A 132,119-nucleotide genomic window follows, 5' to 3' on the forward strand; every position below is an offset into this window, starting at 1 on the left:
GATTAGCAGAGATACTTCAAACGGGAAACAAAAAGGAATAGTAAGAGAACAATTCCGGAAGTAAATAATGACTGACATGTTTGATCAACATACCACATACGAATAAGTTGAAGATGGAAATAGGCAAACTTTTTTAAGTGTAGAAATGTAATCTACCAAGCCCAGTGAGTAAAGTAATTAGAGGATTCGTAGTATAGATGTATGGAAGGAATAATGAGCATATTACGCATGCAGTTTAATAATTCTGTGCCGCAATTATTTTCTTGGCAATAATTTCGCCATAAAAGAAGCGAAGAACGGGGTAAAGGAGAAAGCGTACAATGGTGTGAAAGGGTGTAGAAGTGTGAAAATGGCCATATTTCCCATCACTACCAGCAGCCTGGTCGACTGATTCATTTCCAAAAATTCCGGAGTGACCCCAGATATGAAATGAAAGAAATGGGGCAAGAGAAGACAAACGATCGAGATCTTTCATAGTGGAAATAACTCTCGGGTTCAATGAAGCAATTGAAGACAGGGCAGAAAACAGAGATAGAGAATCAGTGTAGAAATAAAAACGGCATAGAGAAAGGGTTACTAACAGCAAACACAACAGCAGAATGGAAATATACAAGCTCCCCGGCACAGGCACTAGAGGCATATGCAATGAACATCGAAAATATTTTGTGTGGAGCTAAGAACAACAAAGCACCAGCACAGTGATGAGTGAATGACCCGTCAGTGCAAATATGCAATGCGCGTTGACAAGAAAAGGTCAAGGCTTCCTGATAACTACGCTGAGGAACAGAAAATTTAAATTTCAATGATCGAGGGATGGTAAGACCAGAGATTAAGTACAGGCTGGATTTATACGGGTTATAAAATGCCTTACCGTATACAATGGGTTGCTGTAATGTAAAAAGCAAGGAGGCCAGCCCTAGCTGGAGCAAGTAATGTCCAGCTGGAATGTCCTTCTCAGCTGGACTCTTGACTGTTCCAGCTGGAAAAAGACATTTCCAGCTGGATCATCACCACTGCTCCAGATGCAAGCTTTCAAGCTGAATCGGGAAACAGCTAAAGAAAGCAGTTTCCAGCTGGACATTTCACTGCTCCAGCTGTAAGCTTTTCAACTGGAACATGAAACAGCTATGAAAAGCAATTTCCAGCTGGTGAATGCCTTCTGCCAGTTATCACGAACTGCAACCTGCCTTGAGTTGGCCAATGGATGAATGCATATTTCAAATTGCTGAATCATGATTTCCAGCATCACAAGTAAATATATTTTAGCTGCTAAACAAACGTTTGTATTTTCAGGTATATATAATGCCATCAATTATAAATTCACTTATAACTGCCAGATGTGTGTAGTGCACGCATATGCAATAGCTATTTTGGTGCTTCTATGAATATTGCACAAACTCCCCTCTCTATTCTCCTCACCAGTGGACATGAAGCAACTGTGAGGTCAGGATCTGCTAGTAATTAGCCGTCTTTTCCAAGAGAAACATGTATTTTTAAGAGCACCAACCGTGTTTGAATATTTTAGGACCTGTTCCTTGCGAAAATTACCTTTTTTTTTTCACAGGCAGGAGAGTGTAGAAATGTATAATGGGAAACATAACGATAGCTGGAAAAGGCTGCAAGTTACTTTGCCTTAATTGTAGATTTCCAAGGCAGCAGTCATGTCCTCAAATTAATGAAATGGTGAATATAAATTGCCTTAAGCTTCTACTGCACCTCCTGGATGACTTAATCCAACTTGAGTGACAATTAAGCACAAGGAAAAACTTGTCAAGAGCCAAGAGGAGAGCGTCAGTCTGTTATCCAACATTTGAAAAGACTTGTCACAAAGACAAGAGCTCTTGAAACAATGGCTAGCGGACTGAGGACTCCTTCCCGCTCCTCCAATTTTTTTGTGCATTGCAAAAAATCTCATCTGCCACGATCACATTTGAATGAGAGATTAACAAATTCTGCTTAGAGGTATGCAATATGTTTTATTGCAACATATCAACAAGCACACAAATGACTTGCAAGTGAAAGGAAAGACTCATCACAATTAACAACCACCTGAAAGCAGCTGCTCAAAATATGTCAGGTCTAGCAATAGAGTTAGACAGAAAAAGTAATTACACATCAAAAACTCACTTTATGCTCTTCAAAAGGTTACAATACAAAACAAAAATTTTTTATCTTTAATTTTTGACAGTGCAGCATGCTCATCAGCACTTGCATCTGTGCTCCAGCTATGAACACACTATAAGTAAGTACTAGGGGACTAATAAATAATAAGAGAATATGTGCCACTCAAGTGTCTAAGTGAGAGTGCTCAAATTATCAAGAAGGTACGCCAAGGAAACTGGCAACGAAATGGGCAGACAAAACATCAAAGCAGCCGCTAGCAATCCGCCAAACCAATAAAAAAGGAATCAAAAAGTTGTATGAAAGGGCATGGCATTGCTCTCCAAAGCCCAAGTAGTTGCTCGATACTGGCATGTTAGCTTTAGCCTCCCAGAGTGACACCAGGCAGAGAGAGGGGCCAAAGTGGAGGACTCTAGAAAAGTTTCGACTGTCTGAAGATCTTCAATGGACATTTATTTTGCCCAGCCCACAGAATCCTTGTGCATTTCGCCTCCATCAAAACACAGCCCACAGTTGAGATTAACAGACTGCGCAAATAACTGTGCAAGTAAAGCCCACGCTGCTGAAGACAGACTTAAAATAAGCGGCAAACATAACTGGGCAGCAGTAGAAATCAGCAAAAGTAGAATGGTTCCATGCCTGGCGGGAATTCGGTGAAGAGATGAAGTCAAAAGGGACTCTGATACAACTCACTTTGCAGTAATGGACTGGCTTTGAAATTAAACAAAATCTTTCATAAATGCCCTAAGGCCAACTAACAGGAGAAAAAGGTTGGAAAGCATAGCTATCTCAGGCATGGCAGCACTTGCCTCTTCCCTGTTTTTGATGCCCGAATACTAAGCACAAGTGTAGGTGTGCTAGAAATATTCACGCCAGCATGTTCACATCATATCTGGACCAATTCATGCAACAAGTTGGGTTCAAAGCACAAGAAAAATGAGCCACTGCTGCTCGTTAAACACAAGTTGCAAATAGAGTGAACATGTTTCTCGAACATCATTGTGAGAGAGCAGGGGCTCTTTGCATGCCAACTATATTCAGTGACCTTTGATTGCACCTCTCATTTCCAGCCACTTTGTTTAGTTCTATTTCCGATTTAAGGCAGCCTGTATTTATAGTGAAGTAACTTTTCAGGCAGATTGCACTGTACAGTTCAGTCACTTTCAGTAAAAGCTAAATTCACATTATGCTACAATGAAATACCTTTTTGCATGTGTACAATGCATTTACTAAGGTAATTGCTAATAGAGTCGGGATAACGTTTGACTTTAATCGACCAAATGATCAGAAAGGCTTTCATAACGGAGATTCCACAATAGATCATATTCACACTATCAATCAGGTGATAGAGGAATGCACAGAATATAGCCAACCTCTATATATAGCCTTCATTGATTACGAGAAAGCATTTGACTCAGTGGAAACCTTGGCATTCATACAGGCATTGCGGAAAAAGGGTGTAGATGAGCCTTATGTCAAAGTACTGGAAGATATATATAATAACTGTAAAGCTGCCAAAATCAGCAATTAAATTCCAATAAGGAAGGGCGTCACACAATTAGAAGACACGATCTCGCCAAGGCTATTCACCGCCTGTTTACGGGAGGTATTCCGAGGCCTGAATTGGGAACAGTTGGGGATAAGAGTTAATGGAGGATATCTAAATAATCTGTGATTCGCTGGTGACATTGCCTTGCTGAGTCACTCAGGAGATGAACTGCAAATCATGATCAATGAGTTAGACAGAAAAAGCAGTGCGGTGTCTGAGAATGAAGATGCAGAAAACTAAAGTAATGTTCAAGAGCCTAGCAAGAAAACAGCAGTTCACAATTGGCAACGAGGTGATGGAAGCGGTAGAGGAATACGTCTACTTACGTCAGGAAGTGAGAGCTGATCCGGATCATGAGAGGGAAATAACTAGAAGGATAAGAATGGGGTTGAGCACATATGGCAGGTTCTCTCAGGTCATGAATGGCAGTTTACTAACATCCCTCAGCAGAAAAGTGTACAACAGCTGTATCTTACCAGTACTCACCTATGGGGCAGAAACATGGATGCTCACAAAAAGGGTTCAGCTTATGTTAAGGATGACGCAGTGAGCCATGGAACAAAAAATGATAGGTGTAACGTTAAGCGACCAAAAGTGGGCAGAGTGGGTGAGGAAACAAATGTGGGTTAATAACATCCTAGTCAAAATGGGGTTGAGGAAGAAATGGCCTTGGGCAGGCCATGTAATGCTAAGGAAAGATAACTGGTCCTTAAAGGTAACGGAGTGGATTCCAAGAGAAGACAAGCATAGCGGGGGCCGCAGAAGGTTAGGTGGGCGGTGTTGGATGGGGGTTCGGAGTCATTCCCGACGGGACCACGGGTCACAGAACGATGCTTGCTCCGATCGCCACCACCACCAGGACAGGACTGCCGACGAGTTAGAGTTGAATGATGGGAAGAAGAAAACTTCGGGGGTTTATTTACATTATTTACATAGGTAGAGGTCAAAAGGAACTTCTCTCCGAAGAGAGGATCTTAAAAGGAGGCTTAAGCAGCCTTAAAAGAGAGCATGATTCCTAAATAGAGTACACAATAGGAGCACCCAAAAGGGAACACGACTGAGCATTACAGGGAGCACAGAAGAGGAGCACCATCTTCACTGCACTCACTGTCCAGGTTTATACAGTTCTTGCTCCCCAGATTCCCCAGGTTGAGGACGTTTCTGCCAGGGTGAGAGTGGCCCATCTTGTATTATCACGCACAAACATGCACCAACATACATAGGGAAATGTCCTCGTCACGTGTCGAGCCAGGGAGAGAGGAGAATGCCCTTGTGTCCACGTCGACAGTGGAGGGGGATGATTCCGTAGCCAGCCGAAAGATTCCACGCACCGCCAAAACCTGTTCTTTAGATGTCAGTTGACGCTCGGACAAGAAGGCAGGGTCGGGTCTAGTAGCAAAAAGGAGTCGCTTCTTCATTTGCCATGCCTGCGAAGATTAGCAGACAACGACCGCCAGCTCGCTGCCATATTCCGGGAATGAGGCCACATTGGTCCCCTCACCTTAGTCACGGCCATAGGGGATTAGCTGCCGCTCGATCCCTGCGGCGGCCTCTCCGCTTCGCCAAGAGTCTGTCCGGTGTAGTCGCACTCGGTGCTGTCAGGTGCTCGACGCTTGCTGCAGCGACTTTCCGCGGGCCTTCGCTCTACCTACTTGGTTACCGGAATCCACCTAGGCGACGCTCTCGATATTCGGTTCTCGAACGTGGAAGCAATTCTTACCGCGTGGCTCAGAACCATACCGAAGAAGCTTAATGCTGGCTTCCAGCAGGTGAGCATTGCTGACGACGCTGCCAACACAGACGGGCGGGCGCCCAAATGTAACACCTCCGCGGCCCGGAAAATCTCGGCTGGCCAGCGCTCCCAACCGCTGGGCATGAAGAGATGGGCTTGCATCCACGTTGATTTCCTGGCTTGCAGTATCAACTCCAAAAAAACAGAAAGCACCAAACCACCAGCAAAGGAAAGCATAGAAGAGATGTTCCGAACAACAAAGCACTGCCCCACGCGCAAGCGCCCGGAATTCACTCCAGACCCACCAGGCTTCCTTCTAATGCCAAACGATATCCTGTTTGCAAATAATGATCCCTCAATTTTGCCCGAATTTAGGGTCAAAGAGAGCGTCCGTGTCACATCTGAGGTTGCCAAGGACAGACTGCCACGTTGTAGGATAAGCGGTAGTGTGTCAAAGCCTACAAATTTTGAATAGAAACTTCATCCCTTATTAATTAAAGCTCTGATCCCCGAAACCACCTGAATATCGAAAGTCTGCTTAAAATTTTGGCCCACACTCAGATTAATCTGAGGTTTCTCTGAGAAGCTTGATCGCTTGAGACTGAGAATCAACGGCTCCGGTTGTACTCGCAAAGAGGCGACTATGCATCACAAACCTTACTCACTCTTGTACTAGCGAGATGCTTCCTTTAAACTAATTTTGTCAATGTGACACCTTGTCACCTTCATCTATACACAAAGCTGCTACAGCTGTTCCCCACAAAATTCTGCAGGTATCATTTCAGTCAGTTAGCCTCCGAATACCACAATCGGCTAACTAACCAGGCGCCACTAAACACAGGTACTCAGATGTGCACAAATAGACGTACTTTCATTGCCTCTGCGATGCTTTAGCGACATTTCCGTGAATGAGACATTTGGTACCTACACTACGGCCCCCCAACCAAATTCGTCCTCCGATATCTGCTAAGGATACAAAAAGAAACATGTGCCAAAATTGAAAGACAAAAACTGCCCGCCCCGAAGGGTTCCATTTAAGGAATCAACGCCTCGTCCACGCGGCTCTTCGATGCACTCCTGTGAGTGTCCTTATCAGTTGGTAGCAGGGCAACTTGACATGCTTTTCTAACTTAATGGGAGAATAGCCTCTGTCGAAATTATGACAAAAGTACAGCCTTTTTTGATCACTTCAAAACCTTTAGCCCCAAACGCCTAGCTTTCCTTCCCCCATTTCACGCACCCAAAAAAAAAGAGGAATAAAAAAGAAATGGCTACTTCGAATGGCTACACCGGAGTGAAGGCTGACTCACCTCCACCGTTTGAAAGGATTAGCCTTTGGCAGCAGGATTAGCATTAGGATTAGCATTGGCAGCAGCGGCACCGACGAGCGAGCAGCATCTCAAGCCACATCTTCATTGTGATCTTGCAGATACAGAGCTGCCTTGACTGTTCGGGCACATGCGCATCGCTGGTGATCAAGAACGACGCCTATCACCCTGGAAGCTGCCTTCCTACACCGCTAAGACCAACACCCAGCGCTGACATCGACAGAAGGCTACAAATACAGCGAGACTGGACTGGCCGATCGCATTGGCAGCAGCTGCACCGACGAGCGAGCAGCATCTCAAGCCACATCTTCATTGTGATCTTGCAGATACAGAGCTGCCTTGACTGTTCGGGCACATGCGCATCGCTGGTGATCAAGAACGACGCCTATCACCCTGGAAGCTGCCTTCCTACGCCGCTAAGACCAACACCCAGCGCTGACATCGACGGAAGGCTACAAATACAGCGAGACTGGACTGGCCGATCGCATTGGCAGCAGCGGCACCGACGAGCGAGCAGCATCTCAAGCCACATTTTCATTGTGATCTTGCAGGTTAGTGGAAGTCAGGTCCACATATCAATGTTTTAAGTATCATTTCAATCGCTGCTGGTGCTGCCAAGGTGTGACGTTTTGTGACAATGCCCCCACATTTGCAGTGCTCTGTGTGTTCTGTAGATTGCACCTCGTCAGATGGCACTATTGACTGCAGTGAGTGTGGTCACAGATACCACACTGGGAAATGCGCCGGAATTACCGATGCTACGCTCAAAACAAAGGGAGATGAATACCGTAAAGCCTGGCGCTGCATCTTTTGTAGGGGCTCGAAAGCACGCACGCCGGCTACGCAGGATGCAAAACTCGCCAGTGATGATAGCGTGGATCTGAGGATCTGGATGATGGCAATTAGTGATAAGCTTGACCAACTGCTGCCTCTTAAAGAAACGATTGACGGTATCGAAGACTCATTGCAGCTGTTAAGTGACCAGTACGATGATTTGCTTTCACGCACAGAGCGGAACGAGCGCGAGGTGAAAGAACTAAGGAAGAGGGTGGAAAAGGTCGAAGATGATGTCACTCAACTGAAAGATGACATTGATGACCTTGAATGGAGGAGCCGCCGCCTCAACCTAGAATTTCATGGCATCCAAGAAACTGATAAAGAAAACCTGTTGGATAAGATAAATGCACTGACTGCCCAAATTAAACTTCCTGCACTCTCAGAGAATGATGTAGTGGCAGTTCACCGTCTGCCAGCAAAAAAAGATAAGATCCCAGGCATAATTTGTCGTTTCGCAAGGCAAGCTGACAGGGACGCGTGGTGGCAAAACAGAAAGAAACTGCAAGAAGCAGACGGAAATATCTTCGTGCTAGAAAACCTAACGAAAAGAACCCGTGCACTGTTGTTCGAGGCTAAGAACTGGGCAAAAGTTAAGAAATACAAATACGGGTGGCATAGCAATGGCCGAGTTCTGGTACGAAAGGCTGATGGACTGAATGCCGAATTGGTAGCGAACGTTGGCGACCTGGAGAAGCTTGCCTAAAGGCGGATGACCCATGAATATGGCGTCCTACGTTTTGCCGCACGACTTCCAGAAACACATAGGGAAACCGTTTTTGCAGTCATTTAAATGCTTTCATCTGAACATAAGATCAATCAAATTTGAAAAATTAGGTCTGGATTTACTTCTTGATGAGCTAAATGAGTCACTAGATTGTGTATTGCTAGCTGAGACATGGTCAACGGACAGCACCGACGTTTATAAACTTGCTAAGTATAAATCTTGTTACTTAAATCGCTCCTCTGGAAGGGGTGGCGGAATTTCCATTTTGATAAACAAAATGTACGAATATGAACTGCTTGAAAATTTTTCCATCGTTACAGATGATTATGAAATTGTATCTGTTCTTGTTCACAACAATTTGTTGGTAGTTTGTTACCGTCCTCCACATGGAAAGATGGCGCCTTTCTTTGACTACTTAGAAACGCTGTTCTCCTTTGTTGATATTAATCGTTATAGTATTATATTTGGTGGTGATATTAACATAAATATGACGAATGCTTCTTTGCAAACTAACTTTTCTGTTTTGTTGAACACGCATGGTATTAGGAACACTATTGATATGCCGACGAGAGTGACAGAAAGTTCATCCTCATTAATTGATGTGTTCCTTACTAATATTGACGCATGTAGAATCAAAGCGGGTGTACTTACGTCAGATCTCAGTGATCACTTGCCTATATTTTTGTGCGCCAAAAGTCAGTTCAGCAAAAATAAAGCACGACATGCATATTTCGTTCAACATATGACACACTGCAACCTTTCCAAGTTTTATAGCAAAGTTTCACGCACTTCGTGGGATCAAGTTTTTGGTAGCGAAGATGCGAACGTTGCTTATGACACATTCATGAAAATACTGAAACCAATCTATGAGGAGAGTTTTCCTTTAGTAGCAAGGAAGAACGGTAGAAAAATCCGAAAACCACGGGTTAACGCAGAACTTTCCGCGAGGATTAGAAAAAAGAATAACTTGTACCACCAATTTGTCAAAAGCAAAGACAAAAAAATACTACTAGAATTTAAACCTTTCCGTAATCATCTAGATAAAGATATAAAAAAAGCCAGACGTGAATATTTAGACAATGTATTTATGCCTGCAGCAGGACAAATGGATGCAGTTTGGCGTAGACTGAACTTGATGCTAAATTACAAGATAGGAACTGAAAAAGTGTGTAAGATAAAAAGACATGATGCTGAGTTAACAGGAGAAACCCTCGCGAATGCATTCAACCAACATATTGTTCAAGGTAACACCGCCATTTGCTCCAATGACCTAGCAAACTTTCCGCGTAATGATAACTCGGTGTTTCTGACTCCAGTAAGTGAAACAGAAATTGCAAGCATAATTCTGAATTTAAGAAATAGCAGTGCCAAAGACGTAGATGGAATTCAGGTAAAACCAATCAAACACGTTGCACATTTTCTTGCTCCATGCTTAATGCATGTACTTAATTTATGCTTTCAGCAGGCCATATTTCCTCCCAAAATGCAGGTCGCTCGAGTAAGCGTGCTATATAAGAAAGGTGACAAAAATGATATGGGAAATTATCGGCCCATATCAATTCTCCCGGTCTTTTCCAAAGTCTTTGGAAAAGCCATTTTAAACCGATTGACAGCATTTCAAGAAAAACACAAATTGCTAGCTAGTAGCCAGTTCGGTTTCCGCAAAGGATTTAGCACTGAACTTGCCCTCTTGACGCAGAAAGAACACATTTTAAGCGGTTTGGAGAAAGGTAAGCTAGTCTTGGGCCTTTACGTTGACTTCTCGAAAGCATTCGACACTATCAGCCACGCAATACTTATTAGGAAGTTAGAACATTATGGCATTCGCGGAAAGGCCGGTGTTCTTATGGAATCCTACCTTAAACATCGTACCCAAATTGTAGCCATTGGTGATTCTTTATCAGATGCACTTCATGTTTCCCAGGGTGTGCCGCAAGGCAGCATCCTGGGCCCCTTTTTGTTCAATTTGTACGTGAACGATGTTTACGGTATCGCTCCATCCGCTACTTTTGTGAATTATGCAGATGATACAAGCGTGTTTTTCACAGGAGAATCAAGTGATCAGCTAATAGCTGCAGCAAATGTAGCGCTTGCTAAGCTTGATGAATGGACCCAAAAAATAGCTTGAAGATTAATGCTGATAAAACTAAAGCAGTTTTGTATCATACTAGGAACAAAAACATAGACACACAAAACCCAATTACACTTAGGTCAACTACTGTAGAGATTGTGTCTAGTTTTAAAACTCTGGGTGTCATTTTTCAAAACACAATGTCATGGGATGCCCACATAGATTATATTACAAAAAAACTATCACAAATAGTAGGCATTGTTTCGCGAAATCGCCATGTATTCCCTCGCCACATTCTGATGCTGATTTATAATGGTCTTTTCTCCCCTAGACTTAATTATTGTCACTTGGTGTGGGCATCGACTACTAAATCTAATATAGACAGAGTGCTCATTCTCCAAAAAAAGTTTTTAAGAGCTGTCGAAGATGTACCAATGCACTACCACACACATGAATTATTTAAAAAATACAATGTAATTCCAGTAACAAAATCCTATGACTACCGGCTTTGCAAGTTGTTCAAACAAGAAACTAAATGTAACAATTGTACTACTAAGAACATAGCTCAGCTAGAAAAAAATGTAGATTCATACCAGACGCGTCATTTTGAACCATGGAAGGTTAACACAAGTAGAACTACATGCGGTCTACAAATGCTGCAAAACAAGTTACCCCGATTACTAAACAGTTTGCAAGCTAAAAATATCCAACTCGACAATATAACTTTCAAAGCACTGCGCGATCTTTTCAAAACGAAGTAAAACGAGATTTTGTGTCTATAATATTTCCCCATCAATGTATTAAAAATGTGAGCACGTGTTACACTGAAATGTGGTAACAGTATATATGTTTTAGCGTTTTTCTTGTAATATGTTGTATTTTTCACTTTTTTTTTTCTTTACATGTTGTGATAAAATATGCTGTGTATAAACTTTTTTTTATGACATTCCGCAAACTGCCAATGAAAGGGGGCCTGCGGCCCTGTCAAGCTGGCTTCTGGCAGCTTTCTCTGCAGGCTTCCTGCATCATGTAATGTTATGTGAATAAACTTCTTCTTCTTCTTCTTTTCAGACATGCCCGCCAGGGCCACGCTCTGACTGATTGAACTGCTGTCAACTCGTGACAAAAGGCAGCTGAAAACCACCATTCTTGACTGCCCTTGTCATCTCCGCACCCCCTCGACGCGCTCAAGAGGCTTTGGGAAAGCATGCAAAGTCGGGAACCGAGGGGGTTGATGAACCGAGTCCAGCTATAGAAGCTACCCTTTTTTCTCGTCTCAAGTAAGCTCGGCTACGCTTTCGCCCTGCGCGCTTCCTGGAATCCCGTGCGGAAATTGAAGGACCCATTCTTTTCAAGTGCACGCGCAGAACACCCCTGCATACCTGGTTTCTCGAGGCCCGTGCTCGCCTCCCCGGAATGTCACGCAACTTAGCGTCTTGTGATCTTCCAGGCCGCTTGGCGTTTTTTCTTAGTGCCTTTCTGTCAGCTCGATGTAGTCTCGGTCTTCCCGCAGGCCAATGCTTTTTGCAAAACCTCGCTTCTGTCTTGCTTCCAATGAGCGGTCTTCCCTTTCTGTTACAGCGGTCAGGTTTAAAACCACCTGCGCGTCCCGTCTGACCCGTAACCTTAGCCGCTAATTTGCCAGATTTAATGCGGGAAGCTTTTGCTTTTCCTTCTGCTTTCCCTTTTGCCACATTTCCTGTGCTAACGTTAGCACCTCTCCGCACCCCTGAATTTAGGTCCTGACATTTCAAGTTTTTTCGTCTTGGTCCTAGCCCTTTTCCTTTTTTTCGTCTCGGCTGTGTCGTGCGCGTCTCCTTATCAAAACTAGCTTCTAGTTTTTCAATCGCACCTTGGGTGCCTCCATCCAAGTCTAAATTGGCTTCTTCGCCTTCGCAGCGTGGCGTCAGCTCCACACAGCAGACAGACAGACCTTCCTCTGCCCTAGTGTTCGGCAGTTCACTTTCTAGAAAGTCGTCCTCCACCGCCTGCTTATCGCACTCCGTGCTTTCCTCAGAAATGCACTGCTCATTTAGAGTTGGGCTCTCAACATCTGCTTCAGCCTGGCTCTCAGTACTGCATATTAACCCATCTGCAGCTCCACACTTCTCATACGCCCGCTTCGCAGAGTTAGCCACAACTTGTTCACTGACGCCGCAGTGACTCCACAACTCGAAACTTCTCCAGTTTACCAGGCCAAAAGTGTTCACCTCTGTTTCCCTTTCGAAGCCTTTACAGAGCCGCCTGTTCTTAGCCTTGGGTCCGACCTGCTCTAGCTCCGCTGCTAGTTTCTGCATAGGCTCTTTGAGAACTCGTTCGCGCTCCTGCAGCTCTGCCTCTTGTTTCTGCCACTCTGCCTCTTCTTTCTGTCTCTGAACTTCCTCAGCTCTTTTACACCGTTGTTTTTTGCCCACTTTTGAGTGTTGTCCCAGGCAATTTCGAAATCATCGTTTAATTCTGTCTCAAAAATTTTGATTGCCTGGATAATGTCCGAATCTGTCGCGCTTTCCTCCGCATCCACTCCTAACTCATCGCACAAAAAACTAAGTTCTCCCCTCGACAACCTCATCAGGTCCACCGTCGCTGCTTTTAAATATTGGTTTTGCTCGCTCTTGGTGATTCTGAGCTACTACCCCTGTGCTACAGATAAACACCCGATCAACCAGCAGTTCAAATTATTAACCCAGAATTTGAAGCCTGGAGGATCCAAAGCAAAAACCAAGCGCTCACCCGCAGAGGCAGCACCATGCAACCCGGTTCATCGCACCGCTGCCAACCAGTTGTTGAAGATGGCGATTCTATCCCACCGCTGCCACCAGTTGTTGGATGGAGGCTCTGAGCCGCTCCCGACGGAATCACGGGTCACGGGACGACGCTTGCTCCGACTGCCACCACCACCAGGACAGGACTGCCGACGAGTTAAAGGAGTTGGATTATGGGAGGAAGAAAACTTGGGGGGTTTATTTACATTCTTTACATAGGTAGAGGTCAAAAGGAACTTCTCTCCGAAGAGAGGATCTTAAAAGGAGGGTTTAGGAGCCTTAAAAGGGAGCATGATTCCTAAATAGAGCACACAATAGGAGCACCCAAAAGGGAACACGACTGAGCATTACAGGGCAGCACAGAAGAGGAGCACCATTTTCACTGCACTCGCTGTCCAGTTTTATACATTTCTTGCTCCCCAGATTGAGGACGTTTCCGCCAGGGTGAGAGTGGCCTATCTTGTATTATCATGCACAAACATGCACCAACGTACATAGGGACGCGCCCTCGTCACGTGTCGAGCCAGGGAGAGAGGAGGACGCCCTTGTGTCCACGTCGAAGGCGGATGATCTCGTAGCCAGCCGAAAGATTCCACGCACCACCGACACCTGTTCTTTAGATGTCAGTCAACGCTCGGACAAGAACGCAGGGTCGGGTCTAGTGGCCATAAGAAGTCGCTTCGTCATTTGCCATGCCTGCGAAGATTAGCGGACGACAGCCAGCTCGCTGCCGTATTCCGGGACTGAGGCCACATTGGTCCCCTCATCTTAGCTACGGCTATAGGGGATTAGGTGCCGCTCGATCCCTGCGGCGGCCTCTCCGCTTCGCCAAGAGTCTGTCCAGTGTAGCGGCACTCGGTGCTGTCAGGTGCTCGACGCTCGCTGTGGCGACATTCCGCGAGCCTTCGCTCCCCTTACTTGATACCCGCAATCCACCTGGGCGACGCTCTCGGTGCTCGGGTATCGAACGTGGGAGCGATTCTTACCGCGTGGCTCGGAACCATACCGAAGCTTAGTGTTGGCTTCCAGCAGGTGAGCCTTGCTGACGACACTGCCAACAGAGACGGGCGGGCGCCTGAATGTAACAGCGGATGAGATTAAGAAGTTTGCAGGCATAGGGTGGATGCAGCTGGCAAAGGACAGGGTTAATTTGAGAGACATGGGAGAGGCCTATGCCTTGCAGTGGGTGTAGTCAGGCTGATAACGATGATGATGAACACAGTCCGAAATAGTGCTCGCATGAATGTAACCATTACGCTGTGTGACACTAGAACCATTCATATTGATTTACTAAATCACAAAAGAACTCCTGGCCACTAAAAGAAAATTGTATGCAGGGACGAACCTGCTCGTCGATTTTGTGCAGTGTTTCGTGACTGCATGAGCATGCGTGCACTCTTGATGTGCTTACAGGGTAACAAAAGGTCAACACGGTATGTATATTGGACAAAACATAGAAACACTTTTCACCAGATGGTTCTGAAGAAAAATAGAGAGAGGGGGCTAGTTGGTGACTAGTAGTAAAATGCATCTTGAAACCACGTGAAAAACTGTGTGCTGGTTTTCCTTGGGTGTTAATCACGTCTGTGCTAGAGGCCTTTGCCAGTGAAGCTAGGGGCATTCCTGAGCACCGCCGCAGGAAAGGAGCAAAACGCAAGAGACCCATTGCCATCCCACATTACCACCAGATCTCGCATCACTTAAAATGAGTGGCTCAGAAAGGTTACATGCTGGTGGTCTTCACCGCACCCAAAAAACTGCCTGACCTGTGCAATAAGGTGCATGGATGGCACAAGGAAGAATGTAGTATTAAGCACGCAGACAGATTTGTCCCCTGCAAAAGAGGGGTCATTTGTCGACTTCTGGAGCACCATGCAGAATTAGGGGCATTGGCGGGGGGGCGGGCATGTGGCCGATCATTGTCGCCACTGCCGTGGTTGCACGCCTCTGTTCCGCAATACCACAATCTTGAATAAGTTAGCACCTAAACTAAGTGAAGAAGTGTACGAGGTCTACTGTATTAAGAAGGAATCCAGCTTGTGTGTCAGCAAAACCTCGATAAACTCGTCTGATAAGGAGTTTTCATGTCTGGATAGAATGATGTCCCGTACATGCCTTAGCACCAGTGTTACGTGATGATCGTTCGTCAGTTTACAGTGCGATTGCGATGATTGTATAAATGTGATGGACCGTTGTAATAAACCAGTTCCACGCTCTGTCCTGTTGGTTTCTTCCTCGTCCCTTGTGTTTTTTCGCACGGATTCAAATGGGTTCTGAAGAGCAAGTGATCCTCTTGGCTCTAGCATATGTGCCATCACCCAAGATAACAGCTGTGCTATTTATCCTGACATGTCTGCTGTGCCTTTCTGATGCGATTACAGCATTACAAACCTTCAATCTTCTAAATTCAAATACTTCTTTTCCGCTTAAATCTGTGCGGCCAGAAAAAACCCCTGGATTCTTCTGGTTTGTATAGAGGTGTAATACTGCTTGCACTCCTTTTGCCTGCATTTTTCCAATGAGTAACAATGCATGGCTCCGTGACCCTGCCTTTAAAGACAACAGGCTGCTCTGCAGCAGAAGCCGTGTGGCAATTTGTAATCCCACTCCATTAGTAGACGTTACTAGTTATAACAACCTGCCCATGTTTGTCTCAAAGGTGAAGCATGAATGTGCCCATAGGGGGCAAAACAGAATAACAGACTTGGGCAAATGCAATACCTAGTGCAGGTTATTTCAATTGGCAGAAAGGTAATATTTCAACATAGGTAGTCACCATTCTAAAATTAACAACATATTGTTTTACATAATCTGCAATAGGCAAATTGTTCTTATGATTTTAGATTCCTGGCTTTTTGGCTCCGCTGTAGACATTAGACGAAGTGTTGCACTAACTGCAGTCCCTTCTCAAGTTGAATGCATGTTGCCTTTTGGTGCAACTGATGGCTTGATAAGTATGTTAGCAAACTGATTTACTACAGTGTCAGTTGCAGGCATCATGATAATTTCAGGATCAAATGGATGTGTTCCTTACAAGTAACCATACTTGACAGTGACTGCATTGCATTGTGATGACAAAAATGCAATGCAAGGTTAGTAAAATTTGACCTTTTCTTTTTCTTGGATGTGCTGTGTAAAGTTCAAACATCTGCACTGCATGTTGGGAATCTTTTTATGTTTAGGCCAGCAAGAAGCGCAGGCAGAAAATTCTCGACGACAGTAGTGAATCGGAAGATGAGTCTGTTGTCTTCACATGAATTGAAAAATGCAGTGAAGGAACTGAAGTACTGGAAACAACGATACTGTCTCGAACAAGAACACACTGCTTCCTTGAAGAGGGAACTTGACTTCCTAAACAGGAGAGATGAGCAGCAGTTGAGTTCATGCAAGTTTTCGTTGCTTTGTGTCTGCAGTGCTAGTCCAGAATTCTAATACTGGAATCATAAATGGTAGACATTGAAAATAAAACTGTGGAAAATGATTTTTTCCTAATTTTGTCCACTTTTGCACATGAATGCTGAAACATGATTATGGTGACACTTTCACCTCGAATGTTGGTCTCATTTTTTTGAAAGAATATAACCGTATGTATAAATGCGTGCATACAATATGCAAAGGCGACAAAAATACTTCAATGACTGACTTCGTTAGGAGACAGTGCTGGTATGTACATTGTCAGGCATTCTTGCCTTTTCATCAGCGTATAGGCAGAACAAGTGCAGCACCTTTTATTTTGTTCTGCTCAATAAATAATCCAATTTCAAACTTTGCAAGCAATCTTCTAAATATATTATTGATTTATGATTTATTTATACTATCACCTGGCATTTAAATTATCTAGAGGGGCTTTTGTAGTGATCACAGGTTCATCTGATAGTATATTCCTCCATGGTTCGCCTTTAATACGATTCAATATATGCTTTAATAAGTTTTCTTGTTTGAGTAACTTTAATAACAACAAAGGTCAAGAACTTTCAGCACCAAGAATGAACAATAAGAAGTTATTTCAAATTCTACTTCTTTGTGATGGCCAAGCAATCATATGACCCAAGTCCCGCACTGAAGTTCTAATCCTTGCACTCTCTCTCTGCGTGATCAAAATAACATACCAGTCAGTGAAAATGAAGTGGGTCTCATTTTACTTCAGCATTTACTTCAAGGATCTTTGAACCTGTTTTTTTTCATATATCTACATAAAATGACTTCAATGAACCGTTTTTGGTGTGACCATGACTTCCATTCTGTTATAACAGGTTTTAGTAGGTGTATCTTATGACTGACTTCAATATTTCATTTAGACGGCGATTTATTTTTATTTTTCCTTCTACCTCAAAAGCCACTTGAAGGAGTATTACATGAGGGAGCAGGTTACAGAAACTAACATTGCTTAAATTGATGGTTTGGATAGTCATGGGTCACTATGGACTACAATGTGGATGGGCATGTCATTCCAATCTTTTGCAGTGCACACAAAAAATGGAGAGATGTGTCGATGTGCTGGCAGGTGGAGGGTAGCTGGCGTTTTCATGGTTTGTGCAGCTGTAGGTGTGGTAGGCAGGGATGATTACAGACTTGTGAGGAAAAATATAATGAAATTTGTGACTAGACAGTCTTGTACTCTTTGCCCTCGTTAATAAAGATTCAGAGTGTAGTAGCCTAAACAGAAGTTTCAGGATGTACTCTTTGCCCTCGCTACTGCAAATTCAAACAGAGCCTAGTAGCCTAAACAGAAGTCTTAGGATGTAATCTTTCCCTTCGTTACTGCAAATTCAAACAGTGTAGTAGCCTAAACAGATGTCTCAGGATGTACGCTTTGCCCTCGTTACTGCAAATTCAAACATAGTGTAGTAGCCTAAACAGAAGTCTCAGGATGTACTCTTTGCCCTCGTTACTGCAAATTCAAACAGAGTGTAGTAGCCTAAACAGAAGTCTCAGGATGTACTCTTTGCCTTCGTTACTGCAAATTCAAACAGAGTGTAGTAGACTAAACAGAATTCTCACGATGTACTCTTTGCCCTCGTTACTGCAAAATCAAACTGAGTGTAGTAGACTAAACAGAAGTCTCAGGATGTACTCTTTGCCCTCGTTACTGCAAAATCAGTGTAGTAGCCTAAACAGAAGTCTCAGGATGTACTCTTTGCCTTCGTTACTGAAAATTCAAACAGAGTGTAGTAGCCTAAAAAGAAGTCTCAGGATGTACTCTTTGAATTCGTTACTGCAAATTCAAACAGTGTAGTAGCCTAAACAGAAGTCTCAGGATGTATTCTTTGCCCTCGTTACTGCAAATTCAAACAGAGTGTAGTAGCCTAAACAGAAGTATCAAGATGTACTCTTTGCCCTCGTTATTGCAAATTCAAACAGAGTGTAGTAGCCTAAACAGAAGTCTCAGGGTGTACTCTTTGCCCTCATTACTGCAAATTCAGAGTGTAGTAGCCTAAACAGAAGTCTCAGGATGTACTCTTTGCCCTCGTTACTGCAAATTCAAACAGAGTGTAGTAGCCTAAACAGAAGTCTCAGGATGTACTCTTTGCCCTCGTTACTGCAAATTTAAACAGAGTGTAGTAGCCTAAACAGAAGTCTCAGGATGTATTCTTTGCCCTCATTACTGCAAATTCAGAGTAGTAGCCTAAACAGAAGTCTCAGGATGTACTCTTTGCCCTCGTTACTGCAAATTCAAACAGAGTGCAGTAGCCTAAACAGAAGTCTCCAGTCACAAGAAAACTGTTTATATGCTCAGTGTATACAGCATGTATAATGCAGTAGGCACTTGTGTGTATGAAAGGCATCTGGTTGTGGTTATGGCTTAATGCAAGGACAAAGCCAGATACTGCTACTAATGGGAATCTCAATTTACATGCTTTCAATAGTAAGACACCTGTGGAGTAAGGGTTGGAAACATATTGAAAGGTTAGTGCTTGGCAGCTTGTAGTACCAGGATGACATCTGTCTGCCTGCAAAATCAAGCAGAGCAAAACAGAATACGTACGCAAAAAACCCGGATGCTAATAGTGGAGGTGCATATACGCTCTCTAGATCCAATAACCACAGCAGAATAGGATATATAGGTTTGACTGGCTAAGAAAAAAATTATTAAAAAAAACCAATAATGTGGCATGGCCGAGGTAACGGCACACACCCATGTCAGCCACTAACAGGATCTAGAAGGGGAAGCCACAAACTAAGAGAAACAAAATGTAAACAAGCAACAACAAAAAGTCATAACAACACAAAAGTACAAGACAACAAAGATCTAACGACAAGGCATGCATGAGAATCATGATGGTGATGTGAGAAGGAACCACAAAAGGAGCAAAAGAAGTGTAAACAAGTAACAAAAAATTCATAAAAACGTACAAGGCAGCTAAAATCAAGCGGCAGGGGACGCGTCATAATTCTGATGATCTAAAAATGCGATTTCCATGAGAAGCAGGGTGACATATGGTGTGCTCACACAATATTGTTTTTCCTTCTTAACCCTGAATGCTTCCCATATACATGCTAAGACTATGTATGTTCCTGAGCGTTGTTGAATAAAACTAGTTGATAGTCCTCGTTTGTGGTGTCTCTTTAAAGTGTCCCATCCTTGCGCTGCTTCAAATGTGCTAGATTGGCATCCCAGTGTTGACTGCAATGGCAGATTCAACAACTGTAGGTATTAACAGTTATATGCGGAGAAGCAGTGCTTATAAGAGAGAAATGCACTGGGTACCAGAAAGGAATTTTTTTCTTACTGAAGCAGGGATGCATTTTATAATAGTATGAAAAAGGAAGACTTCCATGCTTTCAATTTTGTTTTAGTTCCTGTACCAAGTTTATGAGCCACCAGGGTGGAACAAGAATGGTGTTGCACATACAATACTCTTTTCATGCCTGTCATATTAACAATGAAGCTGGTTGAATCGAACACCATAGCAAACTCACTCCTTCATTCATGTGAGATTATGATTCCAAAACAATGCACGTACACAAGAATAAAGGAAGAGTAATGTCTGTTGCCAGCACCAAAGATCACCAAACCAAAATTCACCTAGGACACGCAACTGATTGGGTACTTAGGGGAATGGGCGAACAATTTGCTTGTTTCAGCCCTACATTTCGCAACCCCTATTTACTGCGGGAGGAGCAGATGGTCTTGGCTGCAAAAAAACTGTCAATCCATACAGCTCAACACAACCAAAAGCGAGATCAATGAACACAACAGCAAGGCCACAAAAGGTTGTACACATAAGCTCCAAAATGGCCTGCACCCCATATCCATATGCAGCTATCCACCGTATTCATCACAAATTACACAAAAGGATTCTGATGTGCCTAACTTGGCACATAGTCATAAGAAATACAGAGCAACAGATACACAATTTGAAAATATGTGAGCCAGAGGATATCATCTGCACAGTTTGGCCACAGTTGTCCATACAGGTTGTTCTTCCAGCATCAAGCATTCCTCCTGTGAATATGCTTGATTTGCCTGCAAAATGACATACAGAAAAGCATAAGATGCAAAAGGAAAAGCCTCAATTACACAAAAGCAGGGTTTGATACAGTAGCCACTTGCACATGTGGAAAGGTGGAAATATTTAGTGTGATCGAGGGGCATCATGGCCCCATAATGTCACAGAAGTAGCCACTAAAATGCAGGAATGCATGTCATCTTGACAAGCAAGTACGGTAGCCGAGACGACACCCATAAATAGGAGACTGATGGTATGGGCATATAGGCAACACTGATGCAACTTTAGATGTACACCCCTAGCTAAGATAAATGTCACATCCACTGCATCAAGCAAGTGCCAGGAGCCAGGAGAGTGCACCATAGATTGCAGATCGAACATGCTGTAGCAGCTCCCTATTTTATCAGCACATACGGCTTTACGCATTTCAGAGCAAATCTATCTTTGTGGATGTGATCTCAGCGACAAATTCAGTGACATTTGACAATGCACAGTCAAGTGTACAAGGAAATGCAGACATCAAAAACTAAACTACAAATCGCATTCTCTCTGCTGTGGGCACTAAGCCCGCTTTGTGCTTTCGGGCTTATGTCACCGCGATGTCGTTCTTCCTTGTTACCTTAACCGACAAGGGCGAGCACCCGTAATGCAGTGACCCTAACGCCGACAAACGGAGTAACTGCTGCAGGCATTGGTGAAACAGCTGTCTCTTTTGCCTCGGGAACTCAGCGCATTTGGACATGTCAATGTGACACTCCGCGACGCCTCGCGGAAACATTTCCGGCGAGCTCATACTCTGGACGCTAACAGTAAAAGGCAGGCAGGGGCGCCTTTTTGTTTGCCATTTCGTGTCATCAGAGAACGTTCAAACGAACTAAGTTATAAAAAAAAGAAATGGTTGTAATAGACAGAGCATCAAAAATTATCGCAGCGGATATCATGAGGTGCATGCGAGGTAATTACTTTATTAATTAGAGCCAAAAATGTCCAAAAAGTGGGCACAAGTGCCAAAAAATATGAAAACACCAGAAACAAGCAGAGCTAAAGCACGGCACTATATATGAAAACAAAGTGTCGTGCCAAGTTTGGAAACTCAAAATGGGCAATCGTGGAACTTGATTAATTTAGGCAAAAAGGGGCAAAGAGGCGTCAATGATTTCGCACTCCTCTAATGCAGGCCCCGCAGTGATCTCACCACTTTTTTTTTTCGTGTCCAAGTTCACAGCTTGAGTTTGCAGTCGTGATAAAATGTTGCATGAAGCATACGTTTATTCACTTTACCCCCTTTTTCACAAAGTGCATGTTTTAACCGCACTGTTCTCGATATCTCTTGGTCCTTGCTTGCACGAGAATCCAGGGAACTCCTACGTTGTTGCATATATTTGTTACACCAAAGAATATAGGGAACATTTGAACACTACAGGTGGCAACTCAAGCCTGCAACGTAAGGCAGACAAGGCAGCATTGAGAGAAAAGACTTTTTAAATGAGCCCCTCCCTGTTCTAAGTGACCATATACCGCCTGGCTGTGCGATAGTCAATGTACAATTAGTATCCGACTAGACATACGACACCACAATGCAGTAATTTCTGTTAACAAACAAACGATTTTTCTACTTTACTGCTGCTATTCTAACCCAACATCTTAGTTTTCAAGGAATTGACAAGTTAAAGGGACACTGAGGACAAATTGAACTTGGCTTGTATCAATAGAATACCAGCTCCTGATCACAAAAACGCGCTCTTACTGAAACCAAAGCTCTTGTAAGGTAGAAAATAGCAAGAACGAAAATACAGGTATTGCCGCCACAGGCCAATCTCGCAAGTACAAGCATGGTGACGCCATAGGACAAGAGACGCCACCTTGGAGGAATTTTCCGTCCTATATGTTCGCGCAAATCTCTGAGGCTGACAAAGACAGGTTGCGCAGTTCAATATTAAAGGAAGTTTTGTTTTATAACCAATAGTGCACTTTTATAACACAAGGAAGGCAGACAAAAGACAACCTGAATGTTGGAAGCAAACAAAACCAATGCTTGGCGGCGCCACAGGCAGCCAGGAGAGTTTCGATTTATTGTAGCGCTTCGAGTCTATGAGCTTTGAGTGCACTGTGGTTTTGTTTTTGATGCGCCTCGATTTACAAGCACCGAACAGCTGAGGAACTCCAAGTGCCACTTCAAGTGCTAGTTAACCTTTGAAGGACCCTGTTAAGGGCACAGGGTAAGGTAAAATTAGAAAAAAATCGTTTTTTTTTTCTTTTGGAATTTTAGAAGTTCAATTCTTTCTACACATGTTCCATGATCGCACTTTCCTCAGAAAGCCATATTTACGGCTGAAAAACGCTTTTTCCAAAACCAAGTAGTGAGCGGCCACGTCCCCTTTCAGGATTGTCAATTTTTTCAACCAAAAAGTCCACCACCTGATTTCAAAACTTGTCTAAAATCAGCTACATACAAAAAATTGTGTGGCAACTATTGTACAGCTCCTCGTTTTTAGCCAAGACAATCCAGAGACGCTTTGAACGTTTTTTCCACGTTTCTGCAACCTTCATGCAGCTGCGTCCGAGTGCTATCCCTTTCGATCAGCATTGTAAATTGTGCCGGTGTTGGTTGCTGCTGATAAGTTGAGATGCCCAGGGCAAAGAAGGCCTTCGTCAGGCGTGAATTCCACGGCAACCGCTACGCTCATCGTGAAAAAGCAAAAGGATGTCCACGACCGAATGAGATCCCGAACGCCGAACGCGCCAGCTCCTCGACATCGAAGCTTTCAAGATTTTCTCTGTGCTTCCAGGAAGAGGATGTGCTACAGAGCAGCAGCCAATATGCCTTAATGGACATGGACGGCATTTGTGCCGCAATTACACAGATTTGTGTGTGCAGAGAGTGCGGTGGAGGTGTTGAGCTCATCGAAATTGTGACAAAACGGGTAGGTGTTGCAAGCGTTTACAGTTTTAACTGTGAAGTGTGTAGTGCCGCACAACGATTTGAGACGTCGAAGAAAACTACTTCTGGCCTCTATGAAGCCAACCTCAGGTTAGTGTATGCCTTGAGGTCCATTGGTAAGGGAATGGCTGCAGGAAATATACTCTGTGCTATGCTAAACCTTCCTAAGCCGCCGACAAAGTTTGCGAAATACAATCAAGAGCTTCTAGGTCACATCGAAGCTGCTGCTCAGGAGTCGATGAAAAGGGCAGCTGACGAAGCTGTGCAGCTGAATGAGGGGGATAAAGACATCGCAGTTGCTCTTGATGGAAGCTGGCAGAAGCGAGGCCATACTTCCAATAACGGCATAGTCTCTGCGACCAGTGTAGACTCTGGGAAAGTGCTGGATGTGGAGGTTTTGTCTAAACGTTGTCCAAAGTGCAGCATCAAGGGTACAAACAGTGACCCCCTTCATAGAGAGGTGTGCCAAAGCAACTACCAAGGCACCAGCAGTGGAATGGAAGTCGCAGGAGCACTGAAAATTTTCGGCAGGAGTGAGGAGCTTCACGGCGTTCGATACGTCAAATACCTTGGGGATGGTGACAGCAAGGCTTTTATGGCTGTGAAGGCACAAATGCCATATGGTGATTCCGTTGAAATATCCAAGGTTGAGTGCATAGGGCACGTGCAAAAAAGGATGGGCACAAGGTTACGAAGGCTAAAAAAAGGAAACAAAGCAGGAAAACTCTCTGATGGAAAGAGTCTCTCGGGCCGAGGCCGACTGACTGATGCAGTAATAGACAAGCTCCAGACGTACTATGGTTTGGCCATCAGAAGAAATGTAGGAAACCTGGATGAAATGCAAAAGGCCGTTTGGGCAACCTTCTTCCACTTATAGGCCACAGACGATGACCCATGCCATGGACTTTGCCCAAAGGGACCTGATACGTGGTGTGCCTTCAACAGAAGTCAGTCAGAGGGCAAGCCATTTTTCCACAAGGAGAGTTTCCCTGCATCTGTCTTGGAGGCTATCAAACCCATTTATAGGGAGCTATCGAAGGCTGAGCTCCTAGAGAAGTGCCTGCATGGGCGAACTCAAAATGCAAATGAGTCGTTCAACCATGTTGTTTGGGAACGCGCACCAAAGAATGTGTTTGTTAGGCTTCAGACCCTACGGATGGCAACACTGGATGCTGTTCTTTCATTTAATGATGGTAGCATCGCACGGGCCAACGTTTTGAAGGCGTGTGGATTGAACCCAGGGAGCAACACCATCAAGTGGCTGAGGGAAGCTGACCATAAGCGCATGTACTTTGAGGACCGAGCAACACGACAGCTTACAAAAGAGGCCCGACAGCCAAACGACAAGCCGAAAAGCGAAAAAATGACGGCGACAGTGACTACGAAGCAGGGGGCTATTAAACCAATTACTATGGAGGCGTTTCTGCGAATAAAAAATGGTTTTTCACATCTTTTTTCTCTTAACGCTCTATTATCTCAAAACAGTGTTTTTTCTTACAAAGGTACCATTATTTCCAATGCCTTTCAAGACAGACGGCTGATTTTTTTTTGCAATCATCTACATAAGTGTTGCCAACTACTGAACTAGAATTAAGCAATTTCACTGAGCAGTTATTCTGTTATGAATTTTGAAATGCGCAAAGAAAGGCCAGATTTGTGTACTACCGGAAAAAATTTTATTAAAATCGAATTTTCAACACATTTCAAATATTCTAGTTCAGTAAAAAGAGCACAAAATTTGGCAAACAATGATATATGTATTATTAGGCTACTGTTATTAGTTAGTGAGAAACATGTACCTCAACATGGCCTAAAATGCATGGGAAGTATAGGGCTTACCCTGTGCCCTTAAGGCTTTTCAGATGATCGCCACGGCCGATGAAAAACTATGATGGCACGATGGTCGGTGATCGTACAAGGCAGCACTTGTTTATTCACACGCTCGCCCGGCAAAACATTCCTGGCTGTGCCAGTCAACTTCAAACTACCTAACGGAAATCGTTTATTCGGGACAGGAGACAAGGTACAAGGCAGTTCAGAAAAATTGCTGACGGCTTAGCTCTGTTAGGCCAGGATATACCTAGCGAAAGCGCGGAGATTTCTGCATCAGAAGAGTGCATTCACTAGATGCGCCTTTATTAATGGTTGCAACTTGAGCCGTCGTGGCAGAGTGCTAGCGTCTCCGCCTCAAACGCCAAAGGCCCTGGTTCGATTCCGAACCTCGGCACAGGATTTCTTTTTTTATTCAGTGAGTGAGTGGGCGGGGTTTCAGTGGCTCCCATGGCTAAAGCAAGACCCTGTATACTCCCACTGCGCTTGACCGCCGACGCGTTCGGTGGCTTCGGCACACTCTGACCGCACTGGTGGGGAGACTTGGAGCATGTCTCTATTTTGCACCGAGTGCGCCAGCCACCGCCGGCCTGGCCAGACTGATTCGGCTCCGCGGCGAGGTGCGCGCTGTGACGTAATTCAAAAGCGTCGGCAGTTGGGCGGAGCTGTTCTTTTCGAGCTCGGCTAATTTAATCCCTTCACAGTACATATCTGAAGGTACATGCAAGAGGGCGAGAGAGCCGATCCAGTGGACCCGTTGGATCTAACGGAAGCCGTTGAAGCGTCGTGCGCCAGCTTTAGTTTCAAGACGCCAACTTTAAACCCGACCGCCCTTGAGCACTCATCCATTTTTTGTGCCAAAAAAATCAATAAATAACTTCGCCCTTGCAACCGTGGGAGACCTCGACGCCGCCTGCTGCGCCGTGCAACCGCGCCGCTCAAGAAATCACAATCCGTTGGCCCCAAAGCCCCGACCAGCCTCCGATGGGCGCAAGGCACCGACCTTGTCTTGGCCCCTCGCGACTCCCCGCACTGGGGTTATGACATTTAGTTTGCAACGGCTGCTGAAGAGGAAGGGGGAAACGACCTGCTGGCGCCTAACCTAACCATGCCCCCTCAAAAGCATCGCATGCTCTGTGGGGCTGAGGTCGCTGAAATGCAGGCCAGAGTTTTTGCGAGAACCACGTCGTCGGGTTCGGGAACAGGATCCACCGTAACGCTGTGAAGACGGCAATGCAAATGTAAACGAAGCGACGGTAGCGACTCCCGATAGATGCCTTCAACGTGCGACGGTGGTAGCTTTCATTTCGGCAGCTGCTAGACCGCACCGCTAGCCGCCAGAAATCACGGAGTCTCCGTTTACGTCACGTTTCACGTTACTCCGTCCTGTGACGTCATAAGGGTTCTCCGTGACGACATAAGAATTCTAGAGTTTGAATTGGAGCGGCGGAAAAAACTTTTTCAACTTCGAATCCAAATTTCTTTGAAATAAATGCATCTTTCACTCCCGGACAAGTGGTAACAAAGCCATGAAATGCTGAACTATTGGATTTTGCTAACAAAAAAATGTTATAGGTTTCTCCTCTGTGTCCCTTTAAGAAAATCGATGGACAAAGCAGATAAGCAGAATGTTATGGTCCGTAGAATAAACAAGTGTACAATCACTGGCATTTTTATGACCCCATCAGATAGCTGTTGGATCCCAGACTGCTCTCAAAAACACGAGTCATAATAAATGAGACCTTTCAATGCAGCGCAGTGCATTAACTGCATTCGTTGCGTTAAGCAGTGCTCATGTGACTAGCCCTGCATGCAGGAATAAAATGCTTACAGAAATGCTGCTGCAAAAGCTGCAGACATATTACTCTTTTGGCATGCCAGAGCAGCTCTACATCCTACGTCTTACATCCATGGTTTGCGGCCATTGACTGGGAGGTATTCAACACGAGGGCTTAAAAACCCAAGCTGCACCTCGTCCGTAGTCACACCGTGAAGAAGGGACCGAGCCGGTCCTGAAACGTCGTGTTTTTCAGAAATTAACCTGGTTGGCGTCAATCATCTTTCTACTAAGCTCTAAATAACAGTAGCGTAAATGTCCACCCTAATCAGTCGTGTAGCATCGATAAGACTGATAATCGAGTCATTAGTGGACCATCTTCCTATGCATACTGCATTAGGTACGATACATACAGTCTTAAAAGTTGTCTAGAGCCAAGCGATTGTATCATCCCAGCAAGCAGCTTTATGAAAGGGTCAGAGACATCATTAGGAAGCTAGTTCAAGGGATATTAATCCTAAAAGCTACAACACTACCCAACTTGATATTGCTGAGTGTTTGTATTAACATGAAGAATTGCAATCAGTATATGATTATGTCAACATGTCCAATTTAGCATAAAACAAGGTACAGACAGAACTAATCTGAGTTACAATTGCAAATGCGGCTTATGCAAGTTGAAACCTCTATTTAAAACATCAGAGTACAAACCTCATCCAAAGAGCATCAGATTAGGAATATTCATTCGTGACCATTAATTTGGATCTTTGTAGTCATATATATATATTGTTACGGTGTGGGATGCCACGGGGTGGCCACGGGCCTGCCCAGAGAAATATAGCAGCAGTACGGAGGAGAGCCGGCGAAGCACGACCGGCGGCGGCCAAGCTTTCTCGTTCTATCTCCCTCGTGCTAGAGCCGCGCGCTCGCTCTCCGCCTCTTCTTTTATTCCCGTATCACCTTTCCACCGGGGGGGGGAGAAGTCAGGCCGTGCTTTGATGCAGGGTTTCCTGGGGCGATGCAATGTGGGCTCGCAGATAGGAAACGGTCACACTCTTCGTTGAATTCGACGTGTGTGAGCTGGGCGAAGGTGTCTGCAGTCGCCGAAGAAGGTCCCACACCGGTTAGGCTAACTTCAGGGAGTTTTATGCATATTGAGCGGCGATCCGTTTATGGGACTGCATTGCGTGAGGAAGGCATGGAGCCAGCAGGCGACGACGGCACTGATGAGGACCCGGTAGCTAAGTCGGAGTCACCGCAGGCGCCGTAGACATATCGCTTCATGTTTGAAACATGCTCTGGGAAAATGTGGTGCACACCGCATGGTCGATGCTCTGGCAGGTCTTCGAGGCGGTATGTCACGGGGCCGAGTCGGGCAACGACACGGTAAGGGCCGCGGTATCGGGGCAAGAGCTTTGCAGCACGGCCAGTCGCACGGATGGTGCGGCGAACGAGGACCAAGTCACCGGGCCGGAAGGGGGGATGTGGTGGTGCTGCCGCGTTGGCCGCTTGCACACGCGCGTGAGCCGTGAGGAGGTTGCGCTGGGCGTCGAGGCGGGCGGAATGAAGTCGTTGAGCAGATTCAGTTGTTGACGCAGTAGGATGGGGAAGGCCCAACTGCGCGTCGAGAGGGATGGAGGGCGTTCTGCCATAGACGACTGAGAACGGCGTCACATGCGTTGTTTCTTGCGCTGCAGTGTTGACTGCAAAAGCTGCAGCAGAAACAAAACGATCCCAGTTTGTGTGGGACGGAGCGACGTAGGATGCGAGTATATCCGTGAGGGTACGGTTAACACGCTCCACGAGGCCATTGCACTGCGGATGATTGACGGATGTAGTGGAATGCGCAATGCCGAAGGAGCGGAGGGCTCGCTCGAATTCATGGGACATAAAGCAGCTCCCACGGTCCGTGATGAGGCGCCGGGGAACACCGTGCCGATGAACGAGATGCTGTTCCACAAACGCGACGGCATGAGCGGACGACGTGTCTGGAACGGGCAGTGCTTCGACCCACTTGGAGAAGAAGTCGATCGCAACCAGAACATACCGGTTGCCGGCACGCATCTTCGGAAACGGGCCCAAATGATCCAGTCCAACCAGCTCGAAAGGTGAACTTGGTGGCGAAAAAGCCTGCGGGGGTGGCTTGGTTACACCTGTGGACGGTTTCCTGTACTGGCATGTCTGGCAGGACGCCACGTGTTCCTTGACATCTCGGGACATATTAGGCCACCAAAACCGCTCCGACACTCGTGCGTAGGTCTTGCCGCGACCAAGGTGACCAGCCGTGGGAGCGTCGTGTAAGCCGCGCAAGATTTGCGACCGCAGTGTTGCCGGCACAACTGGCAACCAGACGGGTGGTCGACCACGGAGCCGCTTCACATGACACAAGAGGTCGTCCTTCATTCGATAGACCCGGCGTAGTTGGCGGAGGCCTGCGCCGGCGGCGGTGCCAAGGGAGTGGATTATGGCAGCAATGGCGGGATCTTGCGTTTGTGCAGTCCTCAGGTCCGTCAAAGCCGTCACGGAACAAGGGTGGCGAGAAAGGAAATCGGCATCTTGATGGGCAGAGCCGCGCCGATGCACTATTGTGAAATTGTACTCTTGAAGTTGCAGGGACCAGCGTGCAATCTTGGCATTCAAATGTTTGGCGGACTGCAGCCAAGTGAGAGCGCTATTGTCCGTGACTATGGTGAAGTGACGGCCGTACAGGTAGGGACGGAACTTCTCGACGGCCCAGACAACGGCGAGGCACTCGAGTTCTGAAGAGTGGCGGTGGCGCTCAACGTCGGAAAGCTGGCGGCTGGCATAAGCTAGGACTTTGTGGTCACCAGACTCGTCTTCTTGCAGGAGGACAATGCCGAGCCCATCTTGGCTGGCATCCGTGTGGAGGACGATGGGGGCCGATTCGTCGTAATGGGCCAATGTAGGAGGCTCGAGGAGGGCGTGCTTGACGTCAAGAAACGCGAGCTGTTGGGCCTGCGTCCAACTCCACGGTGCATTCTTCTTCAGCAGGGCGGTCAATGGAGCGCTGCGCTTGGCAAAGTCCGGAATGAAACGACGGAAATACGAAGCAAATCCAAGGAAACTTTTGAGCTCCTTGGCGGTGGTGGGAGCTTCGTAAGCTGTAAGCGCTTTTAGCTTCTCAGGGTCGGGACGGATGCCATGCCGGCTCACAACGTGACCCATGTCACCTCCGCGAAACCGAAGAAACATTTTTTTGGTTTTAAGCGAAGCCCAGCAGAGGTAAGGGCTTCGAGGACGAGTTTGAGGCGTCTCTGGTGTTCTTCAAATGTAGCCGCGTAGACAATTACGTCATCCAGGTAGACCAACGCCATAGTCCACTTCAAATGGCCTAAGACTCGGTCCATGAGACGCTGGAAGGTGGCTGGAGCGTTCGAGAGACCGAAGGGCATACGGTTGAACTGGTAAAGGCCGTCGGGAGTCACGAAAGCCGTCTTTTCCGCATCATCGGGGTGAACAGGCACCTGCCAGTAGCCCGAGAGCAGATCTAGCGTGGAAAAATAACGGGCCCCCTTCAGGCGGTCAAGCGCATCGTCGAGGCGAGGCAGCGGGTACACGTCGCAATTAGTAATAGCATTTAGCTTCCGATAGTCAATGCAGAAGCGGAGTGTTCCATCCTTCTTGCGCACAAGGACGACAGGGGAGGACCAAGGGCTACAAGAAGGGGCAATGATTCCCTGGTCAAGCATGTCGCACACGTGCTGCTGGATGACTCTCCGTTCGGCTGGCGCTACACGGCGAGGTTGGTGATGAACGGGCCCGCGGTTTTCGGTGTTGATCCGGTGTTGAGCCCAGGAAGTGCACCCGAGTTCACCGGCACTGAGAGCAAGGCAACTGCGATGCTCGAGCAGCAAGGTCTTCAGAGAGGCGAGCTCCGCGCAGGTCAGGCTGGGTCCAAAGTTAAATTCTTCCCATGATAGGATCGCCGGCACTGGAGGGTGGCGAGGCGGGGCTTCAGGTTGCAGAGACGCCACTGGTGACCCGGGGTCCAAAACTGTGGCTGTACCCAATTGCGTGCCGGGAGTCAGCGCGAGAGGTACGCTGCTGATGTTGAGTATAAATACGTGGGCCTCTCCTTTGAGCACAGGCAGAAGGCTTCGAGGGGAGGTCATCTGACGGGCTGGAGCTGAACACCGGATGGGTTCGAACAGCACGTCTGCTGTGACCGGACTCTTAAGCTTGGCATACACCCACGTTGCCGCACCCGGTGGCAGGGTCACGGCGGACGCCACAGTCACGGTAGTGACGTCGAACAGCTTGACTCGACACGGCCACTTCGTCGCGAGGTCACGCAGAGATGCTGAGGCACGCTTGGTCGCCGACACCAGGGACTGCCACAGGGCGACACCGAGGCTGGAAACCCGGCTAAGCCAGCCCGGCCCACAGAGAGTTCGGCTCGCCCGTGGTTTGGTTCTAGTAAAATTAAGGACGACTCCGGCTTGCTGGCACCACCCGCATCCGAGGACCACTGGCCAAATAGGGCTGTCTGCGACAACAAACTCGGTGGAGATGGTATTTCCGAGTGCTGTCAGGTTGACGACGACACGTCCGACTTGCTCCACAGGGGTGCCGTTAAAAGCTAAGAGCCGGGTTTTGGCGGCTGGCAGAAGCAGGTGGGGCGCGTTAGCAACAAACGATTTGTGCAGTACATTGACAGCCGCTCCAGTGTCAACCAAGGCCTTTACGTGCCGGTCAAGCAGGGCGACGTCGACGAGCACGTAAGGAGCATCAGTGGTAATCGGAGCCGACGAAAGGAGGGGACGCGGAGAACGAAGGAGTGTGGGGACGGACGAACTCCCCCGGAGTTCCGCCAAATCGTTTCCCAACGTTGGAGGGCCGGCACAGTCCCTCGCGTAGTGTCCCCGCAGGCCGCAGCGGAAGCCGGTCATGCGGACGTCGTTACGCAGGCGTCGGATAGAGGCCGCAGTTGGGGCTGCGGATCGAGGAGCCTGCACCCGGACGCTGCGCTCGGCAGACGGTGGCGACCCCCCCGTGGCCAGCACGCCTCGATGGCGAGCGCCATGGCGGCGCGGACGGAATCGGGACGGCCAGAGCGGACCAAGCGGATGGCGTCGACAAACGCCTCGGTGCCGACCAGGGCCACGGCGTTCTGAGGCGCTCCCGGCAGCGACTGCAGAGCCAGGCGCTCAATGGCGGCGGCGAGGTCCTGGTACGTCTCCCCGGGCTCTTGACGGCGGGCTCGCAGGCGGTGGTACTGCACACGGGGTTGACCTGAGGCACCATAGTGGTCGGCGAGGGGGCCTGCCAGAACAGTGTAAGAGCCCAGCTGGTCGGGCGGCACGTTCTGCAGCAGCTCGGTGGCGCGGCCCCTCAGTTTTGCAACGAGCATCCATGCCTTCATTTGCTCATCCCAGCCTCTCGCCGCAGCAATACCGTCCAGCTGGATGCGGTAAGCATCCCACGAGATGGTGCCGTCAAATGTGGGCAATTCCACAACGTCCAACGAACACTGCGGCGAGGACGCACCCGCGCCGAGCACGCCATTGGCGGCCACGACCGCAGGCCCAGCGACGGCAGAGCCGTAAACAGCGGCGGCGGGGACGCCCAAAGGCACCTGACCTGTGCTCGGCTCGGCTGGCACCAGGCGACGGAGTTCGCGCCGGAGAGCTTCCATCTCCCCAGCCTGGGCAGTCAGACGGGCCTCCCATGCGTCCATCCGTTGGGTGACTGTATCCAGGAGGCGCTCAACACCGGCGTCCGGCTGCTGCGAAGAGCCGAGCCCCTCCGAGCACCTAGGTCTAGCGGCGCCGGCCGCCGCGTTGTCGGCGCTATCGGTTGGTGGTGGACTCCTGTCGGCTGGCACGTCGGGCGCTTGGCTCTGGGAGCGGGTGAGCGGCATGATCCCACCGCTGCCACCAAAATGTTACGGTGTGGGATGCCACGGGGTGGCCACGGGCCCGCCCAGAGAAATATAGCAGCAGTACGGAGGAGAGCCGGCGAAGCACGACCGGCGGCGGCCAAGCTTTCTCGTTCTATATCCCTCGTGCTAGAGCCGCGCGCTCGCTGCTCGCGCTCGCTCTCCGCCTCTTCTTTTATTCCCGTATCAATATATATATATATATATAAACTGAAAATTATGATATTAGCCACCCTGAAGGAGATATGAAGCTGTGAAATAAAATTTGAACATTGCTACATTATCACTGCTGACTTTCCAGAAATACTAAATACTATCTCACAGCCTTATTTATCGTGAATGACCAGTGCGTGGTAATGCTTTATGGCCAAATATGCAGCTGTAGGGACATCAGGGGATGATGGGGCACCTCCAACATTACGGTTGTTTACCCCGCCACTGCCAGACTGGCAGCCTACTTTGCGACCCTGTGCTCTTTGACACAAAATCTTGGACTTTGGAAGATCACTGTATCGATATGTAGCAGATTACGCTGTGTCGTCTGGCCGCATGGCCAGACCTATCGGGTATAAAAAAAAAACGTAGTGCATTCAAGTACAATACAAGATTCTTCCCACGCCAGTCACAGCGCCAGTGTCCTGTACCTCGAAGCATGGCGTCAGAAATGGGATACCAACGAAAGCATCGTGCTAGATACCAACGAAAACATCAAGTGCGAGAGGTATGAGCTTCATAAAAGAGAAGATAATGAAGCAGACTTGGCTGGTGCCACTTACATCAGCAAACTTGATACCAATTGTGGGTTTCATTACATACCATTAGACGAACACTCGTCCCAAATCTGCACATTCAGTACAGCGTACGGGGCTGTGGCTTAAGCTCCGCATAATAAATATTTCAAAGGAAAATCAGTAAAGCACTGGAAAGCATGCCTAAAGTGAGAATGTACTGTTACGTTTGGAGACGCCAACATGCCAAGAATATTAAAGCCACTGGGAATCATCAATCTACCGAGGCTTCAAAGGGCCGTCGATGTGGTTGCAGCGCTACGAGTGCAGGTGGTGGCGTCTACAAAGGTCTTTCCCCCCCCCCTGCTGTTTACGGGGTGAAACGGCTCCCCACTGTCTGAGAACGGCTTTGGTGAACCTGTCTTTTGTTCTCAACGCCGGACCCACCCGGGACATTTTTCTCCCGGAGGGGACGACGGGGGAGCCGGCGAGCGGCGGAACTGCAAATCAGCCGTGACAAATGCGGCCGGGTTTGACTAAGCCAATGTCTCCGGAATCCTCGTGCTTCGAAAACAACTTCGACTTAGACTGTGCGTTCCCACGCTCTACGTGAAAGCTTCTGCGAACTGCGGTGGGATCCATTCGCCCCCCACGCTACCGCTGTGAAGTGCAGGTGACTGACCTTCGACGCTCTCAATGGGACCCCCTTCGGGCTATTCATCACTGAAGCCTGGACAGCGCGGACACTAATCTGCCAGAAGTGGCAAGAGTGTGTGGCTGGGGGCGGACCCGGAAGACTGGACACGTGATCTACATCACAGTGATTCGAAGCATTTTTAATGAACTAGATTCCCCAACTAGGGACCCGGGGACAGCGGACCCTATTTAAGCAGCGATCTGGCGTGTGTTCGCCAGCTCCCGATTCACTCTTTCAATCTTTGTATAAATGTAAATAAACCCTTCAGTCTCTTCTTCACCTCGAAGACCCTCTCATCTCTTCGTCACCCCCACTACAGCAGTCTCCCGATCCGGAACCCGGGGACACCGACCTTGGTGAGAGACGGCACAGGCGAACCAGGGGCCCGCATCTAACAACTGGTTGGCAGCGGTTGGATCGACCATGCGGCGTGGTGTTGCTTCCGTGGGTGAGTGCTTGAACTTTGCTTGAGATTCGCCAGGCTTCAATTGTTTGGGTTAATACATTGAACTGCTGGGAATCGAGGGAAGTTGATCAGTGAGTCTGATTGCGTGTAGCTCACGTCAACAGTTGTTCAGCAAAGTCAAGGCTCAGAGCAGCAAACATGGATCTAATGAAGTTGCTAAGGTCAGATTTGCTGTCATTGTGTGAAGAGTTGGGTGTAGATGTAGAGGAGAAGATGAAAGTCACACATTTGCACATTGCTCTTGGAAACCGCTAATGAAGAAACAGTTAGCGATACGTGGGAACTCCTCAAAGCTGAGCGAAAGAAAAAGGAAGATGAGCAAAAGAAAGAGGAAGATGAGCGAAAGAAAGAGGAAACTGAGCGAAAGAGAGAGGAAAATGAGCGCCAACGGCTAGCGGCCGAGCGAGAGGAACGGGAGCTCAGAAGGTTACAGCTTGCGAATGACCAAAAGAAACTGGAATGTGAGAGTTCGAGAGGCATGACTCCAGAGAGAGTGAGTCAGGCCGAATCGTTTCCTATGGACAGATTGATGCAGCCGTATAAGATTGGCGAGGATCTTGGTTATTACCTCGTGAATTTCGAGAGGACGTGTGAGAAACGGGGTTACTCTAAGGAGACCTGGCCACAAAAGCTACTAATGGTGTTACCCTGTGAGGCGGCCACTATAGTCGTGAGGCTCGACGCGAAAGATGCCGATGACTACGAGAAGGTGAAAGCGAGTTTGCTAAGAAAGTACCGACTTTCGGCAGAAGAATTCCGACAGCGGTTCTGAGGTGCCAGCAAGAGAAGCAGCGAGAGCTATGCAGAATTCACATTCAGTTTGAAGGCCAACCTTACAGAGTGGTTGAAGGGCGCGGAGGCATATGACACCAAAGATAAGGTTGTCGAATGTGTAGGCCTCGAGCAGTTCTATAACAGTATCCCTGAGGCCGTTAAGTTATGGGTGCAAGACAGAGAAAATGTGAGCACAGTGGAGAAAGCTGCAGAACTAGCGGACGAATATGCAACACGGAGAAAGCTGAGTTCCGAGTCAAGCGAGTCTGAAAAGAAAGCGTTCGGTTTAAGGAAGCGTTTCATTCCCAAAAATCGATCGCAATTTAGGAATCGCGAGACAGTTGAGGGCACTAAACAGGCCCCAGAAAAAACTGAGGATCATGCCAAGCAGGCCGGAGCTCAGAAAGCATTGACGAAGGAGTTCGAGGCCAGGAAGCCGTTCCGTTGTTTCAACTGTCAGGAAACTGGACATATTGCAGCAAGGTGTACAAAGATGCGATTAGCTTTCTCATATGCCAACGACAGTGATGAGAATTTGGAACTTCTGCGTCCATATATTCACGAACTCCAAGTAAATGGAAAATTGTGCAGGGTCCTTCGGGACAGCGGGGCAACAATGGACATTGTTCACCCCTCATATGTCAAGGAGGAAGACTTTACTGGGGAAGTAGCATGGATAAGACAGGTACTAGAAAATCAGAGTGTGTGCCTGCCTATGGCAAGGGTGGTGATTTCCGGCCCGTTCGGCGAGCTAGTGACAGAAGCCGCCGTCTCGTCGGCTGTTTCATTGCAGTACCCGTATCTATTCTCCAATAAGTCAAATCAGCTGCTTTGCGATCGAGGTCAGAAGCTGGCTGAGGGGACAGTGAAAGCCCTGACTAGGTCCAAATCACGCGAGCTTGCTTCCAAGCTTAGGTACAGCCAGGAATCAGAGGCAACTGGTGAGAGGGAGGGAATTCCCGAGATTGCGAAACCAAGCAAAGAAAATGCAGTTCGAGCACATGAACAGCAGCAGGAACCTGTTACCGAAGGTAACCCCATCGATGCCAGCCTACAAGAAGCGTGCAGTCCAGACTCCATGTTATTACCCACCTCCCTGTGCATGGATCGCTTGTTGCGCGTTGACAGAGACTCCTTAATCACAGAACAGGACCACAAAGGCGGATTGCTGTATCGCCATTACAGGGACAAAAAGGGGAAGACGCTTGATCAGCTGGTCGTGCCTGAAAAGTACCGCTCTGACCTTTTAGGCCTCTGTCACGGAAACAGTTGGTCAGGGCACTTAGGTGTGAACAAAACGAAGGAAAGGCTGCTTGGGGAATACTACTGGCCGGGATGTTTCCGAGATGCTGAACGCTACGTGCAGTCATGCGACGCGTGTCAGCGCACCGGAAAACCAGGAGAAAGATGGAAGGCCCCGCTAAAGCTGGTGCCGCTTATCTCGGAGCCTTTTCGACGTCTGGTCATTGACACCGGCGGGCCACTACCCAGAACTAAGTCAGGCTATAAGTACGTACTCACTATGATATGCCCTGCTACCAAGTTCCCGGAGGCGGTGCCGCTAAAGGAGCTTAGCTCGGCAGAGATAGTGGACGGTCTCCTGTCCGTTTTCGCTCGAATTGGCTTTCCGGCAGAAATTCAGGCTGATCAGGGGACAGTTTTCACGAGCGCACTCACAACCACGTTCTTACAGAGGTGTGGGGTGAGGTTGATTCATAGCTCCGTTTACCACCCTCAATCGAACAGCGTCGAGAAGTGGCACTCAGTGCTCAAAAGAGTGCTACGTGCTTCCTGCTATGAGCACAAAGACGATTGGGAAAGTTTCCTCCCGGCAACGCTGTTCACCCTGAGAACAGTACCGCACGAAGCGACGGGCTTCACTCCTGCAGAACTAGTGTACGGAAGGGCTCTTCGTTCCCCGCTTAGGATGCTTAGAGAAATGTGGGAGGGGACAGGAGAGAGTCAGTCAGTAGTGGAGTATGTGTTGCAGTTACTAAACCGCCTGAGTGCCACACGAGAACTAGTGGATCGAAATCTCAAAACGGCTCAGGACATGGCGAAGAAGTACTACGACAAGAATGCTAGACTGAGAACCTTCAAGGCAGGGGATCGTGTGCTTATTCTCAGGTCCGCATGCAAAAATAAGATGGAAGTTCACTGGGACGGGCCAGTGGAAGTTTTGGATCAGATTTCAGAAACCAACTACACTTTGAAAATGCCAGGGAGAGGACAGCAGATAAAGATCTATCACTGCAATTTAATGAAGCCCTATGTAGAAAGGAGCGGGGTTGTAAACATGGCCGTAAATATCCCCGAAGGGCTACAAACCGAAAACCCTGAGTGGAAAGGCAGCATGAAAGAAAATGCTACCAACAGCATAGAGGAAATCGTGTCCCGATCCGCGAGCACCATGGATCTAGAACAAAAGCAACTCCAAGAATTGAGGCAACTGCTGTGGTAATTCCGGGAGAGTTTTAGCGACCGGCCGGGGAAGAAAAATCTCATCACGCATGAGATAGAGCTAACTTCGACCGATCCAGTAAGATCGAAAGCCTACAGAGTTTCTCCAAGGCAGAAAGAAATAATTGAGGCGGAGATAAAGCACATGCTGGAACTTGGCGTAATAGAGCCAGCAGAGAGCGACAACACCTCCCCGCTGATACTCGTGGAGGCACCAGGCAAAGATCCGCGACCTTGCGTGGACTACAGGAAGCTGAATACCATAACAAAGGACCAGCTGTACCCAATACCGAACATCGAAGAAAGGATCGAGACAGTTAGCGCGGCACAGTACATCTCCGCCCTTGACTTAGTGAGAGGGTACTGGCAAGTCCCCCTCTCGGAAAGCGCGAGTCGGTATGCAGCATTTATTTCTCCCATGGGGGTATTCCGACCTTTGGTGCTCAGTTTTGGGCTAAAGAATGCACCTTTTAGCTTTTCAAAGCTAATGGACATCATCCTCAAGGACATGCAGGATTTCGCGCTGCCTTACCTTGACGATGTGGCCATTTTTTCTAACTCTTGGGAAGACCATGTTTCCCATCTCAGGAAGGTACTGACGAGTTTGAGGGATGCTGGGCTAACCATTAAGGCCGAAAAATGTAGTTTTGGCTGCTCACATGTCACCTATCTTGGTCATGTTGTCGGTAGAGGGACGAGGAGACCGTCAGACCTCAAGATAGCCCCTATCGCTGAATTCTCGCAGCCCCGAACTAAGACGGATGTACGGTCATTTCTCGGTCTTGTGGGGTACTACCAAAGGTACATACCCAACTATTCACAGCTAGCAAGTCCTTTGACTGATGCGCTTCGCAAAGAAAAGCCGAATAGCGTTATCTGGGACGCAGCAAAAGAAATTTCGTTTCAGAGCTTGAAGAGCGTGCTGGTTTCGCGGCCCATGTTACGCGCGCCGGACTACAGCAAGGAATTCGTGGTCCAGTGTGACGCCAGCGACCGGGGTATGGGGGTCGTATTAAGCCAAGTCGGAGACGACAATGAGAAGCACCCTATCCTTTATGCCAGCAGGAAGTTAACCGTAAGGGAAGAAGCCTACAGCGCTTCGGAAAAGGAATGCGCTTGTCTGGTTTGGGCCGCACAGAAGCTAGCCTGTTATGTTTACGGGGCGAAATTTACTTTCGAGACAGATCATTGTCCGCTTACATGGCTGCGTCAAATGTCGCCCAAGAATGGCCGCTTGCTTCGATGGAGTCTAGCCCTCCAGCAATAAAACTTTTCTGTGCGATACAAAAGGGGAAAATGTCATGGAAATGCCGACGGATTGAGCAGGTTATTCCCATAATTGAGGTATCCGTTCGGTGGCAATTCGGTGCCTTTTCGTATTTTTTTAGGTGCTAGTTAGCTTTGTTTTGGCGTGGTGTCCTATTATCCTTTTTCTTTTGCTTCCAAATTTTCCACCTCTCTTCAAGCCGTGTTCGGCGAATCGGGCTTTGGCAGCGAATTTGGCAGACATGGAAGCTGTTCTTAGTAGCCGAGATTATTGCTGTCAGCTACAAAATTTTGCGCTTACGTTTACATTGACAATGCAGTAGTATTGCAAAACAGCCTGGCGGCTCTCGGGTGAATTTCGTGCACTGCCTGGGGAGTGGCGCCATGTTGAGTGGCTGATTTTGACTAATGCCTCCGTTGTCCGAGGTTTAGGACTCTACTCTGTGCTTGCAGACAAGATGAAGAAGGGCCTCCCACACTACAACTGAAGTCATCTCTCCTCGACCAGTGATTGTGACCACTGGCCGATCGAGATTGTCCTGGCCGCGGAGGAGCTGTTACGTTTGGAGACGCCAACATGCCAAGAATATTAAAGCCACTGGGAATCATCAATCTACCGAGGCTTCAAAGGGCCGTCGATGTGGTTGCAGCGCTACGAGTGCAGGTGGTGGCGTCTACAAGGGTCCTTCCCCCCCCCCTGCTGTTTACGGGGTGAAACGGCTCCCCGCTGTCTGAGAACGGCTTTGGTGAACCTGTCTTTTGTTCTCAACGCCGGACCCACCCGGGACATTTTTCTCCCGGAGGGGACGACGGGGGAGCCGGCGAGCGGCGGAACTGCAAAGCAGCCGTGACAAATGCGGCCGGGTTTGACTAAGCCAACGTCTCCGGAATCCTCGTGCTTCGAAAACAACTTCGACTTAGACTGTGCGTTCCCACGCTCTACGTGAAAGCTTCTGCGAACTGCGGTGGGATCCATTCGCCCCCCACGCTACCGCTGTGAAGTGCAGGTGACTGACCTTCGACACTCTCAATGGGACCCCCTTCGGGCTATTCATCACTGAAGCCTGGACAGCGCGGACACTAATCTGCCAGAAGTGGCAAGAGTGTGTGGCTGGGGGCGGACCCGGAAGACTGGACACGTGATCTACATCACAGTGATTCGAAGCATTTTTAATGAACTAGATTCCCCAACTAGGGACCCGGGGACAGCGGACCCTATTTAAGCAGCGATCTGGCGTGTGTTCGCCAGCTCCCGATTCACTCTTTCATCTTTGTATAAATGTAAATAAACCCTTCAGTCTCTTCTTCACCTCGAAGACCCTCTCATCTCTTCGTCACCCCCACTACAGCAGTCTCCCGATCCGGAACCCGGGGACACCGACCTTGGCGAGAGACGGCACAGGCGAACCAGGGGCCCGCATCTAACAGTACATACCGTATTTACTCGAATCTAGGCCGGCCACGATTCTAAGCCGAGACCCGAAAGTTGAAGGCCACAGAAAAAAAAAAACTTACCTCGATTGTAGGCCGGCCGAAAAAACAACACTGTTTATACCTCATTATCACAATTATTTTTATGACGCGACACGACTGTTCTTACATCGCCGCGCACGTGAAAGTGCGTGGCGCGAAACGACTGCACCATGTGTCTGCGCATAGGCGACTTGGTGTAGAGAGAGGAACTCGAGTGAGACACAGTGGGAAGCATCGTGCCTGCATGCTCTGCCGAAGCGTGATTGATGGCCCCGAGAGAGACCGTTGAAAAAAAAAAGCTGCCAAAGGAGCTTTGAGAGAAGAGGAGGAGGAGAGGCGGCGTTGGTGTTGGTGATAAAAACTACGCACGAAAACTTCACTGCTGCGAATGTGCTCACGCCACCGCACGAGAACAGAACAAGGCCAAAATGGCAGCCAGTGCTCATGTGTGCTTTGATCAGTATTGGCTACGGATAGCAACGGCTACGGATAGCAACGGCTACAGTGCTGTCTTTTGTTGGCGTTTTGTGGGGGCGCCACCTGCGTGCTACATTTATTCGTATTTTACAAAAACCTCGAAACGAAATCCTCGAATCTAAGCCGACATAAGAGTTCTACATCTCGTTTTTTTGAAAAAACTATCGGCCTAGATTCGAATAAATACGGTAGATGACATATTGATCTCAGACGCAACAAAGCCCAAGTACAGCAGTCATTTCAGGGCTGTTCACGAAGCTGGCTTCACTCTAAACGAGAAGTGTATCTTTGGTGCTCAAGAAGTAAAATTCCAGTGAGATGCAATCACAAGTGGAGGAATTGGGAGGGATGAAAATCTCATTCAGTGTGTTCTCAATTTTCCACGCCCATCATCCAAGCATGATGTGCAAAGGTTCTTGGGAGCAGTGAGTTACTTGATGAAGCACATTCCCTGTCTGCCGGAAAAGATGAAAGCTTTGCAGAGTTTATTCCAACATGAATTCGCTCTTCCAGTGGAACAACATGCCTGTGGAACACCTAAAGAAAGAAGTCTTTAAACCCAAGACTCCTATAATCCATTTCATACAAAGCAGGCAATGCTGCCAAAGCTAGCCCGCCTGTTCAAGCAGGCTGTCTGCACCCAGAAAGTTGTTCGCCAAACAACAAAAGTCAACACAAGCATATTTTGTTGCGACAAACCTTAATTGCCGTCGCTGGCACCTATTGGATTTTGTTTTACCTCTTGCTGCAATATCGCTCAGTGACTCATCCAGTCTTCGAGAAACAAAAGTTGCTTAAGGCGATATGACACCAGGTTGGCAAGGTGAATCACTCAAACTCAATCCGTGTCCAAAAAGTGGTTCGCTAAATGAAAATTACAGCCAGAAAGCCTGAACACTGAGCGGTTCACAGTTTCCACCGTGCTTTTCAGTGCTAATACTTTGTTTCACAGTGCTCTTAGTTTTCGTCCTATCACTCATCTGAGTCTTGAGAAGAACGAATGATATGTGTGGTGGAGTATGGTTTCACGAACAGACTAATTCCGCATTCTCCGCAGCGTTGCCTGCTATGTATGAAATGGAGTACAAGTGCAGGAAAAAATGACAACAAAAGAATGAAGGGGCAAATACAGAGCTGGTAAGACCGAAATCCAAAGGAAGCACGATATAACTTTAGGGTCAGTATCCATGAACTTGAGGCAAGATCAGTTTGCCTTAGAACCAGGAAATATATAGAAGAATGTACAATCAGGAAGATATTTGTGCAGCATCGAGGAGCAGTGCAGAAAATATTAAACATGTTCTGGTAGACTGCAAACCTGCTTAACCAGATATGAGCGAGAACATAGTCAGCCATCCAGTAGCCTTGGGATTCAGAGATAGCGAAAGCAAAATTAACAGGTGATGTAAAAGTAGAATGGAGAAATTGCACGAAACATCACAGAAGTTGAAGAAATACAGCTTAGAACAAGAAAAACTGCCATGAATAGCAAAAAATAAACAGAACAGGTTTCAAAGTCTGAAAGAAGGAATTGGCTGTACAAAACAAATAAAACTCAACACTATTTTACAAGGCAAGGTGGCACTCACCACTGGCCTGATAAAAAGAGGATGACAATAGTTATCTATCTTGGGGAGACTTCCTCCCTTACTGAATAGAAGCATCAAGCTATGGTTCAACATAGCTGGCTGCAGTTCCTCTAGAATGTTCTTACCCTGGCTACTGGTACTCCTGCAATGATTGCAAAACGAGGATGCAAAAAACAGGCCCAGCAAAAAAGAAACGCCGAAAAACGACACCAACATTGCTCAATATGGCAGGTAGTCCTGTATTTTAAACTAGACCATTTAGTGCAATCGAAGAGTACCATGAATTTTCAGTCCTGTGTAGCGGCTACTGGGACGCGGAGTGAGGATTTTATACTTGTATCCCATACGAGCAAGGAGAAAGGGACATCTATATGGAAAAAAAAGTCTGGTGATATGCCTAAGTAGTAGCTGTTTGTACCAGTTTTCGGCGTAAACTGCTGGCTGCAGGTATCGCCATCGGGATATGGTTCGCCAGCTTCCACAAGTCACGATAACGGACCATGAACAAGCTTATCACACACACCGCCAAAAAATTCATAAAGCATCTCCATTTTCACAGCAAAGCTATAGATTGCTAAAGAGCTAAGCGTTGCATCTGCTGTGCAATTAAGGAGATAGAAGAATGCTGACATCCCTTAAGAAATGCGAATGAAGCGATCTCCACGAACGTGTAATCTTTGCTAAGGCACGCTACAAGAAAAATAAGGCATCGAGAGCTCTCTGCGGACCCAGTTATTGAGATGGTCGTGGCTAAAATCATGTACGTAATGAATTTAGATAAATTAATGCCAATTACAGCTTTGTGGCCTATTGTGTATGCTTGGCCACTGATGCAAGTGTTAAAAACAGCAGGTATAAAGAGATAGCTCCGGCAGGTTTCACCAAAGGAAGCACGTCTGCTGTTGTGGTTATACACTTCTGCGGCTTTTATGTTACTGGTGAAGGCATAAACAAGCCCGAGTCTTGCCTGACTGTGCGACGACATTTGTCCAAGCGCGCACAATGACGGACCGCGTCCTCACTAGCACACGCTGCAAACATGACGTTCACCAGGTCGCACGCACTTCCCCTTGCTCTGTAGACAGATAGATTTACTTCTGCAAAGCTTCTTCGTCACACAGACCCACAAGACATGAAAACCAAATATGTAAAGAACAAATTGAGGAACTGTACAACCGGCAACGCATGAAATTTGTACGATTGTTGATGCCACCTGCGATGCAGCTTGCATCCTGCCTGTATGCTCATAGTAGTAGTAAGAGGTTGAATAGAAGAGGAAAGGAAATGAGCACGGGCCTGTGACTGATCAGTTGTCACCACCACCAGTGGCGGCGTGCAGATGGAGAGGAGGGGAATAGCTAGAGTGAGAAAGGAAGGAGAGAGAGAATATAGAGTCGTGTTGTAGTGACCATGGGCTAACAATAGCCGTCCAAGCCTGTGTCCTCCAGGAAGATAAGGAGAGACCAGAGGGCCTTGGAAGCATTGGGGCCGGTGAGAAAAAGAAGGGCACTTGCCGTGTCCGAAGGTAGTCCTAGGACCCTGTATCTGGAGGCCAGATTTGCCTGGTGGACGACAAAGTGGGGCATTCGAGGAGGACATGGTCTGTTGTCTCCTTCGAGTGGCTCCAGCAATCTGCAGTGAGGACCAAACCGTTTCAATGGAGCCTAGCCCCGGTCCATGAGCAGCTAACCTGAACAAGGAGGGACCTCTGCCATCAAGAAATCCCCTTGTCCAGCAAAAGTTGTAGGGGTGTCCCTTGGGCAACCCTGGGGTGCTCCAGTAGCAGCTGCCACTCTGTGATGGCTCTGGCAGCATCCAGGGGCACCACTGCAGAAGAGTACAGCCTCCATGGGCTGCCTTGGCCAGGAATCAGCAGCCTCACTGACCGGGGCTCCGACGTGGCTGGGGGGATTCAAGCAAGAGGGATGGAGCAGCCACGGGAGGAACAGAGTAGCTCAGGATGGAGGAATGGGAGTCCAGGATGTCAGCAGCCAGGCGGAGGGCAGCCAGCTGTGCTGTGGTGGAACTGGCCACAAATGGGAGCCTGGCCTGGCAGCTCTCTCCCAATGAGGGGCAAATGCAGGCAGCTGCAGCAGACGGGCAGGCCGCCATGAGGACCGACCAGTACACGAACAGCTGCGTGCAGCCAGCCGCCTTGCGGGTACAATTTAAAGAGCATGTGATGCACTGCATCACAAATTTCATCCCTCTGAGAAAGAAGGAAACATGCAAGCACAATCCGTGGATTACTCGAGAAATAATCCACATGAAACGAAAAATTAATAGGTTAAGGCAACGGGATAGGCAACGAGCAAACTTAGAACTAAGGGTCAACATAAGTTCGCTAACAAAAAAATTAAAGAATAAAGTACTCGAAGGTAGAAAACAATTTTGTGGCACTACGCTTAACAACTTCATTAAAAATTCCCCGGCCAAGTTCTGGAGGTATGTAAACAGAAAGAATGTCACTGCTAGTTCGCTTACAGGTGGGAAGCAGCAAGCTGATCTATTTAACAATTACTTCCAATCGACCTTCACTGCCGACAATGGTGTTTTAGGAACATTAGTGTGCCATAGTAACGAGTCAACACAACTTTCTGGCGCTCCGGTCATAAGTGTACCTGGGATTATTTCTCTATTGTTGAACCTTGATGAAAATAAGAGTTGTGGTCCTGATGGAATTCTGAATTAGGCGTTATGCCGAACCAATCAGTACATATCTCTATCTCATATTTTCTAAATCACTTCAGGACAGCTGTCTGCGCGCTGAATGGAAGATAGCTAAAATGTCTCCATTCACAAATCAGGCGACGTAACGTCCCTGTCCACTTACCGGCCTATATCCCTCACATGTACCTGTTACAAAATTCTTCAGCACATCGTATTAAAATTTCTTAAAGAACATACTGAGACTCAAAACTTCATTCACCAAAACCAGCATGGCTTCAGAGCAGGTTCGTCCACTGTTACCCAACTGGCCGGAGTTTTTCATGACCTCGCACAGGTAATCAATGACCTAAGTCAAACTGATATAATTTTCCTCGATTACTCAGAGCCTTTCGATCGTGTGGCACATGCTAAACTGAATTAAAAACTAAACAAATACTTGGTCCCGTCATGAGGTGGACAGCCAGCTACTTATCACAACGCCGGCAATATGTGCAATACAATAACGATGCCTCTGATATCAATCTGTTCTAGCAGCATTTTTGTTCATTTTATGCATAAACGACATAACATATCACGTTAATGTGAAGGTGCGTCTCTTTGCAGATAATTGCATGCTATATCAAAAAAAAAAAAGCCGACCAAATAAGGTTAAACACAGCTTTGGGCAACGTCATACAGTGGTGCAATACATGGCAAATGGTAATAAATTTGAAAAAAACTAGTGATCTGTCACAAATGAGAAAACAAAAATTCTCTTATGGCACGGGCAACGGCGTTCTCAAAACAGTAACTGAAAAGAAATACCTTGGTGTGATTATTTCTGATGATCTGAGCTCTAAAGCCCAAGTACTAAACATTACCAAAAAAGCAATGAACAGCTTATGCTTCCTTAAACACGCCTTGCGCTTTGCAAATTCAGATACCAAGTTACTCGCGTATAAAGTCCTTATCCGTCCAATCTTAGAATATGCGAACGTCACCTGGTTTCCGTATATGCAAAAAGATGTACACATGCTCGAATCAGTTCAACGAAAAGCTGTTCGGTTTATCTACCACAGGTACCGGCGCACGGATTCTCCCACAGAGCTGCCTTCCTGCGCAGGCCTAGACACCTTATCAAGCTGCGTCACACTCCATAGACTTAAAGTTTCTTTATCAATTAATTCATAATGCATTCAACATGGATCCTTCTATTTACATTAGTTTTAATGATTCTAAACAAAAACGTCACAAGCACAAATTTAAAATAATGAATATTCTTGTGCTAACAACACATTACGTTTCCTTTTTCCCCCAAGCCGTAAAAGAATGGAATGGCCTGGATAAATCTATAACTGCTCAGGCTTCATTTGAAAAGTTCGCTGAGCTTGCAGACTCATAGGTCCTATCAACACGCCAAACCTGATTATCATGTACAGTCTTTATTGGTTTTTTGTTGTTGCCCGCTCGTTGTGTACCTAGCTTACTGTATGAAGGAATGTTAAAGGATGGTTCCATCCTGGTTCTTTGTAAGGCTGGCCTTTGCTAATACAGATTCCAATCTTGGGCCAATTACCTGTACTGGTTTGGATGTGTTTGAACGCATGCTTTGAAGACCAGAAGAGCAAACTATCTTCCGTTGACTATGCCGCACTCGATGTGATCGTTTATTGATGCTTTACAATCTTGTTTCTTTAAACCTTATTGCTGACCCTTGTGTTACTGTCTGTTAATTTGTATCTTGCTTATAAATCCACTCCTGTAACAGTCTCAGTGAGACTAACAGTATGATAAATAATAAAAAAATAAAGTCCTCCTCCAGGGTCACCGCTGCCGCCTTGGGAGGAGAACTGCTGGGGTGAGGCGCTTTGGTCTGGTGGCAAGAGCACCCAGAAACGGTGGCCCAGGTCCAGTCGTGGCGGGGGAGGAAGGCGCTCTGGTTGCCCTCCCACCAGTTGCTCGAGCGCCAGGGCAATCTACCCCCTCTGTGAATGGGGATGGCTGAGGAGGCGCTCCAGGAGGGGGCGTCCGTCCGGGGTGAGATGAAGTCACCGAACATGTCAAAGTGCTGCCAGTTGGCCCTGCAGCACTATAGGCCACACCCCAGCCTCTGCAAGTGTAGCAGGGACTTGGGAGCCTTGGGGAAGTCCCAGGCACAGATGGAAAACAGCACCAAAGGGCAATGTCATCTGCGTTGAAGGCAATGCAAACGGGGAGTCTCAGGCCATCAGGAAGGCAGCAGGGCAGCTGGGCCATCACCAGGTTGAACAGCATGGGGCTCAGCACACTAGTCTGGGGGACCCCTCTGATGGGGACCTGAGGGATGCTGTAGCGCCTCCTGCCCGGACGAAGCACGTGCGGCCTGTCAGGAAGCCCTGGATGTACCCCCGGAGGTTGCCTGTGACACCAAGGCAGCCCACAGCCTCGAGGATTGCCTCATGGGTGACGTCAAATGCCCCCTTCACATCCAGGAGTGTGAGGCAGAAGACATGGTGGGACCGACGTGCCTCCTCGAGGCTGAACACGACATCTGAGATGGCATCAGCGGTGCAGCGGCGCCTCTGAAAGCCAGACTGCTGCTCGGGCTGAAAGCCGGTGATGATTCACTCCATTCTCCCCAAGGCCATAGATTCCAGGAGCTTACCTGGGGCCGATGTTAGTGAGACTGGCCTGTATGACTGCAGGCCAACAGGTGGCATGCCAGCCTAGAGGGCCAGGACCACCACGGCTGTGCGCCAGACCTCCGGAAGGCAGCCTCTTGTCCCGACCTCGTTATATGTCTGCAGGAGGCTTCTCTGCATGGTGTCATCAAAGTTCCGGAGCATCTGACACATGATGCCATCTGGAATAGGAGCACTGCGGTGCTAGGAATGAGCAGGGCAGAGGTGAGCTCCCCTCGTGAGAGTTGTGGAGCAGATGGCCGTGACGTCAGCAGCATGTCTGCCGGCCGTCTGCATGCTGTTTCAACGTGTGTAGAGACCAGCAGGAGGAAGCTCCCAAGAGAAGACGGCCTTTGCCAGCTTGTCAGACAGCTGCTGGTAGGCGAGTCCATCAGCCACTGCGATGGCCAGGTAGGGAGCCCGCTGGATGGGAGGCTGCAGTAGTGACCACAACAGGCACCAGGCCCTGGCACTCCCCCTGGCGGCCACCAGGGAAGCACAGATCCATTCTTACGACTCTCTGCGGCATCGGTTGGGGGTCCGACGGCAGTTCGCATCTAGCCAGTTGTGCTCGGTCCATTGTTCAGGCTGTTCGTGCGGAGGGCGCTCCGCTCTGCCCGGCGCCATTGTGCTCTCAGCTGGGGAGGTGGAGATCTGGGACGAGCAGGTTGGGGGAACCTCACATCAGACCTTGGCTGCCTCGGCACACCGGGCCACATGTGTCAGGATGTCGTCTTGCATTGGGAAGCTGCGGAGGAAATCCTGAAACTTGTCCAAGTGGACAACCTTGCATCTCCGTCCATCCACTCTCTTGCCTGGTTTGGGAGCCAGGGTGACAGGGAAGTGGTCCGAACCCCAAGTGTCTGCCGAGGGGTGCCATCCATAAACACATCACGGCAGACAAACGTTGGGAATCCAGTGTAGAAAACATGCAGCCCAGTACCGCGAAGAGCCAGAACTAGGTCCCGGCCACGAAGATCCTACCTGTGGTATCCCGAATGCGGGCGTGCTGCGTTGAAGTCCCCGCAGAGAAAACAGTCGCCGCCAATGAGACTGACCAGCTGCGGCAAGGATTCGGTATCATAAAGGGTCCGAGGATGTACGTATACACTTGCCACACCAGTATCAACCTGGCCCAGCCTGAACCTCAAACAGACGAACTCCATGGGGGCCACGACCGCATCACTCACCAAAATCTCCATCTGGGCCAGAGTCTTGTGGACGAAGATGGCTGCCCGGGAAGGTCCAGGAGGATGGCTGTCCTCTAAGCATGGGTCCGCCAAACAGGAGGGCTGCTGACAGCTGGACCTGCGACCATAGCCGATGGAGCCAGGCAGGTGAAGCTTGTTCCGCAGCAGGTACACCTCCTGGAGGGCCAGGACGTCATATTCCTCCAGCCAGAAGAGGTCGTGGGGCTCGGAGAGACGGGGACGAAGCGCATGGCAGTTCCACTAGAGGAGCCGTGGTCTGGGGATCATCCGTGGAAGGCTAGTCATTGTGGTTTGGTTGATGCTGCTCAGCCTGCACCATGCTCAGTGGTGGCTGGCTGGCTGCTGGGTGGACTGCTGTTGAGGGCTTGGAGGGTTGCAGCCAAGGTCGTCGTCAGCTGTTCCCGCTGGCCGCTCAGGGGGAGAGGTGGTGTGCCGGTCTGGGGGAGGGAACGTCCTGAGCCATGTCAAGGGGTCGTGGGATGCAGGGCCTGCAGGGGTGGCCTGGGGGAGTCTGCCATTGATTGCCTGACGGCCTGGGCATATGATTTCTCCCCTGTCCGGAGGTTCAACCGGATGGCCCTTCATGACACAGGCTCCGCAGCGGCTACAACCGCTGTCGCCGCACGTCGTTCCTCCTGCCAACAGGGGCAGGCCGGGTTGTCAGCGGGATGGCGTTCGCTGTAGTTCGTGCACCGTGGTGCAGAGGCATCACAGGCACCGATCCCGTAGCGGCGTCCGCAGCGGCGGCAGTGCCTGGGGTGAGTACAGGTGGCAGTCACGTGTTCGAGGCAGCCGCAGTGACTGCACTGGATAGGGCGTGGCAGGGCTGGCCGTACTAGCAGTTGGAATTTGTAGAGAGTCACATGGGATGGTGGTTGTAGCGCCCCAAAGCGGATCTGCAGGGTGGTGCCCTGGCCGCGTTGTACTCCCAGGATAGGCACTGGGGCTCCAGGCCTGAAGGCAGTTCAGCCCCCCCGTATCAACAGGAACGCTCGGAAGATAGTCAGCCTTCCAATAGCCTCCGGGTTCAGTGGTAGCGAAAGAAAAATTAACATGTGCTGTAAAAGCATAATGGACAAAACGCACGAAACGTCGCAGAAATTGAAGGAATACGGCTTTGAACATGAAAAACTGCCATGAATGGCAAAAAATAAACAGAACAGGATTATAAGTCTGAAAAAAGGAAGGGGTAGTACAAAACAAATAAAACAATTCGCCACTTTACCTTCCAAGGCAAGGTGCCTCTCACCACTAGCCTGATAAAAAGAGGATGCCAATAGTTATCTATCTAGGGGAGACTTGCTCCTTCAGTGCTCTGTTTTACTGGATAGAAGCATCAAGTTATGGTTCAACATGGCTGGCTGCAGTTCTTCTGGAATGTTTTCCACAGGCTACTGGTACTACTGCAATGCCTGCAAAATGAGGACGCAAAACAAACCCAGAAAAAACAAAAAGACGAAAAATGATACCAACATTGTTCAATACGGCGACTAGTCCTGCACTTTAAACTAGACAATATAGTGCAATCGAAGAGCACCATGCCTTTTTCAGTCCTGTGTAGTGGCTATTAAGATGCGGAATAAGGATTTCATACTCGCATGCCATGTGAGCATGGACAAAACGGACTACAATATGAAAAAAGCCTGGTGACATGTCTAACTAGTAGCTGTTTCTACCAGTTTTCAGCACAAACTGCTAGCTACAGGTACTGCCATAGGGATATGGTTCACCAGCTTTCACAATTAGGTCGCGATAATGCACCACGAAACAGTTATCACACATACCACCACAGAATTCATAAAGCATCTCCATTTTTACAGCAAACCTATACACTGCAAAAGATCTAAGTGCTGCATTTGCTATGCGATTACAGACATAGAAGGACGCAAAAATCCAATAAGAAATGTGAACGGGGCAATCGCCACGAACGTGCTATCTTTGCTAAGGCCTGCTACAAGAGAAATAAGGCACGGAGAGCTAACTGGCGACCCAGTTAGTGAGATGGTCGTGGCTGAAGACATGTAGGTTATGAATTTAGATAAATTAATGCCAATTACAGCTTTGTGGCCTATGGGGAACCTGCGCTGGCAAGGTGGCACTGCAATTGTTCCATTCGGTGACTCAAAACTGCTTTTGTCAGCCGCTTGGGCAACTGCAAATGCGAGAACACATTCTGCGTGATCAGATACCCGCGTTTTGCTGACAGCATTCATTGCCTAGCTTCTCTCGGCATAGCCCAGATAACCGACGCACGGCATGTGGCCTTCGACAGAGTGCGGAGGCTCACGCCAATAAGCACCTGAAGGCGGCACGGAAAATTACTAAGAGTACGACCCAAAACATCTTAGGTCTCCTCGATTCGGCAGCCCTTTGTGCACCAGTTCAGGAAGTGCGGCACTCTCGCACTCGATTTGACAGTGCAGCTAGTGCCACCAACACTTCGGCACTCAATTTGGCTTCGTGCTGCAGGAGTTCTTCTGCACTGCTGCACTGGCCTCCTGGCGAGTTCTCTACTCGTGAAAGTAATGCAAGGTGCTTGGCGCGCTCCGTAGCAGACGGCTCAGCGGCCATGCTACGGTGGCTATACCTGTTTTAGTGAGCGGCGTTGAGACCATGGTTGAGACGGCCGTGTACCCGTGACAGATGCGGCATCCGCGCCGGGCCCTCACCAAATAGCTGAAATGACAGTGCGCGTACGTGTGGGTATGCGTGCGCGTGTCTGTGTACTCGCGTAAGCGTAAGATGCAGATTGTGAGATGTTTCATACTAAGTGGGCAATTGCAACGTTTGTGATGTGCTGCGACATCAGTACCTCCGCTTAAGGCAGCGACTGGGCTTGAGGTTGCTGTCAGCCCACACCTTCGCCTGCCACTTAGCCTCTGACAGTCACGTCGCCGTCCACCGAAAGTGAACACGATTGAGTTGAGTTCAAATATAGATCAGGCCACTCTTGGCGGACAACCGCAATCACTTTTCGATAGAACGGAAGCAGCCTGAATCACGCTTATGGACTGTAAAAGATCGTCTCGAGCGGTAATCTGAATAACCTCTCAAATTCATTGTTGCCTCTTCAAAGTACCCGTTGAATCAGTGACGGTCGATCGGCCTGCGCCACTTTGTACAACGCAACGGAAAGAACGGTGTCAAATTCTTCACCACTTTTGGAATTAACAAATTTTATAGCCGCTCCACGAGATGTGCCACTTCGAGCAGATTTGCACAGCGTTCAATGTAGCTAGCACAATCTCGCGCATATGTGAAAACACGCGACAAACACCAACACATGGCCGCAGCAGACGAAAGTTTCTGCACTTTTGCACACGATTTGGCCGCTGCACCGACAGCACTTGTGTCAGGCTACACTCGCGCCGCAAAAGCTGGCACTACACTGACACGGCAGTTTTGTGAACTAGTGCAGAAAGTCCAGCCAAATCGAGGAGACCACTTGCTCTTCCCGCTAGGCAGTGTGTTATGGCGCTCCAATCGGCACGCAAACTTCAGCGCAAGGTCCCCGTTGTGTCCACTTGCCCACCGAAGCAAGTGTGAAGTATAACAGGTTTAAAGAGATAGCTCCGGCCGGCTTCAACAGAGCAAATTCGTATGCTATTGTGGTTGGACATTTCTGCGGCTTGCATGTTAACGGTGAAGGCGTTTACAAAACGGAATCTTTCCTGACAGTGAGGCGTCATTTGTCCAAGCGCGCACTAAGACGGAGCCCGTCCTCACTAGCGCACGCTGCAAAAGTGACGTTCACCGGGTCGCACGCACTTACCCTTGATCTGTAGGCAGCCAGATTTACTTCTGCAAAACTTCTTCAAACAGACCCACAAGACACGAAAACCGAATATGTAAACAACAAATTGAAGAACTGCAACAACAGGCAAAGCACGAAACTTGTGCGATTGTTGATGCCGCCCGCAATGCAGCTTGCATCCTGCCTGCATGGTAGGCGTGGACACGTTTAAATATAAACATCATAAGAACCATGTAGACAGCCTCAATTAAGTATTAATGACGCAGCAAAGTGTCAACTGTGCACATTGTATTTTTATTTGAAAAATGACTGTCAGTTGCGACCTTACAGCGCGATCGAAACCAAAACCGAATTTTGATGCGGTTGGTTTCGATATCGCACTCGATGGAGCACAATAATTCAATGTTATATCCGAAATTTATAGCTGGCTGAGCTTGTACGTGCGATTATTTACTCGTTGCCACTGCGTGCTGCTTGAATAGAAATCGTGCGTGGAGATACTTCTCCACTCTCTTGAACCTACATTCCGCCGATGCATAGCACCCAATTTTTTATTTGCTGAATGCACAGTACTAGAACACGTCCAGCTCGCTGCTACCAAGCGCAACGCATGTCACGCGTATCGTGAACTCTTTGCATGGCCAGGGCCTTTGCAACAAGGACCTGATCATGCGCAGAGTTTTAAAATATGGCTCCTTGTCCGGACTTCATTCCAGAATACCCGAATAGGTAACGATATGCAAGGAGATCGTTTGGAGCGTACGCTTCGTTGCGGTTGTAGGCGCGCTAACGTTCTGCTTCGGCAATTGTTATGGATTTCGGCGCATTCGTTCTTGTGAAAAGGCGTTAGTTGTACCCTATAGGTGCGAGCTCTGTACCCTTTTCATCAACATATAGAAATTTCCGTACAGAAACTTCCGTAAAAAAATTATCCTGGGCGCAGTCTAATTAAATTTGGCTGCCTACAGAGCAAGGGTAAGTGCGTGCGGCCCGGTGAACGTCACTTTTGCAGCGTGCGCTAGTGAGGACGCGCTCCGTCTTAGTGCGCGCGTGGACAAATGACGCCTCACTGTCAGGAAAGATTCGGTTTTGTAAACCTTCACCGGTAACATGCAAGCCGCAGATATGTCCAACCACAACATCGCTGACAAGATAGCACACGTGTTGTCTTGCGTTGACTTTTATAACGTACGTATAAGCGACGACTATCCCGCCCCAATCAAATGATATAAATTGTTTACCTTAAAGAAACCTCTGAGGTGCTTAAAATCTCAGTTTGTTAGCATTTCTTTTAAAAATCTAAAAACACAAGACATGCATGTCCACAAGTGCACTTTCTGCAATGAGCAAATTTACACGGGTGAAAATACCAGAAGACACTGGAAAGTGTTTTTTTTTTTTTGCACATGAGCATAAAATACGATATGATGCCTCAGGGCATGAATTTGGGCTAGGTGTAATGGAGGATGCCGTAATGGTTAAAATAATGAACAAAGGCTAGCCGATTTCATAAAGTCCAGTAATGAACGATGGTATATGGTTCCTGCGTCCAGGCTATATATGAAGCAAGGTTGCTCAGTTAAAGACCCACTATACCTGCAGGTGCCTGATCCTTATAGGCTAAATTGCAAGCTGTGCAGTCCCAACACAGCAAATGGTGAATGTCAGCTTCAATGTCCTCGCGTTTAGAAATTGGACACCCAGGCCAAGGAAAAAAACCTCGACACCAAGGCCACTTCAGAGTGAATCCATGCCTTTTCAACAAGTGCACATGCCTTTTCAACAAGTGTACATACGTTGAAACAAGTGCAGTGCCTTTTATTTTATTTTGCTCAATTAATATCTGAACTGGAACTTTGCAAGCACTGTTCTGAACATGTTATTGATCTATGAAAGATTTCTTAAATTGGGCATTTCAATCTTGAGCGGCTTTGGCACTTAATTATTGTTACCTCTGCATCATTTTTACAGTGATCACAGGTGCATTCCTCCATGCTTCACATTTAACGGGGTTCAATATATGTTTTACACAGTTTTCTTACTTGAGTAACTTTAATAACAACAAACACCAAGAGATTTCAACATGAAAACTTAATAAGTAAATTATTTCTACTTCTATTTCTTTTTGATGCCCAATTATTCATATGACCTAAATTCTGCATTTCAGTTTTTTTCTTCGCTCTCTCTCCTTCTGCTATAGATCAAAGGCATCTGTTTTATCTCATTTCTCACTTGAAGGATTTTTAAACGTATTTTTTTCATATATTGTCTATGGTTTGGTGAACTGAGGCGTTGATTTTTGATTATTTCGCTATTTTGGCGGTTCTCTTCGATTATCATTCCAAGGATTCGGATGGAACGCACTTGTCGAATTACTTTTCCTTGCACTTGTATGCTTATGTTGGCTGGCGGGAGGCTGGATTTCTGTCCTCTAGGAATGTCTCTTTTAATTAGGAGCTCCGATTTGGGATGAGAACATTCAAGTCCTACCGCTTTAACGTAGGCTTCTATGGTATCGACGGCCCTTTGTAGGGTCTCTTCTATCTCCCCATCATTTTCCTTCCTAATCCAGAGGGTAATATCGTCGGCATAGATAGTGTGTCTGAGATCAGGGATGGCCTCGAGGTGTTTCGGTAGTTCTATGAGGGCCAGGTTAAATAAGAACGGCGAGAGTACCGAACCCTGCCGGGTCCCCCGACAGCCCATGCGTATAGGATTTGAGATGACCCCACCGAGCGATATCTCTGTCGTCCTTTGGTCCAGAAATGATCCTATGTAATTCAAGGTTCTGAATCCTGGATTTAGCCTCGATAGGTTAGTGAGGATGGTCTCATGTGACACGTTGTCAAAGGCCTTGTTTAAGTCTAATCCGAGGATAGCTCTCGTGTTCTTGCTTTTGGGGATGAATGTCGTCAACTTGCCCGTTCCTTCACGTCTGAAGCCCAGCAGCACCACAAAGCATCCGTGACCCATCTGCTCTTGTTCCGCCTTACCCTACTGACTCCTTGGATTGGCTATGGGTCCCGTCTTCCAGTCCCAGCCTCTCCTCGAAGCTTGTAAGCCAGTATCAAGGGCCTTATCATATCATCCAGCAAACCTCTCCTTTAAGTTACCTCATCGAGCCCCACCAACCGTCCTCGGATCACCGTCACCATGGCCGTGAAATTGTCCACGTCGATCGCCTTAAATTCTACTACGATCCTCTCATCCTCGCCTCTTCATAATTTGCCCGTCCGTATCCTCCCAGTCGCCAGGATGGCGGCTTTTCGCCCAGGGGGTTGTTATTGGACAGAAATGAGGCTTGGGAAGTGCCAGCGGCCGGTGACAAAAGAAGACGACGACACAATGTGGGTGTTGTTGAAGAAGCTGACGACGTGCCGAACGCTAGACGCTCCTGTGTCGTGCCCTTACCGGATTCCTGGTTTCTGAAGGACCTCTTGGTTGAAGGCCAGTTGACGTCTTATACTACTGTATATATATATATATATATATATATATATATATATATATATATATATATATATATATGTATATATATATATATATATATATATATATATATATATATATATATATATATATATATATGTATGTATGTATGTATATATATATATATATATATATATATATATATATATATATATATATATATATATATATATATATATATATATATATATATATATATAAGCGGTCTTTTTATGGATCATGCGGCTGAAGGTGCTGTAGACAGTGATGATAACATACTCATCCAGAACATAATAATAGCATTTGTAGTACGGACATAGTATTTCAGTGTGACCTGTTAGTTATATTTGTGAGATGAGCATTGCGTTTTAATTCGGGGACACTTCATGATAAGAATAAGCAGAGAAGATTAACTATAGCGGAACAGTTTTGTGTTGCTTTAGTGTATTGGAAATATTATTTCGACTAGAGTCTCACAGAGTGCATGCACACTTGTTTGCGCCGTACAACAGCTGCATAGGCTAAATATTTCAACGATGGTGGTTGAAAGCTCACAGAGTATAGAGCTTAATTTGTAGAGTAGCATTTGCAGAAAACATTCACTCTTGATTTATTTGTGCTGAGCTTGTGCAGCACATGGATAACCTTGCTCACTGCCACTGATTCCAACGTCGCTCGGAAAGGCCTTATGGTAGAGCCTATGCCTCGCATTCGGGAGGTGCTGGGGATCGACCCCAGTGCCACCGGGGACCCGCCAGTTTTCTATTTGCAAGCCGATTTGTGGCCCTTTTTCATTGTTTAGTGCCAATACACTTCCAATGTAGCTTGCTAATTTTGAAGTAGGGGCATAAAATGCAGAGTATTCCTCATAATTTTTGCTTCCTAAATATTCTTGCGACAAGTAAGTTTTCAATATAGGAGCTAGGTTGTGGTCAAGTATAGCACCAGGGTGACTATTCTGTTCTGGTGAGTAAGAGCACTCTCGGTTCTAGTCACTGAGATCATGCAGGCCACACACAAGACCTGGTTATGCAATTCTATCGACATGTAGAGTTTATTCTGTAATTTTTTAAACACGGTCGAGAATTTCATGACACTGCGATTCGAACCTTGGTCCTCTTGCATGTGAGGCCGATGCTCTGCCTCTATGCCATTGCTGCCCTTCTTCCTAGTCGAAATCAAGAGGAAGGAATAAGACTGGGCAAGACATGTAATGGAAAGGCAAGATAACCAATGGCCTTTAAGGGTAACAGACTGGACTCCAAGTGAAGGGAAGCATAGCAGGGGCAGCAAAAAGTCAGGTGTATGATGGGATTAAGAAGTTTGCAGAGATAGCGTGGTGACAGCTGGCACAGGATAGGGTTAATTAGAGTCTCAGGTATGGGAGAGGCCTTTTTCCTGCCATGGGAGTAGTCAGGCTGATGATGATGATGAAATATTCCTGTAATACATGTTTGACCGTTGTTTATTTCTTCTGAAAATGTGTTAATGTGAGGTACATGTCATTTTCACATACAGTTTCCAGAAAGGCTGTGTGAGCATCCAGTACAGTTGGAGAAGCAACCGATGGCTTGGCTTGGCAGGTGGGCGAGTTGTGCAGATTCTCAGAGATGCCATTTCGTTTTCTTGCTAATATTAAAGCCAAAGAGAAAGCCACCCCTCCACTAAGTAAAACATGTTAAAATGCGGCAGTAACCTTCAAAACAGATGAACAACTCCTTAAGCCACACTTTCGGTCGCTTCCTCACCAGCAGGTGAAGCAGCCTGTCGGATCAGATGCTTGCAATTGGCTCTCATCTTCAAAAACTGTACTCACAGTGAACAGCAGTTTCTTATTAATTTCAGAAAATACAGACAGTTACTTGTGTTTAATAATATCTCAAAGAACATAGACCACAGTAATTTCTGCCTAGTGGGAGATGTTTGCATATTATTAGATCAGTAGCTTGCATGCAGGAACTTTTCAATCCCTCATATAATTAAATACAGAAGTCTCTGTGGATGCTGACATCAGTTATATATGTGATAAATAGGAATTTGTTATTACATACAAGTTACCTTGGCTCTGATGCATTACACTTATTCATCAAAGACACATTCCAATTAGCGTTTTTCATCGCAACGATCATTGTTTTACAATGGAAACTCGCTGCTGCCCTGCAGTTCTCGTTCTCTTTTTAATTTAAACTAGGATACGTTAAGAAGATAGCACGGCACAGTGGGGAACACAATTACCAGCAGTAAACGGTCTACTAAACTCATGCGGTCATCTTTGTTAGCTTGCCAGAAAATAAAATCTAGCAGACTGCTGCAATTTTTTCTGCTGCAGCATCTAGTCTTTCTCACATCTGTTGAAGATGAACTGGGAGTTTCCCCATGAAGCCCTCCTAACTGCCTTTTCTCTGTTTGATGCCATTACAGTTTTGAAAGCAACGTTCACGGGATGGGATGCTCTTCTTGAAACACACATTGTTGGCTTGATGGTGGGAAGCATATTGAGTTCCTTCTTTTTATCCTTTGTTCTTTTATGATCGTTTTGCAGGCACAAGCTGACAGCAGCATATTACTATTAGGCTGCATTCATAGCCCAATTCTCAATGTTCAGCTTTTCTCATTCATTGTTGCTTAGATTTATGCACCACGCCCATGCTTATAGTTTTCGTGTCCTTTAAGTAGAGCCTTCCACATCAGGAGGCTCAATGACTTAGCCATGCGTTAGGAGGATGTACGTAGACTGACAATTAAACCAGCATGAAGTGGTTCCTGGAGCCCAAGCGGATGCAGACTGGCTGCTTTATTGTCCATTTACTCCAGCTGTTCTAACTGTCCATTTGGGGATGTTATTATTTTGCCGTTTTTTGTTTTTTGGACACGGAGGAAAGACTCAAATGATAAATTAAGTGCATCAGAAGGTGTGCTCTTAGCCTGCGCATCATGTATGGTCAAAGGTCTCCAAATAAAATAGCAGTGTTTAGGGCCACTCTGTTGCATTGCGTAAGGTGAACAATAATGTGGCGGCTTCACTGTGACTTCATGGAAGCATGGTGACTAGTATAAAGAATGATGAACATTTTTGCTTCCTTTTCATGACTCTAACTACATCCACAGCACAACGAAGGCCTCTCCCGCTGACCTCCAGTCAACCTTGTGGTTTGTAGCATGAGCCACATCATCCCGGCAAACTACCTAACCTCCTCATCTAACCAAACGCATTGCCATCCACTAGTATGTATTGCTTCATTCAGGATAAGAACCTTTTGTAGTATGACCCAGGAGCTTGAAGAAATGTCTAGAAAACACACTACTTGTGTTTGTAATATTCTTCAGTGCTTTCAACTGCAAGTTTTTAAAATTGAACAGAAGAAGCTATTACTTCCGGCTCCCTTATGCAGTGTCATTGGGTTATCAAATACAAAAGAAATGTACTTGCAGTGGGTCTTTGTGACATATAGACATATATTATTGGGGTGTGTAAAGAGCAAAATTTTTAACTACCGATCGAACATGAACATCAAGAAAAAATTCCTTCGAATATATCGCATCAAATATTGCACACCTGTTTATTAAAAAAAAATTCAGAAATGAATCAACGATGTATGGACATTGCAACCCAAGAAAACAGTCAGACTAATTCAGCACCATGCAAAAAACAAACAAACAAAGCAACGTGCATAGCAATGTATACTTCTTAATTAAGAAACATATAACAGTATGCAACCTGTAATGTACGTGATCACGCTCAATAAGTGAAAATTGAAATCCACGAACTTGAGAGCTGGGCAGTCTCACAGCAAGTGATGAATGTCGGCTTCAATGTCCTCGTCTTTCATATTGCACACCCTGGCCGAGGAAACGTATCTCGGTACTGAGGCCATTTCCAAGTGACGGCAGGTGTGAGGGCAACCCCGACCCGTATCCTCCTAAGCGCAACCTCCTCTGCACAGGTAAGACCGTGGGGGAGGGTTGCCGTGTGCGGTTCCTTTCTTGATGAAAGGAGAGTAAAGTTGTTCAAATGAAGGAGCTGAGGCAGTTATGAGCCTGGATTCGCAAGGCGGGTCGCTAAGTCTGCCTGCGTGGCTGGAGGTCAGCAGATCTAGGTCTGTGGGACCCACTCAATACGTACTGCCTGCAGGATGCGTAACGCGAGCCGGTGGATGTCCCGACTAATCGTTGGACAGCGGCTAACACGTCGCAGGAACTGGACAACTTGAAGGGCATCAGTGCGGATGACAACGCGGGCCGCAGGGAGCATAGTTATGGCGGCCACGGAGCAGAGTGCTTCTTGAACTGCAACAAGCTCAGTACAAAAGGACGAAGAGGGTTCCGTAAGCTGAAACCTAGAGGTTTGATTTAGGGCAGGTCTGCATGGGCAGTATATTGCTGTTGTTGCTGTGCAGGCTTGTATGCTTGCGTCTACGCAGGCAACAATGGATTCTTCACGCAGGCTAGCATCTTGTTCCTCAAATTTCTGGTGAAGCAACGATGCCGAATTAGAAGATGTTGGGCAGCGATTATCTGCTGCCTTGTTGTCACTGAGCTGTGCAAACTTCCAGTGGGGGAAGAATTGGCATTGGCGGCTGAAGAATGGAGTGTGATGTTGCATAATTAAGTCCTCAGTGCATGCGTGCCATGGAGTGCAATAGACTGGCCTTAAGGCTGCGCGCATCACGGCGCTGCTGCACCAGCTCGTCAATGGTATTGAGCTGCGCATTCTCTTGTTATGTTATGACTGGTGTAATGCGTGTGAGGCACGTAATAGTCCTCATAGCCTCTCGGTTCACGGCTTCAAGGTGATCCCAAGCATTGGGCTCTTGTTAGATGATGAAACTGGGCTTGATAAACAATACGTGGCTGCAGAACTGCCCTCACCAATTGCCGTGCAACGAACGAGCCTGCGCAACCCGTTTTAGGAGCAATTCTTCTAATCAAACCCAAAGTCTGAATAGCTTGCCTTTTTGCAATTTCGAAAGCCATGCAGTCACTGATTCTATATTAAGCCAAGGACTTTTACACTCGGACTTTCCTGTAGTGGGGTGCCTGATAGACAAAGGCGGATTGGACTTGCAGCAAGTTAAGGCATCCCCAGCGGTTCGCAACCAACGTGTATGTTGTTTTATGCACAGATAGCTGAAGTCCGATGAACAATGCGTAATTAGAGGTAACATCCAAGGCAGGTTGAAGGGCAGCCTCCTGAGTACGGAGATCTTGGTGAGTAGTACTCCACACTTAATTTTATGACAGAGGAGAACAGCAGCTGGTTCGAGCATGACAGAGATCACGTGACATAGCAAGGTCACGTGACCTAATATGTAGCGGACGGACGCAAGTATGAGGCATTAAAGGTTATCACCTTAAAAACAGCAGTTGCAGACACTGGGCCATGATCAACGGCACTTTGTATTACTCCGCTGGCCAAAACTATTAACAGTAAACGAAATCCGCTTTTTAATCTTTAACTTTTTAAATGAGCCTGGTATCAAGATTCTAGAGCTTATTTTTATCTGGTGATCAGTTTCTTGTTCAGATAACGAGAAAACTGTCAACTACGAACTACTTTTTGTCGTGTAACAATTCTGTGCATTGGTCTTGAATGTGGGCAGAGCTTCACTGCAAACTTAAGTTGTATCCGGCCATGAAACAAACTTTATCAGTGACAAGCGAGTCAGGGTCTAAAAGCGGTGTCGCCGCAGGCTATAGTAGCAAAGCTCAGAAACCATAAGTATGGCTCTAGGCTATTTTTTAGTCTAGCAACAAGGGCCCTCCTATCATTGGCATGCCTTCAGCTATGCATGTCAGAGGAGCACAGTCTGCAATGCAGCATGCAACAGGTGGGATGTTCACGCTGCTGCCTGCACTGTCAGTGACACACCATCCCCCTTTGCTTACGGAGCCCCTTGCGTAATTCCACAAGTAAGCCTTCTCATCCCAGATGAAAATGGAAGCAGGCATTCCAGCTTGAATTTGAATTTTCCGGTTTGATTTGCAGCTGGTTTCCCAAAATTCAGCTGGAGTTGGCATTTTACAGCTGGAAACACAGGCACAGTTGGTGCAAACACAGTGTTGAGCTGCTTATGAGGTGAATTATTTGAATCAGAACAGCACCAGCAGCAAGGTTATTCAGAAGAGAGGGGTAAGTAGATGGTGTAATGTCAGATGAGCAGAGAGACTTCAAACGTGAAACAAAGGGATTAGTAAGGGTACAATTCTGAAAGTAAATAATGATTGACACCTTCACTCAACACACCACATATGAGATAGCCCAAATTTTTGAAAGTAGAAACAAAATCTGCCATGCCCTGTGAGTAAAGTAATTAGAGGATTCATAGTTAAACGGATGGAAGGAATATTGAGCGTATCAGGGGTTCAGTTAAATAATTCTATTCCACCATTATTCTGTTGCCAATGAGTTTGCCATAGAAGAAGTGAATAATGGTGTAAAGGGGAACGCACGCAACTGTGTGAAAGAACAGAAGTGTGTGAATCGCTATATTGCCCATCATTACCAGCAGCCAGGTCGGCTACCTCATTTGCAGAAATTCTGGGGTTGCCACAGATATCACATAAAAGAAATGGACAAGAGAAGAAAACAATAGAGATCTTTCCAAATTGAAATTATTGTTGGGGGTAAATGAAGTAACTGAAGACAGTGCAGAAAGCAGAGATAGAGAATCAGCGTAGAAATTAAAATGGGCATAGAATTAAGGAGGGTTATGAATAGCAAACACAAGAGTAGAATGGAATTATACAAGCTCCACGGCATAGGCTCTAGAGGATTGTCCTATGGATATGCGATCAACGTATAAAATATTTTTTGTGGAGCTAAGAACAGCAAAGCACCAGCACAGTGATGAGTGAATGACCCGTCAATGTAAATATGAAATGCATGTTGACAAGAAAAGGTCAAGGCTTCCTGATAACTATGCTGAGCAAAAGAAAATTTAGATTTCAATGACGGATGGTAAGAACAGGGATTAAGTACAGGCTGAATTTACACATGTTATAAAATGCCTTAGCATATACAATCGGTTGCCATAATGTAAAAAGCAATGAGGCCAGCCTTAGCTGGAACAAGCAATGTCCAGCTGGAATGTCCTTTTTTCCAGCTGTGCTGTTGAATGTTCCAGCTAGAAGCCTTCCAGTTGTATTAGGAGAGAGCTGTAAAAAGACATATCCAGCTGGACTCACCTCTGCTCCAGCTGCAAGCTTTCCAGCTGGAGTGAAAAATAGCTAGAAAATGCAGTTTCCAGCTGGACAGTTCACTGGTCCAGCTGTAAGCTTTTCAACTGAAACAGGAAACAGCTCGAAAAAGCAATTTCGAGATGGAGAATGCCTTCTGCCAGTATCACGAACTGCAACCTGCCTTGAGTTGGCCAATGGATGAATGCATATTTCAATTTGCTGAACTATGATTTCCAGCAAGACAAAGATATTTTAGGTGCTAAACTAATGTTTGAATTTGCAGGTACTTATAATGCAGTCAATTATAAATTCCCTTATACTGCCAGACGTGTGTAGTGCACGCATATGCAATAGCTATTTTGGTGCTTCTATGAATATTGCACAAACTCCCTCTCTCTATTCTCCTCACCAGTGGACATGAAGCAACTGTGAGGTCAGGACCTGTTAGTAACTAGCTGTCTTCTCCAAGAGAAACAAAATGTATTTTTATGAGCACCAGTAGTGTTTGAACATTTTAGGACCTGTTTCTTGCGAAAATTACTTTTCTTTCACAGGTAGGATAGTGTAGAATTGTATTTTGAGAAACATAACCATGGCTGGACAAGGGTGCACATTACTTTGCCTTAATTGTAGATTTCCAAGGCAGCGGTCATGTCCTCAAATTAATGAAATTGTGTATATGAATTGCCTTAAGCTTCTACTGCACCTCCTTGATGATATAATCCAACTTGCGCAACAATTAAACACAAAGAAAAACTTGACAAGAACCAAGAGGACAGCCTCAGTTTGTTATCCAACATCTGAAAAGACTTTTCACAAAGAGAAGCGCTCTTGAAACAATGGCTAGCGGACTGAGGACTCCCTCCCGCTCCTCCAATTATTTTGTGCATTGTTAGAAATCCCAGCTGCCACGATCACATTTGAATGAGAGATGAACAAATTCTGCTTAGAGGTATGCAATATCTTTTATTGCAACATATCAACAGGCAAACAACTGACTTTGAAGTGAAAGGAAAGACTCATTACAATTAACATCCATCTGAAAGCAGCTGCTCAAAATATCTCAAGCAACTAGCAATAGACTTAAACAGAAAAAGTAATTACACATCAAAAACTCACTTTATGCTCTTCAAAGAGTTACAATACAATACAAAAATTTTTTATCTTTAATTTTTGACAGCGCAGCATGCTCATCAGCACTTGCATCTGTGCTCCAGCTATGAACACACTATAAGTAAGTACTATGGGACTAATAAATAATAAGAGAATATATGCCACTCAGGTGTCAAAGTGAGAGTGCTGAAATTATCAAGAAGGTACGTCAAGGAAACTGGAAACGAAATGGGCAGACAAAATATCAAAGCAGCCACTAGCAATCCGCCAAACCAGTAAAAAAGGATTTGAAAAGTTGTATGAAAGGGCACGGCATTGCTCTCCGAAGCCCAAGCAGTTGCTTGATACTGGCATGTTAGCTTTAGCCTCCCAGACTGACACACGGGCAGAGAGAAGTGCCAAAGTGGAGGACTCCAGAAAAGTTTTGACTATCTGGAGATCTTCAATGGACATTTATTTCCCAGCCCACAGAATTCATGTGCATTTCGCCTTCATCAAAGCACAGCCCACAGTTGAGATTAACAGACTGTGCAAGTAACTGTGCAACAGACTGTGCAAGTAAAGCCCATGCTGCCGAAGACAGACTTAAAATAGATGGCAAACATAACTGGGCAGCAGTGGAAATCAGCAAATGTAGAATGGTTCTAATCTTGGTGGAAATTAGATGAAGAGATGAAGTCAACAGGGACTCTCATACAACTCACTTTACAGTAATGGACTGGCTTTGAAATTAAACAAAATCTTTTATAAATGCCCTAAGGCCGACTAACAAGAGAAAAAGGTTGGAAAGCATAGCTATCTCAGGCATGGCAGCACTTGCCTCTTCCCTGTTTTCGATGCCCAAAAACTAAGTCCATGTGTATGTGTGCTAGTAATATTTACGCCAGCATGTTCACCTCGGATCTGGACCAACTCATGCAACTAGTTTGGTTTAATGCACGAGAAAAATGAGCCAGTGCTGCTCATTAAACACAAGTTGCAAATAGAGTGAACATGTTTCTCAAACATCATTGTGAGAGAGCAGGGGCTCTTTGCATGCCAACTATATTCAGTGACCGTTGATTGCACCTCTCATTTCCAGCCACTTTGTTTAGTTCTATTTCCGATTTAAGGCAGCCTGTATTTATAGTGAAGTAACTTTTCAGGCAGATTGCACTGTACAGTTCAGTCACTTTCAGTTAAAGCTAAATTCACATTATGCTACAATGAAATACCTTTTTGCATGTGTACAATGCATTTACTAAGGTAATTGCTAATAGAGTCGGGATAACGTTTGACTTTAATCGACCAAATGATCAGAAAGGCTTTCATAACGGAGATTCCACAATAGATCATATTCACACAATCAATCAGGTGATAGAGGAATGCACAGAATATAGCCAACCTCTATATATAGCCTTCATTGATTACGAGAAAGCATTTGACTCAGTGGAAACCTTGGCATTCATACAGGCATTGCGGAAGAAGGGTGTAGGTGAGCCTTATGTCAAAGTACTGAAAGATATATATGGTAACTGTAAAGCTGCCATAATCAGCAATTTAATTCCAATAAGGAAGGGCGTCACACAATTAGAAGACACGATCTCGCCAAGGCTACTGACCGCCTGTTTACGGGAGGTATTCCGAGGCCTGAATTGGGAACAGTTGGGGATAAGAGTTAATGGAGGATATCTAAATAATCTGTGATTCGCTGGTGACATTGCCTTGCTGAGTCACTCAGGAGATGAACTGCAAATCATGATGATTGAGTTAGACAGACAAAGCAGTGCAGTGGGTCTGAGAATTAACATGCAGAAAACTAAAGTAATGTTCAACAGTCTAGCAAGAGAACAGCAGTTCACAATTGGCAACGAGGCGCTGGAAGCAGTGGAAGAATACCTCTACTTAGGGCAGATGTTGACAGCTGATCCGGAACATGAGAGGGAAATAACTAGAAGGATAAGAATGGGGTTGAGCACATATGGCAGGTTCTCTCAGGTCATGAATGGCAATTTACTAACATCCCTCAGCAGAAAAGTGTACAACAGCTGTATCTTACCAGTACTCACCTATGGGGCAGAAACATGGATGCTCACAAAAAGGGTTCAGCTTATGTTAAGGACGACGCAGCGAGCCATGGAACGAAAAATGATAGGTGTAACGTTAAGCGGCCAAAAGTGGGCAGAGTGGGTGATTAAACAAATGTGGGTTAATAACAGCCTAGTCAAAATCAAGAGGAAGAAATGGCCTTGGGCAGGCCATGTAATGCTAAGGAAAGATAACAACTGGTCCTTAAAGGTAACGGAGTGGATTCCAAGAGAAGACAAGCATAGCGGGGGCCGCAGAAGGTTAGGTGGGCGGTGTTGGATGGGGGTTCGGAGTCATTCCCGACGGGACCACGGGTCACGAAACGATGCTTGCTCCGATCGCCACCACCACCAGGACAGGACTGCCGACGAGTTAAAGGAGTTGGATAATGGGAAGAGGAAAACTTCGGGGGTTTATTTACATTATTTACATAGGTAGAGGTCAAAAGGAACTTCTCTCCGAAGAGAGGATCTTAAAAGGAGGCTTAAGGAGCCTTAAAAGAGAGCATGATTCCTAAATAGAGTACACAATAGGGGCACCCAAAAGGGAACACGACTTTGCATTACAGGGGAGCACAGAAGAGGAGCACCATCTTCACTGCACTCACTGTCCAGGTTTATACAGTTCTTGCTCCCCAGATTCCCCAGGTTGAGGACGTTTCCGCCAGGGTGAGAGTGGCCTATCTTGTATTATCACGCACAAACATGCACCAACATACATAGGGACATGTCCTCGTCACGTGTCGAGCCAGGGAGAGAGGAGAATGCCCTTGTGTCCACGTCGACAGTGGAGGGGGATGATTCCGTAGCCAGCCGAAAGATTCCACACACCACCAACACCTGTTCTTTAGATGTCAGTTGACGCTCGGACAAGAAGGCAGGGTCGGGTCTAGTAGCCAAAAGGAGGCGCTTCTTCATTCGCCATGCCTGCGAAGATTAGCAGACGACGACCGCCAGCTCACTGCCATATTCCGGGAATGAGGCCACATTGGTCCCCTCACCTTAGTCACGACCATAGGGGATTAGCTGCCGCTCGATCCCTGCGGCGGCCTCTCCGCTTCGCCAAGAGTCTGTCCGGTGTAGTCGCACTCGGTGCTGTCAGGTGCTCGACGCTCGCTGCGGCGACTTTCCGCGGGCCTTCGCTCTACCTACTTGGTTCCCGGAATACACCTAGGCGACGCTCTCGGTATTCGGTTCTCGAACGTGGGAGCAATTCTTACCGCGTGGCTCGGAACCATACCGAAGAAGCTTAGTGCTGGCTTCCAGCAGGTGAGCATTGCTGACGACGCTGCCAACACAGACGGGCGGGCGCCCAAATGTAACACCTCCGCGGCCCGGAAAATCTCGACTGGCCAGCGCTCCCAACCGCTGGGCATGAAGAGATGGGCTTGCATCCACGTTGATTTCCTGGCTTGCAGTATCAACTCCAAAAAAACAGAAAGCACCAAACCACCAGCAAAGGAAAGCATAGAAGAGATGTTCCGAACAACAAAGCACTGCCCCACGTGCAAGCGCCCGGAATTCACTCCAGACCCACCAGGCTTCCTTCTAATGCCAAACGATATCCTGTTTGCAAATAATGATCCCTCAATTTTGCCCGAATTTAGGGTCAAAGAGAGCGTCCGTGTCACATCTGAGGTTGCCAAGGACAGACTGCCACGTTGTAGTATAAGCGGTAGTGTGTCAAAGCCTACAAATTTTGAATAGAAACTTCATCCCTTATTAATTAAAGCTCTGATCCCCTAAACCACCTGAATATCGAAAGTCTGCTTAAGCCAAGCTGCACCTCGTCCGTAGTCACACCGTGAAGAAGGGACCGAGCCGGTCCTGAAACGTCGTGTTTTTCAGAAATTAACCTGGTTGGCGTCAATCATCTTTCTACTAAGCTCTAAACAAAAGTAGGGTAAATGTCCACCCTAATCAGTCGTGTAGCATCGATAAGACTGATAATCGAGTCATTAGTGGACCATCTGCCTATGCATACCGCATTAGGTACGGTACATACAGTCTTAAGAGTTGTCTGGAGCCAAGTGATTGTATCATCACAGCAAGCAGCTTTATGAAAGGGTCAGAGACATCATTAGGAAGCTAGTTCAAGAGATATTAATCCTAAAAGCTACAACACTACCCAACTTGATATTGCTGAGTGTTTGTATTAACATGAAGAATTGCAATCAGTATATGATTATGTCAACATGTCCAACTTAGCATAAAACAAGGTACAGACAGAACTAATCTGAGTTACAATTGCAAATGTGGCTTATGCAAGTTGAAACCTCTATTTAAAACATCAGAGTACAAACCTCATCCAAAGAGCATCAGATTAATGGTCACGAATATTCATTCGTGACCATTAATTTGGATCTTTGTAGTCATACATATATATATATATATATATATTAACTGAAAATTATGATATTAACAACCCTGAAGGAGATATGAAGCTGTGAAATAAAATTTGAACATTGCTACATTATCACTGCTGACTTTCCAGAAATACTAAATACTATCTCAAAGCCTTATTTATCGTGAATGACCAGTGCGTGGTAATGCTTTCTGGCCAAATACGCAGCTGTAGGGACATCAGGGGATGATGGGGCACCTCCAACATTACGGTTGTTTACCCCGCCACTGCCAGACTGGCAGCCTACATTGCGACCCTGTGCTCTTTGACACAAAAGTTTGGACTTTGGAAGATCACTGTATCGATATGTAGCAGATTACGCTGTGTCGTCTGGCCGCATGGCCAGATCTATCGGGTATAAAAAAAAAATGTAGTGCATTCAAGTACAATACAAGATCCTTCCCACGCCAGTCACAGCGTCAGTGTCCTGTACCTTGAAGCATGGCGTCAGAAATGGGATACCAAAGAAAGCATCGTGCTAGATACCAACGAAAACATCAAGTGCGAGAGCTATGAGCTTCATAAAAGAGAAGATATTGAAGCAGACTTGGCTGGTGCCACTTACATCAGCAAACTTGATACCAATTGTGGGTTTCATTACGTACCATTAGACGAACACTCGTCCCAAATCTGCACTTTCAGTACAGCGTACGGGGCTCTGGCTTAAGCTCCGCATAATAAATATTTCAAAGGAAATTCAGTAAAGCACTGGATAGCATGCCTAAAGTGAGAATGTACATAGATGACATATTGATCTCAGACGCAACAAAGCCCAAGTACAGCAGTCATTTGAGGGCAGTGCTTAAGGCTGTTCACGAAGCAGGCTTCACTCTGAACGAGAAGTGTATCTTTGGTGCTCAAGAAGTAAAATTCCAGTGAGATGCAATCACAAGTGGAGGAATTGGGAGGGATGAAAATCCCATTCAGTGTGTAGCCAAGTTTCCACGACCATCATCCAAACACGATGTGCAAAGGTTCTTGGGAGCAGCGAGTTACTTAGTGAAGTACATTCCCTCTCTGCTGGAAAAGGTGAAAGCTCTGCGGAGTTTATCCGACATGACTTCACTTTTTGAGCAGAACAACGTGCGCGTGAAACACCACAAAAAAAGTCAGAAACCAAGACTCCTAAACTCCATTTCATACAAATAAGGCAATGCTGCCAAAGCTAGCTCGCCTCTTCACGCAGGCTAAGTCTGCACCCAGAAAGTTGTTCGCCAAACAACAAACATGAACACAAGAATATTTTGTTGCGACAAGACTTAATTCCCGCGGCTGGCACCTCTTGGATATTGTTTTACCTATTGCCACATTCTCGCTCTGTGACTCATCCAGTCTTCGAGAAGCAAAAGTTACACGAGGCGATATGAGACTATACTCCGTCTCACAAGATGTTTGCAGCACTACGAAAGGTACAGCTCTCTCGTCCAATCAGGATGGCGCGCACTACATTAGTGTGTTCCTACGCGCCTGTGGCTCGAGCTGTGAGCACGCGCTGATTGGTCCCGATACGGCAGGCTTGCGCTTTGCTGCTGGGCACCTGGCGCCATCTGGCGCCCTCGGAGCGACCTGCGCCTCCACACTTAAAGCCTCCGAGATTATAAGCACGCGCTCGCTCTTCATCGGGTGATCTCGGAGGCCATAGTTTTGCCGTCCTCTTGATGAGCGCATTTGTACTCCAACTGCCCCCGCACTCGACGCGAAGCGCTTCAAGAACATTTAAAGCCACCTGCTTCGCCTGTTTGGGGAAACAGCGCACTGTCGGTGTAGAGCACACAGGAGACACAACAGACTCGTCCGACGCCATGTTGGAAAGTGGCGACGCATCACTACCTCGCGGCAGGCCTCCGCAGAGCTGTGTCCGTACGGGCTTTGTCTGGTAATTTCACCAGTGATTGAAACACTCCCTACCATTTAAATATACCTGTCCAAATCATGTTTTTAGTTGCAATGCTTATTGTTTTGATTAATAGTCATACACTCCTAAAATATTCGAGGGACTATTTTCTGCGTTTCTGCAGCCCTGATTGGACGAGAGAGCTCTACCTTCCGTAGTGCTGCAAACATCTTGTGAGACGAAGTACAGGTTGGCAGGGTGAATCACTCAAGCTCAATCCGTGTCCGAAAAGTGGTTCACTCAGTGAAAATTACAGCCAGAAAGCCTGCACACTGAGCGATTCACAGTTTCCACTTCGTTTCACACTGCTCTTAGTTTTCGTCCTAACACTCATCTGAGTTTTGAGAAGAACGATTGATATGTGTGGTGGAGTATGGTTTCATGAACAGACTACTTCCGCATTCTTCGCAGCGTTGCCAGCTATATATTGCCGCGAATATTTCCAGTGTTTGTTCGTTTTTCAAATCTGCCGCGACACCACCTTATCGTTTTGTTTGCGACGCAAGACGCGACTAGATTTATCTCGATTGATCGCAGCCAGGCAAAGCTGATTCTACGTTGTTCCGGAATGTTCTAGTAACTTTGCGCCCTTTATCTCGAATGTTCGCTATCAGCTTTAAATTGAGCACGGCCGACAGCGGCGGGCATTCTGTTCGACGACCGCCGAGCACGCTTGTCGCTTCGCCGCCGCCGAGTGATTCAGTCCATTTTGGGTGCAAGTCAGCCCAATAAACAGTTCTTTTAGAAGACCGTTTCGTCCGTCTTCATCGCTGCTTCGACTGCTGTCACCACTACGTGACATCTGGTGGAGGTGCTGGGTAGCCTTCCATGTTCCGGACGCCCCCTTCAAGTCGTGAAGCGAGCCCTGAGCGCTTCGCACCCGAGTACGAGCCAGCAGCTCAGCGAGCCAGCCGACGTCTCCAGGGAGAGGAGCCTGAGTTCGGGAAATTGCCGGACCGCACAAGACAGCGAAAAGACGCGGCTACGAGCACCACAACCTCGCCGAAGATGTCGACACCGATCATACTGCAGCAGCCGCGGGTGCCGCCAACTTTCAATGGATCCCTAGGCGAAGACCCTGAAGAATGGTTGGATCAATTTGAGCGCGTGGCATCATTCAACAAGTGGGATGATGCGGCAAAAATTGGACAGGTGTTCTTCTCATTGGATGGCTCCGCACGCACGTGGTACGAAAACTACGAGACGTCCCTTACGACATGGGAGCTATTCAAGAGAGAACTATTGAAGGTATTCACCAGTGTCGTGAGGAAAGAAAGAGCCGAACGACTCCTCGAGTCCAGGATCCAGCTTCCGAATGAGCCCGTCCGCGGTTACGTCGAGGAGATGAAGCGCCTGTTTCGCCGCGCCGACCCCGGGATGACCGAGGAAAAGAAAGTTCAGTTTTTAATGCGTGGCGTAAAAGAACAACTCTTTGCAAGCCTCGTCCGCCAGCCGCCAAAAACAGTCGAGGAATTCATGCAAGAAGCCTGCACGATTGAGAAGACCCACGACGTCCGGGCTCGGCAGTACAATCGTCGTTCCTCTGCCTGTGCAATCCGTTCGGACAGCTGATCACGCTTTCGACGGACGAAGCCATCGCTTCGATGAAAACTCGGGAAAATCACGTTGCCCTAAGTGTCCTGGAGGAAGAAGTGAGCGTCCCACCCCGTTCAAGCGTTATCGTGATCGTAGGCGCCACGAAAGCCATAAACACTGAAGCCATCATCGAGGGGAACATGCAGTTGCTACTAGACCGAGGAGTCAGCATCGCAAGAGGCATCGCACATTTCCGCAATGGCCAGGCCGAAGTACTGCTGACTAACTTCAGCGAAGAATACCGGCATATTAACAGAGGAACGACGATTGCTTTCTACGACGAAATATCTGACGTACGAGATTCCTTCGCCCTCTCCGACCCCTCCGCAGAAGATCCGCCTGACCAAGAGAACTCGCCCACTTTCGACATCAACCCAGCCCTGCACCGGAACAGACAAGACCAGATCCGCAATCTGCTTCAAAACTACAGTGAGTGCTTTTCGACATCGCCGAAGGTGCGACAGAGGCCAATTGCCAAGCATCGCATTATAACGGATCAACACGTCCGACCTCTCCGTCAAAGCCCCTACCGTGTGTCTCCGCGAGAACGACAAGCCATCCGGGACCAAGTCGAAGAAATGCTTCGCGACGATGTCATCCAGCCTTCAAACAGCCCATGGGCGGCACCGGTTGTTCTAGTGAGAAAGAAAGACGGCGCACTTCGATTCTGCGTGGATTACCGCCGCTTGAACAACATAACAAAGAAGGACGTCTACCCCCTCCCCCGCATCGACGACACACTGGACCGCCTCTGCAACGCCAAATATTTCTCATCGATGGACCTCAAGAGCGGCTACTGGCAAATTGAGGTCGACAAAAGAGATCGCGAGAAGACAGCATTCATAACTCCGGATGGGCTGTTTGAGTTCAAGGTGATGCCATTTGGTCTCTGTTCCGCACCAGCGACGTTTCAGCGAGTAATGGATACAGTGCTGGCAGGCCTGAAGTGGCAGATTTGTCTGGTATATTTAGATGACGTCGTTGTCTTCGCCTCGAACTTTGAAGAGCACCTCAAAAGACTTCGAACAGTACTAGACGCAATCAAGTCGTCTGGCCTAACCTTGAAAGCAGAGAAATGCCACTTTGCCTAAGAAGAGCTGCTGTTTCTAGGCCACATCGTTAGCAAGGAAGGAGTACGCCCAGACCCGCAGAAAACAGCTGCTATTGAACAGTTTCAACCGCCGGCAGATAAGAAAGCAGTGCGCAGATTTCTCGGACTATGCGCATATTACCGACGATTTGTGAAAAACTTTTCGCGCATCGCCGAGCCCCTGACCCAACTGACGAAGGCAGACGTGCCGTTTAAATGGGAAGCGCCGCAAGCAGAAGCCTTCAAGGAACTTCAGCGTCGTTTACAGTCCCCACCGATCCTTGCGCATTTTGATGAAAACGGCGATACTGAAGTTCATACCGACGCAAGCAGCGTGGAACTAGGCGCCGTTCTCGTTCAAAAAAGTGACGGGCTGGAGAAGGTCATCGCATACGCTAGCCGTTCCCTTTCCAAGGCCGAGGCTAACTATTCGACCACTGAGAAGGAGTGCCTTGCCATCATCTGGGCTACGTCGAAATTCCGCCCCTACCTCTACGGACGGCCGTTCAAGGTGGTCAGCGACCACCACGCGCTCTGCTGGCTTGCCAATTTGAAGGATCCCTCTGGCCGACTCGCTCGATGGAGTCTGCGTCTCCAGGAGTTTGACGTCACCGTCGTGTACAAGTCCGGACGCAAGCACACTGACGCCGATTGCCTCTCACGAGCCCCTGTAGATGCACCGCCGCTGGACGACGATGAGGACGCCTTCCTGGGACCCATCAGCGCAAGCTCTTTTGCTCAGCAGCAACGCTTGGACCCCAACATAACAGGCCTCATCGAGTACCTGGAAAGCAAGGTTTCTTCACCCCCCGCTTCATTCAAGCGAGGACTGTCTTCTTTCTGTGTGCAGAATGAGGTCCTTGTGAAGAAGAACTTTACAGCGAACAAAAAAGCCTACCTCCTTGTTGTACCTACTTGTCTCTGCGAAGAAGTTCTACAGGCTTCACACGACGAGCCGACAGCTGGACATCTCGGGTTTACTCGCACCCTCCGCCGCATTCAAGACAAGTATTACTGGCCCCGACTGTCTGCCGATGTCGCACACTATGTGAAAACATGCCGAGATTGTCAGCGACGAAAGACTCCTCCCACACGACCAGCAGGATTTCTGAACCCCATTGAACCTATCACAAGACCCTTTCAGCAGATTGGCATGGACTTGCTTGGCCCTTTTCCAACGTCAACATCTGGAAATAAGTGGATCATCATAGCGACCGACTACCTGACCCGCTACGCCGAGGCGAAAGCCCTACCGAACGGAACAGCAGCAGAAGTGGCCAAATTTTTCGTGGAGTGCATTCTTCTTCGACACGGCAGCCCCGATGTGCTCATCACGGACAGAGGAACAGCATTCACGGCGGAACTCACGCAAGCCATCCTGCGCTACAGCCAAACCAGCCACCGGAGGACAACTGCATACCATCCGCAGACCAACGGACTGACCGAGCGCCTGAACAAAACCATCGCCGATATGCTCGCTATGTATGTCGATGCCGAACATAAAACCTGGGATGTCATCCTGCCTTACGTCGTCTTCGCCTACAACACCGCAGTGCAGGAGACCACCCAGATGACACCTTTTAGGCTCGTCCATGGCAGGGATGCCACGACCACGCTAGACGCCCTGCTGCCCAACGTTACAGAAGAAGAGAACGTCGATGTTGCCACCTACCTTCAACGCGCAGAAGAAGCTCGAAGGCTTGCCCGATTACGGATCAAAAATCAGCAGCGGTCCGACGCCAGACGCTACAACCTACGAAGACGCAACGCGGAATACAAGCCAGGAGACCAAGTCTGGGTGTGGACACCCATTCGCCGCCGTGGATTGAGTGAAAAGCTTTTGCGCCGCTATTTCGGCCCGTACAAGGTTCTTCGTCGGCTGGGTGAACTGGATTATGAAGTCATCACTGACGCAATGACTGCATCCCAGCGACGCCGCGTACGACCAGAAGTTGTCCATGTAGTCCGTCTGAAGCCGTATTATGCGCGCTAAAGGCCGCTGCATTTCCATGCTCTATTTTCGCAAGATCCGTTTTTTTCTCTTACTAGTCGCATTATTTGTTTTAATGCATCGGGTAGATGCTTCTTTGAGAGGGGAGTAATGCCGCGAATATTTCCAGTGTTTGTTCGTTTTTCAAATCTGCCACGACACCACCTTATCGTTTTGTTTGCGACGCAAGACGCGACTAGATTTATCTCGATTGATCGCAGCCAGGCAAAGCTGATTCTACGTTGTTCCGGAATGTTCTAGTAACTTTGCGCCCTTTATCTCGAATGTTCGCTATCAGCTTTAAATTGAGCACGGCCGACAGCGGCGGGCATTCTGTTCGACGACCGCCGAGCACGCTTGTCGCTTCGCCGCCGCCGAGTGATTCAGTCCATTTTGGGTGCAAGTCAGCCCAATAAGCAGTTCTTTTAGAAGACCCTTTCGTCCGTCTTCATCGCTGCTTCGACTGCCGTCACCACTACGTGACAATATGAAACGGAGTACAAGTGCAGAAAAAAATGAGAACAAAGTAATGAAGGCGCAAATACAAAGCTGATCAGACCGAAATCCGGAAGGAAGCACTATATAACTTTAGGGTCAGTATCCATGAACTTGAGGCAAGATCAGTTTGCCTTAGAACCAGGAAATATATAGAAGAATGTACAATCAGGAAGATATTTGTGCAGCATCGAGGAGCAGTGCAGAAAATATTAAACATGCTCTGGTAGACTGCAAACCTGCTCAACCAGATATGAGCGAGAACGTAGCCATCCAGTAGCCTTGGGATTCAGATATAGCGAAAGCAAAATTAACAGGTGATGTAAAAGTAGAATCGAGAAATTGCACGAAACATCACAGAAATTGAAGGAATACAGCTTAGAACATGAAAAACTGCCATGAATGGCAAAAAGAAACAGAACAGGATTCAAAGTCTGAAAGGAGGAATTGGCAGTACAAAACAAATAAAACAATTCACCACTTTAACTTACAAGGCAAGGTGGCACTCACCACTGGCATAATAAAAAGAGGATGCCAATAGTTATCTATCTCGGGGAGACTTCCTCCCTTACTGGACAGAAGCATCAAGCTATGGTTCAACATAGCTGGCTGCAGTTCCTCTAGAATATTCTTCCCCTGGCTACTGGTACTCCTGCAATGCCTGCAAAACGAGGACGCAAAAAACAGGCCCAGCAAGAACGAAACGCCGAGAAACGACACCAACATTGTTCAATATGGCAGGTAGTCCTGTATTTTAAACTAGACCATTTAGTGCAATCGAAGAGTACCATGAATTTTTCAGTCCTGAGTAGCTGCTATTGGAACCTGGAATAAGGATTTTATACTTGTATCCCACACGAGCAAGGAGAAAGGGACTTCTATATGAAAAAAAAAGTCTGGTGATATGCCTAAGTAGTAGCTGTTTGTACCAGTTTTCGGCGCAAACTGCTGGCTGCAGGTATCGCCATCGGGATATGGTTCGCCAGCTTCCACAAGTCACGGTAACGCACCATGAACAAGGTTATCACACATACCGCCAAAGAATTCATAAAGCATCTCCATTTTCACAACAAACCTATAGATTGCTAAAGAGCAAAGCATTGCATCTGCTGTGCAATTAAGGAGATAGAAGAACGCTGACATCCCTTAAGAAATGCGAACGGAGCGATCTCCACGAACGTGTAATCTTTGCTAAGGCACGCTACAAGAAAAATAAGGCATCGAGAGCTCTCTGCGGACCCAGTTATTGAGATGGTCGTGGCTAAAATCATGTACGTAATGAATTTAGATAAATTAATGCCAATTACAGCTTTGTGGCCTATTGTGTATGCTTGGCCACTGATGCAAGTGTTAAAAACAGCAGGTATAAAGAGATAGTTCCGGCAGGTTTCACCAAAGGAAGTACGTCTGCTGTTGTGGTTATACACTTCTGTGGCGTTTATGTTACTGGTGAAGGCATAAACAAGCCCGAGTCTTGCCTGACTGTGCGACGACATTTGTCCAAGCGCGCACAATGACGGACCGCGTCCTCACTAGCACACGCTGCAAACATGACGTTCACCAGGTCGCACACACTTCCCCAGACCCACAAGACATGAAAACCAAATATGTAAAGAACTAATTGAGGAACTGTACAACTGGCAACGCATGAAATTTGTGCGATTGTTGATGCCACCTGCAATGCAGCTTGCATCCTGAATGTATGCTCATAGTAGTAGTAAGAGGTTGAATAGAAGAGGAAAGGAAATGAGCACGGGCCTGTGACTGATCAGTTGTCACCACCACCAGTGGCGGTGTGCAGATGGAGAGGAGGGGAATAGGTAGAAGGAGAAAGGAAATAGAGAGAGTATAGAGCCGTGTTGTAGTGACAATGTGCTAACAATAGCCGTCCAAGCCTGTGTCCTCCAGGAAGGTAAGGACAGACCAGAGGGCCTTGGAAGCATTGGGGCCGGTGAGAAAAAGAAGGGCACTTGCCGGGTCCGAAGGTAGTCCTAGGTCCCTGTATCTGGAGGCCAGATTTGCCTGGTGGACGACAAAGGTGGGGCATTCGAGGAGGACATGGTCTGTTGTCTCCTTCGAGTGGCTCCAGCAATCTGCAGTGAGGACCAAACCCTTTCAATGGAGCCTAGACCCGGTCCATGAGCAGCTAACCCGAACAAGGAGGGACCTCTGCCATCACATCCCCTTGTCCAGCAGGAGTTGTGGGGGTGTCCCTTGGGCAACCCTGGGGTGCTCCAGTAGCAGCTGCCACTCTGTGATGGCTCTGGCAGCATCCAGGGGCACCACTGCAGAAGAGTACAGCCTCCATGGGCTGCCTTGGCCAGGAATCAGCAGCCTCACTGACCGGGGCTCCAACGTGGCTGGGGGGATACAAGCAAGGGAGATGGAGCAGCCACGGGAGGAACAGAGTAGCTCAGGATGGAGGAATGGGAGGAATGGGAGCCTGGCCTGGCGGCTCTCTCCCAATGAGGGGCCAATGCAGGCAGCTGCAGCAGACGGGCAGGCCCCCATGAGGTCCGACCAGTACACGAACAGCTGCGTGCAGTCAGCCGCCTTGCGGGTACAACTTAAAGAGCATGTGATGCACTGCATCACAAATTTCATCCCTCTGAGAAAGAAGGAAACATGCAAGCACAATCCGTGGATTACTCGAGAAATAATCCACATGAAGCGAAAAATTAATAGGTTAAGGCAACGGGATAGGCAACGAGCAAACTGAGAACTAAGGGTCAACATAAGTTCGCTAACAAAAAAATTAAAGAATAAAGTACTCGAAGGTAGAAAACGATTTTGTGGCACTACGCTTAACAACTTCATTAAAAATTCCCCGGCCAAGTACTGGAGGTATGTAAACAGAAAGAATGTTACTGCTAGTTCGCTTACAGGTGGGAAGCAGCAAGCTGATCTATTTAACAATTACTTCCAATCGATCTTCACCGCCGACAATGATGTTTTAGGAACATTACTGTGCCATAGTAACGAGTCAACACAACTTTCTGGCGCTCCGGTCATAAGTGTACCTGGGATTATTTCTCTATTGTTAAACCTTGATGAAAAGAAGAGTTGTGGTCCTGATGGAATTCTGAATTAGGCGTTATGCCAAACCAATCAGTGAATATCTCTATCTCATATTTTCTAAGTCACTTCAGGACAGCTGTCTGCCCGCTGAATGGAAGATAGCCAAAATTGTCTCCATTCACAAATCAGGCGACGTAACGTCCCCGTCCACTTACCGGCCTATATCCCTCACACGTACCTGTTACAAAATTCTTGAGCACATCTTATTAAAATTTCTTAAATAACATACTGAGACTCAAAACTTCATTCACCAAAACCAGCATGGCTTCAGAGCAGGTTCGTCTACTGTTACCCAACTGGCCAGAGTTTTTTATGACCTCGCACAGGTAATCAATGACCAAAGTCAAACTAATATAATTTTCTTCGATTGCTCAGAAGCTTTCGATCGTGTGGCACATGCTAAACTGAATTTCAAACTAAACAAATACTTGGTCATGGTCCCGTTACGAGGTGGATAGCCAGCTACTTATCGGAACGCTGACAATATGTGCAATACAATAACCATGCCCCTGATATCAATCCGGTCATTTCAGGTGAGCTGCAGGGCTCTGTTCTAGCAGCATTTTTGTTCATTTTAGACATAAACGACATAACATATGACGTTAATATGAAGGTGCGTCTCTTTGCAGATGGCTGCGTGCTATATCAAAAATAAACACTCAAGCAGACCAGGTAAGGTTAAACACAGCTTTGGGCAACGTCATACAGGCAAATGGTAATCAATACATGGCAAATGGTAATCAATTTGAAAAAATCTGTAGTGATCTGTCGCAAATAAGAAAACAAAAATTCCCTTATGGCACGGGCAACGGCGTTCTCAAAACAGTAACTGAAAAGAAATACCTTGGTGTGATTATTTCTGATGACCTGAGCTCTAAAGCCCAAGTACTAAACATTACCAAAAAAGCAATGAACAGTTTATACTTCCTTAAACACGCCTTGTGCTTTGCAAATTAAGATACCAAGTTACTCGCGTATAAAGTCCTTATCCGTCCAATCTTAGAATATGCGAACGTCACCTTGTTTCCGTATATGCAAAAAGATGTACACATGCTCGAATCAGTTCAACGAAAAGCTGTTCGGTTTATCTACCACACGTACCGGCGCACGAATTCTCCCACAGAGCTGCCTTCCTGCGCAGGCCTAGACACCTTATCAAGCTGCGTCACACTCCATAGACTTTAAGTTTCTTTATCAATTAATTCATAATGCATTCAACATGGATCCTTCTACTTACATTAGTTTTAATGATTCTAAACAAACACGTCACAAGCATAAATTTAAAATATTGAATATTCTTGTGCTAACAACACATTACGTTTCCTTTTTCCCCCAAGCCATAAGAGAATGGAATGGCCTGGATAAATCTATAACTGCTCAGGCTTCATTTGAAAAGTTCGCTGAGCTTGCAGACTCATCGGTCCTATCAACAAGCCAAACCTGATTATCATGTACAGTCTTTATTGGTTTTTTGTTGTTGCCCGCTCGTTGTGTACCTAGCTTACTGTATGAAGGAATGTAACAGGATGGTTCCATCCTGGTTCTTTGTAAGGCTGGCCTTTGCTAATACGGATTCCAATGTTGGGTCAATTACCTGTACTGCTTTGGATGTGTTTGAACGCATGCTTTGAAGACCAGAATAGCGAACTATCTTCCGTTGACTATGCCGCACTCGATGTGGTCGTTTATTGATGCTTTACTATCTTGTTTCTTTAAACCTTATTGCTGACCCTTGTGTTACTGTCTGTTAATTTGTACCTTGCTTATAAATCCACTCCTGTAACCGTCCCAGTGAGACTAACAGTATGATAAAAAAAAAAAATAAACTCCTCCTCCAGGGTCACCGCTGCTGCCTTGGGAGGCCAACTGCTGGGGTGAGGCGCTTTGGTCTGGTGGCAAGAGCACCCAGAAACGGTGGCCCAGGTCCAGTCGTGGAGGGGGAGGAAGGCGCTCTGGTTGCCCTTCCACCAGTTGCTCGAGCGCCAGGGCAATCTACCCCCTCCGTGAATGGGGATGTGGCTGAGGAAGCGCTCCAGGAGAAGGCGTCCGTCCGGGGCGAGATGAAGTCACCCAACATGTCAAAATGCTGCCAGTTGGACCTGCAGCACTATAGGCCACACCCCAGCCTCTGCAAGTGTAGCAGGGACCTGGGAGCCCTGGGGAAGTCCCAGGCACAGATGGAAAACAGCACCAAAGGGCAATGTCATCTGCGTTGATGGCAATGCAAACGGGGAGTCTCAGGCCATCAGGAAGGCAGCAGGGCAGCTGGGTCATCACCAGGTTGAACAGCATGGGGCTCAGCACACTAGTCTGGGGGACCCCTCTGATGAGGACCTGAGGGATGCTGGTAGCGCCTCCTGCCCGGACACAGCACGTGCGGCCTGTCAGGAAGCCCTGGATGTACCCCCGGAGGTTGCCAGTGGCACCAAGGCAGTCCACAGCCTCGAGGATTGCCTCATGGGTGACGTTAACAAATGCCCCCTTCACATCCAGGAGTGTGAGGCAGAAGACATGGTGGGAGCGACGTGCCTCCTCGAGGCTGAACACGATATCTGAGATGGCATCAGCGGTGCCTCTGAAAGCGAGACTGCTGCTCGGGCTGGAAGCAGGTGATGATTCACTCCAGTCTCCCCAAGGCCATAGATTTCAGGAGCTTACCTGGGGCCGATGTTAGTGAGACCGGCCTGTATGACTGCAGGCCAACAGGTGGCATGCCAGACTAGAGGACCAGGACCACCAGGGCTGTGCGCCAGACCTCCGGAAGGCAGCCTCTTGTCCCGAACTCGTAATATGTCTGCAGGAGGCTTCTCTGCCATGGTGTCATCAAAGTTCCGGAGCATCTGACACATGATGCCATCTGGACTAGGAGCGCTGCGGTGCTAGGAATGAGCAGGGCAGAGGTGAGTTCCCCTCTCGTGAGAGTCGTGGAGCAGATGGCCGTGATGGCAGCAGCATGTCTGCCGGTTGTCTGGATGCTGTTTTAACTGGGGTAGAGACCAGCAGGAGGAAGCTCCCGAGGGAGGAGGGCCTCTGCCAGCTTGTCAGAGAGCTGGTGGTAGGCGAATCCACCAGCCACTGCGATGGCCAGGTAGGAAGCCCGCTGGATGGGAGGCTGCAGTAGCAACCACAACAGGCACCAGGCCCTGGCACTCACCCTGGCGGCCACCAGAGAAGCACAGATCTCTTCTTACGACTCACTGCGGCATCGGTTGGGGGTCCAACGGTAGTTCGCATACAGCCAGTTGTGCTCGGTCCAGTGTTCAGGCCTGTTCGTGCGGAGGACCCTCCGCTCCGCCCGGCGCCGTTGAGCTCTCAGCTGGAGGAAGTGGAGATCTGGGACGGGCTGGTTGGGGGAACCTCGCAGCAGACCTTGGCTGCCTCGGCACACCGGGCCACATGTGTCAGGATGTCGTCCTGCATTGGGCAGCTGCGGAGAAAATCCTTAAACTTGTCCAAGTGGACAACCTTGCACCTCCGTCCATCCTCTCCCTTGCCTGGTTTGGGAGCCAGAGTGACAGGGAAGTGGTCCGAACCCCAAGGGTCTGCCGAGGGGTGCCATCCATAAACACATCACAGTGACCCAATGGAGAGGTAAATGCACATGCGGACGCCCCCTCTACAGACAAACGTTGGGAATCCAGTGTAGAAAACATGCAGCCTAGTACCGCGAAGAGCCAGAACTAGATCCCAGCCATGAAGATCCGCCCTGTGCTATCCCCAATGCGGGTGTGCTGCGTTGAAGTCCCCCAGAGAAAACAGTCGCCGCCAATGAGACTGACCAGCTGCGGCAAGGATTCGGCATCATAAGGGGTCCGAGGATGCACGTATACACTTGCCACACCAGTATCAACCCGACCCAGCCTGACCCTCAAACAGACGAACTCCATGGGGGCCACTACCGCATCACTCACCAAAATCTCCATCTGGGCCAGAGTCCTGTGGACGAAGATAGCTGCCCGGGAAGGTCCAGGAGGATGGCTGTCCTCTAAGCATGGGTCCGCCAAACAGGAGGGCTGCTGACAGCTGGACCTGCGACCATAGCCGATGGAGCCAGGCAGGTGAAGCTTGTTCCGCAGAAGGTACACCTCCTGGAGGGAAAGGACGTCATATTCCTCCAGCCAGAAGCGGTCGTGGGGATCGGAGAGACGGGGACGAAAGCTCATGGCAGTTCCACTAGAGGAGCCGTGGTCTGGGAATCACCCGTGGAAGGCTAGCCATTGTGGTTTGGTTGACGCTGCTGGGCCTGCACCATGCTCAGTGGTGGCTGGCTGGCTGCTGGGTGGAATGCTGTTGAGGGCTTGGAGGGTTACAGCCAAGGTCGTCGTCAGCTGTTCCTGCTGGCCGCTCAGGGGGAGAGGCGGTGTGCCGGTCTGGGGGAGGGAAGGTCCTGAGCCATGTCGAGGGGTCGTGGGATGCAGGGCCTGCAGGGGTGGCCTGGGGGAGTCTGCCATTGATTGCCTGACGGCCTGGGCATATGATTTCTCCCCTGTCCGGAGGTTCGACCGGATGGCCCTCCATGACACAGGCTCCGCAGCGGCTACAACCGCTGTTGCCGCACGTCGTTCCTCCTGCCAACATGGGCAGGCCGGGTTGTCAGCTGGATGGCGTTCGCTGTAGTTCGTGCACCGTGGTGCAGAGGCATCACAGGCACCGATCCCGTGCTGGCGTCCGCAGCGGCGGCAGTGCCTGGGGTGAGTACAGGTGGCAGTCGCGTGTTCGAGGCGGCCGCAGTGACTGCACTGGATAGGGCGTGGCAGGGCTGGCCATACTGGCAGTCGGAGTTTGTAGAGAGTCACATGGGATGGTGGTTGTAGCACCCGAAAGCGGATCTGCAGGGTGGTGCCCTGGCCGTGCCGTACTCCCAGGATGGGCACTGGGGCTCCAGGCCTGAAGGCAGTTCAGCCCCCCCATATCAACAGGAACGCTGAGAAGATAGTCAGCCTTCCAATAGCCTCCGGGTTCAGTGGTAGCGAAAGAAAAATTAACATGTGATGTAAAAGCAGAAAGGAGAAACAGCACGAAACATCACAGAAATTGAAGGAATACAGCTTTGAACATGAAAAACTGCCATGAATGGCAAAAAATAAACAGAACAGGATTATAAGTCTGAAAAAAGGAAGGGGTAGTACAAAACAAATAAAACAATTCGACACTTTAACTTACAAGGCAAGGCGCCTCTCACCACTGGCCTGAATAAAAGAGGATGCCAATAGTTATCTATCTAGGGGAGACTTGCTCCTTCAGTACTCTGTTTTACTGGATAGAAGCAGCAAGCTATGGTTCAACATGGCTGGCTGCAGTTCCTCTGGAATGTTTTCCCCAGGCTACTGGTACTACTGCAATGGCTGCAAAACGAGAATGCAAAACAGACCCAGCAAAAACAAAAAGACGAAAAACGACACCAACATTGTTCAATACGGCGACTAGTCCTTCACTTTAAACTAGACAATATAGTGCAACCGAAGAGTACTATGCCTTTTTCAGTCCTGTGTAGCGGCTATTAAGACGCGGAATAAGGATTTTATACTTGTATGCCATGTGAGCATGGACAAAACGGACTACAATATGAAAAAAGCCTGGTGACATGCCTAACTAGTAGCTGTTTCTACAAGTTTTCAGCACAAACTGCTAGCTACAGGTACTGCCATAGGGATATGGTTCACCAGCTTCCACAATTAGGTCACGATAATGCACCACGAAACAGTTATCACACATACCACCACAGAATTCATAAAGCATTTCCATTTTTACAACAAAGCTATAGACTGCAAAAGATCTAAGTGTTGCATTTGCTATGCGATTACAGACATAGAAGGACGCAAAAATCCAATAAGAAATGTGAAAGGGGCGATCGCCACGAACGTGCTATCTTTGCTAAGGCCTGCTACAAGAGAAATAAGGCGCGGAGAGCTAACTGGCGACCCAGTTAGTGAGATGGTCGTGGCTGAAGACATGTAGGTTATGAATTTAGATAAATTAATGCCAATTACAGCTTTGTGGCCTATGGAGAACCTGCGCTGTCGTGGCTGAAGACATGTAGGTTATGAATTTAGATAAATTAATGCCAATTACAGCTTTGTGGCCTATGGGGAACCTGCGCTGGCAAGGTGGCACTGCAATTATTCCATTCGGTGACTCAAAACTGCTTTTGTCAGCTGCTTGGGCAACTGCAAACGCGAGAACACATTCTGCGCGATTAGATACCCGCGTTTTGCTGACAGCATTCATTGCCTAGCTTCTCTCGGCATAGCCCAAATAACCGACGCACGGCAAGTGCGCCTTCGACATAGTGCGGAGGCTCACGCCAATAAGCACCTGAAGGCGGCACGGAAAATTAGTAAGAGTACGACCCAAAACATCCTAGGTCTCCTCGATTTGGCTGCACTTTCTGCACCAGTTCAGGAAGTGCGGCACTCTCGCACTCGATTTGGCAGTGCAGCTAGTGCCACCTACACTTTGGCACTCGATTTGGCTTCGTGCTGCACGAGTTCTTCTGCACTGCTGCACTAGCCTCCTGGCGAGTTCTCTTCTCGTGAAAGTAATGCAAGGTGCTTGGCGCGCTCCGTAGCAGACGGCTCAGCGGCCATGCTACGGTGGCTATACCTGTTTTAGTGAGCGGCGTTGAGACCATGGTTGAGACGGCCGCGTACCCGTGAAAGATGCGGCATCCGCGCCGGGCCCTCACCAAATAGCTGAAATGACAGTGCGCGTACGTGTGGGTATGCGCACGCGTGTCTGTGTACGCGCGTAAGTGTAAGGTGCAGATTGTGAGATGTTTTATACTACGTGGGCGATCGCAACGTTTGTGACTCGCTGCGACATCAGTACCTCCGCTTAAGGCAGCGACTGGGCTTGAGGTCGCTGTCAGCCCACACCTTCGCCTGCCACTTAGCCTCTGACAGTCACGTCGCCGTCACCGTCCACCGAAAGTGAACACGATTGAGTTGAGTTCAAGTATAGATCAGGCCACTCTTAGCGGACAACCGCAGTCATTTTTCGATAGAACGGAAGCAGCCTGAATCACGCGTATGGACTGTAAAAGATCGTCTCAAGCGGTAATCTGAATAACCTCTCAAATTCATTGTTGCCTCTTCAAAGTACCCGTTGAATCAGTGACGGTCGATCGGTCTGCGCCACTTTGTACAACGCAACGGAAAGAACGGTGTCAAATTCTTCACCACTTTTGGAATTAACAAATTTTAGAGCCGCTCCACGAGATGTGCCACTTCGAGCAAATTTGCACAGCGTTCAATGCAGCAAGCACAATCTCGCGCATATGTGAAAACACGCGACAAACACCAACACATGGCCGCAGCAGACGAAAGTTTCTGCACTTTTGCACACGATTTGGCCGCTGCACCGACAGCACTAGTGTCAGGCTACACTCGCGCCGCAAGAGCTGGCACTACACTGACACGGCAGTTTTATGAACTAGTGCCGAAATTCCATCCAAATCGAGGAGACCTCTTGCTCTTCCCGCTAGGCAGTGTGTTATGGCGCTGCAATCGGCACCGCAAACTTCAGCGCAAGGTCCCCGTTGTGTCCACTTGCCCACCGAAGCAAGTGTTAAGCATAACAGGTTTAAAGAGATAGCTCCGGCCGGCTTCAATAGAGCAAATTCGTATGCTATTTTGGTTGGACATTTCTGCGGCTTTCATGTTACCGGTGAAGGCGTTAACAAGCCCGAATCTTTCCTGACAGTGCGGCGACATTTGTCCAAGCGCGCACAAAGACGGAGCGCGTCCTCACTAGCGCACGCTGAAAAAGTGACGTCCATCGGGTCGCACGCACTTACCCTTGCTCTATAGGCAGCCGGATTTACTTCTGCAAAACTTCTTCAAACAGCCCCACAAGACACGAAAACCGAATATGTAAACAACGAATTGAAGAACTGCCACAACTGGCAAAGCACGAAACTTGTGCGATTGTTGATGCCGCCCGCAATGCAGCTTGCATCCTGCCTGCACGCTAGGCGTGGACACGTTTAAATATAAACATCATAAGAACCATGTAGACAGCCTCAATTAAATGACGCAGCAAAGTGTGATCTGTACACAAGGTATAGTTTACTAAAAAATGGCTGTCAGTTGTGACCTTACAGAGCGATTGAAACCAAAACCGAATTTCGATGCTGTTGGTTTCGATATGGATCCCGACAAAGCGCAATGCTTGAATTTTATATCCGAAATTTATAGCTGGCTGAGCTTGTACGTGCGATTATTTACTCATTGCCACTGCGTGCTGCTTGAATAGAAATCGTACGTGGAGATACTACTCCACTCTCTTGAACCTACTTTCCGCTGATGCATAGCACCCAATTTTTTATATGCTGAATGCACAGTACTAGAACGCGTCCAGCTCACTGCCAGCAGGCGCAACGCATGTCACGCGTATCGTGAACTCTTTGCATGGCCAGGGCCTTTGCAACAAGGACCTGATCATGCGCAGAGTTTTAAAATATGGCTCCTTGTCCAGGCTTCATTCCAGAATACGCGAATAGGTAACGATATGCAAGGAGATCGTTTAGAGCGTACGCTTCGTTGCGGTTGTAGGCGCTAACGTTCTGCTTCGGCAAATGTTATGGATTTCGGCGCATTAGTTGTTGGGAAAGGCGTTAGTTGTACCCTAGGGTGCGAGCTCTGTTCCCTTTTCAGCAACATATAGAAACTTCCGTAAAAAGATAATTATCCTGGGCGCAGTTTAATGCAGAGTAATAATAAAAGACCAAACGTCGCTGACAAGATAGCACACGTGTTGTCTTGCGTTGACTTTTATAACGTACGTATAAGCGACTACTATCACGCCCCAATCAAATTATATAAATTGTTTACCTTAAAGAAACCTCTGAGGTGCTTAAAATCTCAGTTTGTTAGCATTTCTTTTAAAAATCTAAAAACACAAGACATGCATGTCCACAAGTGCACTTTCTCCAATGAGAAAATTTACACGGGTGAAAATACCAGAAGACACTGGAAAGTGTTTTTTTTTTTTGCACATGAGCATAAAATATGATATATTGCCTCAGGGCATGAATTTGGGCTAGGGGTGATGGAGGATGCAGTAATGATTAAATTAATAGAAAAAGGCTAGCCGATTTCACAAAGTCCAGTAATGAACGATGGTATATGGTTCCTGCGTCCATGCTATATGAAACAGGGTTGCTCGGTTAAAGGCGCACTAACCTTGAGGTGCCTGATCCTTGTAGGCTAAATTGCGAGCTGGGCAGTCCCAACACAGCAAATGGTGAATGTCGGCTTCGATGTCCTCGCATTTACAAATCGGACACCCACGTCAAGGAAAGAAACCTCGGCACCAAGGCCACTTCAGATTGAATCCATGCGTTTTCAACAATAACATACGTAGAGACAAGTGCAGTACCTTTTATTTTACTCTGCTCAATAAATACCTGAATTGGAACTTTGCAAGCACTGTTCCGAACATGTTATTGATTTATGAAAGATTTTGTAAATTTTGAATTTCAATCTTCTTGAGCAGCTTTGGCACTTAGTTATTGTGTCCTCTGCATCATTTTTATAGTGAACACACCTCCATTCCTCCACGTTTCACTTTTAATGGGATTCAATATATGTTTTACACAGTTTTCTTACTTGAGTAACTTTAATAACAACAAACAGCAAGAGCTTTCAACCTGAAAACTTAATAAGTAAATTATTTCTACTTCTATTTCTGTTTGATGCCCAATTAATCATATGACCTAAATCCTGCGTTGCAGTTCTTTTCCTCGCTCTCTCTCCTTCTGCTACAGATCAAAGGCATCTCTTTTACCTCATTTTTCACTTGAAGGATTTTTAAACCTATTTTTTCCATATATTGTCTATAGTTTGGTGAACTGAGGCATTTAATTTTTTGATTATTTCGGTATTTTGGCAGTTCTCTTGGATTATCATTCCAAGGATTCGGATGGATCGCACTTGTCTAATCACTTATCCTTGCATTTGCATGCTTATGTTGGCTGGCGGGAGGCTGGATTTCTGTCCTCTCGGAATGTCTATTTTAATTAGGAGCTCCGATTTGGGATGAGAACATTCAAGTCCTACCGCTTTAATGTAGGCTTCTATGGTATCGACTGCCCTTTGTAGGGTCTCTTCTATCTCCCCATCATTCCCCTTCGTAATCTAGAGGGTAATATCGTCGGCATAGAAAGTGTGTCTGAGATCAGGAATAGCATCGATGTGTTTCGGTAGTTCTACGAGGGCCAGGTTAAATAAGAACGGCGAGAATACCGAACCCTGCGGGGTCCCCCGACAGCCCATGCGTATAGGATCCGAGATGACCCCACCGAGCGATATCTCTGCCGTCCTTTGGTCCAGAAATGATCCTATGTAATTCAAGGTTCTGAATCCTGGATTTAGCCTCGATAGGTTAGTGAGGATGGTCTCATGTGACACGTTGTCAAAGGCCTTGTTTAAGTCTAATTCGAGAATAGCTCTCGTGTTCTTGCTTTTGGGGATGAATGTCGTCAACTTGCCCGTTCCTTCACGTCTGAAGCCCAGCAGCACCACAAAGCATCCGTGACCCATCCGCTCTTGTTCCGCCTCACCCTACTGACTCCTTGGACTGGCTATGGGTCCCGTCTTCCAGTCCCGGCTTCTCCTCGAAGCTTGTAAGCCAGTATCAAGGGCCTTATCACATCATCCAGCAAACCTCTCCTTTAAGTTACCTCATCGAGCCCCACCAACCGTCCTCGGATCACCGTCACCATGGCCGTGAAATTGTCCACGTCGATCGCCTTAAATTGTACTACGATCCCCTCATCCTCGCCTCTTCATAATTTGCCCGTCCGTATCCTCCCAGTTGCCAGGATGGCGCCTTTTCGCCCGGGGGTTGTTGTTGGACACAAATGAGGCTTGGGAAGTGCCAGCGGCCGGTGACAAAAGAAGACGACGACACAATGTGGGTGTTGTTGAAGAAGCTGACGACGTGCCGAACGCTAAAGACGCTTCTGTGTCGTGCCCTTACCAGATTCCTGGTTTCTGAAGGACCTCTTGGTTGAAGGCCAGTTGACGTCTTATACTACAATATATATATATATATACAGCCTAAAGTACATTGCTTAATTTCATATTTGATGATTCGAATAGTGATGGGGTCAGCATATGGAGCAAGACGTGGCTGGGCAAGTCATTCCAGTCTTTCATAGTGCACACAACAAATGAAGACAGATGTGCACATGTGGGGGCAGGCGGAGGACATGTGCGGTCTTTTCATGGATCATGCGGCTGAAGGTGCTGTAGACAGGGATGATAACATACTCATGCAGAACATGATAATAGCATTTGTAGTACGGACATAGTATTTCAGTGTGACCTGTTAGTTAAATTTGTGAGATGAACATTGCGTTTTAATTCGGGGACACTTCATGATAAGAATAAGCAGAGAAGATTAACTATAGCGAAACAGTTTTGTGTTGCTTTAGTGTATTGGAAAGATTATTTCGATTAGAGTCTCAAAGAGTGCATGCACACTTGTTTGGGCCGTACAACTGCTGCATAGGCTAAATATTTCAACGATGTTGGTTGAAAGCTTACAGAGTATAGAGCTTAATTTGTAGAGTAGCATTTGCAGAAAACGTTCACTCTTGATTTATTTGTGCTGAGCTTGTGCAGCATATGGATCACCTTGCTCACTGCCACTGATGCCAACGTCGCTCGGAAATTGGCCTTATGGTAGAGCCTATGCCTCGCATTCGGGAGGTGCTGGGGATCGACCCCAGTGCCACCGGGGACCCGCCAGTTTTCTAATTGCAAGCCGATTTGTGGCCATTTTTCATTGTTTAGTGCCACAGCACTTCCAATGTAGCTTGCTAATTTTGAAGTATCGGCATAAAATGCAGAATATTCCTCATATTTTTTCCTTCCTAAATATTCTTGCAACAATTAGGTTTTCAATATACGAGCTAGGTTGCGGTCAAGTACAGCACCAGGGTGACTATTTTGTTCTGGTGAGTAAGTGCACTCTCGGTTCTAATCACTGAGATCATGCAGGCCACACATAAGACCTGGTTATGCAATTCTATCGACATGTAGAGTTTAATCTGTAATTTTTTAAACACGGTGGAGAATTTCACGAAAAAGAGTGAACATGGTATGAATTGGACAAAATGTAGAACCAGTTTTCACCAGATTGTTCTGAAGAAATATATAGAAATTCAGCCTAGTTGGGGACTAATAGTAGAATGCATCTCGAAACCGCGCGAGAAAAACTGCATGAAACCACTTGCTGGTTATTCCTGCAAGTTTATCACCTCTGTGCTAGACGCCCTTGCCTGTGAAGCTAGGGGCGTACCTGAGCACCACCGCAGGGAAGAAGCACAACGCAAGAGACCCGTTGCCATCGATATTACCATGGTCTTCACCGCACCACAAAATCTGGCCGGCCTGTGCAATATGGTGCAGGGAGGCCACAAGGAAGAATGTGGAATCAAGCACGCAGACAGATTTGTCCCGTGCAAAAGAGGGGTCATCTACCGAATACCCTGTCGTGTGGCAAAAACTACATTAAACAAACTGGACGTTGTATAAACGTCAGACTTCTGGAGCACCAAGCAGGAGTAGGTGCATTGGCGTGGGTAGGGCATGTGGCCGACCATCGTCGCCACTGCAGTGGTTGCACTCCTCGGTTCCGTGATACCACAATCTTGAATAAGTTATCGCCTAAACTAAGTAGAGAAGTATATGAGGCCTCTTGTATTAAGATGGAATCCAGCTCGTGTGCCAGCAAAACCTCGACAAACTTTTCTGATAAGGAGATCTCATGACATGATGTCCCGTACACACCATAGCACCAGTGTTACGTGATGATTGTTTGTCAGTTTACAGTGTGATTGCGATGATTGTATAAATGTGATGGACCGTTGTAATAAACCAGTTCCACGCTCTGTCCTGTTGGTTTCTTCCTCGCCCCTTGTGTTTTTTCGTGTGTATTCAAATGGGTTCTGAAGAGCAAGTGATCCTCTTGGCTCTAGCATATGTGCCATCAGCCAAGAGAGCAGCTGTGCTATTTATCCTGACATGTCTGCTGTACCTTTCTGATGCGATTACAGCATTACACACCTTCAACCTTCTAAATTCAAATACTTCTTTTCCACTTAATTCTGTGCGGTCAGAAAAAACCTCTGGATTCTTCTGGCTTGTATAGAGGTGGAATACTGCTTGCATTCCTTTTGTCTGCATTTTTCCAATCAGTAACAATGCATGGCTCCTTGACCCTGCCTTTAAAGACAACAGGCTGCTGTGCAGCAGAAGCCATGTGGCAATTTGTAATCCCACTTCATTAGTAGAGGTTACCAGTTTTAACAACCTGCCCATGTTTATCTCAAAGGTGAGAATGAATTTGCCCATAGGGAGCCAAACAGAATATCAGACTTGGGCACGTGCAATACCTGGTGCACGTTATTTCATTTGGCAGAGAGGTAATATTTCACCATAGGTAGTGACGATTCTAAAATTAACCACATATCGTTTTACATATTCTGCAACAGGCGAATCGTCCTTATGATATAAGATTCCTGGCTTTTTGACTCCGCTGTAGACATTAGACAAAGTGTTGCACTAACTGTAGTCTCTTCTCAAGTTGCATGTGTGTTCCAGCCTTTTGGTGCAACTAATGGGTTGATGAGTATGTTAGCAAACTGATTTACTACAGTGTCAGTTGCATGCATCATAATAATTTCAAGATCAAATGGATGTGTTTCTTACAAGTAACTATATTTGACAGTGACTGTGTTGAATTATGATGAAAACCTATTTAACGGGGGTTTGTCAAAAATGCAATGAAAGATTAGTGAAATTTGACCTTTTCTTTTTCTGGGATGTGCTGTGTATAGTTCAAACATCTGTACTGCATTTTGGGAATCTTTTTATGTTTAGGCCAGCAAGAGGCGCAGGCAGAAAATTCTCGACGACAGTAGTGAATCAGAAGATGAGTCTGTTATGTCTTCACAAAATTGAAAAATGCAGTGAAGGAGGTGAAGTATTGTTAACAGCGATACCATCTCAAACAAGAACGCACTGCCTCCCTGAAGAGGGAACTTGACTTCTTTAAAAGAAGAGTTGAGCTGCAGTTGAGTTCACGTAAATTTATTGCTTTGCGTCTGCAGTGCTAGCCCAGAATTCCAATACTGGAACCATAAATGGTAGACATTCGAAATAAAACAGTGGAAACAGTTTTTTTCCATATTTTTTTGTTTTTCGCATGAACGTAAAACATGATTTATGGTGGCACTTTCCCCTCAAATGTTGATGTATTTTTTTGCAAGAATAAGACTGTATACATAAATGCATGCATACAATATGCAAAAGCGACATAAATATACTTCAATGAATGACTTCAATGGAAAGAGCACTGGTATGTACATTGTCGGGCATTCATGCCTTTTTATCAGCGTATAGGCAGAACGAGTGCAGCACCTTTTATTTTGTTCTGCTCAATAAATTATCCAATTTGAAACTGCAAGCAATCTTCTAAATATATTATTGATTTATGATTTATTTATACGATCATCTGACATTTAAATTCATCTAGAGGGGCTTTTGGCACCTATTGTGTTGTCTGCATCTTTTTTGTAGTGATCACAGGTTCTTCTGATAGTATATTCTTCCATGCTTCACCTTTAATGCGATTCAATATATGCTTTCGTTTTCTTGGTTGATTTAGTAACTTTAATAACAACAAACGTGAAGAACCTTCAGCATAAAAAATGAATAAGCAACTTATTTCAACTTCTATTTCTTCGTGATGACTAAGTAATCATATGACCTATGTCCCGCACTGAAGTTCTAATCCTTGCACTCTCTCTCTCTGTGCGATCAAAATAACATACCTGTCACTGAAAATGAAGTGGGTCTCATTTTATTTCAGCATTTACTTGAAGGAGCTTTAAACCTATTTTTTTTCTATATATACACAAAATGACTTCAATGAATCATTTTTGGTGTGACCATGACATCCATTCTGTTATAACAGGTTTTACTTCATGTATGTTATGATTTACTTCAATTACCCTTTAGATTGCTATTTTTTTTTCTTACTACCTCCAAGGCCCTTTGATGGGGTATTACATGAGAGAGCAGGTTACAGAGCCTAACATTGCTTCAGTCAGTGATTTGAATACTCAAGGGTCACAATGGAGCACAATGTGCCTGGGCAAGTCATTCCATTCTTTCGCATTGTGCACAAAAATGAAGACAGATATGCAGATATGCAGGCAGGTGCAGGATAAGTGGTCTTTTCATGGTTTGTGCGGCTGGAGGTGTGGTAGACCGGGATGATTATAGACTCGTGCGGAACAAGAAAAATAAATTTGTGATTAGACAGTTTTGCGATATGATGTCGGTTAGTTAAAGGAATATAGACACCTAATTTTGATGCCGTGTATCCTTCTCTACAATAATGTGGAAGACACTACTACGCATGAATCACCATGTGAAATTTGCCTACGACTGCTAAATAATTTATAACACAATTTTTTCTGTCGTGCTTTTTCAGTTCCGGTTTCAATAGCCGAACGAAGGCTGTGACGTCAAAGAGTGCTTTTTTTGTCTCGTGAGGCATGGGAAAACGTTCATATATTAATCGCTTGTTCAAAATTTTAATTTCCTGCAGTGCTGACGCCAGCCTTCCTCAAGAGCCGGAATAACAACGTATGTGGAAACAGCGATTATATGGACGTTTGACACGTTGACGTCACAGTGTTCATTTGGCTGTTGAAACCGAGACAGCACAAGAAAGAAATGTGATTATAAATTATTTAGCGGTCACAGGTGAATAGGAGGTGGTAATCCACGTTTAATAATGCCTTATGCATCATTGCAAAAAACAAACACGCACCCAAAATTTACCTTTCTATACTCCTTTAGGTTGTGAGATGACCACTGCATTTTAGTTCCATAACACTTTTATGCTAAGAATAAGCAGAGGAGATCAACCTAGCTGCGTGGTTTTGTATTGCTTCTAATGTATTATAAATGTTATTTTTATTACGGTCCCAAACAGTGCATGCATACTATAGTTTGGGCAGCACAAATGTTACATAGAGTAATGATTTCAACGATGGCAGTTCAAAGCTTACAGAGCATAGAGCTTAAAGAGTACCATTTGTAGCGAAAGTTCACTCTTGATTTCTTTCTGCTGAGCTTGTGCAGCACGTGGATCTGCCTCCTCACTGCCACTGATTCCAACGTCGCTCGAAACCCAGCAAAATTTTGTGATGTCGATCTGTTGTGGCTCTTGTTACATTGTGTATATGATGTCTCTGATTAGTGGTGGAACTGTATTTGTATGGTGAAGTGAGGGGAGTATGCTCAGAGAATCTGTGGAAATGATGCTGTTCTCGATGTTATCATTTATTATTTTTTCTACAGCAACAGAGAAAACGTAACACTCCACAGTAAAGATGGACACACACACCGAGATAGCTGTACCGTTTTTTCCCTATTGTTTTGTACCATGGCACTTCCAACGTAGCATGCCACTTTTGAACCATTGGCACTAAGCAATTTCACGTATGAGCCAAGTTGCGAGCTTTACAATCCACTACAGGATTACAATGCTTTTAACAGGCATTAATCACAGAATTTTTGTTTTAGCAGCCACGACCCTTGCAGCTTATCATGAACACCTTATGTAAATAAAGAAGGTTTTATCAAGCAGCACCAACACAACAAAGAAGCTAGCACAATATGAAATGGTCACAAACAGCTGGTATTCTGACAGATCAGATAGATTAAAAATGGTATAGAAACAATGCTCCACAAATATGCCATTTATATCCAGTAGAGACAGCAGTATGAGAAATGGTGAGAAACAGTTGTGAACTCTTTCGTTAGTTCTTGTTTCAAACAACTGTCAGCTCTTAAAGCCAACAAACTAACACAAGATACATCAATCCGAGGTTGCGACCCTTTCGTTAGTCTTCGTTTCAACAACTGTCAACTCTTAAAGCTAACAAACTAACACAAGTCTCATCAATCCGAGGTTGGACACCTGCTTTTCCTCACTTATTTCTGCAACTAACACAGCTGGGACAAACACAAAAAGATTTACACAACAGCAAGTTTCCTCGGTTGTCATACAAACATTTATAGGTTCAGTGATATACATGAGTGAATTTATATTGTCACAAAAAGTAGCCCACTCAGACTTCAAGATTAAAAGGAATTGTTTCGCGTGCTTTTATTCCCCCAAATTTCATTGAGGCAAGCTGACAAACAGCAGCAGCGATAAATATTGGATATAAAGTTTTTGAAAGTCTCTTGTCAAGAGTAAGTGATGTCATTCATGAATGCTGCGATTTTGCTGTCATTAATGCAAATTAGTGAGCTTAGCCGACTTTTGTTACTTGAACGGGAAAGGTTTTCAAGGACACTGGTTAGGGGCATTAGGGACCAATGCTATTCCTTGTGTCTCGTCTCCTTGTGGTTGATTAAATATTCCTTCCGACTGAATGTCTTTTGGCACAAGTCACACTGGTAGGGCTTTTCTCCCTTATGGGCCCTCTCATGCCTCCCAAGGGCTAAGCGCGTCGCAAAAGCCATGGGGCAGAGCTGGCACTGAAACGGCTTTTCACCTGTGTGAGTACGGATGTGTGCCACCAGGTGATGCTTCGCTGCAAAGGTGCTACCACAATGTTCACAAGGGTACGGACGCTCGCCTGTGTGTGTGCGCTGATGTCTCAAGAAGTTGCCCTGATGTGTAAAGCTGTTATCGCATTGCCGACAATGGTAAGGTCGTTCACCAGTGTGAGTGCGCACGTGCGTCTTCAGAGTGGCCATTTGTGTAAAGCTGCTACCACATTCGTCACAACGATAAGGATGCTCGCCCGTGTGAGAGCGCACGTGCCTCTTCAGAGTGGTCATTTGTGTAAAGCTGCTACCACATTCGTCACAATGATAAGGATGCTCGCCCGTGTGAGTGCGCTCGTGTGCCTTCAGATTGCCCTTTTGTGCAAAGCTGCTTCCACAGTCATTACATTGGTATGGGCGGTCGCCGGTATGGACTCTGAGATGCGCCACTAGCTGGGATCTGTGTTTGAAACCCTTTCTGCAGTCGGTGCATTCATGCAGCTTCTTTCCTGTGGGTTTCGCCCGGTGGTTACCTATGCCGGAAGGAGTAGACTCCATGCAGTTGCTCACAGGGCACCTTTCAGTGGTTGAATCTTGCACGGGAGGTGTGCCGTGGGTGCTCTGGGTGACGACTGAACCTGTGTTGCACAGGCAGAGTACTTTAAATAAAATGACAGAACCAACAATCCACACTTCACATGGAGTTAGGAAACAAGTTGAATGCAGAGGGCGCACTCATCATTAGCTGGGGATGTTGACCAAAAGTTTTATTAAACAAATCAGTTCTAAAGAGAGTTCAAGCCTGAAACAAGATGTCTCTATAGTCAATTCTGGTTGCACGCAAAAAAAAAAACATTCAGGCTACAAGAAGTGTTATCACTGCCAAAAAAATAGGGCAGCCTTTCAATGCATCCAAAGTTGATGTATTTGATCACTGAACTGACATTACTGGCATCATGACCGACATTGTCCAAAGTCCAACCAGGTGGGCTACATAACTGTACAAGTGGCAGTCGGCTATGCTTAGGCCAATGCAGAATGCCATTTTTTGTTTTATTAGCTTCTCAGAGTGTCTAAGGAGGCCAATTAAGGCTAAAGTCTAAAAACCTGACAAGGCCTTTGCCCCTTGAATAATTTTTTGCATCAATAAACAAAACTCTCAGCAGTGAGTTTGGTGAGTAGTTCAAATATCACAGAAAACAGCTTTCCAGAATATCGAAGGCACATATCACTGTCATTTACCACAGTTAAGTAATTTGAAGCTTCTGTATCTTTCAAACTAGTCTTTCAAAGACGCTCTTCAGGAAAGCATATATGGAGAAAAAGTGCAGATTCTAACCTGGCGAGTTCTGTCCAGAAGGTACACTATGCTTGTGGTCCCTGGAGCTCAGACCTGCATGTGAAAAGCGGTTTACATCCACTGAGACAAAGATTACATGTGCAACCGCTCATGTGGTGTCGCGCGCTTGGAATATGGCATACAATTTCGTAAACCAGGTTTCCAAAGTTGCGTCAATTCAGTAGAGAGAGCCTTAAAAGAAAATAGTTGCAAAGCAAACATTCTTGACTTTTAATTCTGCCCGCAGATAAGTACTATACTTACATTCAAGAAAAACTGATAACGTCCTTCAAATTTATACACCTGTTTGAACTGAGTTAACAGCCATTGCATTGATGAATGAATTTGCACAATTTCTGGCTTCATGGGAAGGACAGTACGTCTCCCCAGACACAAAACACGCAAAAATGGTACAAAACATTGATACAGTCGTCATTTCTTCATTAAACCATTTCTAGGCATTGTACTGCACAAAGGAAAAAACCTTTCAGAGCATAGCTACTGGTAAAAATGCCGAGCTTACAGCTGCCCATGAATGTTGCCATTATGCCCATTATGATGTTCTGCCTCCATCGTCTCCAAGAGTGTAACAAATCAAATCAGTGCAACATCTAAACTGTGCACTACAGTCTGTTGAGTGCAGTTAGAGCGTATTATATTTACTCGCTTAATACCTGCGCCTCAAATTTTAGGACAAGTGAAGAAAGGAAGAAGCTCTCACGACCGAGTTTCACAATGCACTTCTAAATGCGGATCAGTTCATCAATGTGCTGTTCAGAAAAGTTTAAGGTTACAAGCTTTTCTAACACCATGGATGGTACAAAAGAAGCCCATCTCTGGGAACACCATGATGAGGTGAGGTCATCGGAACAGCGAGAGTGGGAGCTGATAAAGACAATGGTGAATTTTCATGGCATTCTTCACCCTGCAACCTGCAGCAGCATCGTCCAAGCAAACCAGACGGCCACCGACACAAGTGGGCCTCTAAGGGCAGCTCTGGCAAATAGCAGCATGGCGCAATGCACTTTTGTCTACACAGGGCGGGGCCAAACACCCATTTCCAGGCATTCCACCCAGCACAAGCCAGGGACAAAGCTTGCGTATTGTAGCATTGGCAGGTATCCAGTGGCACTGGGAACCCAACACCACACATCCTACATGTAATGTGCATGCTCCAATGGTTAGACCACCGCTGTAGAGGGAGTGAACATGGCGATAAATTGTGAATAAAAGTGCATTGCCACCTTGTTATCAGCTGCTGCATTATTCTGGGCGTAATCACAGCACTATACTGATTTTACAGAAATTTTGTGGTGCATGAAGGCTTGACTCGTGAAAGGGCCCCAGTAGGGCAACTAAAAGAAAGAACACCGTGGGTCAGCAAATCTGGTAAAACTGGTGCCACCTTGTAGAACAGATGTGCAGAACAATCAGTTTTGTGAGAAAACTACAACCTTTCTCACAGTACTAACTATACACATAAATGTCACCTGCTCTTAAAAAAGCCCCAAATGGAACGGAAGATGTCAGAATGCAGGCTAAATCCATACAGCAACAAATACCGTTTTGAAAGAGTAAGTAATGATATGCATATCACAAAATGAGTTAATTCACTGGTGATTAATCACAAGGAATCATATTATAATCTTCAACAAAGCAGAAAAAAATGCACATAAAGCAGTGAACAGCTGCACATACAATAACATAGAGAATACACAGCATGATACTGACAGGACAGGTTTTGCACAGCTATGGCCTTCACAAGGCCGGAATCAGCAGACAAAGCAACAGTGCAAAGTGATGGAGTCACATTCAATTACATTGACATGAATTTTCAAACATGAGACCATACAACACAACAATGAAGATCAAGACTGAAGTGTCAAACACAGATGCCCGAAAACACTGATTATTCAAGTGCATGCAGATCATCTGAGTTTGTTTTGAAAAGCAAGAAAAAACATTGAATCAATTTGCACATTTAACAGAACGATCACAGAATGTCCAGCATAATTGCATTTTGTCCTTCTTCATATGAAGTTTAAGTTTTTCACGGTGACCATCGCTTCGGTTCCAGAGATCTTGCTTTGACCTCTGTTTAACAGGATGGTTTCTATTTCACCTTACTTTGCACCAAAATAAAGGCGTCATTTTCTACAATTTGAATTTTTATTCGAGCATAATGTTTCGGAACCAATGACTTTCCTTTATCAAAAGTGAGCTCCAGCTGCTTATTTTATTCAATTCTCCAAGTCACAAAGTTAGTTTACGAACAGGCATGCAACGTCTCTGTGACACTGGCGCAGAGATTTTCCAAAAGAATACATTTCCTGAACGTTGCAACTGCCCTGAAACATAAACCAGTTTGACCCACTGCCTCCTGGAATGCTCTACGGCCATTAAACCTCCTTGCCTCTCCGCCCCTTTTTCAGAGTGCCTGGCTTGTCTAAGATAGCTGCAAGACCGGCTGGCACTTGTTTGTTAGGTCAACTCCCTCCATGGTGCTTGATTCTTGTGACCAAATACATTGATTCTAATACTAATACTGCTAAGTGCAGACTGCAAGAGCACACAGGTCGGGGTTCGCATTTGATTGCTGTACATGGTCGCATGCTCTGTATGGGAATCTCATTCAGAGCATAATTTAAACTGTTCAGCAAATGTACACCAATGGTTTCTGCTCGACAATCTTTGGGCCAAAAAGAAAAAGAACCTGGTGCCCCCTCAGCATCAGTAACATCTGAAGCCATCCATTATTCTCGTTATCCCCTCCTTCCCTCTCCTTTCCCAACGCAGCTGCCACTTCTGCAGAAAAAATTACATTGTTTACAAAACAAGTTCACTAAACAAAATGTTTCTTTTGAGGGCAATGCCCATATTCGTAGTTTAGATTCCATTAATACAATTACATCAAAACCATCTTCATCTCACTTTGTACATAAGCACAATGCACTGAGACCACCACTGCACACACAATTTATCAGGTTATGAACATGAAGCAATGGAGACATGGAAGGCTGGCAGGCATGGTGCTGAAGATTTCTTCCTCTGGAACGCTGTACACATTCCCTTATCAATAATGCCCTGCAAAATAACGGAGAGAAATAGAGTGTCACTTTATAATGAACACAAATGCCACAAGCACCAGTGATTGTATGCTTTTGTGCAAATGGTGATGCACAGAGCAGCAGCAATCATTTACAAAAACGAGATTTGACAACACATTGTGTCATTTTCTTTTTTCCCTAGGCACAAAATGTGAAAGGATATGGCCAGAAATAAAGAAGTGTAACTGCATTGTGCAGAAAAATAAGAATAAATACACGAAATTGACGTTTTCTACGAAAATATCAATTGTGGTATATGCAATGCAATGTCAATTGTGGTGTATTTAGCACAGCTGATCTGAATAGTTGTACAGCATTTATAATGCATGCAGCACTTATAATTCAGTAGGTACTTGTCTGTTTGAAATGCATCTGGTTGTGTTTATGGCTTAATGCAAGTATAAAGCCAGATACTACTACTACTACTGGGGATGCGAAATTAACATGTTTTCAATATTAAGACAAGCGAACTAAGAGTTGGAAGCATTTTGAAAGGTTAATGCTTGGCAGAGGGTAGTACCAGGACTACATATCTCTGTGAAAAAAAACAGAGCAAGACAGAAGACAAAAAACCCAAATGCTAATAGCAAAGGTGCCTACATGCTCTCTATACATTCAATAATCATAGATTGGCACAAGTGTTATGAATTGGGCTTGCTGGTTACCGACTATTATTGAAACAGAGCGAAGACAAGACACAGCAAGGAGACACGAGTGCTGAGCATACTACTTTTACTCCAAGGTGAAGAATGCGTTATATGTTTGACAAGCTAAGGACAACAAGAAAAATAATTTAAACCTGGCATGACGGAGAAAACGGCACATGCCCAGCTCAGTTGCTAACAAGATCTCAAAGGGGGAGCTACAAAAATTAATAACCGGTCTATAAGACAGCTAAACTGTAATGATAAGGCGTGCATCAGATACATAGTGATGATGTGAGAGGAAGCCACAAAAGGGGCAAAACAAGTTTAAACAAGAAAAGCAAAAGTTCACAACAATGTATAAGGCACCTAATATCTAGCGGCAGGACGCACGCCATAAATCCGATGATCTGGAAATGCGGCCTCCTTGGGAAACAGGGTGACAGATGGTGTGCTCACACAAAGTTGTTCTTCCTTATTAATCATGAATGCTTCCCATATATATGCAAACCTATATACGTTGCTGAGCGTTCTGGAATAAAACCAGTTGATAGCCAGCATTAGTGGTGTCTCCTTACTGCATCCCGTCTTTGCGCTGCTTCAAATGTGACAGACTGCCATCCCTGTGTTGATTGCAATTGCAGATTACCTAACTTCAACAGCCATAGGTATGAACAGTTATTTGCAGAGGAGTAGCGCTTAGAAGATAGACAAATGCACTGCTGACCAGAGAGGAATTGTTTTGTTACTGGAGCAGGCATACATTTTATGACAGTATGAAAAGCATTGCAGGTGACAGGAAAGATTGCCATGCTTGAAACTTTGTTTTAGTGCCTGCATCAAGTTCCATAAGCCACCAGAGTTGACCCAGATTGAACATACTCCAGACTCTTTTCATGCCTGTCTTGTTAACGCTGCACCTGGTTGTTTATAACACCATAACAAACTAACTCCTTCATTGGGTGTGGGATTAGGATAGCAAGACGATGCAGATACATAAGAATAAAGTAAACGCAGTGTCTTTTTTGCCAGCACCCAAGAAGATCACCAGGCCCAAATTCACATAGGACACGCAACTGAGTGAGTACTTAGGTGAATGTGAGAACAATTTGCTTGTCTCAGACCTATATTTTTGCAACCCCTATTTATTACGGGAGTAGCAGATGATCTTGGCTGAAAGGTCAATGCATACAGCTCAACACACCCAAAAGTGAGATCAATGAACACAACAGAAATGCCACGAAAAGTCATAGACCTGAGCACCAAAATGGCCTGCAGGCCGTATATAGGTGCTGTCAGATCAAGACCCACCATACTCGTCACAAATTACCAAAGATTGGGTAATTTGCCTAACTCGGCACGTAGTCATCACAAATTCAGAGCAACAGATAGACAGTTTGAAAAGATAGAGGCTGAGGATATCATCTGCATAATTTGGCAGCAGTTGTCCATGCAGGTTGTTCCTCCAGAACCTAGCACTCCATCTGGGAGTACGCTCGATTTCTCTGCAAAAAGGCACACAGAAAAGCATAAAGAACACAAGAGAAAACCACAATTACACAAAACAAGATTTTAATACAGTAGCCACTTGTAGATGGAGCAAGCAGAGAATATTTAGTGTGATCGATGGGCATCATGGCCCCATAATGTCGGAGAGGCAGCCATTAATAAGCAGGAATACATTTTATACTGCCAAGAAACCATGGCAGCGGAGAAGACACTCATGCATAGGATGCCGATGGTGTGATGCATATAGGCAAAGCAGGTGCAATTTTAGATGCACACTCCTGGCTAAGGTTAAACTCGGATCCACTGCCTTAAGGAGGTGTCAGGAGCCAGCAGAGTGCACCCTAAATTGCAGATCAGACATGTTGAGGCAGCTACCTATTTTATCAGCACACACAGCCTCATGCATCTCAAAGCAAAGCTTTACTTGTGAATGTGATTTCAGAGATAAATTCACAGCGACCCTTTTGATAATATGCAGCCAGGAGTACAAGTTCTGATGTCAAAAACTAAACTAGAGAGCGCATTCTCTCTGCTGTGGGCACTCTGCCCGCTCTGTGCCCTTGGATTTACTTCCCCACAATGTCGTCCTCCCTAGTTACTTTAACCAACAAGGGAGGGCACGTGCAATGCAGCGACCCTAGCGCTGATCGACGGAGTTGACTGTTACAGGCATTGAGGAGACAGCGCTCTCTCTTTTTGCCTCAGAAACTCATTGCATGCGAACATGTCAGTGTGACATTCCACGAGGACTCGCGGAAACTTTTCTGGCCACTCGTACTCCCGACGCTAACAGTATAAGGCAGGCAGGGTAGCATTTTTTATCTTTTTCGTGTCGCAGCTTGTAGCTTGAGTTTGCAGTCCTGCTGAAAGTGTGCATGATGCATACGCTTCTTCACTTTGCCCTCTCTAGCCATAGTTTTCACAAGGTGCGTGTGTTAACAGCACTGCTGTCTAAGTGGTCTTTTGGTCCTTGCTTATGTGAGCACCCAGGGAATTCCCAAGTTGTTGCCAATATCCTCCCCCTTCTACTGCGACCACATGCCACCTGGCTGTGTGATAGTGAACATACAATTAGTGTCAGACTAGAGAAATGACACCACACTACAGTAGTGTCTGTTTAGAAACAATGATTTTTTCTACTTTAGTGGTTTAGTTGTGGTAGTATATCCCAACATCTTAGTTTTCAAAGAATTGAAAAGTGAAGGAAATCGATAGACAATGCAGCTAAGCTAAAATTTATGGACCCTAGAATCAATGAGTGTACAATCACTGCCATCATAATGACATCCTCAGATAGCTGTCGGACCCCAGATTTTTCTAAAAAAACATTAGTCATAATAAGTTAGACTTTTTAATGAAGCGCAGAGCCATTTCCTTCATTTGTTGCGTTCAGCAGTGCTTGTATGAATAACCCTACATACAGAAATAAAACGCTTAGATATACTGCTGCAAAAGCAGCAGACACAGTACTCCTTTGGCACACCAGCACAGTTCAAAACAATGGTAGTGCAAATGTCCACCCTAGTTAGTCCTGTAGCGTTGATAAGACTGATAATCAAGTCGTCAGCAGAGCATCTGCCGATGTGTACAGCATTAGGTATGATTATGTACATACAGTCTTAAAAGTTGTCTAGAGGAACAAGTGATTCTATCATAAAACCAAGCAGCTTTATGAAAGCCTTAAAGAAACCATTATGAAGCTAGTTCTTCAAGAAATTTTGATCTTAACACCTACAAGATTGCCTAACTTAATATTGCTAAAAGTTTGTATTATCATGACACATTACAACCAGAATATGATTTGTGACACATATATAAGCTATTTAATTTTGGCATAATGAAACGCTCACATAGCACTAATCTGTGTTACACTTCAAAAATGTGACCTATCCAACTTGAATTCTGTAATATCCAAGTTGAAACCAAAGTGACTCAGTCTATGAGGGATGCCGTAGTTAGATCTCCATAAATTTTGGCCCCCTGGGGTTCTTTCATGTGCACCAGCATCGCACAGTATGGGCCTCTAGAATCTCGCCTCCATCTAATTAGACCACCGTGGCCGAGATCGAACCCGCATCTCTTGGGTTAGGAGCCGAGCACCATAACCACTGAGCCACTGTGGCAGCCAACTAGGTAAATTAATATTGGTGAGAGTTCTATTACCATGACAAATTGCAATCAGTATACCATTTCCGACAAATATACAAGCTATCTAATTTTGGCATAAAGAAAAGCACAGATAGCACTAATCTGCATTAAACTTAAAAATGTGGTCTATGGAACTTGAAACCTTTAATTAAAACCTCAGGATACAAACCTAATCCAAGAAGCATCTGAGTAGGAATATTCATTTCTGACCATTAATTTGAATCTTTGCGGCCACATATATGTATATGTAACTAAAAACTATGATGATATTACCAACCATGTAGGAGATAGGAAGCTGCAAAATCAAATTTGAACATTGCTACATTATCACTGCTGACTTAACAGAAATATTAAATACTATCTCACAGCTTTACTTATCATGAATGATCAGAGGGTGGTAATGCTTTCTGGCCAAATACACAGCTGTAGAGATATCAGGGGATGATGGGGCACCCCAACATTACGGTTGTTTACCATGCCACTGCCAGACTCGCAGCCTACTATGTGACCCTGTGCTTTTTCAAAAAAAATTTTGACTTCCGAAGACACATCTCTGTATTGATATGTGGTGGATTACGCTGTATCATCCGCCGCATTGGCCAAATCTATGGGGTATAAAAGGAAGCTCAGTGCAATACAGGTGGTTCTTCCTACGCCAGTCATAGAGTGTCAGTGTCTTGGAACTCGAAGCATTGTGTCAGAAATGGGTTACCAACGAAAACATCAAGTGTGAGAGGTACAAACTTCATAGAAGAGAGGATACTGCAGCAGAGTTGGCCGGTGCCACTTACTTTATAGTCGGATACAACTTAAGTCTGCAGTGAAGCTCCGCCCAAATTCAGAACGGCGCACAGAATTCCTCCACGACAAAAATGTAGGCCATTGTTAAAACTTCTCTTATCCCCTAAACAAGAAGCTAACCAAGAGAAAAAAGTTATAAGCTCTAGAATTTTCATACCTGGCTTGTTTAATAGACAAATATTAAAAAGCTTATTGCGTTCCCTTTTATGACTGGCTAGCAAAGTAATACAGTATGCCGCAGACTGTGACCCAGTGTTAATTGCTGTTTTTTTAAATTGTATCCTACTATAGCAAACTTGATGTCAACTATGGATTTTATCAGATGCCATTAGATGAGCAACCGTCCCAAATCTGCATCCTCAGTACACTTTACGGGCTTTGGCTTAAGCTCCGCATAAGAAATATTTCAAAATGGAGTCAGTAAAGTACTGGATAGCATGCCTAAAGTGAGAATATACATAGACGACATATTGATCTCGGACACAACAAAGCAGTACGTCAGTCATTTTAGGGCAGTGCTTAAAGCGATTCACGAACCAGGTTTCACCCTGAACAAAGAGAAGTATATCTTTGGTGCTCAAGAATTAAAATTCCTGGGAGACGCAATCACAAGGGAAGGAATTAAGATGGATGAAAATCTCATTCAGTGTGTTCTCAACTTTCCACGACCATCATCCAAGCACGATGTGCAAAGGTTCTTGGGAGCAGTGAGTTACTTAATGAAGTACGTTCCCTGTCTGCTGGAAAAGATGAAAGCTCTGCAGAGTTTAATCCAACATGACTTCGCTCTTCCAGTGGAACATGCCTGTGGAACACCAAAAGAAAGAAGCCTGTGAACCCAAGACTCCTATACTCCATTTCATACGAAGCAGGCAATGCTGCCAAAGCTAGCCTGCCTGTTCACGCAGGCTAAGTCTGCACCCAGAAAGTTGTTTGCCAAACAATAAAAGTGAACACAAGCATATTTTGTTGCAACAAACCTTAATTGCCGAGGCTGGCACCTATTGGATTTTGTTTTACCTCTTGCCACCATTTCGCTCTGTGACTCATCCAGTCTTCGAGAAGCAAAAGTTACACGAGGCGATATGACACCAGGTTGGCAAGGTGAATCACTCAAACTCAATCCGTGTCCGAAAAGTGGTTCGCTCAATGAAAATTACAGCCAGAAAGCCTGAACACTGAGCGGTTCACTGAGTTTCCACCGTGCTTTTCAGTGCTTATACTTCGTTTCACAGTGGTCTAAGTTTTCGTCCTATCACTCATCTGAGTCTTGAGAAGAACGAATGATATGTGTGGTGGAGTATGGTTTCACGAACAGACTAATTCCGAATTATCCGCAGCGTTGCCTGCTATGTATGAAATGGAGTACAAGTGCAGGAAAAAATGAGAACAAAGTAATGAAGGCGCAAATACAGAGCTGGTCAGACCGAAATCTGGAAGGAAGCAGTATACAACTTTAGGGTCAGTGTCCATGAACTTGAGGCAAGATCAGTTTGCCTTAGAACCAGGAAATATATAGAAGAATGTACAACCAGGGAGATATTTGTGCAGCATCGAGGAGCAGTGCAGAAAATATTAAACATGTTTTGGTAGACTGCAAACCTACTCAACCAGATGTGAGCGAGAACATAGTCAGCCATCCAGTAGCCTTGGGATTCAGCGATAGTGAAAGCAAAATTAACAGGTGATGTAAAAGTAGAATGGAGGAATTGCCCAAAACATCACAGAAATTGAAGAAATACAGCTTAGAACATGAAAAACTGCCATGAATAGCAAAAAATAAACAGAACAGGATTCAAAGTCTGAAAGAAGGAATTGGCAGTACAAAACAAATAAAACTCACCACTTTATTTTCCAAGGCAAGGTGGCAATCACCACTGGCCTGATAAAAATAGGATGACAATAGTTATCTATCTTGGGGAGACTTCCTCCCTTACTGAATAGAACCATCAAGCCATGGTTCAACATATCTGGCTGCAGTTCCTCTAGAATGTTCTTACCCTGGCTACTGTTACTCCTGCAATGATTGCAAAACGAGGATGCAAAAAACAAGCCCAGCAAAAAAGAAACGCCGAAAAACGACACCAACATTGCTCAATATGGCAGGTAGTCCTGTATTTTAAACTAGACCATTTAGTGCAATCGAAGAGTACCATGAATTTTCAGTCCTGTGTAGCGGCTATTGGGACGCGGAATGAGGATTTTATACTTGTATCCCATACGAGCAAGGAGAAAGGGACTTCAATATAGAGAAAAAAGGCTGGTGATATGCCTAAGTAGTAGCTGTTTGTACCAGTTTTCGGAGTAAACTGCTGGCTGCGGGTACCGCCATCGGGATATGGTTCGCCAGCTTCCACAAGTCATAACGCACCACGAACAAGGTTATCACACATACCGCCAAAGAATTCATAAAGCATCTCTATTTTCACTCCAAAGCTATAGATTGCTAAAGAACTAAGTGTTACATTTGCTATGGAATTACGGAGATAGAAGAACACGGACATTCCATAAGAAATGCAAACAGAGCGATCTCCACGAACGTGCAATCTATGCTAAGGCACGCTACAAGAGAAATAAGGCATGGAGACCTCTATGGCAACCCAGTTATTGAGATGGTCGTGGCTGAATACATGTACGTAATGAATTTAGATAAATTAATGCCAATTACAGCTTTGTGGCCTATTGTGTCTGCTTGGCCACTGATGCAAGTGTTAAAAATAGCAGGTTTAAAGAGATAGCTCCAGCAGGTTTCACCAAAAGAGGTACGCCTGCTGTTGTGGTTATACACTTTTGTGGCTTTCATGTTACTGGTGAAGGCGTTAACAAGCCCGACTCTTTCCTGACTGTGCGACGACATTTGTCCAAGCGTGCACAATGACGGACCGTGTCCTCACTAGCACATGCTGCAAGCATGACGTTCACCAGGTCGCACGCACTTCCCCTTCCTCTGCAGGCAGATAGATTTGCTTCTGCAAAGGTTCTTTGTTACACAGACCCACAAGACATAAAAACCAAATTAGTAAAACACAAATTGAGGAACTGTACAACCGGCAACGCACAAAAGTTGTGCGATTGTTGTTGCCACCTACGATGCAGCTTGCATCCTGCAAGTATGCTCATAGTAGTAGTAAGAGGTTGAATAGAAGAGGAAAGGAAATGAGCACGGGCCTGTGACTGATCAGTTGTCACCACCACCAGTGGCGGCGTGCAGATAGATAGGGAAATAGGTAGAGGGAGAAAGGAAGGAGAGAAAGAGTATAGAGACGTGCTGTAGTGACCGCCTGCTGTGGGCTAACAATAGCCGTCCAAGCCTGTGTCCTCCAGGAAGGTAAGGAGAGACCAGAGGGCCTTGGAAGCATTGGGGCCGGTGAGAAAAAGAAGGGCACTTGCCGTGTCCGAAGGTAGCCGCAGGTCCCTGTATCTGGAAGCCAGATTTGCCTGGTGAACGGCAAAGGCGGGGCATTCGAGGAGGACATGGTCTGTTGTCTCCTTCGAGTGGCTCCAGCGGGGGCAATCCGCAGTGAGGGCCAAACATTATCGATGGAGTCTAGCCCCGGTCCATGAGCAGCCAACCCGGACTCTGCCATCTAGGGATCCCCTTGTCCGGCAGGAGTTGGGGGGTGTCCCTTGGGCAACCCTGGAGTTCTCCAGTAGCAGCTGCCGCTCTGTGATGGCTTTGGCATCATCCAGGGGCACCACTGCAGTGGCGTAGAGCCTCAATAGGCTGCCTTGGCCAGGAATCAGCAGCCTCACTGACCGGGGCTCCGAAGTGGCTGGGGGGATCCAAGCAAGGGAGATGGAGCAGCCACGGGAGGAACAAATGCTGTTGAGCCTGGCTTGCTAACAATAGGGAGCCGGCTCTTGCAGGAGCTGGAGGGCCACCCTGGAGTAGCTCAGGATGGTGGAATGGGAGTCCAGGATGTCAGCAGCCAGGCGGAGGGCAGCCAGCTGTGCTGTGGTGGAACTGGGCATGAGCAGGAGCCTGGCCTGCCGGCTCTCTCCCAATGAGGGGCCAATGCAGGCAGCTGCAGCAGACGGGCAGGCCCCCGTGAGGACCGACCAGTACACGAACAGCTGCGTGCAACCAGCCGCCTTGCGGGTACAATTTAAAGAGCATGTGATGCACTGCATCACAAATTTCATCCCTTTGAGAAAGAAGGAAACATGCAAGCACAATCCGTGAATTACTCGAGAAATAATCCACATGAACGAAAAATTAATAGGTTAAGGCAACAGAATAGGCAACGAGCAAACTGCCGGAGGCCAACTTTCTGGGGTGAGGCGCTTTGGTCTGGTGGCAAGAGCACCCAGAACCGGTGGCACAGGTCTGGTCATGAAAGGGGAGGAAGGTGCTCAGGTTGCCCTCCCCCCAACTGCTCGAGTGCCAGGGGAATCTTCCCCATCCGTGAATGGGGATGGATGAGGAGGCACTCCAGGAAGGGGCATCGGTTCAGGGCGAGATCAAGTCGCCCAACATGTCAGAGTGCTGCCCGTTGGGCCTGCAGCACTATAGGCTACACCACGGCCTCTGCAAGTGTGGCAGAGACCTGAGAGCCCCGGGAAAGTCCCAGGCACAGACGGACAACAGCCCTCTGGGCTCCAGCCATGGCCTGGAAGAACTGCAGCCAATTTGTGGGGCGATGCCGTTCCTTCTGGCCAGGAGCCTCCAGATGGCAGCACAGACCCTGGCTGCTTGCCTGCAGGTCTTGACAACTGGCCGACACGTGAAGTGACGGTCAATCAGGAGGCCCGGGTAGTGGCAAAAATTCCGCCACGGGAGCTCCCGGCCTGCAATGCTGAGGCAGGTCTTTCCTGGGAGTGCTCCTGGTCGAGTGTTGAGCAGCATGGCCTCAGACATGGTGGAGGAAAGCTGCAGGCCAACTCGTTCCAGGTAGGAGCTCACCCTGTTAATGGCTCGCTGCACGTTCTTGATGACCTGAACCCCCTGGCGCCGTGGTACGCGGCACCAAAGAGCAATGTCATCCGCGTTGATGGCAATGTGGACGGGGAGTCCCAGGCCATCAGGAAGGCAGCAGGGCAACTGGGCCATCACCAGGTTGAACAGCATGGGGCTCAGCACACTACCTTAGGGGAACGAACTGGCGAGGACCTCGGAGACGCTACTAGCACCTCCTGTCTGGATGCAGCACGTGCGGTATGTCAGGAAGCCCTGGATGTACCCCCGGAGGTTGCCAGTGACACCAAGGCAGTCCACAGCCTCAAGGATTGCTTACATGGGTGATGTTGTCAAATTCCCCCTTCACATCCAGGAGTGTGAGGCAGATAACATGGCGGGAGTGACGTGCCTCCTCGATGCTGAACCGTGACGATGTCTGAGATGGCTTCAGCGGTGCAGTGTTGCCTCAGGAACCCAGACTGCTGCTCAGGCAGAAAGCCGGTGACCCCAGTGATCCACTCCCAAGGCCAAGGATTCCAGGAGCTTCCCCGGGGGCGATGTTAGTGAGAATGGCCTGTATGACTGCAGGTCAGCAGGTGGCTTGCCAGCCTTGAGGACCGAGACCACCAGGGCCGTGCGCCCGACCTCCGGTAGGCAGCCTCTTGTTCCAACCTTGTTATATGTCTGCAGCAGGCTTCTCTACATGGTGTCATCAATGTTCCGGAGCATCTGACACGTGGTGGCATCTGGACCAGGAGCGCTGCGGTGCTAGGAATGAGCAGGGCAGAGGTGAGTTCCCCTCTCGTGAGAGTCGTGGAGCAGATGGCCGTGATGTCAGCAGCATGTCTGCCGGTTGTCTGGATGCTGTTTCAACTGGGGTAGAGACCAGCAGGAGGAAGCTCCCGAGGGAGGAGGGCCTCTGCCAGCTTGTCAGAGAGCTGGTGGTAGGCGAATCCACCAGCCACTGCGATGGCCAGGTAAGAAGCCCGCTGGATGGGAGGCTGCAGTAGCAACCACAACAGGCACCAGGCCCTGGCACTCCTTCTGGCTGCCACCAGGGAAGCACAGATCCAATCTTACGACTCTGCGGCATCGGTTGGGGGTCCGACGGCAGTTCGCATCTAGCCAGTTGTGCTAGGTCCATTGTTCAGGCCTGTTCATGCGGAGGGTCCCCCACTCTGCCCGGCGCCATTGTGCTCTCAGCTGGGGAGGTGGAGATCTGGGACGGGCAGGTCGGGGGAACCTCATAGCAGACCTTGGCTGCCTCAGCACACCGGGCCACATGTGTCAGGATGTCGTCCTGCATTGGGAAGCTGCGGAGGAAATCCTGAAACTTGTCCAAGTGGACAACCTTGCATCTCCGTTCATCCTCTCCCTTGGAAGTGGTCCGAACCCCAAGTGTCTGCCGAGGGGTGCCATCCATAAACACATCACGGCGACCCAATGGAGAGGTAAATGTACATGCGGACGCCCCCTCGACAGACAAACGTTGGGAATCCAGTGTAGAAAACATGCAGCCCAGTACCGCGAAGAGCCAGAACTAGATCCCAGCCACGAAGATCCGCCCTGTGCTATCCCCAATGCAGGTGTGCTGCGTTGAAGTCCCCACAGAGAAAACAGTCGCCGCCAATGAGACTGACCAGCTGCGGCAAGGATTCGGCATCATAAGGGGTCCGAGTATGCACGTATACACTTGCCACACCAGTATCAACCCGACCCAGCCTGACCCTCAAACAGACGAACTCCATGGGGGCCACTACCGCATCACTCACCAAAATCTCCATCTGGGCCAGAGTCCTGTGGACGAAGATGGCTGCCCGGGAAGGTCCAGGAGGATGGCTGTCCTCTAAGCATGGGTCCGCCAAACAGGAGGGCTGCTGACAGCTGGACCTGCGACCATAGCCGATGGAGCCAGGCAGGTGAAGCTTGTTCCGCAGAAAGTACACCTCCTGGAGGGAAAGGACGTCATATTCCTCCAGCCAGAAGTGGTCGTGGGGATCGGAGAGACGGGGACGAAAGCTCATGGCAGTTCCACTAGAGGAGCAGTGGTCTGGGGATCACGCGTGGAAGGCTAGCCATTGTGGTTTGGTTGACGCTGTTGGGCCTGCACCATGCTCAGTGGTGGCTGGCTGGCTGCTGGGTGGACTGCTATTGAGGGATTGGAGGGTTGCAGCCAAGGTCCTCGTCAGCTGTTCCCGCTGGCCGCTCAGGGGGAGAGGTGGTGTGCCGGTCTGGGGGAGGGAAGGTCCTGAGCAATGTCGAGGGATCGTGGGATGCAGGGCCTGCAGGGGTGGCCTGGGGGAGTCTGACATTGATTGCCTGACAGCCTGGGCATATGATTTCTCCCCTGTCCGGAGGTTCGACCGGATGGCCTTCCATGACACAGGCTCCGCAGCAGCTACAACCGCTTCTGCCGCACGTCGTTCCTCCTGCCAACAGGGACAGGCCGGATTGTCAGCTGGATGGCCTTCGCTGTAGTTCGTGCACCGTGGTGCAGAGGCATCACAGGCACCGATCTCCTGGTGGCGTACGCAGCAGCGGCAGCGCCTGGGGTGAGTACAGGTGGCAGTCACGTATTCAAGGCGGCTGCAGCGACTGCATTGGATAGGGTGCGGCAGGGCTGGCCGTACTGGCAGTCGGAATTTGTAGAGTCACATAAGATGGTGATTGTAGCGCCCCAAAGCGGATCTGCAGGGTGGTGCCCTGGCCGCGCCGTACTCCCAGGATGGGCACTGGGCTCCAGACCTGAAGGCAGTTCAGCCCCCCATATCAACAGGAACGCTGAGAAGATAGTCAGCCTTCCAATAGCCTCCGGGTTCAGTGGTATCGAAAGAAAAATTAAAATGCGATGTAAAAGCAGAATGGAGAAACAGCACGAAACGTCACAGAAATGAAGGAATACAGCTTTGAACATGAAAAACTGCCATGAATGGCAAAAAATAAACAGAACAGGATTATAAGTCTGAAAAAAGGAAGGGGTAGTACAAAACAAATAAAACAATTCGACACTAACTTACAAGGCAAGGTACCTCTCACCACTGGCCTGATAAAAAGAGGATGCCAATAGTTATCTAGGGGAGACTTGCTCCTTCAGTACTCTGTTTTACTGGATAGAAGCAGCAAGCTATGGTTCAACATGGCTGGCTGCAGTTCCTCTGGAATGTTTTCCCCAGGCTACTGGTACTACTGCAATTCCTGCAAAACAAGGACGCAAAACAGGCCCAGCAAAAACAAAAAGACGAAAAACGACATCAACATTGTTCAATATGGCGACTAGTCCTGCACTTTAAACTAGACCATATAGTGCAATCGAAGAGTACCATGCCTTTTTCAGTCCTGTGTAGCGGCTATTAAGACGTGGAATAAGGATTTTATACTTTTATGCCATGTGAGCATGAACAAAACGGACGACTACAATATGAAAAAAGCCTGGTGACATGCCTAACTAGTAGCTATTTCTACCAGTTTTCAGCACAAACTGCTAGCTACAGGTACTGCCATACGGATATGGTTCACCAGCTTTCACAATTAGGTCGCGATAATGCACCACGAAACAGTTATCACACATACCACCACGGAATTCATAAAGCATCTCCATTTTTACAGCAAACCTATACACTGCAAAAGATCTAAGTGTTGCATTTGCTATGCGATTACAGACATAGAAGGACGCAAAAATCCAATAAGAAATGTGAAAGGGGCAATCGCCACGAACGTGCTATCTTTGCTAAGGCCTGCTACAAGAGAAATAAGGCGCGGAGAGCTAACTGGCGACCCAGTTAGTGAGATGGTCGTGGCTGAAGACATGTAGGTTATGAATTTAGATAAATTAATGCCAATTACAGCTTTGTGGCCTATGGGGAACCTGCGCTGGCAAGATGGCACTGCAATTGTTCCATTCGGTGACTCAAAACTGCTTTTGTCAGCCGCTTGGGCAACTGCAAATGCGAGAACACATTCTGCGCGATCAGATACCCGCGTTTGGCTGACAGCATTCATTGCCTAGCTTCTCTCGGCATAGCCCAGATAACCGACGCACGGCAAGTGCGCCTTCGACAGAGTGCGGAGGCTCACGCCAATAAGCACCTGAAGGTGGCACGGAAAAGTACTAAGAGTACGACCCAAAACATCTTAGGTCTCCTCGATTTGGCTGCACTTTCTGTGCCAGTTCAGAAAGTGGGACACTCTCGCACTCGATTTGACAGTGCAGCTAGTGCCACCTACACTTCGGCACTCGATTTGGCTTCGTTCTGCACGAGTTCTTCTGCACAGCTGCACTAGCCTCCTGGCGAGTTCTCTTCTCGTGAATGTAATGCAATGTGCTTGGCGCGCTCCGTAGCAGACGGCTCCGCGGCCATGCTACGGTGGCTATGCCTGTTTTAGTGAGCGGCGTTGAGACCATGGTTGAGACGGCCGCGTACCCGTGAAAGACGTGGCATCCGTGCCGGGCCCTCACCAAACAGCTGAAATGACAGTGCATGTACGTGTGGGTATGCGCGCGCGTCTGTGTACGCGCGTAAGTGTAAGGTGCAGATTGTGAGATGTTTTATACTACGTGGGCGATCGCAACGTTTGTGACTCGCTGCGACATCAGTACCTCCGCTTAAGACAGCGACTGGGCTTGAGGTCTCTGTCAGCCCACACCTTCGCCTGCCACTTAGCCTCTGACAGTCACGTCGCTGTCCCCGTCCACCGAAAATGAACACGATTGAGTTGAGTTCGAATAGAGATCAGGCAACTCTTGGCGGACAACCGCAGTCACTTTTCGATAGAACGGAAGCAGCCTGAATCATGCGTATGGACTGTAAAAGATCGTCTCGAGCGGTAATTTGAATAACCTCTCGAATTCATTGTTGACTCTTCAAAGTTCCCGTTGAATCAGTGACGGTCGAGCGGCCTGAGCCACTTTGCACAACGCAACGGAAAGAACGGTGTCAAATTCTTCACCACTTTTGGAATTAACAAATTTTATAGCCGCTCCACGAGATATGCCACTTCGAGCAAATTTGCACAGCGTTCAATGCGGCTAGCACAATCTCGCGCATATGTGAAAACACGCGACAAACACCAACACATGGCCGCAGCAGACGAAAGTTTCTGCACTTTTGCACACGATTTGGCCGCTGCACCGACAGCACTTGTGTCGGGCTACACTCGCGCCGCAAGAGCTGGCACTACACTGACACGGCAGTTTTATGGACTAGTGCAGAAAGTCCAGCCAAATCGAGGAGACCTCTTGCTCTTCCCGCTAGGCAGTGTGTTATGGGGCTGCAATCGGCACCGCAAACTTCAGCGCAAGGTCCCCGTTGTGTCCACTTGCCCACCGACGCTAGTGTTAAGAATAGCAGGTTTAAAGAGATGACTACGGCCGCCTTCAACAGAGCAAATTCGTATGCTATTGTGGTTGGACATTTCTGCGGCTTGCATGTTACCAGTGAAGGCGTTTACAAAACCGAATCTTTCCTGACAGTGCGGCGACATTTGCCCAAGCGCGCACTAAGACGGAGCGCGTCCTCACTAGCGCACGCTGCAAAAGTGACGTTCACCGGGTCGCACGCACTTACCCTTGCTCTGTAGGCAGCCAGATTTACTTCTGCAAAACTTCTTCAAACAGACCCACAAGACACGAAAACCGAATATGTAAACAACAAATTGAAGAACCGCAACAACAGGCAAAGAACGAAATTTGTGCGATTGTTGATGCCGCCCGCAATGCAGCTTGCATCCTGCCTGCATGTTAGGCGTGGACACGTTTAAATATAAACATTATAAGAACCATGTAGACAGCCTCAGTTAAGTATTAATGACGCAGCAAAGTGTGAACTGTGCACATTGTATATTTGTTTGAAAAATGGCTGTCAATTGCGACCTTACAGCGCGATCGAAACCAAAACCGAATTTTGATGCGGTTGGTTTCGATATCGCACTCGATGGAGCACAATCATTCAATTTTATATCCGAAATTTATAGCTGGCTGAGCTTGTACGTGCGATTATTTACTCGTTGCCACTGCGTGCTGCTTGAATAGAAATCGTGCGTGGAGAGACTTCTCCACTCTCTTGAACCTACATTCCGCCGATGCATAGCACCCAATTTTTTATTTGCTGAATGCACAGTACTAGAACCCGTCCAGCTATATGCTACACAAACACAGTTAACGGGCTCACTTTCAAAGCCTACAGCGCAACACACGCGGAGGAGATTGCCATTGCTCTGGCTCTCACGAATCCCAAGTCAAAACACATCATCACCGACTCGCGAGGGGCCTGTCGGAACTACGAGTTGGGCTGGGCTCCCCCGCTTGCCTGGCGCATACTGGAATATCGCTGTCGATCTGAAGATCCAACTCCACGCAACCTGATTTGGGCCCCCGGTCACCAGGGCCTCCAGGGAAACGAACAGGCCGATCAGGCCGCCCGCGCACTCTCTCCCCGGGCTATCTCCCTGTCCTTGGAAGGGTACTCCCAATCAGACAATCTGGCCATTACATTCAAACAAATCACCGATTACTACAAGGAGGAGCACCGGCGCTACCCGGCCCCTTGTAAGGGTCTGGATCGCGCTGACGAGCGCCTCCTCATCAAAATTCTCACTAACACTGTACTGTGCCCGGCGGTGCTTAAACACTTCAATACATCCTTTGATGGCACGTGCCAGTTCTGTGGGGAGGTGTCTGACACCTTCCACATGGTTTGGGCGTGTCAATTAAACCCATCTATCCCCCCCAACCCCAACCCCACCAGAGAGGACTGGGAGGCGGCCCTGCTCGGCTGTCAAGACCTGAAGAGCCAAAAGGCCTTGGTTCAACGGACGCGGGCGGCGTTGCTTGCCAATGGGGCCCCGGAATAGGGGCTCCACCTAGTACTGTGAGGGGAAAGGGCCAATAGGGTCCTACCCCAATCACCTTTCTGTAAAAATTTAATTGCTTATAAATGTTTTTCACCACCACCACCACCTACCAAGCGCAACGCATGTCACGCGTATCGTGAACTCTTTGCATGGCCAGGGCCTTTGCAACAAGGACCTGATCATGCGCAGAGTTTTAAATTATGGCCCCTTGTCCGGACTTCATTCCGGAAAACGCGAATAGGTAACGATATGCAAAGAGATCGTTTGGAGCGTACGCTTCGTTGCGGTTGTAGGCGCGCTAACGTTCTGCTTCGGCAATTGTTATGGATTTCGGCGCATTCGTTGCTGTGAAAAGGCGTTAGTTGTACCCTAGGGTGCGAGCTCTGTCCCCTTTTCATCAACTTATAGAAACCTCCGTACAGAAACTTCCCTTAAAGAAATTATTATCCTGGGCGCAGTCTAATGCAGAGTAATAATTAATGACCAAACATCGCTGACAAGAATTAGCACACGTGTTGTCTTGCGTTGACTTTTATAACGTACGTATAAGCGACGACTATCACGCCCCAATCAAATGATATAAATTGTTTACCTTTAAGAAACCTCTGAGGTATTTAAAATCTCAGTTTGTTAGCATTTCTTATAAAAATCTAAAAACACAAGACATGCATGTCCGCAAGTGCACTTTCTCCAATGAGCAAATTTACACGAGTGAAAATATCGGAAGACACTGGAAAGTGTTTTTTTTTTTTGCACATGAGCATAAAATACGATATAATGCCTCAGAGCATGAATTTGGGCTAGGTGTAATGGAGGATGCAGTAATGGTTAAAATAATGAACAAAGGCTAGCCGATTTCATAAAGTCCAGTAATGAACGATGGTGTATGGTTCCTGCGTCCAGGCTATATATGAAGCAGGGTTGCTCAGTATAAAGACCCGCTACCTTCAGGTGCCTGATCCTTGTAGGCTAAATTGCGAGCTGTGCAGTCCCAACACAGCAAATGGTGAATGTCGGCTTCAATGTCCTCACGTTTACAAATTGGACACCCAGGCCAAGGAAAAAAACCTCGACACCAAGGCCACTTCAGAGTGAATCCATGCCTTTTCAACAATAACATACGTAGAGACCAGTGCAGTGTCTTTTATTTTATTTTGCTCAATTAATATCTGAAATGTAACTTTGCAAGCACTGTTCTGAACATGTTATTGATTTATGAAAGATTTTTTAAATTGGGAATTTCAATCTTCTTGAGCGGCTTTGGCACTTAATTATTGTGACCTCTGCATCATTTTTACAGTGATCACAGGTGCATTCCTCCATGCTTCACATTTAATGGGATTCAATATATGTTTTACACCGTTTTCTTACTTGAGTAACTTTAATAACAACAAGCACCAAGAGATTTCAACATGAAAACTTAATAAGTAAATTATTTATACTTCTATTTCTTTTTGATGCCCAATTAATCATATGACCTAAATCCTGCTTTGCAGTTCTTTTCTTCGCTCTCTCTCCTTCTGCTATAGATCAAAGGCATCTGTTTTATCTCATTTCTCACTTGAAGGATTTTTAAACGTAATTTTTCCATATATTGTCTATGGTTTGGTGAACTGAGGCGTTAATTTTTGATTATTTCGGTATTTTGGCAGTTCTCTTCGATTATCATTCCAAGGATTCGGATGGAACGCACTTGTCTAATTACTTTTCCTTGCACTTGCATGCTTATGTTGGCTGGCGGGAGGCTGGATTTCTGTCCTCTAGGAATGTCTCTTTTAATTAGGAGTTCCGATTTGGGATGAGAACATTCAAGTCCTACCGCTTTAATGTAGGCTTCTATGGTATCGACGGCCCTTTGTGGGGTCTCTTCTATCTCCCCATCATTCCCCTTCGTAATCCAGAAGGTAATATCGTCGGCATAGAAAGTGTGTCCGAGATCAGTGATGGCCTCGAGGTGTTTCGGTAGTTCTATGAGGGCCAGGTTAAATAAGAACGGCGAGAGTACCGAGCTCTGTAGGGTCCCCCGACAGCCCATGCGTTTAGGATCCGAGATGACCCCACTGAGCGATATCTCTGCCGTCCTTTGGTCCAGAAATGATTCACTGTAATTCAAGGTTCTGAATCCTGGATTTAGCCTCAATAGGTTAGTGAGGATGGCCTCGTGTGACACGTTGTCAAAGGCCTTAATTGTTTAAGTCTAATCCGAAGATAGCTCTCGTGTTCTTGCTTTTGGGGATGAATGTCGTCAACTTGCCCGTTCCTTCACGTCTGAAGCCCAGCAGCACCACAAAAGCATCCGTGACCCATCTGCTCTTGTTCCGCCTTACCCTACTGACTCCTTGGTCTTGCTGTGGATCCCGTCTTCCAGTCCCGGCCTCTCCTCGAAGCTCGTAAGCCAGTATCAATCAAGGGCCTTATCGCATCATCCAGCAAACCTCTCCTTTAAATTACCTCACCGAGCCCCTCCAACCGTCCCCGGATCACCGTCACCATGGCTGCGAAATTGTCCACGTCGATCGCCTTAAATTGTACTGTGATCCCTTCATCGTTGCCTCTTCATAAGTCGCCTGTCTGTATACTCCCAGCCGCCAGGATGGCTTCTTTCGCCCAGGGGGTAGTTGTTGGACAGAAATGAGGCTTTGGAAGTGCCAGCGGCCGGTGACAAAAGAAGATGACGACACAATGTGGGTGTTGTTGAAGAAGCCGACGACGTGCCGAATGCTAAAGACGCTTCTGTGTCGTGCCCTTACCGGATTCCTGGTTTCTGAAGGACCTCTTGGTTGAAGGCCAGTTGACGTCTTATACTACAATATATTTATATATATATATATATATATATATATATATATATATATATATATATATATAGCCTAAAGTACATTGCTTAATTTAATATTTGATGATTCGAACAGTGATGGGGTCAGCATATGGAGCAAGACGTGGCTGGGCAAGTCATTCCAGTCTTTCATAGCGCACACAACAAATGAAAACAGATGTGCACATGTGGGGGCAGGCGGAGGACATGTGCGGTCTTTTCATGGATCATGCGGCTGAAGGTGCTGTAGAGAGGGATGATAACATACTCATGCAGAACTTGATAATAGCATTTGTAGTACAGACAAAGTTTTTTGATGTGACCTGTGAGTTAAATTTGTGAGAAGAGCATTGCGTTTTAATTTGGGAACACTTCATGATAAGAATAAGCAGAGAAGATTAACTATAGCGAAACAGTTTTGTGTTGCTTTAGTGTATTGGAAAGATTATTTTGATTAGAGTCTCACAGTGTGCATGCACACTTGTTTTGGCCGTACAACTGCTGCATAGGCTAAAGATTTCAACAATGGTAGTTGAAAGAAGCGTAAAGGATTGGGCAAGTTGGTCAGACATGCTTAACGGAATAATGGCGCAGATCAAGTGACAGGTGCAGATCAAGTACTCTCTTGCTGTCCTGTCACTTGATCTGCGCCATTATTCCGTTAAGTAAGGTAGTTGAAAGCTTACAGAGTATAGAGCTTAATTTGTAGAGTAGCATTTGCAGAAAACATTCACTCTTTATTGATATGTGCTGAGCTTGTGCAGGACAACGATCACCTTTCTCACTGCCACTGATTCCAACCTTGCTCGGAAAAAGGCCTTGTGGTAGAGCCTCCGCCTCGCATTCGGGAGGTGCTGGGGATCGACCCCAATGCCACCGGGGACCGGCCAGTTTTCTAATTGCAAGCCGATTTGTGGCCCTTTTTTATTGTTTACTGCCACAGCACTTCCAATGTAGCTTGCTAATTTTGTAGTATCAGCATAAAATGCAGATTCCTCATATTTTTTGCTTCCTAAATATTCTTGCAACAAATAAGTTTTCAATATACGAGCTAGGTTGCGGTCAAGTACAGCACCAGGGTGACTATTCTGTTCTGATGAGTAAGTGCACTCTCGGTTCTAGTCACTGAGATCATGCAAGCCACACACGAGACCTGGTTATGTAATTCTATCGACATGTAGAGTTTATTCTGTAATTTTTTAAACACGGTGGAGAATTTCACGACACTGGGATTCGAACCTTTGTCTTTTTGCATGTGAGTCCGATGCTCTGCCTCTATGCCATTGCTGCCCTTCTTCCTAGTCGAAATCAAGAGGAAGGAATAAGACTGGGCAAGACATGTAATGGAAAGGCAAGATAACCGATGGCCTTTAAGGGTAACAGACTGGACTCCAAGTGAAGGGAAGCATAGCAGGGGCAGCAAAAAGTCAGGTGTACGATGAGATTAAGAAGTTTGCCGAGTTAGCGTGATGACAGCTGGCACAGGATAGTGTTAATTAGAGTCTCAGATATGAAAGAGGCATTTTTCGTGCCGTGGGAGTAGTCAGGCTGATGATGATGAAATATTCCTGTAATATATGTTTGACCGTTGTTTATTTCTTCTGAAAATGTGTTAATGTGAGTTATGTGCCATTTGCACATACAGTTTCCAGAAAGGCTGTGTGAGCAGCCAAAACAGTTGGAGAAGCAACCGCTGGCCTGGCTTGGCAGGTGGGCGAGTTGTGCAGATTCTCAGAGATGCCATTTTGTTTTCTTGCTAAAATTAAAGCCAAAGGGAAAGCCACCACTCCACTAAGTAAAACATGTTAAAATGTGGCAGTAACCTTCAAAACAGGTGAACAACTCCTTAAGCCACACTTTCGGTCGCTTCCTCACCTAGCAGGTGAAGCAGTCTGTCGGATCAGATACTTGGCTCTCATCTTCAAAATTGTATCACAGCGAACAGCAGTTTCTTATTAATTTCAGATAATGCAGACAATTACTAATGTTTGTTAATATCTCAAAGAACATATACCACAGTAATTGCTGCCTTGTGGGAGCTGTTTGCATATAATTAGGTCAGTAGCTTACATGCAGGAATTTTTTCAATCCCTCATATAATTAAATACAGAAGTCTCTGTGGATACTGACATCAGTTATGTGAAAATTAGGAGTTTGTTATAACATACAAGTTATCTTGGCTCTGATGCATCACACTAATTCATCAAAGGCACATTCAAATTAGCATTTTTCATCGCAAAAATCAGTTTTACAATGAAAACTCGCTGCTGCCTTGCAGTTTTCATTCTATTTTTAATTTAAAATGGGATACGTTCAGAAGATAGCACGGCACAGGGGGGGAACAGAATTACCAGTAGCAAACACAGGAAACTCTGCCTACGGTCTACTAAACTTATGCGGTCATCTTTGTTAGCTTGCCAGAAAATAAAATCTAGCAGACTGCTGCAATTTTTTCTGCTGCAGCATCAAGTCTTTCTCACATCTGTTGAAGATGAACTGCGAGTTTTCCATGTAGCCCTCCTAACCACCTTTTCTCTGTTTGATGCCATTAAAGTTTTGAAAGAACGTTCACAGGACGGGATGCTCTTCTTGAAACACAAATATTGTTGGCTTGATGGTGGGAAGCATATTGAGTTCCTTCTTTGCATCCTTTGTTCTTTTATGATTTCTTTGCAGGCACAAGCTGACAGCAGCATATTACTATTAGGCTGCATTCATAGCCCAATTCTCATCGTTCCACTTTTCTCATTCATTGTTGCTTAGATTGATGCACCACGCCCATGCTTATAGTTTTCATGTCCTTTAAGTAGTGCCTTCCTCATCAGGAGGCTCATTGACTTTGCCATGCGTTAGGAGGATGTATGTAGATTGACAATTAAACCAGCGTGCAGTTCTTCCTGGAGCCCAAGCGGATGCAGACTGGCTGCTTTATTGTCCGTTACTCCAGCTGTTTTAACTGTCCATTTGGGGTTGTTATTATTTTGCCCTTTTATGTTTTTTAGACACGGAGGAAAGACTCAAAGGATAAATTAAGCGTATCAGAAGGTGTGCTCTTAGCCTGTGCATCTTGCATGGTCAAAGGTCTCCGAATAAAATAGCAGTGTTTAGGGCCACTTTGTTGCATTGCGTAAGGTGAACAATAATGTGGCGGCTTCACTGTGACTTCATGGAAGCATGGTGACTTGTATAAGGATTGATGAACATTTTTGCTTCCTTTTTTTGACTCTAACTACTTGCACAGCACAACGAAGGCCTCTTCCACTGACCTCCAGTCAACCTTGTGGTTTGTCAGCATGAGCCACATCATCCTGGCAAACTACCTACCTCCTCATCTAACCAAACTCATTGCCATCCACTAGTACGTTTCGCTTCATTCAGGATAAGAACCTTGTGTAGTATGACCCAGAAGCTTGAAGAAATGTCTGGAAAACACACTACTTGTGTTTTTAATATTCTTTAGTTCTTTCAACTGTAAGTTTTTAGAATTGAACAGAAGAAGCTTTTACTTCCGGCTCCCTTATGCAGTGTCATTGGGTTATCAAATACAAAAGAAATGTACTTGCAGTGAGTCTTTGTGACATATAGTCATATATTATTGGGGTGTGTAAATAGTGAAATTTTAAACTACAGATTGAATATGAACATCAAGAAAAAATTCCTTTGAATATATCGCTTCGAATATTGCATATCTGTTTAGTAAAAAAAATTTCAGGAATGAATCAACTATGTATGGACATCGCAACCCAAGAAAACAGTCAGAGTAACTCAGCACCATGCAAAAAAAACAAGCAACGTGCACAGCAATGTATACTTCTTGATCAGGAAACATATAACAGTATGCAACCTGTAATGTACGTGATCATGCTCAATAAGTGAAAAATTGAAATCCATGAACTGACACTTAAGTGGCCACTAATTAATAGCATGATGGGCAGTAAAAGCTTCCTATCTCGTATTTCAGGACACCAGAAGAAATTCCAGAACAATACTATGGTCGCCACATCAAAGGCTGCCTTTCCCCCTCCCCTCCCTTTTTCAATAAAATAACTGCCAAAAATGCGGTGACAGGTTGTGAGGACACTCCATGTCCCAAACAGCGAACAGCAAGTGATTGGCATGCTGAAAGAACAAAGTGGACGTAAAAGAGGGAAACGCACCCTGGCATGAAAACTGTGAGAATGCCAGTATGAAGCAACTGTGGCTCAACTCAGACAGGATATACAGAGTGAAAGCTCTGTCAGAAAGCACTGCAATTATATTAGCGAGAGGAAATCCCGGCCGTGATGCGTCATGTGCCACAAGTGTAAGGTCGAGCTTCCGCTAAGCGCAAGAGAAAATCACGTGACACATAACATGCCACTACTGGCGAGGAGAAACGGCCGAGCAGCAGCCAGCAAAGTGGCGAACGTGACTGCGAAGCGCGCAGCTGTGGTGTCGGCAAGTCACATGGCACGATGGTACAGCCACGAGGAGCGCCTCCTGTTAGAGGCCCAATAAAGAGCCAGTTGACCTTCAGATTCAGCATGGGTGGAGTAGAGCCTTTCACTCTGTTGTAGGATACAACTTAAAAATTCGTTTGAGGCACTTAGATTTCTCTTAACTGCGGGAGGGCGAAAGCCGTTTGCGACTCATTGCACTGATTTGAATTTTCAGCACTTTTTTAAGCGAAATTTATTGCCTCAGGGCATATCAATGATGGGTGAAGGTGTGATGAATGATGTAATAGTGATTGAATGAATGAAAAAAGGCTAGCTGATTTGATAAAATTCAGTAGAGAAGGATGCTACGGTCCCTGCGTCCAGGCAATGTATGAAGCAGGGTTGCTTGGTGAAAGACCCACTTCCTTCAGGTGCCGGATCCTTGTAGGCTTGAGAGCTGGGCAGTCTCACAGTAAGTGATGAATGTCGGCTTCAATGTCCTTGTCTTTACATATTGGACACCCTGGCCAAGGAAACAAATCTCGGCACTGAGACCACTTCCAAGTGACGGCAGGTGTGAGGGCAACCCCGATCCGTATCCTCCTAAGCGCAACCTCCACTGCACGGGTAATAATAATAATAATAATAGGCGCACGGGTAAGACCGCGGGGGAGGGTTACGGCACACGGAAGAGTTTCATGTGCGGTTCCTTTCTTGATGAAAGGAGGGTAAAGTTGTCCAAATGAAGGAGCCGAGGCAGTTATGAGTCTGGATTCGCAAGGCAGGTCGCTAAGTCTGCCTGCGTGGCTGGAGGTCAGCAGATCTAGGTCTGTGGGACCCACTCAATACGTACTGCCTGCAGGATGCGTGCCGCGAGCAGGTGGATGTCCTGACATATCTTTGGACAGCGGCTAACACGTCGCAGGAACTGGACAACTTGAAGGGCATCAGTGCGGTAGACAACGTGGGCCGCAGGGAGCAGAGTGCTTCTTGAACTGCAACGAGCTCAGTACAAAAGGACAAAGGGGGTTCCGTAAGCTGAAACCTAGAGGTTTGATTTAGGGCAAGTCTGCATGGGCAGTATATTGCTGTTGTTGCTGCGCAGGCTTGTATGCTTGCAGACAACAATGGATCCTTCACGCAGGCTAGCATCTTGTTGCTCAAATTTCTGGCGAAGCAACGATGCCGAGTTAGCAGATGTTGGTCGGCGATTATCTGTTGCCTTGTTGTCACTAAGCTGCACAAACTTCTAGTGGGGGAAGAACTGGCATTGGCGGCAGAAGAATTGAGTGTGACGTTGCATAATTAAGTCCTCAGTCCATGCGTGGAGTGCGATAGACTGGCCTTAAGGCTGCGTGCATCACGGCGCTGCTGCACCAGCTCGTGAATAGTTTTGAGCTGCGCATTCTCTTGTAAAGCTATGACTGGTGTGATGCGTGTGAGGCACGTAATGGTCCTCATAGCCTCTCGGTTCACGGCTTCAAGGTGATCCCATGCATAGGGCTCTTGTAGGATGTTGAAACTGGGCTTGATAAACAATACGTGGCTGCAGAACTGCCCTCACCAATTGCCGTGTAACGAACGAGCCTGCGCCACCCGTTTTAGGAGCAATTCTTCTAATCAAGCCCAAAGTCTAAATAGCTTGCCTTTTTGCAATTGAGAAAGCCATGTAGTCGCTGATTCTATTAAGCCAAGGATTTTTGCACTCGGACTTTCCTGTAGTGGAGTGCCTAAGCAAAGACGGATTGGACTTGCAGCAAGTTTACGGCATCCCCAGCAGTTCGCAACCGCCGTGTATGTTGTTTTATGCACGGATAGCTGAAGCCCAATGAACAATGTATAATTAGAGATAACATTAATTGCATAATTAAAGGTAACAGAGGCAGATTGAAGGGCAGCCTCCTGAGTACGGAGATCTTGGTGAGTAGTACTCCACACTTAATTTTATGACAGAGGAGAAGAGCAGCTGGTGCGAGCATGGCAGAAAGATCACGTGACATCACAAGGTCACGTGACCTAATATGTGGCGAACGGACGCAAGTATAAGTCATTAAAGGCAATCACCTTAAAAAGAGCAGTTGCTGACACTGAGCCATGATCCACAGCACTTTGTACTACTCTGATGGCCAAACTATTAACAGTAAATGAAATCGGCTTTTTAATCTAACTTTTTAAATGAGCCTGGTATCAAGATTCTAGAGCTTATTTTTTTCTGGTGATCAGTTTTTTGTTTTGATAACGAGAAAAACATTAACTACGAACTAGTTTTTTGTCGTGTAAGAATTCTGTACGGTGGTCTTGAATGTGGGCAGAGCTTCACTGCAGACTTAAGTTAGTTGTATTCGGCCATAAAACAAACTTTATCAGTGACAAGCGAGTCAGGGTCTAAAAGCGGTGTAGCCGTAGACTATAGTAGCAAATGTCAGAAACCATAATTATGGGTCTAGGCTATTTTTTTGCCTAGCAACAAGGGCCCTCCTATCGTTGGCATGCCTTCAGCTATGCACATCAGAGGTGCACGGTCTGCAATGCACCATGCAATAGGTGGGATGTTCACGCTGCTGCCTGCACTGTCAGTGTTCCACAAGTAAGCCTTCTCATTCCAGATGAAAATGGAAGCAGGCATTCCAGCTGGAAATCGAATTTTCCGGTTGGATTTGCAGCTGGTTTCCCAAAATTCAACTGGAGTTGGCATTTTACAGCCGGAAACACAAGCACAGTTTGTGCAAACGCAGTGTCAGGCCATAGCGATAGAGAGGCATCCATCCCCAGCAGCGGAACACAGAGTGCTTCTCTGTGCAGAGCTTGTGCAGGAGAAATGAGAGTGATGAAGGAATTCACCAGGTATTTGTAGGTATTGAGCTGCTTATGAGGGGAATTATTTGAATCAGAACAGCACCAGCAGCAAGGTTATTCAGAAGAGAGGGGTAAGTAGATGGTGTAATGTCAGATGAGCAGAGAGACTTCAAACATGAAACAAAAGGATTAGTAAGGGAACAATTCTGAAAGTAAATAATGATTGACATCTTCACTCAACACACACCATATGAACAAGTTTAAAGTGGTGATAGCCCAACTTTTTGAAAGTAGAAAGAAAATCTGCCATGCCCTATGAGTAAAGTAATTAGAGGATTCATAGTTAAATGGATGGAAGGAATATTGAGCGTATTAGGGATTCAGTTAAATAATTCTGTGCCGCCATTATTCTCTTGCCAATGAGTTCGCCATAGAAGAAGTGAATAACGGTGTAAAGGGGAACGCACGCAACAGTGTGAAAGGGCAGAAGTGTGTGAATCGCTATATTGTCCATCATTACCAGCAGCCAGGTCGGCTACCTCATTTGCAGAAATTCTGGGGTTGCCACAGATATCACATAAAAGAAGTGGACAAGAGAAGAAAGCGATAGAGATCTTTCCAAATGGAAATTATTGTTGGGGGTAAATGAAGTAACTGAAGACAGGGCAGAAAGCAGAAATAGAGAATCAGCGTATAGATTAAAATGGGCATAGAATTAAGGAGGGTAGCTAGAAAAGTTATCCCTGGCTGCTTCTGGCTTGTCTAGGGTTGTAATACTGTTTGAATCTCTTTTGCCTGCATTTTTCCAATCAGTAACAATGCATGGCTCTTTGACCCTGCCTTTAAAGACAAAAGGCTGCTGTGCAGCCAAAGCCATGTAGCAGTTTGTAGTGCCACTCCATTAGTAGAGGTTACTAGTTTCAACAGCCTGCCCATGTTTGTCTCAAAAGTGAAGCATGAATGTGCACATAGGGGGCCAAACAGAATAACAGGCTTGGGCACATGCAGTACCTGGTGCACGTTATTTCAATTAGCAGAAACGTAATATTTCACCAGTGGCAGTCACCATTGTAAATTAACCACATATTGCTTTACATACTCTGCAACAGGCCAATTGTTATGATTTTATATCCCTGGCTTTTTTACTCTGCAGTAGACATTAGACAAAGTGTCGCACTAACTGCAGTCCCTTCTCAAGTTGCATGTGTGTTCCAGCTTTTTGGTGCAACTGATGGGTTGATAAGTAGGTTAGCAAACTGATTTACTACAGTGTCAGTTGCATGCATCATAATAATTTCAAGATCAAATGGATGTGTTTCTTACAAGTAACCATATTTGACAGTGACTGTGTTGAATTATGATGAAAACCTATTTAATGGGGATTTGTCAAAAATTCAATGAAAGATTAGTGAAATTTGACCTTTTCTTTTTCTGGGATGTGCTGTGTATAGTTCAAACATCTGTACTGCATTTTGGGAATCTATTTATGTTTAGGCCAGCAAGAGGTGCAGGCAGAAAATTCTCGACGACACTAGTGAATCGGAAGATGAGTCTGTTGTGTCTTCACATGGATTGAAAAATGCAGTGAACGAGGTGAAGTACTGGAAACAACGGTACCGTCTCGAACAAGAGCACACTGCTTGCCTGAAGAGGGAACTTGGCTTCTTTAAAAGCAGAGTTAATTGAGCTGCAGTTGAGTTCACGTAAGTTTATTGCTTTGCGTCTGCTGTGCTAGTCCAGAATTCTAATACTAAAACCATAAACAGAAGACATTCAGAATAAAACAGTGAAAAATGTTTTTTCCTCATTTTGTTCAGTTTTGCACATGAACGTAAAACATCATTTGTGGTGGCACTTTCCCCTCAAATGTTGAAGTCTTTTTTTTTTAAAGAATAAAACCATATATATAAACGCGCGTACACAGTAGTATTCAAAAGCGACACAAAAATACTTCAATGAATGACTTCTATAAAAAAGGGTGCTGGTATGTACATTGTCAGGCATTCATGCCTTTATAGGCAGAACAAGTGCTGCGCCTTTTATTTTGTTCTGCTCAATAAATAATCCAATTCGAAACTTTGCAAGCAATCTTCTAAACATATTATTGATTTAGGATTTATTTATACTCTAATCAGGTATTTAAATTAATCTAGACGGGCTTCTGACACTTATTGTGTGGTATCCATCATTTTTGTAGTGATCACAAGTTTATCTGATAGTATATTCCTCCATGCTTCACCTTTAATGTGATTCAATATATGCTTTAGTTTTCTTGTTTGATTGAGTAACTTAAATAACAACAAACGTCAAGAACTATCAGCATCAAAAATGAATAATAAGCAACTTATTTCAACTTCTATTTCTTTGTGATGACCAAGTAATCTTATGACCCAAGTCCCGCACTCAAGTTCTAATCCTTGCACTCTCCCTCTCTGCATGATCAAAATAACATCCCTGTCAGTGAAAATGAAGTTGGTCTCAATTTACTTCAGCACTGACTTGGATCTTTAAACCTTTTTTTCTATATATACACAAAATGACTTCAATGAATCATTTTCGGTGTGACCATGACTTCCATTCTTTCATGACTAGGTTTTACTTGGTGTATCTTATGATTTACTTCAATTATCCTTTAGATTGCAATTTATTTTTATTTTTTTCTTACTACCTCAAAGGTCTTTTGACGGGGTATTACATGAGAGAGCAGGTTACAGAGCCTAACAATGCTTCAGTCGATGATTGGAATACTCAAGGGTCACTATGGAGCACAACGTGGCTGGGCAATTCATTCCATTCTTTCGCAGTGTGCACAAAAATGAAGACAGATGTGTAGATATGCGGGCAGGTGCAAGATAGGTGGTCTTTTCATGGTTTGTGCGGATGGAGGTGTGGTAGACAGGGATGATTATAGACTCGTGCAGAACAAGAAAAATAAATTTGTGATTAGTTTTGCGGTATGATGTCGGTTAGTTAAAGGAATATAGACACCTAATTTTGATGCCATGTATCCTTCTCTACAATAATGTGGAAGACACTACTACGCATGAATCACCATGTGAAATTTGCCTACGACTGCTAAATAATTTATAACGCAATTTTTTCTGTCGTGCTTTTTCAGTTTCGGTTTCAATAGCCGAACGATGGCTGTGACGTCAGAGTGCTTTTTTTGTCTCGTGAGGCATGGGAAAATGTTCATATATTAATCGCTTGTTCAAAATTTTAATTTCCTGCAGTGCTGACGCCAGCCTTCCCCAAGAACCGGAATAACAACGTATGTGGAAACAGCGATTATATGAACGTTTGACACCTTGACGTCACAGTGTTCATTTGGCTGTTGAAACTGAGACAGCACAAGAAAGAAATGTGATTATAAATTATTTAGCGGTCGCAGGTGAATATGAGGTGGTAATCCATGTTTAATAAAGCCTTACGCATCATTGCAAGAAAAACACACTCACCCAAAATTTAGCTTTCTATACTCCTTTGTTTGTGAGATGACCACTGCTGCATTTTAGTTCCATAACACTTTTATGCTAATAAGCAGAGAAGATCAACCTAACGGCGTGGTTTTGTATTGCTTCTAATGTATTATAAATGTTGTTTTTATTACGGTGC

At 46.5% G+C, this 132,119-nt stretch overlaps 4 protein-coding genes and 1 long non-coding RNA gene across 10 annotated transcripts; 1 reads left to right on the forward strand and 4 right to left on the reverse strand.

The window, feature by feature from the left end:
• The first annotated feature begins 7,367 nt into the window (after positions 1–7,367).
• Positions 7,368–8,372, forward strand: LOC144103548 (uncharacterized). Its single transcript, XM_077636241.1, has one exon. It carries the CDS (start codon positions 7,368–7,370, stop codon positions 8,268–8,270), a length of 903 nt encoding a protein of 300 aa, XP_077492367.1. The 3' UTR covers positions 8,271–8,372.
• A 9,988-nt stretch (positions 8,373–18,360) lies between these two features.
• Positions 18,361–53,396, reverse strand: LOC144103913 (uncharacterized). Of its 6 annotated transcripts, none has more exons than XM_077636635.1 (6): positions 53,245–53,396; positions 52,060–52,148; positions 44,839–45,088; positions 44,643–44,779; positions 44,467–44,584; positions 18,361–20,592 (listed from the first exon to the last, which is right to left on the reverse strand). In XM_077636635.1, exons 3-4 carry the CDS (start codon positions 45,062–45,064, stop codon positions 44,667–44,669), a joined length of 339 nt encoding a protein of 112 aa, XP_077492761.1. In that variant the 5' UTR covers positions 45,065–45,088; positions 52,060–52,148; positions 53,245–53,396; the 3' UTR covers positions 18,361–20,592; positions 44,467–44,584; positions 44,643–44,666. The 6 variants fall into 6 exon arrangements, with proteins under 6 accessions (XP_077492761.1, XP_077492764.1, XP_077492762.1 ...); XM_077636634.1 differs by having other exon boundaries at positions 18,362–20,592; positions 44,839–45,039; XM_077636638.1 differs by lacking the exon at positions 52,060–52,148 and having other exon boundaries at positions 44,839–45,039; positions 53,245–53,386.
• Positions 53,397–78,396: 25,000 nt separating this feature from the next.
• Positions 78,397–87,576, reverse strand: LOC144103549 (uncharacterized). Its single transcript, XM_077636242.1, has 3 exons — positions 87,395–87,576; positions 78,673–78,881; positions 78,397–78,614 (listed from the first exon to the last, which is right to left on the reverse strand). The coding sequence occupies exons 2-3, from the start codon at positions 78,827–78,829 to the stop codon at positions 78,397–78,399; spliced, it is 375 nt and encodes a 124-aa protein (XP_077492368.1). The 5' UTR covers positions 78,830–78,881; positions 87,395–87,576.
• Positions 82,479–82,947, reverse strand: LOC144103916 (uncharacterized). Its single transcript, XR_013308371.1, has 2 exons — positions 82,798–82,947; positions 82,479–82,711 (listed from the first exon to the last, which is right to left on the reverse strand). It is a non-coding gene; the product is annotated as an uncharacterized LOC144103916 (long non-coding RNA).
• A 22,843-nt stretch (positions 87,577–110,419) lies between the features above and the next one.
• Positions 110,420–113,650, reverse strand: LOC144103550 (uncharacterized). Its single transcript, XM_077636243.1, has 2 exons — positions 113,399–113,650; positions 110,420–110,803 (listed from the first exon to the last, which is right to left on the reverse strand). Exons 1-2 carry the CDS (start codon positions 113,648–113,650, stop codon positions 110,570–110,572), a joined length of 486 nt encoding a protein of 161 aa, XP_077492369.1. The 3' UTR covers positions 110,420–110,569.
• Between the last annotated feature and the right edge of the window lie 18,469 nt (positions 113,651–132,119).

The sequence above is a fragment of the Amblyomma americanum genome, chromosome 9 (assembly GCF_052857255.1).
Source record: "Amblyomma americanum isolate KBUSLIRL-KWMA chromosome 9, ASM5285725v1, whole genome shotgun sequence".
In the NCBI taxonomy this organism is placed as follows: Eukaryota; Metazoa; Arthropoda; class Arachnida; order Ixodida; family Ixodidae; genus Amblyomma; species Amblyomma americanum.

Bases quoted from the DNA above. Each gene is read 5' to 3' on its own strand.
- LOC144103549 (XM_077636242.1), bottom strand. From the start codon at position 78,829: ATGGAGGCTGTACTCTTCTGCAGTGGTGCCCCTGGATGCTGCCAGAGC. The intron at 78,615-78,672 runs GTTAGCTGCTCA...TCCTCACTGCAG, and splicing joins AGAGGTCCCTCCTTGTTCGG to ATTGCTGGAGCCACTCGAAG.
- LOC144103550 (XM_077636243.1), bottom strand. From the start codon at position 113,650: ATGAGCTTTCGTCCCCGTCTCTCCGATCCCCACGACCACTTCTGGCTG. The intron at 110,804-113,398 runs GTGAGTGATGCG...GGTTGCACGCAG, and splicing joins TGGCCCAGATGGAGATTTTG to CTGTTCGTGTACTGGTCGGT.
- LOC144103913 (XM_077636633.1), bottom strand. From the start codon at position 49,533: ATGCTTAGAGGACAGCCATCCTCCTGGACCTTCCCGGGCAGCCATCTT. The intron at 45,040-49,451 runs GTGAGTGATGCG...CGTCTGCTGCAG, and splicing joins TGGCCCAGATGGAGATTTTG to CTGCCTGCATTTGCCCCTCA. The intron at 44,780-44,838 runs GTCAGTGAGGCT...ACTCTTCTGCAG, and splicing joins CCAGCCACGTCGGAGCCCCG to TGGTGCCCCTGGATGCTGCC.
- LOC144103548 (XM_077636241.1), top strand. From the start codon at position 7,368: ATGCCCCCACATTTGCAGTGCTCTGTGTGTTCTGTAGATTGCACCTCG.